General features: G+C 35.5%; 10 protein-coding genes and 2 long non-coding RNA genes across 20 annotated transcripts; 5 read left to right on the top strand and 7 right to left on the bottom strand.

The window, feature by feature from the left end:
* The first annotated feature begins 19359 nt into the window (after positions 1–19359).
* On the top strand, positions 19360–21681 carry LOC119069253 (keratin, type II cytoskeletal 2 epidermal-like). Its single transcript, XM_037173307.1, has 2 exons — positions 19360–19650; positions 20234–21681. The coding sequence occupies exons 1-2, from the start codon at positions 19537–19539 to the stop codon at positions 20987–20989; spliced, it is 870 nt and encodes a 289-aa protein (XP_037029202.1). The 5' UTR covers positions 19360–19536; the 3' UTR covers positions 20990–21681.
* A 5046-nt stretch (positions 21682–26727) lies between these two features.
* On the bottom strand, positions 26728–30772 carry LOC119069229 (protein mono-ADP-ribosyltransferase PARP3-like). Its single transcript, XM_037173267.1, has 3 exons — positions 30632–30772; positions 28267–28331; positions 26728–28201 (listed from the first exon to the last, which is right to left on the bottom strand). Exon 3 carries the CDS (start codon positions 28164–28166, stop codon positions 26889–26891), a length of 1278 nt encoding a protein of 425 aa, XP_037029162.1. The 5' UTR covers positions 28167–28201; positions 28267–28331; positions 30632–30772; the 3' UTR covers positions 26728–26888.
* Positions 30773–38901: 8129 nt separating this feature from the next.
* On the top strand, positions 38902–41226 carry LOC119069255 (keratin, type II cytoskeletal I-like). The gene is made up of 2 exons (XM_037173309.1): positions 38902–39189; positions 39766–41226. Exons 1-2 carry the CDS (start codon positions 39076–39078, stop codon positions 40507–40509), a joined length of 858 nt encoding a protein of 285 aa, XP_037029204.1. The 5' UTR covers positions 38902–39075; the 3' UTR covers positions 40510–41226.
* A 26855-nt stretch (positions 41227–68081) lies between these two features.
* Positions 68082–69770, top strand: LOC119069254. The gene has a single exon (XM_037173308.1). It carries the CDS (start codon positions 68257–68259, stop codon positions 69121–69123), a length of 867 nt encoding a protein of 288 aa, XP_037029203.1. The 5' UTR covers positions 68082–68256; the 3' UTR covers positions 69124–69770.
* Positions 69771–77669: 7899 nt separating this feature from the next.
* LOC119069184 (vacuolar protein sorting-associated protein 18 homolog) lies at positions 77670–86168 on the bottom strand. 2 transcript variants are annotated; one of them, XM_037173117.1, is made up of 9 exons: positions 85811–86162; positions 85423–85739; positions 81094–81141; positions 80831–80989; positions 80101–80262; positions 78793–80030; positions 78397–78718; positions 78104–78335; positions 77670–78022 (listed from the first exon to the last, which is right to left on the bottom strand). In XM_037173117.1, exons 1-9 carry the CDS (start codon positions 86076–86078, stop codon positions 77790–77792), a joined length of 2979 nt encoding a protein of 992 aa, XP_037029012.1. In that variant the 5' UTR covers positions 86079–86162; the 3' UTR covers positions 77670–77789. The 2 variants fall into 2 exon arrangements, with proteins under 2 accessions (XP_037029012.1, XP_037029013.1); XM_037173118.1 differs by lacking the exon at positions 81094–81141 and having other exon boundaries at positions 85811–86168.
* Positions 86169–87286: 1118 nt separating this feature from the next.
* Positions 87287–91466, top strand: LOC119069185 (amyloid-beta A4 precursor protein-binding family A member 2-like). 7 transcript variants are annotated; one of them, XM_037173121.1, is made up of 11 exons: positions 87298–88133; positions 88205–88338; positions 88406–88618; positions 88683–89293; positions 89352–89496; positions 89559–89787; positions 89982–90121; positions 90206–90211; positions 90297–91079; positions 91171–91311; positions 91382–91466. In XM_037173121.1, the coding sequence occupies exons 1-11, from the start codon at positions 87803–87805 to the stop codon at positions 91451–91453; spliced, it is 2805 nt and encodes a 934-aa protein (XP_037029016.1). In that variant the 5' UTR covers positions 87298–87802; the 3' UTR covers positions 91454–91466. The 7 variants fall into 7 exon arrangements, with proteins under 7 accessions (XP_037029017.1, XP_037029016.1, XP_037029021.1 ...); XM_037173126.1 differs by having other exon boundaries at positions 89352–89499; positions 90000–90121; XM_037173119.1 differs by having other exon boundaries at positions 89352–89499.
* Positions 91467–91527: 61 nt separating this feature from the next.
* LOC119069230 (5-methylcytosine rRNA methyltransferase NSUN4-like) lies at positions 91528–93927 on the bottom strand. Its single transcript, XM_037173269.1, has 5 exons — positions 93746–93927; positions 93335–93611; positions 92787–93268; positions 92466–92731; positions 91528–92396 (listed from the first exon to the last, which is right to left on the bottom strand). The coding sequence occupies exons 1-5, from the start codon at positions 93830–93832 to the stop codon at positions 92252–92254; spliced, it is 1257 nt and encodes a 418-aa protein (XP_037029164.1). The 5' UTR covers positions 93833–93927; the 3' UTR covers positions 91528–92251.
* Positions 93928–94322: 395 nt separating this feature from the next.
* LOC119069277 (spore coat protein YeeK-like) lies at positions 94323–95261 on the bottom strand. Its single transcript, XM_037173338.1, has 2 exons — positions 95140–95261; positions 94323–95078 (listed from the first exon to the last, which is right to left on the bottom strand). Exons 1-2 carry the CDS (start codon positions 95158–95160, stop codon positions 94467–94469), a joined length of 633 nt encoding a protein of 210 aa, XP_037029233.1. The 5' UTR covers positions 95161–95261; the 3' UTR covers positions 94323–94466.
* Positions 95262–96693: 1432 nt separating this feature from the next.
* Positions 96694–112649, bottom strand: LOC119069293. Of its 2 annotated transcripts, XR_005086292.1 has the most exons (4): positions 112639–112649; positions 109544–109553; positions 98033–98151; positions 96694–97922 (listed from the first exon to the last, which is right to left on the bottom strand). It is a non-coding gene; the product is annotated as an uncharacterized LOC119069293 (long non-coding RNA). The 2 variants fall into 2 exon arrangements; XR_005086291.1 differs by lacking the exons at positions 109544–109553; positions 112639–112649 and having other exon boundaries at positions 98033–98542.
* LOC119069190 (myb-like protein I) lies at positions 104093–109305 on the bottom strand. The gene is made up of 10 exons (XM_037173136.1): positions 109175–109305; positions 108687–108867; positions 108299–108627; positions 107522–107896; positions 107082–107417; positions 106629–107009; positions 106357–106563; positions 106043–106276; positions 105731–105976; positions 104093–104401 (listed from the first exon to the last, which is right to left on the bottom strand). Exons 1-10 carry the CDS (start codon positions 109211–109213, stop codon positions 104132–104134), a joined length of 2598 nt encoding a protein of 865 aa, XP_037029031.1. The 5' UTR covers positions 109214–109305; the 3' UTR covers positions 104093–104131.
* A 4656-nt stretch (positions 112650–117305) lies between the features above and the next one.
* LOC119069179 (membrane-associated protein Hem) lies at positions 117306–121490 on the top strand. Its single transcript, XM_037173108.1, has 3 exons — positions 117306–117405; positions 117679–118862; positions 118917–121490. The coding sequence occupies exons 2-3, from the start codon at positions 117718–117720 to the stop codon at positions 121138–121140; spliced, it is 3369 nt and encodes a 1122-aa protein (XP_037029003.1). The 5' UTR covers positions 117306–117405; positions 117679–117717; the 3' UTR covers positions 121141–121490.
* Positions 121491–123345: 1855 nt separating this feature from the next.
* Positions 123346–124841, bottom strand: LOC119069298. Its single transcript, XR_005086297.1, has 2 exons — positions 124790–124841; positions 123346–124682 (listed from the first exon to the last, which is right to left on the bottom strand). It is a non-coding gene; the product is annotated as an uncharacterized LOC119069298 (long non-coding RNA).
* Between the last annotated feature and the right edge of the window lie 268 nt (positions 124842–125109).

The raw sequence follows: 125109 nt of genomic DNA, 5'->3' as shown, positions 1-125109 counted from the left end.
GTCAAAATAGTATCTATTTATTGCTAATATTATTAATGGCAACGACAATTTTTGTGAGCACTTTTACGAATATTTTCTTAAGTTCTATGTTTAACCAAGCAAAAAAGGAAAATTTTTTCACTGAAAAATAGTCACTGATTAATATTAATTAGAGTAGTATTTTGACAGTGTCAAATTGACACACCTTTTTTATTACTATGCTGGATGATTTAATTTGTACCTTCAACGCTTGTAAAACTAGACTGACTAAGCAACTGGTTATTTCCTGGAGAGTCACTCACGTATGTCCTGGATGAAAATAATTCGTCTACACGTTTGAGAACCCCAAAAGGTGTCATCAATTTTCGAGTCAATTTTATATGGAAATGGAAGCGTGATTGATATCAATCAATGGTAAAAGGTTGTGTTTTGTGGAGAACCTTAGTCTACTGCTCGTTCAATTAAATTCAGTTCAGTCTCTTTGTTACAAAACTCGAAACAATCTCAACGGGAACCAGCGTAGAAGTACAAATAACTTTAAAATGCTTACGCATAACTGGAATTATGATGTACTTAATTTTCCAACAACGACACAAGATCAACATTCTTGATCTCGATATATATATCTCAAAAAATGTTATTCTTGTTTCCATTTAATACAAACAAAAACAATTAGGAAAACAAACAGTAAACAAACTCTTCTAAAGAAAATTATAAGCAAAATTGTTCTAAATACGAAAACGAGTGATTCCACCAGTCAAATCAAATTAAATTGCTCGAAATTTGTAAAATGTTCAGTTTAAAATGTGGAAAGTTTACAAAATTGTTAACAACATTAAAATTGGGTACGGGGACTGTGAGACTACGAAGAACAATAACGATTACCCACGTTCTACATATAACATACGTTAAAAAAGTTAAAAAAAAAAACGATTGGATACATTTTGCGTTGATTTAATATCCAGACACTTTGCGACGTAAACAAAACATGATTTACAAAGTAATTTCTGCGAGGTAAATTTTTCCGTTTGCATTTTAAGTATAATGAAATTGAAAGCGGACGTTGTTTCTGGTTTTACCGTCTTTCTTTCTCGTCCAATTAACCCTCTCATCCAGAAGATGTCTTGTTAAATGCATTTTGTGTGTATTGTAGCAACGATTTTGTTCGGAAGAAAATCACATACCATTAATCATTCGAAAATCCGCAATTTTGTAATTTCTTGGAATAGATGAACCGGTAAAATGAAAAGTTCGGTAATGTGCTTAAGTAATGAGTTTGGTATTTCACCACAATTGTAACAATTTCTTTACATGCTTATGCACGGTAAAGTGCACTTTACATCACTGCTTGGGACAGGGAAAATGCACTTACCGTTCCCAAACATGTAAAATGTGTTATGTCACTGCTTGTAAATGCTTGTTTAGGCGCGTGTGATTACTCCACTCCCCTTCGGCTCGTTCCGCGAACCTCACATTTGCCTAAACAAATATTTCAAAGTAAATGCTTGTTTAGGCACGTGTGATTACTCCACTCACCTTCGGCTCGTTCCGCGAACCTCACATTTGCCTAAACAAATATTTACAAACAATGACGTAAATACTATTAGTGAATGATTTAACTGAGTTGGTTTTACATCTAAGAAATATATATGTTTCTCAGACGATATTATAGCATATCCGAGCGACGGGTGGTCTGGCTATCTCATATTTTTCAAATCTAGACCTAAGATTTAGAATTATCTGAGTGATTCTAAGGACTGAAGCCCCGTTACCAATTTTGTCTAAGACTTCTAGTTATGCCACTCAGGCCTTCAGAAGGGAATAATATTGCATAGTGAAAGATTTCACAATTGGTTTCACGGTGAGGCTGAACGAACTTTAAATAAAAGTGTAAGTTAAAATCCCGGGTTTTTTCATAAGTGAGTTTTGGCAGGGAAGAGCTATTCAAGTAAACAAGTTTTAGCAAAATCCCCTGAGCTGTTTCTGAACCAGCAAAATGTTGATGAAAGAGATTTGCATCGAGGTCGTTCTACTCGCAAATCTAGGTAAAATTATCTATTTTCAAGATGATATTACAATTTGAGGTCTTTTTCAAATCTATCGATCATTTTTTGATTAAAGTATTTGTTTTTGTTCATAAAATAGATAATTTTATCTAGATAGGTCTAGATTTGCAAGTAGAACGACCTCGATGCAAAACACTTTCATCAACATTTCTTGTACAGGATCAAGCATAGCATATTTGGTATCGTTGTAAAGCTAAGACCCCAGGCTGTCACATGAGCAACACATTGATATGCAATAATTCTTCCAGAAAGGTATAGAAGCGGCCAAAGTTTGCCGAGGGTAGCCTAAAAGTACAATTTCTGAAAATGTAACAGAGAACTTCGATTCAAAAATATTTGTTTCGCTATTTGAAAGGGTCTGCAAAACTAGTCTGGGATTACCATTAGGAGGCGTCCTCAGTTACTTCGTAACATGCTAAAATTTTTACTTTCAGCTGCTACTGCTCCATGAAGAAATTATCGAGAGCAATAATTTTTACACTATGAGTCTTAGAATTTGTCCCTCTATCAATTCCAATGTCAGTCTTAAGTCCTCAGTGTTTCACAAGCTCAAAAACAGCTCATGGGATTTTGATAAAACTTGTTTACTTGAATAGCACTTCCCTCCCCCAACTCACTTATGAAAAAACTCGGGACGTTAACTAACACTTTTATTTAAAGTTCGTTCAGCCCCACCCGGGCTTAGTCTTTTTGCAGATATTTCAGATTGAGTTGTCGATCAATTTGATGGGCTTTTCTGAGTAATGTTCAGAAGTTAAGAAAAAGGCTCTATGGCCAACAAAACTATCTTAGAAACGGTTTTCTCATCGGGCTCCCGTTCTGCTTTTTAGCCAATTAATATGTTTTGGCATCCTAGTCGAGTTTAATATGTGTGTTCTGTGAAACGGATGGTACAAACCGATGGTTCAAACTTCTAAGTGAAAATAAAATTAGAGCTATACGAAGACCGAACAGGATTTGCTTTATTCGAAATAATTTAATTTCTAAAACTGCTAATTTCGTGATTTCACTTACCGGATGTGTATAATAATTGTTTGTTTTCCGAACTGCTTTCAATACTTTATGTTACTTTGTAGTTAGCTTTTTTTCTATTATTAAATTTCATGCGATACAATGATTTGGCGTTTTCTAATGCACTTAAAATTTCCGTTGAAAATGTTTTTTTAGGTGTGTTTGTAAAATGCACTTTAAAATCGTTTTAGCACTTTGACAAATTTCAATTGAGATGCATTGGAAATTCATTTTCGAGCAGTGGACATTCATAACGTGTAACTACAATGAATCACACAGATTGAATATTTTAAACATCTCAGGAATGTGTGTTGATGCGTATATAGGATTGGCTACAGAATAAGTAGGTGAAAATATTCAATGCATCAAAAATGCAATGTTAATGATACGACAATGTAAATAAAACTGAATGGTAAGTATGAAACGAGACACCCAACTATTATGTATAAATACGACAATCGACTAGATCCGAAGATTTTCTGGATCCGCCCCTGCAATAGGTGATCTGGTTAGGATGGACTTAAATCTAGGGGTAAATACGATATAATCAGTTGATGTCCCCTTGAAATAAATAGCCTCACCAACAGACAAATGTATGGTGAAAATATTGAAGAAATAGAAGTACAAGATTTAACTCCTCAAATCAAAATGCTTCGATCAAAAGAAATGACAGAATATATAGTTGTGTAGACTTTTTAAATGATAAGAATATTTTTCAGGAAAACATTTTCTTAAAAATAGGCTTATCGTGACTAGCTTAATTGGAAAGGTAATCAAAGCTTTCAATTGCGAATCAACATTATGCCCGACCGCCCATTCATCGCGCATATTATGAACTCTTTAAATCCATCATGTGTTGAAGCTCCATAAACCTATTAAATTGTTCATAGAATGCTGTTAATTGCCCACTTCAATATTTATAATTGAATTTTAATATCTGCTTGTAAACTGCCGGTTTCCCGATGATTGATTAACACTCATAGAGTAAACGCGTTTTTGTCACACACAAAAAAATGAATAAAAAAAATTCTTTTTGTCAGATAATGTTGGCCGTTACTGCGAAGTCAAAATGCTGTTTCAGAATACCATTATGCTGTTCCACTTTAATTTTCGTCTCATAGAATTTGGATTGTATTGATTTTTAAATAGAGAAACAAAAAATGCCGATTGAAAGAAGAAAAATTACCATTTCACTTCATTTCATTCAATTTCCGAAGACATATAATCTACATAAATTATTTATCAAAATAAATATCTCAATAAAACAATATTCATACTGAAAATGTTTATTCAAGAATATTGTGAACCGTTAAGAATTTTAATTTGATAAATACACACATACACAACAAACACTGTAGTTCCACATACTATCTGTAGCTGAAGCTCAATGAAATTTTTAACCTACATAAAATGTTTAAAAAATAAGAGTCTGTACGCTTAATTTATGCGAATTTATTTTAATCAAATGCAAAGTACTATTATAATGATCAGCAATCAACACCAAAAATATTTATTCAATAAAAATGAACAGAGCGTTATGTTGAACGCTACTATACACCATACCAGGCAACATAATGTACACACATAAAATTTTTTTCGTACCATTTTTTATTGTGTATCTATGATGTACTCATTGTTACTTTCTCAAATCGATACGTTTATGATACATGATCGGGTATCGCATTCTCATTGATCTATTTTTTTTTATTATTATTAAAAAACATTACAGAAGACAAATTAAATCATACCATTGTTCCGACTGATCAGAAAAGGATTCTGTTTGAATTCCATGTTAACGACAATATTTGACACAGCGGTCAACTGCTGTAATACATTTTCAAGATTGCGAGATTTTGTCAGTTTTTCTTAATTATTAATAATTTTGCTACGTCTAAACCGAGGCTAATATTCATAAAAATCCTCTGTCAGTCAAAAGAAAATCCTTAGAAAATCATTCAAAATTTTACGACAGAAAATCCATAAATTAATAGAAAATCCATAGAATCCTCAACTCAAACCAAAATCAATTGAAAATCCTTGAAAGTTAAAAAAAAGATCCTTTGAAAATCTGTCCAGAATCAGTAAAAAAAACGCTAGGAATATCCTTGAAAATTCTCAGAGAATTGCCTTTTTGAAAATCCATTGACACCGCAATTTACAAATATCTGCCATCGTCGGTCTTAACAGTGCTTGACATAAAAAAATTTCAGTCATTTTGTTTTGAAAGAATTATTTTCAAATTATTTCCACTCAATACTTTAATTTTGAAAAAAAATTAGTATACGACTTTAGAACCTACTAGACCCGTGCGCCGGCGCCAGTTGAAAAAAGGTTAGCCGAAGTTAGCCGCCGTCCACACTAGTCTCAGCCGATTTTAGTCGCCGCCGACATTTTTGATTCCGGTTGTGGTAAGGCTCGCAACACGTCCAAATCAGAGCAAACGCCTCGTAAAAACTAAAGCGAGCCACAGACATCACATTTTTTACTTAGCAGATCTAGATGAATGAATGATCGAAATTTTTCTTTACTAGCTCTGAATGCTACTAATACAATTGAATCTACGTAAACATATTCGTTTACTCGTTGGATAGTACGTCTCACAGTCAGGAGCACGTACAGCATTATCAGGTGAAGTTTAATATGAAAATGTTGATGTCTCGAAATTCAAAGAACTTTACAAAGCATTACTGTTCGCGTCATAGGCAATTGCCATCTTGGTAAGGGGATATTGGTAGGCTGAAGCGAAGCTGCCACTTTCTTGATTTTAGCGGTCATAGCGGAGTAAATTCTTACGGTCATAATTTTTTTGAATTGGAACTTTAGAGCCTCGGCCTGTCTCCGCTATAAAAATGTTTTCTCCACCAATAACGAAAGCCATCTTAAATCTTGAGTTTTCAGTCTTAAAAATTGTATCGCAAAAGATTATTATTGGCTGAATCTGCCCTGTAAGGAAAGTTTGGAAAGATCAACATTTCAAAACTTGGTTCACAAGATTGAAGTTGACTGTTTTGGCATACTTCCTGAAAAACATTATTTTCAGTGGCAAATTATATGAACAATAGCAAGTCACAAATGTTTGCTGCAATCATACCACATGGTATTTATTGCAGAGCTTTCTACGAAGAGTTTGAGACAGTTTCGCGTGACCTGACTTGAACATGTTCCGAGCTTTATCATAAATTTTTTATTGATGGTTCTTATTTTGACATTCGAACGATTTTGTGTAACAGACTAGATTACACCAGTGACGTTTTTTACTGCTTTGGAAGGCTACAACCAAAGGCTCTATACCAGACATCATTTGTAATTACTTTGCGATAAGTACGATATATCAGAATATAATTGCATGCCATTTTGTATTTAAATATATTTACTTGAAAGTCAATTATGACTCGTTTCTAATTCATTTCCTCGGTTAAAAAATCAAAATTTTTCCAAATTAAATTATCTTGGCGCATCGCATATAATAACAAAATGTAATAAACACCAAATCCATTGTTGATGCTAATTTAGTTTATATGAAAGGCGATAAATTGTATTGGCTCGTCCATAAATCAATTCCATCAGAAATGAACTTCGTTGTATGGTGGATTTGCCAATACAACTTAGTTATACTTTTAGTATGGCAATATTCATTAAACACAATTCTGCAATTATGTGTTAATAAATGTGTTTAAATATAACCCACTAAAACTTCGGAATCTCTCAAACGAAAAACTTTCATTTAAAATAGCCTTTTGACAAAGTGTGTTTATTGTGATTCATACATTTTTATAAAATTGATGACAGAATACATATGCCCATTCGTTAGCGTTTTGTTGAAGAGATGAAGACGAGAAGACAGAAGAAAAAATGTACACAAAAATTAGTGACATACTTACCAAGTTAACTAAATTCCTTTATACTTTAACAGAATTTCTGAGCAACAGATGCATAAATTAATATGAAATTATGTTCAAATTTTAATAAATTGGGGTCCATGTTCTCAAAAATATTTAAAAAGAAAAAAGATTTTTTTTTCTTCTCTCCGATGTTTAAAAACTGATTCTTGTTCCGAAATGGAAGGTATAAGTGTTTCGCAGCACGGCTATGGAGAAGTCTAATAATCGGTTTAACACTCAAACAAGAATACGGTCAACAGTTCGATTATTATCTGTAGATTCAAATATTGATATAACCTACACATATTATAATTAGCATCACTACTTTCAACGAAAGCACTCCTACCTGAAATGTTTGACTTGCTGATAATTTTCAATTTCAACAGACCAGCCGTATAAATACAAAACGTCAATTGTGAAAAAAAAAATTTGGTCAGGTGTACGGTTGATGTAAAATTGAAGCTGATGATTGAATCCTAATTGGTTTCTTTAAGCCAATCGGAATGACATCAATGATCAATCTCAATTTGGATTTTTTTTTCATTATCAAGTACACACAATGTACAATCTAGGTATGATTAACTCATGCCAATATCAATACATTTTTCCTAACGAAAGCTAACTAGTTATTAAATGGGGTTGTTTTGCTTACTAAATGTGAGTGTTATTCCCTTGACTGAAAGTCAGGGTCTTACACCAGAAAATACCGAAATATGTGGGTAACAAAAAAGTTCACTATGATTGAAAATGAATGAAATGGTATGAAAAACGTTAAATGTGGGTAACAAAAAATCGTTGAGGGCACGATAACTTGAGTAATTTTTACCCAATTTGGATGAATCTTTCTTTTAAATATGAGGAAGTAAAATACCGAGGCTAAGTTCGAAGATGGGCTATGTGGGACGAAGGATCTGGAAGCTATCCCAGAAAAACAGGATTTTACACTGTTGATTATACAGTGAACGACATCTCAAATGTCTCACTGTCAAATTTTTCTGAGAATTTTATTGTGTCATTGCAAATTCACAATGACATTCTCTGAAAAAAATGACAGTGAGACATTTGAGATGTCGTTCACTGTAGCCTCAATCGAAAAAGATTACTTTGATGAATTTTGATTTTGTTGCGTAGTGTGTGGAAATCGTATAAGTATGTTTTCGATACACTTAAAAAAATTTACTTTATATCACATTTTCGTTTTCAACAGATTCTACATAATTTCTAGATCCACAGTCTTGATATTGAATGGTTTTTTGGTTTGTATCCCAGTAAACTGGTCGTTACATGTGTGCGACAAAAATTTCGACTGTGAAAAAATTCAAATATTTCATTCAATATAACAGCTGTCAGAGTCTGTGGGACTAGAAATATCAGATCCTACATAAAACAAAAATGTGATATTAACTAATTTTTGATAGCTGTAATGTGCATGAAACAAGTAAAAAGAAAAATTTCGTCAGTACATGCCCAGCCTCTAACCGGTAAACATCTCTTGTTAGTGAACTGCTAACAAATCTGATAGTTGACTATCAAATTTGATAGTTGACTAACAATTTGATAGTTGACTATCAAAGATAGTTGACTAACAACTTGATAGTTGACTAACAAATTTAATGCGTCTACTATACCAAAGAAAGATGTTTTTTACTCAATGTCTTACGGCAGAGAAATGCCTGCTATCAAATGAGCACACTATGATTGAAAAGTGTAGGATATTTTATGTTAAATGTAACCATCATTCTTTGTAGGCAATATAAGATAAGTCATTCTCATCTAATTTCTGAATATTTTTTTTAAATTCATTATTCCAACAATCAAACAAAATATTTTACAACTCCCATACGCATGTGAAGTTTGCGGCCAGAGCGAAGCGAGGGCCATAATTCTCACGAGTCGTGATAATTTTATGGGACATTATATTTGACCGATAGAAAAATTCAATTTTACCGATAAAAAATAATAAAATACCGATAGAAATGTGGTACATGTCCCTGGCACCTCTTCAGTAAATCAGTAAAAAAAAGGCTTTCCTTCACACTTTGTCGATTTTGGAAATATAAAGCAAAGGCGGTTCGTTCCTAGTGAATTCATCCTTTTACAAAACTTAACGAGAAGGCGGTTTATTCGTTCCTAGGGAATTCATCCTTCTACGAAATGTAACTTAGAGACGTTTCGTCAATTCTTCACTTTTGTCGCTTTCTGAATCGACGAAAAAAATCGACAAAAGTGAAGAAACGACAAAAAAAATTAAATTAATTTATCGGTCGTTTATTACCATCCAAATTTTATTCACGATTGAAGGTTTTGTAAATTTAGTAAGTACCGGGGGACTTCCTTTTTTGTACAAAATTGTAAGAGAAGAACATCTATCGCGTTTTTTATTTTTTACCAAAGTGAAAGAGTCCTCTCATCGTTCCACATTCGTAAAACTTCGCATCTACTCTGATTAAATTTGACAAAATGACAATCAAACAGAATAATAGATAGCTCATACGAGTGGGAAATTCACACGAGTCTCATTTTTTTTACGATTTGTGGTTGATTGAAAATCTTGCTGCAAACTTATAAGAAAAATGAGAACTCAAAGACTTTTTTATGTGCCTAGAAAGGACTTCGACCCTAGAACCCAAAACCACTTTCAAAAAAATTCTTCGAAGCTTTTGTGACTGGTGAAAGATAATCAAAATCCGAAAACTTGCACTTTTCTTACCAAAATTTCTCCGGGTACACGAGCCGTACATGGTCGTGTGGGGTATCATTAGAAAGGTAATCACATGTACTATTGAGCCGAATAGAGACTCATTGGTTTTAAAATTAATCCACTCTGAAATATGTGCAGTTGAAGTTTTCAACAGAAAACTTGCACTTTTCTTACCAATATTTCTCCAGTTACACGAGCCGTACATGGTGGTGTGGGGTATCATTTGAAAGGTAATTTTATGTGCTTTTGGGCCAAATAGGGTCTTATGGGGTTTGGATGCATATGCGATGAAATATGAGAAGTTGAAATGTTTAAGTGCCCATACTTCATCGAATTTGCATGCAAACCCCATAAGACCCTATTTGGCCCAAAAGCTCATAAAATTACCTTTCAAATGATACCCCACACCACCATGTACGGCTCGTGTAACTAGAGAAATATTGGTAGGAAAAGTGGAAGTTTTCTGTTGAAAACTTCAACTGCACATATTTCAGTGCGGATTAATTTTAAAACCAATGAGTCTCTATTCGGCTCAATAGTACATGTGATTACCTTTCTAATGACACCCCACACGACCATGTACGGCTCGTGTACCCGGAGAAATTTTGGTAAGAAAAGTGCAAGTTTTCGGCTTTCGATCACCTTTCCCCAGCCATAAAAGCTTCGAAATTTTTTTTAGAGTGGTTTTGGCTTCTAGGGTCGAAGTCCTTTCTAGGTACCTATAAAAAGTTCCACTAGAAAACACGCCCGATTTCGGTAGGCTGTTTTTCAAAATAATTCCTCGTATGAATGACCCAAAATTCTATGAAAATGTATACGAAAATGTATAAATGGACACTGAGGAAAAGATTTGAAAACTACAGCAAGTAACATATTACATGTGGTGAGTAATTTTGGAAAATGTTACTCAACAACGGTAATTTTTTAAGAAATTACCTATTACAACCGTTCTCAAGGATTGCTTGCTACGGCTAGAGTTGGGTTTTTTCAGCAGTTCTGCATATTCAGGACACTTTAAAAAAATCAAAAGTGAACTCTCTCGAGAAATGGGACGACAACAATTAAAATAAAACTTTAATCAATCAATCAATCGCTTAATACAAGCCGACTTAAAGCGTGAAATAGTAACAGTATAATCACAAATAGAAATAATAGGAAATACAAAAAACGTAGTGACTATTCGACACCAGTGTCGAATAGCCACACAACACAGTGCATGCTATTTGACACCAGTGTCGAATAGCCACACAACACAGTACATGCTATTTGACACCAGTGTCGAATATCCACACAACACAGTACATGCTATTTGACACTGGTGTCGAATAGCCACACAACACAGTACATGCTATTTGACACTGGTGTCGAATAGCCACACAACACAGGGCATGCTAATTGACACCTTTCACACTCATTTATGTTGGTATTTCGTGTAAGAAGGCCATGAGGTGTTGATAACAGTAACTATGATAAATTGAAATATCAAGTGCGCCATCAATTTTGAATTATTTTAACTTCGTTTTTTTGTAAAGTAATAAATTAAAATCCTTTGTAGCGAATCGTAGATAAGACAGAAAGCATACAGAAATAAATTCTACCTTAGAAACGTTTTATCCCTTTACCGCAGCACTGCTACTACCATGAACACTAAACTGACAAGTGTCAAATTTGGAGGCTTTAGTTATCAAGGCTGTATACTTTGGGGAGGTCACGCAGATACAGATACGCGGGTTACACACCACAGTTGATGATAAAATGGCCGATTTCATACAAAAATTCACCTACTCTGATGATTCTCGTCGTCTTGATGATGTGGTGAAATTTTTTACATGTAAAATCATCAGAAGTGGTGTGTTCCCGCGTATCTAATAAAATGGCGGTCTGCGTGACCTCCCCAAAGTATACAGCCTTGTTAGTTATAAGAGACTCATACAACGAAAATCGTTATAAAAGAAACACAAGACCTACTGTGATTTCATTAGCCTCCGAATATTTTCTATGTTCATGCTAGTAGCATTGCTGTGCCTTTACTTACATACCTCATTTTCTCAATCCACATAAAAACCTTTACGTGTTACGGCATGTTTCATTTTCATTTACATTGCCTAATCACGTAAAGCATTGTACTTACGAGGTTCCAAGTTGTGTATTTGACAAGTGGGGAATACAGCCCTCCCCTTCGGGTCGGGCTGTAACACCCCACTTATCAAATACACAACTTGGAACCTCGGAAGTAATATACTATTACGTGAATCAATATTGTCGCAATAATATCTTTCAATTAATGACACATTACGTGTTGCATACATAGTTTTCATATGTGAATATCATGTAGTAATGTTACACCCACATTACAGCTGCTACAGGGATGTATATTACCTATCAGTCAAAAAACCCTTAAAGGGTAAATGTAACGCAAGTCCTTTATCTTACTTACAAAATAACTGATATCGCTGAGGGTGACGCATTGTGCGTCGTACGCAAACCTTTTATCAACAAAAAATTTGTGAAAGAAAATTTTACAAAAAGAAATTTGCGTCACAAGTGGCTTACTAACGTGCGGACACGATCAACAGTAATATGCATTGTGCAGCTTACATTAACATTAAGCATTATTGTGGCATACGTGTTCCGTGAGTCACGTGGATTATTCTAGACTGGAGATCGAGAGGTCATGGGTTCGCGCCCCAACAAAACAAGTTTTTTTTTCAAATAATTATTATAAAAAATCATTTCAAAATTTTTTATTTTTAATATTATTAAAAAAAACAGTTCCCGACATGATTTGAACCCTATCGACCACAGCATTTCAATAAAGTAACAGTTGCACGTTGCACAACTCCAACGCATTCGACAACGTCGACAACTATGTTATTTGTTATCGGCCGCTACGACAGAAATGAGTAATGACCTCTGGATATTCTGGTATATATTCAAATCAAAAATTCTATATATTCAAATGTATGTTTAAACTGATTAAGTAAAAGATTTTGTATAAATCTGTCATAAATACTTTTTTCAAAAGAAGCAATAAGATTGGATGATATTGGTGACATGCTTGTCATCAGTAAAAAGTTGATTGGCATACATTTTTGGACTTACTGAAACTGTTAGAACTGGACTAAAACTGGAGTATACTCGATTGTGACAAGGTATTTGGATTGATATCGTAGAATAATTCTGTATTTTGAATAGTCTGGGAGTAATTAAAAATTTCCTTTGGAAAACTGTCTCTACTAAGTAATTGGTGATCTTCAAAAAGCTAATGCAATCGTTGCTTGAGTAGTAGGATACAGGTGGCTACATCATTTTCCATTTCAAAAATTCTTACCTGTTTTCTTCTTGTTATTCAACACTACAAAAATATACTGTTGTGTGACCTACCGATATCGTGATAAATTTCAAACTTATTTCCATTGAATCGTGTACAAAATGAAGATGATAAGAGACTCCAATGTACACAACACACCGATCATGACCGTTCGTTACATAAGAGAAATTATTGTTCAATGTCTTCTATAATTTTTTGTTCGGCTGGAATGGAATACACAGCGAAGCATTACATTCTGAAAACAAAATTTAATAACTGAAAGTGAAACACTGACTTACTTTGCAATCACATTTTAATGTGTACGCAATAAAAATATATTATTACGATCTAAGGCACGTATATGCTTGTCGTGTCGTTGCCGTGATGGTCGAAAATTATCTTAATTTTTTGTGTGTGTAATGTTTGGTGTCTTTTGTTATTCAATTGTGCACTTCATTCTTCTTCTTGTTGTTCATTTTGATTTTAACCGAATCAAAACTAAACGAGTTCACTTTTAATGGTTTAAAAAAAGCACATCGCATTGAACTCAAAGGTTGAACCTGATCTGAAGACTGATTACAGTAATAATCACTTAATACCTGACAAATTACCTGCGTTTTTTTATCTATCTCGTTGTAATGAAACCTAAGTTCTTGTGAAATTATCTAAGCTTTTCTGACTTTTAAGATCGAAATGGTTTTCAACTGCGAGGAAACCTTTCAACTAAAGGTTTCACGATCTTCATGATAAGAATATAGGGACTATAAACCTATTTACATTTTACATAATTACTTTCCACTTTAATACATTACCTTTCATGACAAGATTTTACATCTGGTATCGACAACAACGACAAAAATTAGCGATGAATTCTGACTATTGACCTCTATATAGCGATCCGTATGACAAACATATCAAAGTACTAGATTTTGTATGAAGTGCTAAGAAATATTTTACACAAATGAAGTAACAGATTTAATGATTTTGATTGTGCTTGCCGGTTCTAAACTGTTATTTCCTTTTAATTCACCAATTGCTATTTTTTTCGCACATTGTAATCGATTCGATTATGAAATTGCATTAAAAACGTGCAGACAATTGCGCCATACTTCTGTAGCTCCTCTCTTTTCATTTCGATTTTAAATAAACGAAAGACCAAAGTTCCTGTTTGTTGCATCGTCTTTATATCAATTATCTTCTTTATTGATGTATTAGATTTTGCACAGTGTGTCTTACGTTGTACGATTAACCAACATGAAAGTGAAGAAAAACGTGTGGCTGATGTTGTTATGAAATGTGCATTATTAAAGACCTTGTTCAATATTATCACTGCACTTGGTAATGTTTAATAAAACCGTGAATTATAAATTTTATTTTCTAAAACTTGTAATGTTTTCCCGTTGAAAATGAAAGTCAATTGGTCATACTGTTTTGCAGAGAATGTACAGAATGAGGTGCATTTGCTTGGTAAATGTTATTGAACTTCTGATCTACAATATGGGTCTTACCATTCTTTTAACCTTATGGTTTTATAATATTATTGGATGAATCTAATTAGTCGACAACAATTTCTACTGCATACCATTATGTGGCGCAACATTCTTAATGAGTTTTTTATAAGCTGATGTAGACTCAAAATATGAAGAATCGAAATGAAGGTTCTTATAAGATCAACGATTTTTAGGCATGGTAAAAGATGTAAGTATAGTGAGCGTAAAATATCTTGTTAGTGTAGCGGTAAGTCATCTGCTATCGACAGAAGAAAACGTAGCTAACGCCGACCCGTACGAAACACCTATTCGTATCAAAAGCCTTTAATGTGAAACTCTTCATTTCTCTTACTTCATTTTCTTCTCTGCTGAAAAACTATTCTCCCTTTAAAATCACTTACATTATCCACTCTTTGCCTTGTTATCATATACAACTAAATTGCCGGAGGCAATATAGACAGCCCCGTACGAAGACAAATTTCATAAATTCCTATTTAAACAGCTATATACCGCTATATTTAACTATATTTCACTATAAATAAACATTTCACAGATAAATATATGCTATTATATAGCTCTATATGCCTGTATATAGCTCAATATAGCTGTATATAGGTATATATAGATGTCCGTATATGGAATCCCTGAAACCCCACACACATAACAAATTATTTCCATGTTAACAGAAACTCTCTAAGTATCATTTTCCCCAAGATATTTCTATTTTACTAAAATCCAATATGGCCGCCGGCAGCCATTTTGTTAGGAGACCGGAAATAGTACCGACGCTTTACATTCGTTAATACATTTCAAACAAAAAAAAATTCATGAAATTCGGTCAAAATTTACTCGAGATATTGTCAAAATACACCACGTTCACTGTACTTCCGAGTAGCCAGATAAGAGCTCACTCCAAGAGACCTAGCTCACGCTCCGGAGAACATAATTTCATAAATTTTTTTTCCCCTGATTGGTACGGTCAATACCTATCTAATAAAGCTAAAACAGACGAAATATGTTCAAATGTGGCCGACCTACAAGCAAAAACTGCTTGCCGCCCTGTGCCTGTTCCACACCAAGGGGTCTAACTCACGAGTCGGTCATCCGATTTCCATAAACTTTTTTTTTGTCGATCGGTAATGTAAATACCTTTTATTTGACGTATCACTTTAACGTTTAAATGTCCGGAGATATCTTCGAAAAACCGTAAAGCACTTATTGGGCCACAGCTCGGGAGGGGTCGATCCAAAATCACTCATCTTCGAACTTAGCCTGTCTTTTGACATTACCAAACGGGAAAAAAAAGAATTTTCAAAATCGGATGCGTTTTACTCAAGTTTTCGTGCAGACAGACAGACGGACAGACGGACATTTTTTTTCGCGGATTTGGCATCTCTAGACAACCACAATAGGTTTCCCCTTACTCAGGGAGTCCAATTCGACGTGTTACAAACGTATGCGTAAACCTATAAGACCCCAGTACTTCGTACGGGTCTAAAAATGTGTTAAAACAAATGAAGTGATAGATTTTGCATCTGACACTTGAAAGTAGTTTTAACAATTGAAACAGATTCATGGCGTGATACGTTCGACGTTTGTAGAATAAAAAGCTGGTACAGAGTGAGGGTTAAAATGTATCGCTATGTTCCACAGAAAAATTCGGTTGGAGGTCACGAAAACACTTCTACTCATTTCAATGAGATGCCGCTGATATTGCCGTAAATTTTAATTTGTTTGATTTCACTTCTTTCGCTCCTTTCGAATCCAGATCTCACTCATTGAATCAAAAAACTTTACAGATCTTCACTTCCTTGAAAATATTTTTTAACGTCATGAAACACCGGCATGGATGAGTACAAACACTCAGCTCTTCTTTCTTTTGCTGTACATGCGACACATCGATAATAATACATCATCAGTTATCAATTATCATTACTTTCGCTTTAGCATTTCACCCAATTTTCACACTTTTAACCACTCACTTTGTGCACAGTCGATAAACCAAACAAATTAACTCTAAAAATCCTACAGCAAATTAAAAACAACAATTAACACCCAATAATTAAGCTGGACAAAAAAATGTAGCTAAACTACAGCCAACGATCAATTGGTGAGACTTAATTTACAACAAACGAATCTGTACATCTGGTTTTTTCGTACCAATTTAATTTTTTGTCGATAGAATTAAAAGTCGCTCTGAATTTTGTTTTTTTTTTGTTTGAATGAAAATGAAATGACGAGCCATAATGTTGCATAACGTAAAAATCGGTATCTGGATTTTTGGGGCAATTGTACTCATTGCATTGATATACATTAGATTTTAACAATTTAGGCTTTAGCATTTGAAATTGAAATTGAAATTGTGGGCAGTTCACTGTTAAGCAAAACCACTTATCTACGAATTGTTTTTGATTATTTTTTTTAAATCGATTTGATAATGTTCATGGAGAAACTATAGCAGAAAACGGTAAAGAAAGAACGGGTAACGTTACATTACGGATAACATTGCATCCATTAATGTAAAAGGTTAACATATAGAACAGAAATGTTTAATTACTCAAAAAAGAATCGATTCTATCGTGAGAAATTGAAGCAATTCATAAAGAAATGAAATCACATCGAAGTCGATGCTAAGTAATTTCATTAATTAGATTTATTGAATACACGATAACTCTTCGATGACATGGTTCATCATCATCTATATAAAATGTGCATGAATCAAAGAAAATGTACGGGTAACGAAGAAGACAAAGAAAAAGATTAATAAATTTTCAAATATGAAAATAACACTAATTTCGGTTTGAATTATTATTAACGTACGTTATTGAAGATGTGGAGAAGTTAAAAGAAGAAAAAAACTCATATTGAAAGTCGAATTCAGGTCGATCGATAAGTCGTTAGAATCATTTCGATAAAAATTGGAAAAAAAAAAGAAAACGATCGGCATAGTGCACCGCAAAAGTGATATATGTATGTTAACAATATATATACAATATATAGATTTTAAGTGGCTTCTCGATCCGATCGAACGAACGCTATTCTACTTAATAACATATGAATGCGATGAGTTACCAATATTTATAAGATTTCTAAAATTAAAAAGAAAAGAAGAAAAAATAATAATTTCGTACCCTAAATCAATATGCTTATCAATATGACAATATTCTTCTGTTCCATCGAGAATTTATTGCTTTATTTAAGCTTCATAAAACGCATTTCTTTGATGCTATGTATCACACGACCAAAAAACAAGCTGTGGTAGAACACAGTATTCAAATATTTTTTTTATTCGGTTGAAAGTTATGTTAATAAGATCCACAAAAAAATGGATAATTAAACAGATGACGCTTGAATAAAAAGAGGCCGTCGTAAATAACAGACGATGTATTTTTTGTAGGAAAAAAATGAAGAATTTCAAGACGTACTTTCTTGATCATCTAAGAATTAAATGATGGATGATTCTTCCCATTTAAGAAAATAGGACAATGAAAGTGAACAAAAAAACTTGTCGATACCAGACAAACAGAAGCAGTTTATTAGAAACATCACTAAAGCAAACATTTTTTTCTTCTTCAATTGCTCTTTAGGATTTTCGTACAATTCTAATTATTCTGTGACAACAACGACGTAAATAAACCGCTTCTACCTATTCTTCCTATTATAACAAGAGATAATACATTGAAACGAGTGAAGTAGAAGATTTTAGACGCAGAGCCTAACGACTTAATATGATTAATGATTAATGATCACTGATGGAGCTTTGATACACAACCGTCACATTTCGTAAGAGCTCCAAATTGTTATCGAATTCAAGGCTGTATACTTTGGGGTATACAGCCTTGATCGAATTAAGGTATTGGCGACCAATTAAAAAATGAGTTCTGTGTGTGACAAAGTGAAAATTTGAAAATTTGACTTGTCGGTCACTCCTGATCTCAATTTTTTAAAATCTACTGCATTTTGAAGAGTGTGGTAGCTCCTTTCGACAAATTGAGAATTCCATTTTTACTGGGATTGACATTTTTATTGAAAATAAGTTCAAAGTTTCTGCTCGTTGTTTGGTTGTGCCGTAGAACTTAACTTGAAAAATTATATTTTCCGCCATGGAACTGTAACAGAAAATGATCATTTGGGCTGGATCTCAACTTCGAGGAGACATAAAACTTATAATTCACTATTTCGTATCACTCCCTATTTAATATAACTACTGAACCAGAGGTAACTTTTGACAAAAAAAGGGTTAAATGGGATAATGAGAACTTTTTAGAATATTAGATAAAAAGTCTTGTACTTGATCTAACGATATGATCTAATGTCTAAGATATGGCACAGCAACGACGATACCGTATACTTATTGTACTGAAAGATATCGAAAATTAAAAAACTTGTACCCTGTCAATTTGATTCAATAAGATAAAAATAAGGTCATTGTTTACAGAATTAAAAAAAAAATTATTAAATATGTACAGATATTGATGTCAATCATTTTTTACTTCCTTGTCCCACATACCACACCGAAAATGTATTTAAACTCTCCTACTACAAACGACACATAAACTGTAATAATTATATTCAGAAAAAAAAAATTATAAACAAATGAAAAGGTTACACAAAGCATCTTCTTGTGTCGCGTGTTGAGAGAAATGAAGATGAACGCACACAGTCGCACAAAAAATCCGTCGCATTATCAATTTCTTTTTTTTCTACATCACACATAGGTGTATTATTCAATCGATAAACGGTAAAGTGCTAAATCTGTTTTGATCTCATCATACGTGTATATTAATATATAATTTAGAAAATTTTATTATTTAGCTATTTTATCAGACAACTTTTTTTTAGGTAAACAAGATAGCCGGAGAAATGGAGAGGGAGACCGCGTTGTATATGTAGTCATCCTACACCTCCATTTCTTTAAAAACAACACGTTTTGCCGGAGAAGTTGTCAATGCAACGACTGTTCTATCCGAATAAACACGTAATCTCATAATTGCAGTCAAATATTTGAGTTCTTTTTTTCGGTTAAAAATTTACTTTTTGATTCAATTTGTTTCTGAACAAATTGTAGTTTGATATATACCCAAAAAAGTGAGAAAAAATGAAGATTTTTATTGTGACTTGTTTGTTAATTAGTGCGGTGTTCGCTGCTGACGAATCATCTAGTTTCCAAGATTGCTTGGAAAAGGATTCCATTTCGTGTATTCAAGTTGCGGTACGATTTAAATTTAACAATTTTTTTTATTGATTTAATTTTGTGAATTTTAATGGTTAAGAATGGCTAAGGATGTAATTTAAGTGAATGAAAAGAACAATGGACCGAAGAAAAAAAAATCATATCAAGCAGGAGCAAACTTTTATGGATTACCAGTGTTTACGAGATATGAATGAAATTGAAATTTGATTCAATATAAAAAAACCGGACTGACAAGACAAGTGCGAAGAGTAATTAGTGAGCAAAAAAAAGAGAAGAGAAATGAAGCAAGAAAAAAAATACGTTTTGCAAATAAGGACTAATAAAAATCGCTTTTATGGTCACTTGCAATTTTTTTTTAAATCTCTCGTGGCTGAAATTTCATTCATAAAACTACAATTTTCATTCACAAACGTACAAATCTGATACCGTGACTTTTGGTACATTAATTTGTCGATTGATTTAAACTGGAAATTTACGAGAATTTGATTGATTTTGTTTTTTGTAGAAATTAAGAAATTTTTATTGCTATATAGAGAGGGAGAGGAATGTAAACGATAATGCTTTTATTAACGGAAACATTTTTTCTCAATCAAAATTTCAGGTTTACCGAAAGGCTAAATCGTTCTTCGATCAACCCAAAATCGACATCTTCGGAGGACTTTCACTCGCCAAATCTGAACGCGCCGGCAAGAGCTTGGAAGAACCAACCGTTGATATCGAAAGTGCCAATACCGTTGAAACTCGTGAAAATGCTTTGGAAAGCTACGTTGTCAACCGTGCCAAGAACTTCTTCCAGGAACGTTCGTTGAGCTGGGACTTTGCCAACACAGCCAGAACCTTGGCCAACGCCATTCCCGATGACATCAAAGAATCCGTTCGATCCCTCGTTGTCGAAGAACGTGGAAAGAAGAAGAAGATCTTGAAAAAATTGTTGCCTTTGTTGGGAATCTTCAAAATTAAGTTCGCCATCCTTGGAGTATTCGCCCTATTCGCCATCGGAATTATCGCCAAGAAGGCTTTGATCTTGTCCATCATCTCAATCGCTTTGTCTGGAGCATCTGCCATCCGAGGAATCTTCTCCAAATTCAGTGGTGGACTCGGTGGATTAGGAGGCGGTAGCAGCGGTGGTGGACACGGTGGAAGTGGTGGATACTCTGGCGGCCATGGAGGACACGAAGAAATCATTGCCTACACAAATGGAGGTAGCGGTGGTGGTGGTGGATGGTCTTCGGGCGGTGGAAGCACTGGCGGATGGAGCAGCGGTGGATACGATTCATACGGTGAACATGGATCGCACAGTTCACCAGTAGCTCAATCAATTGCTTATTCCGGGCATCACAAAGTTGCTCGACGATAGACGGCAGCCAAAAAGTTAATTAGAATTATTATTTAAAAAATGAACGCGAAAAGCGAACGAGAAAAAAAATATCAAGATGAAAATCGATAATTTATTATTATTTATTAATTTATTTATTTCAAAAATGAGAGAGTAGTTCACAATTATAATTCGAATACAAATTAATTGCCAATGTTCAAAATAGTTTACTCTTCAAAAGACTTAATTCAACCGGGCTTTATAAGCTAGTCTCAATAGTAGAATTTTACAATACAAAGTGCTTACTACAGTAATGTTTACCGATTTATTAGCTTTACATTATTTACTTTCTAGTCTATTCTTAATTCTTATATATATATGCTCTAGTATATGTGTTCTTTGCGTCTTCATACTTCATTTTTCTGTTGTTTGTATATATTAATTAGATCTCCTGTATAATTTCTAAGCCTACAATTCTACGATTCTTTTTTTTATTTTATTTTATTTTTTTGTTTTTTAGTTTTCTTAATACTTTGACTGTTACTCTTCCTACCTGTATAACTGTGTATCATTACTTCAAAACCAAATCTTGCCTATTTTTTAAAAAAATATGTAAACGGTGAGAAAATCGATAAATAGCTCAAAACGAAAAGATACCGAATCATGTAATCAAATCAATAATTTTATGTAATAAACCGAAACCGATTAATTAAATATTTTAAGTGATCAATGAATATAAATGTCTTTCCCTCTCTGTCCATTAAATATTTACATTGTTTGAACGGGCTCGGTCATCTTAGTCTCAGTTTTTTTTTTATTATTCTTCTAAATCATGTTCCATTCAACTGAAAATTGTTCGTGCACAGGTACCAGTTATCAACGATATCAAATCAACAACGGTTAACAGACTTAACAAATTTTCAGAGTTACATATTCTTGATAAATGTGTGCAAAGGCGAATGTGGGTCAAAACGATATACTGTGTTTAAAATGCAGTTTCTTATCCGTATTTAAATCGTTTTGAAATTGCAATCAACATAGTCTGTAGAATAAAATGAATAAGAAACTAGTCGAAATGATTCGATTTTTTTTAAAGGAAAACTGGAGTAAAATATATCAGCGAAAAAATGTTTTCTGTACAGTAGTGCGAACAAAGTAGTGCGTAAATGGATTTCCATATATACTTTTGCGCACTAGTGCTCAAAAGTGACGTTTGAAAAATGTAGATCCTACTACTATACATAAAATCTTGTTGCTAACTTGTGCCTAAACTGGAATTTTGCGGCTTCGCCTCGGGTTGACAATTTTCACATCTATTGTGAAAAATTTCCATTTAGGCACATGTTAGCAAAATAGCTATTACATGCTACATTAGGGGGGTCCAAAAAATAAAAGTGTCGATGAAGTTGGCGGACCCCTGGGAAAATAAACCTTTATGGCCTCCTGATAAAAATTGTATATGGGACCGATGCGATCCGAGTTGGTTTATGGGTCGCTCAAGGACGAAATGTGTGAAAAAACACTGAAATTTTCCATACATTTTTTCCATTACTTTGTATGAGAAATTTTTTTGAACGACAATATCAAACTTTTTTGGTCCAGACAACTTAGATTAGATGCAAAAGCAACAAAAATGCGTTGGTTCCACTTTTTGGAATTTTTATATCGTCTGGGCACACCTAACAATATCGATATAGACAAAAATCGACATATAATTTCCAAGTAATACAAAGTCAGGCGAGGTCACTATTTAAATTAAGTGTTAGGTGTCGTTGTAAAGGTAATGACAGTGGCTTTCTAACGAGCCCACACACAATAAGTTTCAAGTTGGTGTCTTGACGTAACAGTCATTTGAAAATTGCCTGAGTTCACGACCCTGACATTTTTGCACCAAAATCGATTTCTATATAGCTTAAAAAAATTGTTTTCGAAAATATTTCTTTTTGCAATGAAAGCTTATGCCATAAGCTCTCGTTAGACATGAATATATCCGATGCACATCCCATAAATGTTTTGGAAGAACCCAAAGACTGAGTGAACAGATTACGAATCTATGACTGACTTGGGAGCTGCGAATGCACTTACAAATCATTAAATCGGTCTCTTTGGATTATTCTGAAGTGAAATAATCCAACTCACCTTAAGAAGTGACCTCAGCATCTGTTAGTTGCGTTCAATTTTTCATTAACCCTCATTTTCGTGGTTTTTCACATATTTCGTCATTGCGCGACCCATAAACCAACTCGGATCGCATCGGCCCCATATATATTTTTTATCAGTGGGTCATATAGGTTCGTTTTCCCCGGGGTCCGCCAACTTTCTCGAAACTTTTATTTTCCCATACGATTCTGGACCCACCTAATGCTACATGCGTCGAAACCTGTACTTTTCATGTTTCAAGCACTTCTTTTCATCAGCACACGAAATCCATTACATAGCTAGATATATTTATTCACCACCTTATTCAGCCTAGCGGAATCTGGCTACAAATAGTACCGTAATTCTCATCAATAAATTGCACACTTGTCTGATGTGTATGTCACACCAGCTGTCTCGCTCTACGCGTGCTTGTAGAAACTGTAAGTCCGAACGTTAATGCCAACCGTATTAACATATAACAATGTAGAATGTGTGGAACAAATAAAAACTTAAAAATTTCTAACATTAATTGATCTCGGAGTTATTCCCAAAAGATTTTTTTGACTGTAAGATAACGTGGGTAGTTCTGAACGGATTCAAATTTATTAGATCTGGTTCACATTTATTTTCTGTTTTACAAAAAATTCCAAAATGAAAAATATTTGTGAGTGTTTGCCACCTGCATGTGGTATTATCTTCTTATGCATGCCTTCGATTAATTCTGTATACAGTCGTTTTTAACTCATTTGTGTGTCTAAGGTTATGCATTTTTTTTTTAATTTATAGAATGGAGTTAAAATATTATTTTGATAACTTCATCAGTCCTGACCTGACCCACCCATACGCTACCTTATAAAAAAATGAAGAAACACTGTTTCCGAAAAGAAAAAACTTTTCGCACATTTCGAACATTAATGACCTTCACCAAATCTATGCTTTATACCAAAATTTTGTGTTCTTAGGTTCAATCCTCCGGAAATCATAGTTATAGAAGCTAGCGATTGGCCCTCAATTCCGAGTTAGTAGATCACAGAAAATATTTTTGACAGTACAGTGAACGACATCTCAAATGTCTCACTGTCATTTTTTTCAGAGAATGTCATTGTGAATTTGCAATGACACAATAAAATTCTCAGAAAAATTTGACAGTGAGACATTTGAGATGTCGTTCACTGTAAGATGATGACATCAAATATGCGGAAATTACGGAAAGTCACTTTCAGTTTGAATTAAGGAGTTCCTTGGTCATTTCTCATTTTGATGATAAGTTATGGATACAATTTTAACAATAAATGAGCACACAATTATTCATCTGACTTAAACACCGACGACAAAATTAATAATGTAAAAAGAAATGAAGCAATAGATTACGCGTCAACATCCGGAAAAATTGTTATATTAAATGAAGTAGTAGATTGTACTTTGGCAATATATGAAAATCAAACAAGTATAAAAATATCAGAGAGCCACATGCTATGTGGCCATAGCATGAATTAGTGAATAAATGAAATTATCAATAACGTGACAAGGTGGGGTTCATAATAGTAATAATAAATCTATCATCGACTTGTATTCGTGCAAGTTCTTGTTCGTCTTCATTTTTACTGTCCACAATATTCAGTTTATCATACGAATCCAATTTGAATAAAACAGTTCATAGCCAACGAAGTAAAATTACGAAATTGTATTTGATGTTAAGAAACAAATGGTATTTTAATGTCGTTCCCGTTAATAACGAATCACTTTATCAAATACAAGACGCTATACAGTCACGCGCACCTTGCGAACGATTATTAAGTACAGTGTCAGATATATATTAACATAATGTGGATGTTCGTTGACAGAATGTCGCATATTATTTAAAAAATAAATAATTATTGAGAAAATAAATGTTCTGACATCATCAATGTTGACATCAACGAAAGTTTTACAACTAGGCCCCGCGAACAAAAGTCCCACATTCTTTCGATTGACCTTCTTTCCCGGCTATTTACTGAAAACTATTCGATTCATTATTATATCTTTTCTGAAGTATTTTACATCTCGCCATCGAATAGCGCAAAAATCAAATTGCTTCGATGGTCAAGCTATCAATTACGAACCTTTTTCATTCGCGCAGAGTTTTTTTTTCTGTCGTCTATTTCTCATTTTCTTTTCGTCCAGTAATTTCGTGTGTCTTAAATGTTCAAATTAATGTCTTTTTGATATAACAAAAATCTTCCGTTTTATTCAAATTAATAAAAAGATAAAGTTTGCATTGACCGTTAAGGAAGCATTTCCGAATTAAGTATAAAACACTCATGATTGGAATGAACCATACACGGTTATGTATTCGTATATTAATAGATTGAGGAATTTGTTCGCGTTTTGTTTGCTTGACAAGCGAAATGCTAGAACAATCGCAAGTTTTTAAATATGTAAGTTCTGAAAGAATAGACTAAAAATGTCTATTGAAATTATCCACTTTATCGTTCAAATGGTTGAGAAACTTAAGGTTTTTGTTCAGAAAGGTTACACAGATTGTTTGGAAATTTTTAAACATTACACCTTTGATAAAACCTTCCAGCTGCCTGAACAAATACCTGAAGTTTAATATTTTAACCTATTCAATTGAGAAAATATTTAGGCAGAAGTACCGTCAAGAGACACGTAACGACCTAAGGCTTGATACTTTTTGTTGAGTGGAAACCATACTTAACTTTGAACAGCTTCAAAATATTGAACACTATGTACTTATTGGTCTGTTGAATGTGTAAGACGGACAAGGATGTGAATAGTGTTCAAAGTTTTGATACTGTTCGAAGCTACGCGTTTCTTGACGGTATTTACCACAATCACTGTGACAATTAAGTACGAACAAACTAGCCTTTTCTATTAGCGATGCGGGTGATGGTGAGCATATGATAATGATGATAAGATATGATCAATGATGATGATATATGATCTATGATGGGATATGATCTATGATGGGATATGATCTATGATGGGATATGATCTATGATGGGATATATGCTACGAAGGGATATGTGCTACGATGGTATATGTGCTACGATGGGATATGTGCTATGATGGGATATGTGCTATGATGGGATATGTGCTATGATGAGATAGGATTGATAATGAGAAACGATTCATGATTAGTACAATACATAGACGATATATGTCCACAGTAAAATATGCAAACAGAATGATCACAAACGAGTAACTTTTTGGAAGAATTTTTTTTTGAGGTCAACACGTTTATTTAGCAGTTTTTTTATAATATTTACAATAAGTCAAAAATATAGGAAATTTTATTCGAAAGTTTTTAAAATTGAAGCTGCATTGCTTCTTTGAATTTCAATTGAAAACTGTTGAATCAGGAAATTTGTCGACCTTTTTTCTCCAGTTTTTTTTAAAATAAATTTTCAAGTTTGCTTATAAAAATCCTTGTCTCTTCACTATTCTTCTTCACTGCCTCTTCTCTATTTTAAACGTTGCGAATTGGCAAGGGACTATTAGAATATCTACGAGTGTTACATAGAAAGCGAATGAAGGAAAAATCATCTTGCCCAGCCGCGGATTTGAACATGGATCCTCTCGCTTTTATGAGTCGAGAGCTCTAGCGCCAAAGCCACGGTTTCAGACAATATACTTATAATTTTTCCCGATTGTACGTCATTTTCAAATGTTAGGAAAGTCGGCCTGCTATCGCTACGAAATGATGGTCGTTCAAAGGGTTGTAGAAAGTTTCAATTTTTAATTTCATCAGTACGATTACACAAAGATCATTTTATAAGTTTCCTTACCGCACTAAAATTCATCAAAGAATTGTGCAGCTAGCATCACGTTGCGGCTGGATTTCCCGTCGAGTGTATGACGACCGAGTATAGACTGGGTCACTTAACATTGAAGGTGAATAAAACGGCTGTTGCGCAGTATAATTTCTTTGTGGATATGCTTCACGAGTGCTGTATGATTGTTGTACCCAATTTGCGCAGCGAAGAGTTGAAGTACTACTAGGATTTGAAATAGGTGCTGCTGACGCTGTCGGTTTGGGGATGGTGTATTGTTTAGATGCTTCGGCTTTTGCCTGGGTTGCAGTTAGTGTGGGATTCCGAGAAATGGTTTTAACTGTAGATGAGCGAACGTCGACGCCTCGTGAAAATGTCTTGGTTGTGGTCTGAATTGCCCCTGAATCCGGATACAAGGAAATGGTTTTGGTTGATGTTGAGCGAACGTCGATGCTTCGTTTTGATTTGATGGTCGTCGTATGGATCGCTGCATCCCCTTTATTTTTTGCAGGAAGACTCTTCGGAGTAACTAAATTCAACGGTTTAGACATCAACACCCTTTCAACGTTAACTTCTACCAAAAACCGAATGATAACGCGACTCGGATCGTACACTATGAATTCGTTGTAATTTACTGCGTGTGTCGAGTATTTTGTACATTTGGCCGTTCTTCCGAAAGGAATTTCCGCACCAAAATAGCGACCATCATCTGTCCAATCAGGAACATAGGTTCCATTTGCTTTAACGCTATCGAAACCAGAAGGTGCACTCTTCCAACTGTTATGCGATGTTTTACACGAATAAACCTTGCCCAAACCAACCTCACAAAGAAGAAGGAATGTAACGTCCACGTCACTGTAATTGCTGCTCTTTGAGATACGATCAGCGAAGTAAATTCCGCTACCGAACATTTGTCCAGCATGTTCCGGTAATTTGAAACCGTTCTTGAGTATTTGCGGAATGTTGGCACGTTTCGTCCCATGCCAAAGCAATTTTCGATTCGAAATGTGAAACAAATTTTCGTCGTCTCGATTACGTTGCCACACACGATGAATGTTGACGACGGTGAGTTTGATGTTCGGATGATATTGAGAATTGTTTACATACTTAACGACCTTCTGGTAATTTGGTCCATCTTCCCACAATTTGATTTTTGCATACGAATCCAGGGTCGCACGATCAGTGTGCATCAGTCGGGCTATTCGGTCCAAATAAATATTTTCTTTGGTGTGATCATATTTTGTCACCGCTGCAGTAGCTGGTCTGAGGCTTAGAATATTCTGTGGCCTATCTAGGTGATGGTACATTTCTTTTAAGGCTGTCGCGTTATCAGGTTGTCTTTCTATAAAAATTGAAAAGAAAATGTAACCAACAATTTACAGAGTTTATCTGGTTTATTTAACTCACAGTTTTAAGTTGGACACTCGAAAATAAAAACAGATTAGTTTACATCGACCAGATCGTTGGTGTGCCTAAAATTGCAATTAAAGAATCAAAAACAACTAAGTTTTTTAACACAGGGTTCTTTTGTAAAGGATTTTATACATGTTTCTGAAACAGTGCCTATTTTAGGAAATTAATTTCTGAAAAGATGACGGTTAAGTTAGCCCAAAAGTTTTCTCAAAATGTTGGCGATATCGCTAACCTCAAACGATTTTGCGCTACGAAATAAGTTAGCGCTAAATTAATTTTGAGAAATCTTCAGGAATTTGGTATTTTGAGAAAACTTTTGCAATATCTGCTGTCGTCTGGCATTTTGAGAAAACTTCCTGAGAAATCTTCTATACGGCCGTATCTTCTTCTTCTTCTTCTTTTTCAGCCTGTTTCTATCCACTGCTGGATGTAGGCCTCTCCAACTTCTTTCCATTTCGTACGATCCATTGCCATTTGCTGCCAGTTTGTACCTGCAATATTCCGTATCGGATTGTGAAAAAACCCTAAAATTTGGGGAATCTACGGTCGCATCACAACATTAATATTTCAGTTGGTGTCGACAGTGTCGATCCCTGTGTTAGTGTCCAAAATCCCTCTATGCTGTCTTGTGTAATAGTTAAGAGACTAACTGATTATGATTAAATTAATATTAAACAGGACGTCTATTTAATTGCTTAAAGAGATATGTACGAAGGCCTCTTGTGCCACCCATGCATTGTCATTATGCCAGAATGCTACAGACTTTATTTGTCTCGAAAGATTGAACTACATAAGTAGCTCAGGATATCCTTGGGGTATAGTGATGTGATAGTGAGGAATCTAAGAACAGCAACTGATGATGGCAGTCCACCCTGACCTAGGACCGTCTCTAGCTCTCGAGGTCGGAACAGCTTTTTCGCTTCACTCCATTCACTTCACGCGGTCCATTTGCTTTTTGCTCTGTTAAGTCTCTGAATTCCTCTGAATATATTTAGTCTTATAGTCTCGTCCTGTGGGTAAGATCTAATATTGCATATAGTCCGTTGCAAAATCGTAACCTAAAAAATTTCGGTGCAAATTCCCAAACGATCGAAGATTTCCCAAAATTTTAAAGTTTTCTCAAAATATCAAACGACCGTAAATTTCCCAAAATTTTATAGATTTCTCAAAATCCGATACGACCGTACAGGAGATTTCACAGAAAGTTTTCTCAAAATCCCAAGTGACCGTAGATTTCCCAAAATTTTAAATTTTTCTCAAAATGCCAGACGACCGTATGTATCCCAAAATCTTACTTTTCTCAAAATCCGATACTATACGGCCGTATGGAAGATTTCTCAGGAAGTTTTCTCAAAATCCTTTTCGACCGCACAGCAGAAGATTTCTCAGGAAGTTTTCTCAAAATCCTATTCGACCACACAGCAGAAGATTTCTCAGGAAGTTTTAACAAAATCCTATACGACCGCACAGACGATTTCTCAGGAAGTTTTCTCAAAATCCCATACGGCCGTATGGAAGATTTCTCAGAAATTTTTCTCGAAATCCTATACGGCCGTACAGAAGATATATCAGGGAGTTTTCTCAAAATGCCAGACGAAAGCAGATATTGCAAAAGTTTTCTCAAAATACCAAATGCCTGAAGATTTCTCCAAATTGATTTAGCGCTACAAAATAGCGCTAACTTATTTCGTAGCGCAAAATCGTTTGAGGTTAGCGATATTGCTAATATTTTGAGAAAACTTTTGGGCTAACTTAACCGTCATCTGAAAAGTCCCGAAAATTCATAATTTCAAGAATTCTAAGGAATTTTCGGGAATAGGCCCTTTTCCAAAGCCTAAACCCATTTTCTTATTTTCTTCAGATGTGTAATAAGCAACTTTCGATCGTAGGGAAAACAAAAACATGTAAAGCAAATTGTAGGGGCCTAGATCTTTGTTGATAATACATTTGCCTCTGTAAAATAAACGTATAATTCCAATATTTGTTTAAAATGTATACAGCGGGTAATAACTTGTGAAAACTTCTATCCTGCACTCAACGAAAAGCCGGCTCCTAACTAAACATCCATAAGCAACAACGAAGTATATGAGTACATACAATGCGCATCAGACATAACAAAAAGAAAAATTTTCGAGGTTATTTGTGTCGATCAACTTCTGCCGAGTGCCCATTTTGTAGAATTCTTAAAAAATTCACAGACCGGCTTCGAAACTCAGTTTACTAAATTTCTTTCGGTGCGGATGCAGTTTGGTGCCTAATTTTTCTATAGTTGCTAAAACTTTGAAGTTGAAGGGAACCATTAAAACCCTAATTTTCTGGACGTAATAATAAATCACAATGAAAAATCTAAAACACTCACCCAATATTATCAACACAGCAATTAGTAATTATACATTTTACTCGACACTAACTGATTATGAATTAATTCTACGGAGTGTCTCAACTCAGTTATTTCTGCGAAGTGAAAAACTTCTTTCGTCTGGAAACAAACGGAATCGTTCTATCAAATTTCTGTTCTATTCTGTTCAGGGGTGGCGTCAAGTTTTTTTTTTAATTTTTAATGCTTGCTTGGTTCGAAAAGTAGAACTTCCTTGAAATAGACTGAAAATATAGCTGCGCTGTGTAAAAACTTTTTTTTAGAAATACAATTCGAAAATTATCAAATTGTAGACAATTTTAGGATGATTGCCTCTTGTTACACGAATATACATTTTTTTTGTAAATTGAAAAGAGTGAACGTAAGGGAATGCGGCCCTGCGTTCTTATCTTCCTTTTTTTATTCATTCTATTTATATATTCTCGGTTACTTCAGATCATTTTGCAGTTAAATGTGGTATTCCCCGTAAACAGCGAATAAAATTTGGGCGAACTACGCGGCAATGATGGCAATGATGTTTAAAAACTGGTGGTAAAATGTGATAGATTTTTTTTTACTGAATCTTTCAGCAAATGTCATGGGGTATTATTTACTTATGAACATAGCACTGCTCCAAGCCTTAATATGTATCTTATTAACCACCTTCGTTGTTATGACGTTTACTCGGAAATGAAGTAAACGAATTTATGTTACTTCAGGCAAATGAAGTAACAGATTCAACGTTTTAAAAGTGATACGCTTGCCGTTTCCAAATAACTTCTAGCACGGCAGAGTAAAATAAACCAGGCAGAAGCGGTTCATTTTCGAAACGTCAAATAAGGGACCTAATACACTGTTTGAAAATGAACTGAAATGAACACTGACATAAATAAAAAAAAATTATTCGCAAAAACTATAAGTCTACTAGATTATTCAGGTCCCTAGTCAAATCAGCGCTCCTGCCTGGTTAACTTTACTCTGGTCGTGCTTCTATTAGCAACTTTTATATTTTACTCACTGATCTCACAAAAAATGATTAATTACTTTAATGGCATGTTAAAACTCTTTTCCCAGAGGCTTAGTGAATAAAATAACTGACGTAATCAGTGCCTAAAATAAGAATTTTTCCCTGGATGGGTAAACATTTCTGGTGGCCCTTTTTTCTGTGAGATGGGCCTTCCTTTTTCATTCTGATGAGAGAATACCACAAACCTTAAGCCGAAGTGATTTTGTTAGAAAGATATGATGTACCAGGTACGTTTTAGCCATATGAATGGGAAATCTCAGACAGTCGTATTTTTTGGAAAGTCGAGTGAGCGTGTAGTCTATGTTCTGTTTATCCATTATCTTCTAATTATTTATAAGAAACGAGTAAGCTTTCACATATTCTGATTACTAGTTTGAATTGATATCATGCCCGCACGTTAGTAAGCGGGCGTGACGCAAGTCCTATACTATAAAATTTTCCAAAAAAAAAAAATTACGGACTAAGGAACATATTTACAGCAAGTTTTTCATATGTTTCACAAAAGAATTGAAAATGTCTTCAATCTCAAGAACTGGAAGGGTCTCAGTCTATAGACGTTTGAGGTAGAATGTGAGACTCTAGAACGATGCTATAGAATAGTAATTGATTAAAGGCTTGTGCAGAATCAGCTACAGCTGACCATCTCCAGCTGGTCAACAAAGACAATAACTTTGTATCGAAAACCATTCAAAGTCAAGCTACAAACAGGGCATACATACATTAAGGTCATCTTTATGCGCACATAAAACGTATGGCTGTCGTTGTACAGAATGTGTTTTGATTGTATATTATACAAGTAGGGTGTGTTTGTTGATCAACTGGTGAAGTTCAGCTGTTGCTGATTCTGCACAAGCTTTTGGTTTAATGCATCACAGAGAAAAAAGTCGGATTAAATGTTTAATCTACGGAAAGATTACGAACATTTTAAATTTTTTTAAAGATTTCATTTCAATCTTTTTCCAAAGATTACAAAAATTAAATCTTTCGATAGATTATAACATTTTGCCACGATTTTTTTTTAAAGTTCGTTGTTATGGTATCTAGAGTTTATGATTAGAAGCTAGTAGATGGTAGATGTGTAATTTTTTGTCATACGTTAGCGATTCAAAGTAAAACTAAAAACCACAGCACACTTAATGTTTGAGACTTTTTTCGCTTTTCTTTAGGAATATTGATTTTTGAGTTGAAAATCGTTAAAAATTTAATAAATTCTTCCATGCAAATTGGTCTGTTATACTTCTTAATCAATTGTACAATTAAATATGGGCCGCAAAATATCGTTTTATTATAATATTTTCCTACTTTTCAATACTTTTGCCAGGCTCAACTTCCTTATCGTTGCTTATCCAGATTTATGAAATATAATAATCGTTTATTGAATTATTAAAAAAATGAAGAAAAAAAATGTTGCCTTCGATTAGGATTTGAACTCGTTTACTATGATGGTTACCTCAGTCGGTACAAAGGTTTCGTTTAGAAGATTATTTTTTCATCTTTGAAAGATTAAAATCTCCGTAACAACGGTTCGAAATTAAATCTCGCTAAGATTAAGAACCCAATAGCTCAGTGGTAAAGTACAGGACTGGAGATACGGAGGTACCGAGGTGAAAGAGTTCAAATCCTGATCAAAGTAAGTAAAAAAAAAACATTTAATTTCAACTAAACAAATAAAATTTCCAATTTCAGAATAAATAAAACAAGTAAATCTGACTCAATATTCAAATAAATGTTGAAAACCAATTTTTAATTTAAAAATTTAAAAAAAATGAAATCTCTTGGAAGATTTCGATCTAATCCATCGACAGATTATTTTCGAAAGATTAAATGCAAGTAATCTTTCGAAACATTAGATTTTAATCCAAAAATAAATTTGGGACTATATGTAATCCGAAAAAGATTTAAATCTAATCCAGGATTTCTCTCTGTGTGTAAAATTCTGAAAAAAATCACAGGAACTGTATGTAATAAGTGGAGCTGGAGCACCCGCGATTTTATTTTTAAACTTTTTTTTAGGCATTTGTAAAATTCTGAGAATCTGTAAAAGAATCTGGAAAAAATTGTGATATGCATTTATCAAAGACTGACTAATGAACAGAAAACGGTGGTAGCAGTTTTTCTTTAACGCTGTTTTGGTGCATCATTGAATTTGCCTCTAAATTTTCAAATCGTTGCTCAAAAGATTCTGAAAAATCGTTCCATGCAGATTTCGTCAACGCATTTGTGAGAAAAATAAATTGAAACGAAAATCCCCCTTCGCTCAATAACTCACCCCAGAGAGTTCAAACTTTCGGAAAATCATTCCTATTCTAAGACCTACCCAATACACATTACGATTCTTTTTTCGATTTGGGAGGCACAACATTTCTACCTTTATTTCTTAGCCAATAGGTTTTCGATATAAATTTTTACTTGTAAGAGTTGGACCAGAAATTGTCGAAAAACGAAACTAGCGCAAGACAACCCTGAGTAGAAATACGAGTTCTCGATAGAGTATTTGCGTTTCTAACGATAATATATCACAATTTATTCGATCGCTTTGAAAAGAACATAAAATATTTAAAAACCCTGATCAGCTTCTTGTCTGAGCTTCTGAAAAGTATTTTTATTGGCAATGATTTATTGATTCATTTCAATGAAATGTAATTTTGTATGTTGATGGCCACAAAAACTCATTTAGAAGAAGAACTACTAGAACGGTCTAATAAGTCTCTCATTGATGATTTAATTCTGTTCTGAATCTGAAAATCTTCGAAACTTTGTATATAAAATGCCCCAGCAAAAAATGGCGTATGTTTTTAATAAAAGTTGAACTCGCGTGGAGTGCGGCCCTCGCTTCGCTCTGGCAAACTTCACACTCGTTAATTTTTGTTCTATTTATTCGGTTTTGTTTACAAGGCAAAGTCACATAACAAGAAAAATACTATTGAAATTGATACAAAAATTCTGTTAGCAACATCAGCTTGTTCGTTAGACTAACATAGTCTATCTTGGAACCCAACCTCATATCAAGAATTAATTCTATTCTCCACCAAATTTTTTTTTTAAATCGGTTGAGAATTACTCCAGTTGTGTTAACAAAAAGCAGAAAAGGCTTCTCACAGATGGTTGAACCGATGCCACCCATTTTCGAATTTGACCTGAGGACTTCAATACTTCGTCAAATAAAAAAAAAAGTTTTTGTAAATCTGTTGAACTTTGCTCCAGTTATCGTGTTAGCAAAGAGCAGAAAAGGCTTCTTTCGAGAACTACCACCAGATGGTTGAACCGATATCGTTCATTTTCAAACTTAACCTGAGGATTTCAATACTTCGTCAAATAAAAACAAGTTTTTGAAAATCGGTTGAGATTTACTCAAGTTATCGTGTTAACAAGGGCACAAAACTTTAACATTTAACGTTTTTTCATCACATTTCCATATATTTTTAATCATAGTGAACGTGTTACGTACGGTGTATTTTCTTTTGTAAATCCCATGACTTACAGTCAAAGGAATAATATCTAAAAGTTCAAAGAGAATTCAGTTTTCGGTTTACTAAATATTTAGATTAGGTTTTTCATTGTTTGAGTAAAGTTATAAGCATAATTGGGAAGTGGATAAATGTGTCTATGTATCCACTTCCCAATTATGAGTCAAATCTAATAAAAAAAACTCGTCGTTCTTGATTGCTGGGATTCTTTTTACTGGGGGGGATTTGGGGGATTTTTAAAAAAAGGGGGAGAGATTGACAGGGGACTGTGGGGGATTTTTACCACGAGCTTGTATGTTACTTTAGGCCCTGGACGTAATGGTTTTGCGTAGTGTCGTTGCATCCATCGCCTTTGGCTCGAGCTACAAACGTCATACTTGGCAAAATAAACAAGGAATCTGCTCATTTGTGTTTGTCCTCAGGTCAAATCCATGACGCATTTGACAAGTCAATGCGTTTGTATCGACAGTTAGCTATAAAACTGGTATCAAAGAAAATTTCTTAACTCGTTCCAATTTAATGTGAACGTTTACGTTTATGTTTACAAAGCTTATAAAATGGAATTTGAAAAAAAATCGCCATATCTTGTAGTTACGTAAGCTGACGTTGCTATTTAGAAATTTGTCTGCGCACACAGTGAAATTTCAGGCCTCAATATTCTTTTTGTTTAAACCCAAAAAAAAATTTCTTCCTAACCGACAACCGCACATTATGATCATCAAGTTGATGCAAATTTCGAAAAGAATTTTATAATAATTTATGAAGAGAAATGTGTCTACAGGTAAAAGATAATTTAAATAACAGCTGAATGCTATGTGGTCCTCATATTTATATGATTTCTAAAAATTATTTTCTGGTATATAACCCTGCGTGAGCTTCTCATCAATAATTTTGAAATGTTCGATATTCAACCATCATATACAATATGATCATCATCTGCATGTTTGTATAATTTATTAATTTTTATTAAATATTTGAATATTGAATTCTTGAAGCAACTTTTAGAGTATATTACCCTTTAAATTCATTTATATATCATACCATTAAAAAATATATCATGTAAATAAGGTTGTATAATTCATGTCAATCAGTTTTTACTTCCTTGTCCCACATTCCATAACGAAAACGAATTTAAATTCTTTCTTTTTTTCTTCTTCTTATTATTAGTCTTAGTCATATTATTTATGTGTAAAAACCGGTACTGAATATATATGCCAAAGGGTTAAATGATCTCTCGATTCGTGGCTTTTTTTCTTAAAGAAGACTTTTAGACTTTATATAGGAACATGAAACAGTGATATAGACCAGCTGACCGCATGTATTGAAATAAAACTTAACTTTTGTACACGTTTTCACGACTCGAAGAAATCTTTATGTCTGCGGTTCGAGAACATACGGAAAACTTTGGATATTAAATACATCTGAGGGATCTAATTTACGTATCTGTGGTGTACGGTAGATCTTAGGCATTTTTGCGAGTTGTAGCCCGAACGAAGTGAAGGCGACCAGCGACAGCGTCTAAAATCAACCGTTCACCACAGGCACAGATGCGTATACAACTTTTCACACTGAGGGCTTAAAATACGATTTTTTTTTGAAATTTATGACCAAGACATGAAAATTCATTTTTTCAGACTGGTTTGACAGATCGATGGCAAAGAAAATCACTGAAAATTCTTTATTTCAAGTATTCTGGATGTTGTATTGCTTCGGACACACCGATCGTTAGACTAATTTTGAAATTGAAGAGTGTAAAGTATGAGAAATCAAATTTCAATTTCAAAAATTCTTAATTTCCTTTACTTTTTGAAAAGCTTTTCTAAAATAGCTCCTTTGAATTGTTATTTAGCATACTGGAGCTATGCGGTTTTTATGTTTAGTTTGGATTTTTTTGTTAAATAAAGAAGTGAAGAATGAAAAAAAAAGCTTTTGTAAACAAATATCTGTCCTTGCGATAGAAGAATGAATCGTGGATGGTTAACAGTATTATTTGAAAAAACGAGGAACATTGGTCAGACCTAATCCGTTTAAAGTCGGCTGGGCTAGGCCATCTGATGATTTTTCTTGTGCAGAATAAATTTTTCATACCTAGGACCCGAAAAGTGCACTTCGTCGAACTTTTTTTTCTATCCAATATGAAATATACTATTCGTACCACAGACTCAAAGTCTTTTTTAGCGTATTTGATTCCACACGCTAAAAAAACTTACGAAATGTACTATTATTTTTACAAAATGATTAAACTTGAAAATATGAACAGCAATACCATTAATCCTGAAAGATGCATTCGTATTTTTTTTACAAAATTATTAAAGAAGACGGACTCTTCTACTGCGACCAAATTCCCTTTACCTTTTGATTAATTCCTGTTTTTCAGCGATAAATCCCTCTTTTTCTGATTGCAAGATTCATGCCATAATTTAATTGTGAACAGATATTGCCGTTCATTCTTTGAAAGGTTTCTGAAGTTAATTTGATAAATTTTAACTTGACTTAAAATGTCCTGATCAGGTTGATCTGTATTCTTTTTTTTGCACGAAAATTTATTAAAATTTCAGGTCAACCTGAAAACTGATGACCTGGCAGGTTTCATAAAAAATATCTGACCTGAAATTTCGAATCATACAGTCTTTTGACCGCGATCGACCTACTTTACTTCACTAAATCAATTCACCAAAATGATGCAACATTCAATTTATTTTCAAGACAGATCTCTGTCATATGTTATCAACAACAACAGCAATAATAAACGAGAACCTCTGACTATATAGCAAAAAACATGTTTTAAACAAATGAAGTAAAAGATTTCTCAAAACAATCTCTGAAATGTTCGATCAAATGAAGTCATAGATCAGATAATGAAACTGTTAATCTGTCGTTTGTGCCAGATTAAATCTTTCGACTACCGCTTTGACCACTTTTGACCACTCCTTATCAATCAACTAAAAAGTGTCAATTCGATAGATCTAGTGTCAAAATTTTTTTAGCTCTTGAGAGCTTCGATTTTTAAGCTCTAAATTTGTGTAATTACATGGTCAAGACATTAAACTCTATCATAAAATGTTCAATCCATTCTTAAAATAACGGAATTCTGTTTGTTAAAGATTAGACTACAAGTGACCGGTATCCCCATCTCAATTAGGCTACAACAAAGAATTAAACATTTTTCATTTAACAATTCAATTAGGAAAAAATTAATTAGGGAAATTTCTTTCCACTCAGCGATTTGTGCATCCAATTACCCAAATTTAATAATTAAATCGTGTAAATGTTAAACAAAACTAAAAATGAAACGAATTTATCCGCGCGGATATCCGTTTCAAAAAATAAAATTTGGCGTGGCAACCAAATAAAATAGCCTACATTCTGCAAATGCCAGAAAAATTGAAATAATTAAAATCAGAATTCCTAAACAAATTAACCATTTATAACAATAAAACATCTTCTAAAGTCGTGCCTCAAGAGAAATGAAGATCAATCTACAATTCACATACAAGCGCACATACACCAAAAAAAAAATCACTCGCATTGTCAAAAATTTCTATTTTTTCCATCTTCCTACTTCACACATAGGTGTATTATTCAATCGATAAACGGTAAAGTGCTAAATCTGTTTTGATCTCATCATACGTGTATATTAATATATAATTTAGAAAATTTTATTATTTAGCTATTTTATCAGACAACTTTTTTTTAGGTAAACAAGATAGCCGGAGAAATGGAGAGGGAGACCGCGTTGTATATGTAGTCATCCTACACCTCCATTTCTTTAAAAACAACACGTTTTGCCGGAGAAGTTGTCAATGCAACGACTGTTCTATCCGAATAAACACGTAATCTCATAATTGCAGTCAAATATTTGAGTTCTTTTTTTTCGGTTAAAAATTTACTTTTTGATTCAATTTGTTTCTGTACAAATTGTAGTTTGATATATACCCAAAAAAGTGAGAAAAATGAAGATTTTTATTGTGACTTGTTTGTTAATTAGTGCGGTGTTCGCTGCTGACGAATCATCTAGTTTCCAAGATTGCTTGGAAAAGGATTCCATTTCGTGTATTCAAGTTGCGGTACGATTTAAATTTAACAATTTTTTTTATTGATTTAATTTTGTGAATTTTAATGGTTAAGGATGTAAATTAAGTGAATGAAAAGAACATATCAATGGACCGAAGAAAAAAAAAATCATATCAAGCAGGAGCAAACTTTTATGGATTACCAGTGTTTACGAGATATGAATGAAATTGAAATTTGATTCAAAATAAAAAACCGGACTGACAAGACAAGTGCGAAGAGTAATTAGTGAGCAAAAAAAAGAGAAGAGAAATGAAGCAAGAAAAAAAATACGTTTTGCAAATAAGGACTAATAAAAATCGCTTTTATGGTCACTTGCAATTTTTTTTTAATCTCTCGTGGCTGAAATTTCATTCATAAAGTTACAATTTTCATTCACAAACGTACAAATCTGATACCGTGACTTTTGGTACATTAATTTGTCGATTGATTTAAACTGGAAATTTACGAGAATTTGATTGATTTCTTTTTTGTAGAAATTATGAAATTTTTATTGCTATATAGAGAGGGAGAGGAATGTAAACGATGACGATTTTATTAACGGAAACATTTTTTCTCAATCAAAATTTCAGGTTTACCGAAAGGCTAAATCCTTCTTCGAACAACCCAAAATCGACATCTTCGGAGGACTTTCACTCGCCAAATCTGAACGCGCCGGCAAGAGCTTGGAAGAACCAACCGTTGATATCGAAAGTGCCAACACCGTTGAAACTCGTGAAAATGCATTGGAAAGCTACGTTGTCAACCGTGCCAAGAACTTCTTCCAGGAACGTTCGTTGAGCTGGGACTTTGCCAACACAGCCAGAACCTTGGCCAACGCCATTCCCGATGACATCAAAGAATCCGTTCGATCCCTCGTTGTCGAAGAACGTGGAAAGAAGAAGAAGATCTTGAAAAAATTGTTGCCTTTGTTGGGATTATTGAAAGTTAAATTTGCCGTCTTCGGTGTTTTCGCACTCTTCGCCATTGCCATCATTGCAAAGAAGGCTCTACTGTTAGCCATTATTTCCATTGCCATTTCTGGTGCGTCAGTTGTTCAAGGTCTTTTCTCGAAATTGCGCGGATTAGGTGGTGGTTTGGGAGGTTTGGGAGGCGGTAGCAGCGGTGGATACTCTGGCGGCCATGGTGGACACGAAGAAATCATTGCATACACAAATGGAGGTAGCGGTGGTGGTGGATGGTCCTCAGGCGGCGGTGGAAGCACTGGTGGATGGAGCAGTGGTGGATACGATTCATATGGTGAACATGGATCGCACAGTTCACCAGTAGCTCAATCAATTGCTTATTCCGGGCATCACAAAGTTGCTCGACGATAGACGGCAGCCAAAAAAAATGACGTTAGGAGGTTTTAGTAATATTATTTAAAAAAAAATTGCGAAAAAACGAAATGAAATTCCATAATTTATTTTTATTTATTAATAATTTATTATATTAAAATGAGAGAGTAATTGATATATAGAAGATTCATCGAATACAATTTATTGCCAATGTTCAAAATAGTTTACTCTTGTAAAGACTTAGTTCAGTCAGGCTTTATAAGCTAGTCTCAATTAATAGATTTTTACAGTTAATTTGTTTACCGATTTATTAGCTTTACAAGTTACTTTCTAGTCTTTTCTTTTAAACAAAAAATATCTTGTGTGTTGCTCTAGTATAGTGTATTTCTACCTACTTCTTCACTATTTGTTATACTTTTCATTCTTTTCTGTTGTTTGTATATATTTTATTTAGATCTCCTACATAATTTCTAAGTCTACAATCCTACGATTCTTTGTTTTTTTTTTAAATATTAATTTTATTAGTCTTTCTAGTACTTTCGACTGTAAATCTTCCTATATCTTCATAACTGTGTATATCATCACTTCAAAACCAAAATCTTGCCTCTATTTTCTTTTAACTGTATAAGCGGTGAGAAAATCGATAAATAGCTCAAAACACAATCAAAACAAAAATATACCGAATCATGTAATCAAATCAATAATTTTTATGTAATAAACCGAGATTAATTAAATATCTTAAGTGATCAATCAAAATAACTGTTTTTTATTCTCATGTACCAAATCCAATGCCACCATTACAAGTCACACAAAAGAAATGATAATTCCAATCAATTTCACTTAGTGGTAGCATCTTCTTCGTATTATATTATCCAAATCCAAACAATCGATGATTCTTACCAATTCATTTATGTGCCGTCGACGACAGTTCGAGGTCAAGGTTTCATATTCCTTATTTGTGAAATAAGAATCTGTTATAGCATATAGCATATATATACGAATAATCATGTAAACTTTCTCACATCAAACATTAATTCGTCTTTTTTCTGTTGAGTTCTTACCGGTTTAATATTATTTGGTAAGACCCGAAATAATAAACAGAATATCTTCAATTTCGAAATTGTATTAAGCTCAAGTTTTTGTGTATACCATTTACAACGGTCGGTGGTAATATTACCTTTAGTGGTCATAACGATATATCGTTATGCGGACCACATAATAAAACAACATACAGAAAAGCAGAAATGTTATTTCTTTGAACTTTAATTGTTTCTAATTTAAATTCTTCTTTTCTTTTGTGTTAGGTTTTTTTAATGGCTTGAACTTTTGCAAAATAAGAATACCTCATTACAATGGAACGAACCATACAAGTCGGATCATTTACAAGTAGTTAAATTGCATAAATTAAAATAGACAACACAATGAATAATTTTTAATAAACTTTCTTCAAGACCTCATCACTCATGGTCGTGCTACAAATACTCTTTTTTTCGTAAAAGAAACACAAAAATAATTCAAAATTCATGAACTTGTTTCCATATAGTTCGTTAAACGGACATCATTCTCTCATCTCCGGCATTCATTTTTTTTTGTTCTTCATTTTTACTTTAAATGTAATTAATATTTAAGCAATTGTGGTGAAATTCTTATTTGCAAATTCGAATTAATTAACTTTGCGACCGACGAACAAACCAATTCCGCTTTTTACTTTTATTTATTTAAGTTTTTTTTCTTCTGTCGCGACTTCTTTCTCTCTGGTAGAAACAATTTTTTTTTGTTAAATCAGTTAGAGACCATCATACAACGTACACCTATAAATTCTCGGTTTATTATTTATTTAAACTGTGTGTAATTTCAAGTAATATGCAATGGAATTGAATTATACGCATGTTAAATTGATGAACACAATATAATACACCGTGTATGTTGGGTGAGATCACATATAATCGCGGTTTTAGTGATGAGTATCATTTATATTATTCCATGTAATATGTTAAATCGATGCCCTGGTTTGATTTTTTTTTAAATATTTGTTAACAGGTTAACTTCTGTTATTTTTTGAAATCAAAACCAGTTGTGGACGTTGTAGAGCGCTGCGACAGTTGTCCCGCACGACACATCCTATGATGCACCTTAATGTTTTTCCTGTTGAGGGACGTTTATGTTTAACAATAGAGATTGCTCACAGATTTAACTAGCGTCAAGAAGATTTACGAATCAAATGCCTTAAAGATACAATCAAGCCTTTCTCGCAATTTTCCCTCAGCAGTCGGTATGCCAAATTTGAACTCTCAAGGACTTTTGGTCTAGGCTTTTATAGAGAGACAATAAAAAGCCAACAAAAATGACAACAATGTGCGACTAGTCAAAGTACTATAAAGTGGCCACAGTACTTACAATGTACGAAGAAAGAGCAGATCGTTGATTATGTGTAGCATTATGAAGATTGTATTCGTATAAATATATGGACAGCGGATCGTTGAAAGCCAAAGTATCATATTAAAGCCGATAACAATTTTATTTCTTCATAGTTCTCACAAAATAATTATACTTAAATATTGAGTCAAAAGGAAATTCTTTGTAAACTCTTGAGTCCTCCAAGATTAGACTTTTTTTACCATTTCTCTGTACCTATATTTTCGAACAAAATACCACACTTTCGATTATACTTTTCAAATGGAAAAATCAAAATCGTTTAATTGAACTGGAGTTGTACACTTCACATGAAAGCAAACACTTTTCATTCTATTTTAGGTGAAAAACTAACTGAATACGCTCTGCAATTCGTAGTGGGAAGCGGATGCCTAGAAGCAGCACACTAAACCTTATAGCCCACATACTTTGTACGAGACCACCAATATTTCTCTTTTTAACAGATACATTTTTTTTAGAAATTAATTTGTTACACTCGTTAATATTCATATTTATAGTACATCTAAGAGGAATGTTGATCACCAAAAAAGGTAAGAAAATTTCAAGATGCTTAAAATACTTTCCCTTCAGAGTTTTTTCTTCTTCTCTAAGCAAATATGGGCAACTTCATTTTGATAATTTACACTTTTTTATTTTTTATTTATTAAACAGGGCATCTGTTCAATTGCTTAAACAGATATGCACGTAGGCCTCTTGTGGACCCATTGTGCCACCCATGTATCGTCATTATGCCAGAATACTACACTCCGTACTTTTCCCGGAATCTTCCCGAACTACATATGTAGCTTAGGACATCCTTGGGGTGTAGTGATTTAATAGTACCGATTCTAAGTGTAAAATTGCCAAGACATTTGTACCTGGACTGGATAAATGCTGGGCATTGGCATAGGTAGTGGTCGGCTGAATCAATGTGTGCTCCACATAGATCACATCCTGAGTCCAGTCGTTTTCCTATATTCGTAAGATGCTTGTTAAAATCAAAGTGACCCGTCATGACTCCTACATAAACTTTCAGCCTAGTTCTGCTAAGGTTAAGAAGAAACTTGGAGTGGTTCTTACGCAGTGTAACATTATTCTTCGATTGTTTGCATCCTTCTTGTTCATGCCAGTACTTAGTAGATTTCATGTATTTGTATCTGTTTATTTCGCGCTTAATAATTGATGGCGGAATTCCTATTAATGGTTCAGGGATAAGTTCGATAGCAGTTTGTGCCCCTTGTTTGGCCAGTTCATCTGCTTTTTCGTTACCTATAATGCCCGAGTGTCCTGGCACCCAAGTGATGTTAACTTGGTTATCAACCGAGATGTCATCTAGTGATTGCCAGCACTTCAGGGTCAGAGCCGAACTTATTTTGACTGATTTAAATGCTTTGATGGCTGCCTGACTGTCTGTGTAGATTGAAATCACTTCATTTACTGTTCTAAGCTTTAAGACTTCATGACAACATTTGAGTATACCCGCGATTTCAGCTAAATAAATGGAGCTATATTTACCTAGCGGAATGGACAATTCCACTCTCGGCGCTTCGCAGAAGACACCTGCTCCCGCTTGATCATTTATCAAAGAGCCATCTGTGTAAAATTGTATGCCATTTGTCAGTGGCAGTAGGCTATCCTTCCAGTGGGATCTTTCAGGTATATTTAGTGTGAATTTGCGTTCGAATTTGAACATTGGGTTAACGTAGTCCGTCTTCAAATGGATGACTGGAAGAAATTGCTTGGACCTGTACCAAATTGCTGAATGTCCAGCGTCTTTAAGTTTGATATTAGAGTCCCTTTTGAGTCTACTAAGCACTAAAAGTGCCTCTGTTTCTATCAGAATGTGCAGAGGAGTAAGTTCGAGAATTACTTCTAAAGCTGCAGTGGGAGCAGAGTGCCATGCTCCAGTTATAGCTTTGCATGCCAATCGTTGAAATTTATTGAGCTTATCTATGACATTTTTAAGGCAACACTTGTGGTTCCATAGAAAGGAACCGTAGAGTAGAATAGGTCTAACAACCGAAGTGTAGATCCAATAGAGTACTTTAGGAGAAAGGCCCCACGATTTGCCATATGCTTTCCTACATTGCCAAAGTGCTATGGTAGCCTTGTGAATGCGATAATCAATATTGGGTATCCAGCTTAATGAGCAGTCCAGAATGACCCCTAGGTATTTCACTTCGTCCACCAATGAGATCGGTATACCGTTAATGGTTGGTACTCTGATAGCTTCTATTTTTCTTATACTTTTCCGGAAGAGAATCATTTTAGTCTTACCAGGATTAACCTCGAGTTCATTTTCCAAGCACCACTTCGACACCTCGTTCAGAACTCCTTGAAGGATATCACAAAGAGTAGGTACGAACTTGCCTCTTAGGATCGTGGCTAAGTCATCGGAAAAACCTTCTGTTTGATATCCACGGCTATTAAGTGATTCAATTAGACCGTCAATTACCATGCACCATAAGAGAGGGGGGAGTACTCCACCTTGTGGACTGCCCTTGGTGACTACAATCGTTAGCTTTGTCTCACCGTAGCGAACAAAGACAATTCTGCTTTTTAGCATAAAAAAGATCCAATCTGTGATACCTGGATCAATACCGAATTTACGACAAGCGTTCACGATCGCGAGGTACGTGATATAGTTAAAAGCGCCAGCTATATCGATAAAACATCCCAGTGCGTATTCATTTGTAAGTAGCGCAGCTTCTACAGTAGTAAGTAGATTATGCAGTGCGTTTTCACAAGACTTGCCCAGCTGATAGGCATGTTGTTGCGGTTGTAATTTTTTTATACTTAGTGGTCCGTCCCTAATATAACGATCAATGAGTTTTTCCAAAATTTTCAAGAAGAATGATGTCAGACTAATAGGCCTGAAGTTATTCGCTTTGGAGTAATCAATGTTACCTGGCTTAGGTGTGAATGCTACTCTGGTTCCCCTCCACCTCTTGGGAACATATTTTAGGTGGAGACAAGCGGAATAGATTTGTCGTAATCTGTTAACGAAAAGATGAATGGACTTTTGTATTAGAGCAGGAAAAATTCCATCTTCGCCTGGTGACTTGAACGGTGCAAATGTGTTTACTGCCCAAGTTAACCTGTCATTTGTAATTGTTTCTTGAATTAGTTTATCATTAGGAATGGCTGTTCCTAGAGGAACGTCCGGCAGAGGTTCTTCACCTTCGATGATTCTGCTGCCTGGGAAGTGCGAGGCTACAAGATGCCTGTACGTTTCGTCTAGAGTATCAGTATAATTACCTGATTGGAGTTGTAGAGATCCTACTAATTGGACTGGGTCCTTTGATAGAATTTTGAACATTTTGGCCGAGTCTCTAAGGTTATCAATAGCCGTACATTGTACTTTCCAGCCAACTCGTTCTTTCTTTTTCAGGGCCATTTTGTATTCTCGTTGAATCTTATAGAAATCGTCCCAGGTGACCTTGCTAAAAGGCGATTTTGCTGCGTTAAAGGCGCGACGAAGTTTTGACCTCAATGCTTTGTCTTCTGATGTATAATAAGGTAGTGAATGACCTGCTTTGTGTTTGTGAAGAGGACATGCATTTTCATATGAATCAACGATTTCAACGTGAACTTTTTCCACTTCTCTTTCTACATCGTCAGTACTAAGTAAAACTAGATTGGTAGGTTCCGGGCTAAGTTTACTCTGCAGAGTTTGAGTAAAAGTATTCCAGTTGGTCGCCGCTGGATTTCTGAAGAGAAGTGGTGGCTGCGTATCAAGATCTAGGTCAAACCGGATGCATTTGTGGTCCGAAGTTAGAATTTACACTTACTGCTACAAGATAATAACACCATGTGATCAGAGACACAAATTCAAGTTGTGCTACTCTTCTTTCATTTTACAAAAAAAAACCTACACAAAAATTACAGAATCAATGATGACCACCAATTTGATAGGGAATGAAATATCTCTTTTCATGTTTGTAACTCAGAATCAAATATATTCTCTTGCAAGGAGTGGAAAAAGCCATAAAGTCTTTCGCATAGGATGGCTTCTGGAATTAACATAGTATATTTTTGGACGCAGCTGACAGTAGTATGCTTCCTTGTATAAATTAAAACATACCGTACTAACAATCTCAAGTGGTAGCTCTTATCTTTAAGCCACCAAAATAGCACTGCTGCTAGTAGCATTGACACTGAATTAGCAAACGACAAGCTAGGAGCAATGCATTGTTTTTACTCAACTGTAACGTACTTCATGGTTAAGAAAACTTTGCATACATCTTTGTACATCATCTATATTTTCGTACATTGGACACGATAATGGTACTTTTAGCGAGGGGGAAACCACTCTGGTAATTGATTACACACCATGCTCGGAATTGTCGGATAATCAGGTAATTAAACGGAATTGACGGGAATTAATGGGAATTGAAAGAAATCGACAGGAAGTACCTATAGAAATTGAAAGGGAATTGAAAGCATTTGTACGTAATTGAAAAGAAATAGAGCGAATTCGGCAATTAGACGAGTTGCTCCGGTAATTGAGGTAATTAAACGGAATTGAAAGAAATTAGAAATTGATTTACCACCCCTTTAGCCAGTGGTTTCCCCCTCGACTTTTCGTATTTTATTATCGAAATGGGATACTTTTCAACGTTAGAGCCGTCGTAACAATACGTGATAAAATGGAAGCTACGTTGAACACAAAATGAATGGAATAATCTTTCCACATCCACTCAATGAATTTTTTTTTTTAAATACAATGTGTGGTCAAACATGTCTTCGGATAGTTTCGTTCTTGTATCAAAATTGTTACTTATCTACCAAGCATCGTATTCATGAACATTCACATACAAACAACCATTTATTTATAGTAGAATAAGGGTAAACCATTATGCCTCGTAAAGTTTGTAAGTAAAATGAGTGAAATTAATTTCACGAGATTTCGTGAAATTCCATCTTTTCTTACAACGCTACTTATGCTACATTTACGAAGTTGAGTGAAATAAAATCTCACTTACAACACCACGCACCTGTGTACTTTGCTTGAAACTAATTTTATCACATACGCGCGGTGTTCGGATGTCAAAATTACTTCACTAGAAGCTTAATGCAAAAATTTGTGGTCTCGTTTTCGCTTATGTGATAAAATAGAGTACACACTTGTCACTATCAGTCTCGGCAATCCTCGACTTCTTCGTGACAAGTGTGTAATATATATTACATGCTACATGTGTCAAACACCGTACTTTTCATGTTTAAAGCATTTCTTACGAAGCCCTCAGCTCGGCTTCGCCTCGGATCAACAAAATTCACACGAAAACTCTACTTTTCATCTTTTTATCCCGAGTCATGTAAAATACTATTACGAATCGAAAAATATTTACGCAGCTGCGTAAATGTTGTAAAAAGAATTTCGTATTATGAAATTTAGAAGTTGGATAAATGAAAACTTGTGTTTTGAAGTTGACTTGGGTCGTCTCATATTCACGAAAACAAACACATGGGTATTTTCACACAGAATTTACAAAATGTGAACAAGTGCGCACCATTCGCTCTGGTTTTTTACACACGAGCCGTTTACATGTTTTACTTACCAATCAGGATACATACGAACTTTACAAATCATAATGGTTTACCCCTAATATAACTCATTAAAGATTGTTGGACGCAATGAGCACCATTCTTGTCATTTGTCGAATTACCACGTAGATCAAAAGTAGAAGTTAAATTCAATTTATTGAGAGTAGAAATTCATAACATGGTAAATACTAAATTACTCTTAAGTCGCCAATTCCAAAGCTAAGAACAAGAGCACATCTTCAGCGGGCATGTAAAGAAGAATTACAAATTCAATAGCAACAACCGAGAACTTTCAGTTTTACATCATAAAATAAATAAATGTGCGTACGTTTGTTGACCTATTTATCAATTTCGAAATGTATAACCATCAAAAATTTCATTGCTTCTACCGTTAGTGGACGAGATAATAAACAAGCACGGTAGAATGTAAATTTAAAGTAAAAATTAAGACGACAACGCCCACTAACGATGTTACAAGAATCCCTCACATCTGAACCACCATATTTGTAACACACATAAAAGTACATATTTCGGACCTTAATCATAACAAAAAATTATCAGAGCCTTTGGTGTACTGACCATACTTCAATCATTTTTAAAGTCGGATTCAACAAAGATATTATATTTACTCACGTAGAAAAGCGTCTACGTTTCGAATATTAAAGTCAAGGCAGCACAAAAGCGCTTCTTATAAAGCTATACAATGACTTTCGTATGAGCTTCTTATGTCTGAGTAATTCTCTTAGCCACATAGAGTAGTCTAACACGCATTTTCCATCACACCGACATCGCGATAGAGTATGCATTACCATATAGGCAGAAAGAAACTAAAATTTAAAATAAAAAGTTTCACAGCGCCGCATGTTATACCAAAATAATGTTGTTAAAACAGTCTGATAAAAGGCTATTCAAAAACTGTTTTCTCTGTACTATATAAAAATTCTTCGTTTTTGAAACCTAGATGTCTCTACCGTTTACATTTTCATCACATTTTCACTATGACTAGAGTTTGTTGATCATTTTGTTATCGACGACAATGACATAAATAGGCACTGGATAGGATCCTTTTATTATTTACAGCAAAACTGATGTGAGAATTAAAAAGTAAAAGATTTTGAAGTAAACACCAGAAAACATTTTAAACAACAGAAGTAACAGATTTAATGATAGTGACTACAATACCAGGTTTTTATAAAGGTTAAGAGAATGAGATATGTCATTAACCGTCCAATGGTTTTAGACGATCGGTAGACAGTAAAATTGCTGTTCATAAAACAATACAGCCAGTTCAAAAAAAAAAAACGTTTTATCCAAGAATTCGTAAGATATCTGCGATAAGTTTCATTTTGGCATACTGCCCGCACGCACGCTGCCACGCACGTAATTTTATTAATTTACTTTCATCCAACTGTGAAATGTAAAATTAAACCTTATCAAAACTTGCCGGATTGAATTGCAAATTTCTAAAATATGGAAAACAGGCTTTTGTTCTGTGATAATTCACTGGTGTATTTGAGAGGAAAACGAAAAATCGTGTCTGCAGCCACACATTGTGTTACCTATTTACCTTTTAACTTACTTTAGGAAATTTTTATCGCCATTTATAAGATAAATCTGTCTCACCATTCACTTTTCGCGTATTCTTTAGCTATATGATGAGACTCGCTAATTTCTTGATTCAGCAGCGTCGAAAGATATTGCCACTGGAGTAGTTAAAATGAGTGGAGTTTGCATTTCAGGAATTACAGGTAAATTCCGAAGTACTAGATTACCGCGACTTAGAAATGACTTAGAAAAGACGATGGCAGTCTTAAAAATGTAAGCGAATCAGGACTCTGAGTTATTTGTAGTTGATAGTGACTCGAAAATATTGTGGCTCAATGAAATGTGGATTAAGCCCAAACAAAAAGAAAAAGAAAATAATTTTACAAAACTGTTTCCTTCTCAGACGGCTTCTGATAATTGAATGGTCAAAAAATTTTCTATGAGCCATCCACTTATAGTCTGAAGAGTTTAATTTCAAACCGATGATGATAATCGCGCCAGTGACATTGCCATTGTTATGGAACAAACGTTTTGCATCAATACAAATTAAAGGGAAAGTGATAAATGAAATTTTCACAGTCTCAATAGAAATGTATCGGTAAACAAATTAACAGCTACAGATTAAGAAAGTTTCATTCAATAAAATACATATCTAATGATACAACCATCCATAATCAAAATCGGTTGAATCTTTTCAGCATTAAAATATAGATAAAAAACCTCGAGCATTGATTTAATTAAATGGCATATCATAACACAAAATTGACTTCAAATTACAAGAATTCACACAGAGTGTACGCATTTATAAACTCCATTATTACAACTGGAATGGTTGTGTGTAGTCATGCTTATATGTTTTAATGCTTTATACCAAATATGTACGTACTCTGCAGTGACTATATGTATATAATTCTGAGGTCGATGAGGCGCTTTCGCTTTTAAGCTTTAGTTTTATTAATGATGTGCTTATTCTCAGGTTATAATGCTTAATATTATGTTTGTGTGAATAGATCACTAGTTACATTCAGACAATATGGTCGTACAAATGATGTGAGACATGATAATCATATAAGCAAATATTAACAATTTCATTGACGATAAACTCTTGTGTATTGAATTTGTTAACAGTTTTTTTTTCTTCTTCATTATTTTCCTTCCATTGTTGCTTGCTACTCATATTTATCTACAATAATTTCAGAAGTTTGTTCAACCATGTTTATGCATGCATTGTGTATATACTTATTTATAAAATTAAAATGTAAATTCGATATTGTTGCCGGCATCTTTTTGTTATTACCACAAATGTTTTGAAGTCTTTGACTTTGCGGTTAAATAGTTAAATTGTTAATTATATTGTTGACTAGAGCTACTGCAAATCAATCAAAGCAATAATACAATTGATTTCGATTTAATTTTTAATTACATATTTGGAATGGGTGGAACCTACCACGAGGATCGATTCATAGATTTTTACGCCAACAACATTCAATTCAATCCTACTTAATATACTACTTAAAAAGGCCAGTCATCCGTTATCGACATCAACAAACAAAACAAGCGAGGAACCTTTTTTTAACGAATATTCTTTTATATAGCGAAATTGTGCAGAGGTAACAGATGCGATTATACCGGAGATTGTATGTATAGTATGTAAATGGTAAAGCAAACTCACCTCCTTTGATTTTTATTTACAGCGACTTTGAAATAAGTGACGCATTTTATTTCAGCTGTTTTTCAACGAAATGAAACGAAATGTGTCACTTATTTCAGAGTCTCCCACTGTAAAATATAGACACTGAATTTCGGCCCACTATATGCTGAATGCTGAATTACAGACCAGATTCTTACTGAGCAAACTACCTTCAGACCTTCTTTTTCTAATTTTCACCGGAAAATTTATGTTGTCGTCACCGTAATGGATTATGTTTGCGCATGCTAGATGACCAAAGTGGTAATTCACGTTTCGTGGTAAGATAAAGTGACTTTCAGTAATTTTGCTTTTCATTTTTCAATATTGAATTATTCCAGTCAAAGTCAACAAAATTTCTGTCTAATTTTCCTGCTTTACCAGCTGGTCAACTCATATCTGAGTGTTATTTAAGAACACTTTGTGCATGAATCGGTTTGGAGACAATATCAAAAATCTATTGAACCACTTTATGCAAGTTTCCCTATACCGGACGGTTAAAATTGAACCCAGACGTCGCCCATTCTCATTCCATAAGTAGTGTTCTTGTGTGAGTGTGAGTGGGACAGCTGGTAAAACAACGAAATTTAACTTAGAAACAAATATCAGAAACAAAATTCTAAATTAGAGTATGGATACTATCCATTGAATAAATGGATGGAAATGCAAGTAAGCTTGATTCTACCATCTCAGTCAATGAGGTTTTTTTATCATTTTCATTTATTGTACAAAAAAGTAAATAAATCAAAGAGTTCTACAAACAGTTCTATGATCGAGCACTATTTACAAAGAAAATTCGCACATTCTACTTCACATAATCACAAAACAAAATGATATCTCTCACAATAATAAATATTTTCGTTTTATTTTTTATTAACATGTTACAAACGCCTATCATCTGTTATCGATATAATGGCTTCAGTTAGAAATGAAAAGCTCATTGTGGTCTAAGACTAATGTGGTCTTGTCTTACATAGCATAAAAAAATGTTTTTTAAAAAATGAAGTAAAAGATTTAAATCAAATAATTGAAAATACTTGATACGATCAAATGAAGTAATAGATGCTTCCCGTACATAGACAGATAGATCTATATGGAGTTAGGATAGGATTGTACAAGATGAGCAGGAAAGCTGATGCTTTCCAAGCACCTAAACCACCAACGGGCCTGTTGTGCATTACCTATATTTTCGAGAGATTTTACAATTGTGAATCATATGATTTATCTATTAGAACATAGGTGTCGCTAGTGGTTGACATTTTTAGAATCACGATTGTGACTTACGCATGTGACGTATGAGAACTGTTACGGTCGATAGAGCTGACTAGTGGTAAGTAACAGCAGAGACTAATCATTTGTCATTAGGAAAAACCCTATGAACTATGTTTGACACGCAAGTCGAGATATAGGTCGTGAGTCCATCGCTCTACCGATTGAGCTACCTGTACGTCCCTATATGGAGTTACTGTGATGTTATACGCGCTAGTATGAAAATACTTATTCCGTACCTGTAAAAAAAAGTCTCATGGATGAGCATGTGATGTGATATATATATATAAGCTGACAAATTGGAGCGTCAATTTTTGCATCGTCTTCGATATAAAATGACAAGTGACTCACATTCGTCGTGAAATAAGTTGTAATATTAGTCAAAGTCACTCAAGCAAATCTTTATCATCTATCCTCTGCAATCAAATATGTGACCAGAAAAATGTTTGTATAGACAACATTCCTCGTCGGCTAGAAATTCAAGTTTATTTTCGTGTTCAATTTTCGTTTCTAATGAGATTTTCATCTTTTATTTGATTGCTGCTATTAGTGGCGTTCATTTCCCACACATCGAGTAGAAAACAAAGATTCGTTTCATTAACATATATCCGTTTTAACGTAATAAGACACAATCACTTACAATTTACTCGTTACCTGTAAGACTTCGTATCTTACCCGAGTAATTTCAACGGTTTTCAAAGGAGGCTATTACTTTACATGTATACGTACATCTATGTGCATTTATATATCGGAAATAGCCAACCGGAGATGCTGAGTTAAATCCAATTTTTTTTTCCATCTGCCATTTCAATGACTAATATTAGCTTAGGAAATCGACAGATATCTCTGAAATTAATTAGAAAACTGTTAAACATAAACCGATTGTTACACATTTTAGTAGTCCACTTTTGAAGTGGAGTGAAATTAGAACAATATTTAAGCGGCAATTTTAATTGTGAAACAAAAAACGAATTTGCCAACGGCAGAATAGAAATATGAGATCGTTTTAAGATCAAGATAGAAACAAGTACATGCCGAGGTACATCATGCATACCTACGTTCATGAATCGTATGAATGTAAGTTGTAAGAAATTCATGCATAATTTCTATATAACAGTTAATATTTTCACCGATTTTCGCTGTTCAAATATAACTAGTCGTCTGATTAGTTAAGCTTTCCGTTCATTTCATTATATTATTTTTACAATTTTATGACCGTACGCAGAAAAACTGTTGACGCTGTGGCATGTTTTGAAAATTTCACATACATATATTTGACAACACTGTGTGGTCGGTTCGATGTTAAATGTGATTCTAATGCTTCTAAAGTTGATTTGAGAACATGATGTCCGCCGAAAATATTATTTTCTGACTCCGATGTTGCTCTTTGATATAATGTAAAAAATTGTCTGAACTTAAATCTTAACTTTCATTCTATTCCGGCCCTATAGAAATCCATAATATTCATGAAATTGACAGGGTATGAGTGCCTTTCAAATGTCGGTTCTTTGAAATTGGTTTTTTTTACCTTCCTTTCTCTGTCATTTTACTTTCTTCCAGCGACTTTCAATTCAATCGTATTAACAAGATGATTTTTTTTTCTCGTTGCTGTCGACTTGTTTCATGTTCTAATAAACCGAGAAAATGGGACAAATTACTCACAGGCAAACAAGTCGTTTAATGTGTATAACATTAAAAGATGTGAGAAGGTTTTGACGCAATACTGATCGCATTTCGTAGATACATTTACAATAATCCCATATATTGATACGGTCGTTCTTTACTAATAATAACAATTTATTGATATGATTAATGATCGCAGGTTACACAAGTCATATTTTCTTAGATAAATCCATTTCTTATTGCGACAATAAAGAGAGTTTTCTGTTCGGTTTAACTTGGACGGACGGTATTTTTCAAATCATTTATAATTTGGATGGCGCACAGCATTCGTTCGGTAAAAAAAAGAATTAAAATTAACTACCGCTCAGCATTGTCATTTAAAAAATCATTTGTAACACTTATACACCTCGCAGTGTGTAAAACGTACCGAATTACATGAATGACTTGCTCACCCACATTTACCATCATGGAGTTGTATTCAAAATGTTAAATACATACCATGTAATTCACTATAGATTTGTTAAATTCACCGATAACATCAGTTAAATGAAAATTATTCTCGAAATTGTTTCGATGCGATGCATATAAGCGAAACATTATATTGAATATTATTTGTGGTCGTACGAATTTAATAAATTATTTCAGTTAATTGGTGTATGTTCACGCAGTGAAGAAAAAAAAAACATTTTTTTTTGCAGAAGTTTAATCAAAGATCCAAACTTTCGTTTACAAAATGGGAATGAATATCCACACCACACACATCAGGATTTTAAATTGTCTTTCTATTTTTTGCTGATTTACATTCGCTCTATAAACTGAATCAATATAATGTAGAATATTGGTGTGTGCAACACACTCACCGATCGGCGCTCAATTATATTATGTGTACGTACGTATGCAATTTCTTCCAGTCGAATTGCCAAGTGTATAAAATGCAATTTTTAAGAAAGGCAACGGAATTTTAATAAAGAAATTATAATTTGCATAAAATATTTTCGACCGACTCGATGCCATATCAAGTCACGCCTCAGCCAATCTGACGACTTTAGCACAAATTAATTTAAAATGCAGAAAACAAAATTCATTGAACTTTTCTCTGGTATTCGATAATGTATCGTAGATTGTGTGTAAGAATTTTGTTATTGATTGGGTATCAATTTGTTTGTTATCTATACAACGCAGACATTTTTATAGAATTTTAATAATCTGTTATTGACAATAATGTCTGACACTGGTTAGTGTTGTCTTATACAGAAAAAAGCTTGTTAAAACCAACGAAGTAAAAGATTTTGGACGATGTAGAAGATGTAATAATTATGCCAAGATACGCTTACCTTTGGCTTAATTACGAGGTACGATGGCTGAAAATGATTTAAAAAATATTATTTTACAAAGCGTATGATGTTCAAATGAGCATGTATGTTATAATTTTAGTGATCAAGGAGTTGTTTTGCGGCTCCTAAACGAGTAGTCAATAGAAAGTTTGCGCAAATGACGTATAATTTATGAGTTGGATGAATGTGTGACCTATAATTTCCAACTTATAACTTGACTTAGGAACTATACGTCATTTGCGCAAACTGTCTAATGTAGCTTGAATGCGTCGTAAGCAAAACATCTAATGCTATTTTGTAGCTCAGGCGTGGTATTAAGGTTAAGAAAAGTTAAAGTTATTTTAAGCGTCAAGGTATACTGTCAGGGAGGTGAGGTCACAACACCACTGCTAATGATTTTAGATGTAAAAAAGGTGATTTCTTTTGTTTGAAAATTCGTCCTATTTTCATCAAGCGTGGTGCGTCACCCACGTATATCTGTATCCGTGAGAGCCTGAGCCTTGCAATATTTAACATAGTGGACAGTGCATATTAACCAATGACTAAACCCAAAAAAGTAAATTCTGACGTTTTTTTTCTTCGACAGATCGAATACATGAAATTTTTGCATAAGTTATTTAGAATTGCATGATATAAAAAAGGTGAGTTTAGATATCTTTTAATATCTGCTGTCTGCAGTCATTCCACGCAAAATTGGTACCAAAAAAGTAAAAAAGTGAGGGAAAACAACGAAAATAGTTACCAAATGTAAATAGTTGTATTTTTCAATAGAAAAGTTTATAAAACGTGAGTTTGTAGAAACTTTCCTTCTCAGATTTTTCATAGGAAGCTCTTGAATGTGCAAAATTTTAGTGGCACTTTTTAGTTTTTACGATGTAAAATTAAGCATAGAGTCCTATTCGTACTGTTTAATTACATTTTTTCCCTTACATAGAGGCAGTGAAATTTCAGCAGGAGTTTGCTTCAGCTACTTTTAAGCTCATCCACACATACAAATAAAACGGTTTATACGTCTTTGTACGGTCTTACCACTACCACGCGCGTGCGTGTAGCAGCGTCAACCGTACAAACAAGTATAAACAGTTTTATTTGTATGTGTGGATCAGCTTTTAAAAACAGCTGAGCCAAATTCTTGCTGAAATTTCACTGCCTCTGACTGCATTGAAATAATTAAAAATTTTCAAGAATCTATACCCCACAGCATTGGTTTTGGTATATAGCCATTCGGCTTTATAAAGGGCCTAAACTTTTAAACTTTGACTCTCACTGCGAAATTTTGAAATTTTTCCTTTTTTCATATAATCTACCTCTTATAAATCTATGGCTTCACCGCTTTGGATTGAGATGGAACTTTCATTTGACAACGACCTACACCAACCAAGCAAATAATAATTCTAAATATATTTTGTATGCACAGAAAAATATATGGGATTACAATTTTTAGGTCCGAGGGGATTACTTTCAAAAGGTAATCGGGATTAGATTTTGATTCTTCGATAAAAATTGAAAAAATGTAATTCGTCCAGGTATGGAAAATAAGACTAAACAATAATATTGGAGATTGAACGTAGGCATGGGCGATAATGAAAATTATTATCGATAATTATCAATTATCGATAATCGATAATTATCGACTTTTTTTATCGAAAATTATCAAAAAAATATCGATAATCGATAATTATTGATATTTTGATAATTATCAAGATATCGATAATTCGATATATCGATATTTCGGTCCGAAAATCCGATATTTATCGATATATTCCGATATATCGGTATATTATCATGAATTTTCAGATAAATATCAAAATATCGATATTTTGATAATTATCGAATTTCGATATTTTGATAATTATCGATAATTATTTAATTATCGATAACGATATGATTAATCGATTATCGATAATTTCTTTCGATTGATATTATCGATAATTTTGAACGCCTCCCATCCCTAATTGAACGATTGCTAAGAATTTTCCGTCTATAATTTTGTTGTCTTGAAATAACACGAACAAGATTATGGTTGTGTGAGAAAAATTAATTAGTCACATTAATTTGGTCTTAAAATGTTTCAGTGGGACTACCGATGCTTTATACTGCCTTGCGATACTAGGCTAAGAATAAAAATTTTAGGTCTGTAAAGATACTGCCAGTTTCAAGAAATCATTAAATCAATTAAGGCATCACAAAGATGGTATAGATGTAGAGAAGATTGAAATTGGAAAGAATACCAATTTTAGCGGTCAACAGATCCACTTTACAATGGAAAAATAGGCATGTTGAATTAAAATGGTAAGAAAACTACAGAAGAATATAAAAATGAAAATCCCGAAAAAATTGTAACGTTTGAACTGGCGATCTTGTCATATCTGGCAATTTGCATTTTAATCCCACGAAGAATTAGTTTCTTTGAAACAACGGTTCAAAATAAGCCACGTTGGGATTAATAACAAATTGTGGCCGTGTAGATCGTCGACTCAAATCTCGTCAGGTAAATAAAAAAAAATGTTCAATATAAACATGTCTCGCATTCCAGATTCACAAAGAAGTGGATACGCTGTGAGTCAGTAGAACACCTGTATCATAATGAGAAGATATCTTGTATCATAATCGCTCATAATCTTTCCATCTTCATCTTTGTCTGACTTACAGCTTGTTGTACTTTTTCCGTGAATATTTATTAATTTGTCCGAAACGATTTACTTTATTAAATTTTCACTTATTTTATTCGATGCCATACTTGAATCTCATATCAACAAGCAAAAATTTTACAGTATCGGATGACAGTAACCAGGGCTCATCATTCATTTTTTTTTCGTCGATAACATATGATAAGCCGTTAGGTAGAAATCATTTTTATTCCCGCATTCGCACATAATTACAATAGAAATGAATGGAAGGTCAGAAGTCAATTGTATTAGTTTCACTGGACATTATACACTTAAAAGTTCTTATAGTCATTTTAACTCTTAATGGAAATCTTATTTTGCAAAAACTAACATTTGATTAGAATAACACTTTTGCGTTGCGTTAAACACCGGTCGTCCCCTTTAAAGGTGATTATTATTATTTTGTATGTATCGGTCAGCATAACCACCGCTGCATATCATTGAAAGCTTATAAGAGAAAGAAGGTATAAAGTTTTCATCTTCTTCTTCTTTTAATCTAACGACCTTTTAGTCTCATTACACATCGTTCTACAAATTTTACATTTCATCGTTCGTCTCGTCAACAATATTATATTCGAATAAGTACGTTGTTATACAACCTATTTGGCTGATATATGAAATAAAGCAAAATTTTATAGTTAATAACAAAAAAAATGAAAAAAAAAAATGTTTGATCTGTTTTCAACGGCACAGATGAATTGTTACATATTCAGATTAGCTTTCGTGTAGTCGCTTTATTTTCGTACATACCAAACGACCTAAATTTCGGTCTACATTTAATTGAAATGCTTGCGGTCGTATTTTAGACGCAGGAATTTCGAATGGATGTACGATTTCTAAACTTACTGAAAAAAATGCGACAAATACACATAGTCTGATATACGATTATATATGTAACAATGAACCTATTTTGATGCTGCACAGATAAAAAAATGGGATTAAAATTTTAAGGTCCATGCGGATTACCTTCAATTAGCATTTTTTTAGGGAAATTTAAATTATTAATCCCAGCCAGGAATTGAAAAAATATAATTCCTTCAGAGATTGAAATTAAGACTAAACAATTATGTTCGGGTAATCAAGTTGCAACGAATTTTTCCAACGCTTAGTTAATTTTTTTATGTAAAGTTGTTCAATTTGTTCGTAATAATCTAATGTCTCTACCAGACTTAACATACACTGATAGCACTAAAAATGTGAAATCGATAAATAGTAGGGATGGGAGGCGTTCAAAATTATCGATAATATCAATAGAAAGAAATTATCGATAATCGATTAATCATATCGTTATCGATAATTTAATAATTATCGATAATTATCAAAATATCGAAATTCGATAATTATCAAAATATCGATATTTTGATATTTATCTGAAAATTCATGATAATATACCGATATATCGGAATATATCGATAAATATCGGATTTTCGGACCGAAATATCGATATATCGAATTATCGATATCTTGATAATTATCAAAATATCAATAGCGGTTTTTGAGTTTTGATTTACGGTTGAAATTAATGAACACTTTACGATGAAAAGGTGCTTTTAGATGAGTTTCGTAGATTAGTTTAATGTGAGAAATGATCATTTTAAATGTAGGAGAAACTGTTAAATACACAACAATAAATGAAATATAATAAATTTTAAAGTGTGGTTCGCGGGGCAAGACTTTCAATTTTTATTTTCTTGTAAATTAAAAACGAGAAATTAATCAAATCACAAAGTGATTAAGGATCAAAATGTTTTTTTTGTAAGAATGCGGTGTTTTGGGCATTTAAATCACTTTTTTCGGATTAGGTTCTAAATATAAATTGTGGTGTTAAATTAAACGATTGCTTCGAATTAATATCGGAACATGTTTATGTTTATGTGTGTGTGTGTTTACACAGTGTTTACTCTTAGTTCGAATTGTTCTGTAAAACCGTCAAAAATAGTGGTCTAAAGTTTTTGTAGAAAAGTGTATAGGTTCCCAAAACGAAGCCAGGCGCCTCAGATACTGGAAAAAGTTGAAATTCAGTGAGTAACGCGCGATTCTGGTTGTTAATCTACGCTTTTCTGGGTTCGAATGAAAACAAACAAACACCTGTCACTGGAGCAAACAGCTGTTTCTCATATCGCAGTGCTACCAGACTCCGAAAAATCTCTCCGACTGGCTCTGGCGCAAAATTCAAAACAGTGAGCGGTGTCTGTAGTCGCCCTAGAAGGTTTGAGACTGATTTTAATTTCTCTTTGGGCCAACACTGCGCAAAATCTCGTTTTTACTTGTTATCGTTTCATGACACCAACTTATCAAACAACTACAACAATGCATTCACATGGCGCAAGCGGCCACTAAGTCCTACCAAATATCGAAATACGAAAAGCCTTACAAAGAATGTCGTCTAGGATCACAAGATCTCAACTTCTAAACCAGCTGAACCAGTTTCAAATTGACAGCCGTTCGATTGATGAGTGTGGAGTCTTCAATATCGTAGAAGTTGAGCACGACGGTGATTGTCTCTTCTCCTCAGTCTTGGGCTTCATCGACCAAAACAAACATCACTTCGAAAGAGCACCACCAACAGCACACGCTTTGCGCTTGGAGGCGGTGAATTATATACTATCACGCAATTCCATCGGCTTCCAACAAAATTGGGAACGCTTCTTCGGCAACATCGAATTCAACTTGAACAAACGAATTGACAACCTAGCAAGTTACGGCAAAAATGAACAGCAAAACGAAACCATTAAACAATCGTACCGAAGATATATGGCTAAGTCCGGCAACTTTGGTACGTTCAGCGAACTGATTGCACTAGCGGAGTTATATGGTTTCATTGTCCACATCTTTCAAAGAGATGAGAGGCTGAACTACACATGCTATGAAGCCGGAACAACAGGTAAACAGATAATAGACCGGAAAAAACTACGTCTATTTATGTTGTTCACTGGCCCAACAGACTCTGGTCACTTCCGCCAACTCAGTCCGTCGATCGCTCCAAAGACCATTCAACCCGGATACTACAGATCGACCGATACCGCATTGACGCAACACCAGCAAGGCATGAAAATCACTATTAAAAAAAGCAACGAACTAGCAGCCGAAGAACTCCCAACAACATTGGACGAAAGTTCATCAAACTTGCAGACACATAACACAGATATGGACATTTCCGCTACAGAAAAGGCAGCCTCGCCTGAAGAAACAAATGAGACGGCAAACAGTAAAAGTTCGAATGATGAGCCCGTGGCTCAAAGTTTCACCTGTGATGTCTGCAAACAAACATTTGACAGCAAACGAGGCTTGAACGTCCATAGAAACCGACATGCAAATGAAGCCAATGCAGCCACAGCCAAACAGATACGTTCTCGATGCGAAAAATCCATAGTTTCTGCACCCACAACTGAGGAACTTGGAGCTAGCAATGATGGACCAACATCGACCGATGTCCAATCCAACAAGGCAGCGCTTGATTCAGAATGTAACACATGGCAGAAAGTATTCGGAAACCATGAGACTGCTGAAGAAGTAGACATTGAATCATTCGAACGAGATGTCGCAAAATTCCAAAAGTTCCTGCTCAAAGCCAATCAACGGCTGCCAGGGCCACAGCATCCATCAGTGAAGTTCTACAGGCTGCGCCAACAAAAAAAGAATCGGAAAGTGTTGTCTGCACAACAGTCAAGATCATCGAATCCGCAACGAACAGACGCTAAAGTGAGACAAAGACGAAGAGACAAGTACCAATATGACCTTGCTCAGTACTGGTACTATAACCAGCGAAAGAAAGCAGTTCGAGCAGTGATGACTTCAGGTACCGTGAGGCAATGCAAAATCAAACTCGACCTGATCGAGAACCATTTCAAGAAAATCTTCGAAACAACCAACGATCGAATACTGGAACATTATTCACCAAGTGAAGCCAAAGATAACATCTTCCTCTGTGAAGAAGACATAAGAATTCAACTAAAGCGAACAAAACTAGATACCTCAGCCGGCCCAGACAGAATTCTAATAAAAACGCTACGCCAATTGAACGTGTCAAAGACAATCTCATCGATTGGCAATGTGATGCTCAAGACTTCATACGTTCCGCTTGGATTCCGGAGTGGACGAGTGATTCTGTCAGACAAAGATGGTGACGTGAACTTGGTAACCAATTGGCGGCCGATCTCAATCTACTCAATTCTCAGACGAATAATTGAAAGAGCACTTGACTCTGCCCTCCGATCTCAAACTAGCATCAATTGTAACCAACGAGGATTCGTCATCGGTATTCCAGGCTGTCATGTGAACGCAAAACTGATCAACGCTTGTTTACTACATGCAAAGAAAAACAAAAAGAACTGTGTGGTGGTGTTTCTTGACGTCTCCAAAGCCTTTGACCGGATCGGCCACTCCCATATCTTGAAGGCGTTAATGGCACAAGGAGTTTCGCTAAATCTTCGCAACCTGATTATGAACCTACTCACGGACAATAGCGTCGAAATTGCAATCGGTAAGGAATCTACAAAGCCGATCACGATTAAATGTGGCGTTCCCCAAGGCGCACCCTTGTCTCCGATGCTGTTCAACATTGCAATTGACTTCATTTACCAGGAAATATGCGACCCACAATTCGCTGAAAACAATGGTTACAAATTGTCCGACGAATACGATTCATTGTGCCTGTCCGGCTTTGCAGACGATCAGGCGATAACCTCAGAATCTACAGAGTCAGCCATTCGGTCTATTGATCTCGTTCAAATGTTGTTTGCAAAAATTGGGCTGAGTGTGAACCCGGCAAAAAGTCAGGCTATAATCATAAAGGGCGGTGTAATGGTCGTGGAGGAAATGAAGTTATCCGATGGAAGCGTGATTCGAAGTATCAAAGCTGACGAACGGATAAAATACTTGGGCTGTTCATTTAACTCGGAGCTCATCTTTGATACCACCACAATTGAAGAACTGTATAAGAATCTGGAAAAACTGTCGGTATCGCCACTGCTGAAACCAGATCAAAAACTTAATGTGATAAACCAATACGTTTTCCCGACGCTCATATATCCACTTCAGTCGGCGCCCATCAATAAAGTCCCAGGATACTTCACTAAAGGCCTAGACGTCATGATCCGCCGTTCAGTGAAGGAAATCATCGGAATTCCTCAACGTTCTAACGACAATCTGTTCTACGCTCCAAGAAAATTGAGAGGTCTCGGACTATTACGGGCTGAATGGGAAGTACATCTGCAACACTTCGCCATAGCAAATAAACTTTCGAAAGTTGAGGATGGTCTGTTCCAAAGCATTGCTAATTGTGACGAAGAAATGTCTGCGTGTGTTCGTGCTCTGAACGCTGAAGGTGATACAACGAAAGTACTCCGAGCAGCGCTGAGAAATGAAGCGTACCAGCGTTGGTGCAACCTTTCATACCAGGGATCAGGTGTGATACATTTCGGTCAGCATACAGCAAGTAACGATTTCGTATACAACAAGAATTCACTCTCATCATCCGAATGGGTAGCGGCCATCAAATTAAGCATCAACTATGCGAACTTAAATGGCGTACCAGGCGTCTCAAACTCTTCCAGCCTCTGTCGTAAATGCGAAAGAGAGAATGAAACAATTGCACATGTAACTGGAAGTTGTCCATCGAGTAGCCTGCTAGTCACGTCAAGGCACCATAGTGTGAAGCACATAATTGCCGAATTGTTGCGAGAAATAGGATTCATTTGTTTCTGTGAAGTTTATGCCATTGATACTGAAGGAAAGTCCCGCTTCAGCGACATCATCGCTTTTGATTCCAAATCAAACAACGCTTACATCATAGATCCTACGATACGATACGAAACAAACGACCGCAACCAGGATGAATCAATCGCCAAGGAAAAACGGGAAATCTACGAAAAATGTATTCCATTCTACGCAGAGCGATACCGTGACTCATATGGTGAAAGGAACTGGTCTGTAAGAGGGCTTTGGTTCGGAAGCAGAGGATGCATAGGAAAAAGTGTGATAAATTTCTTTAATGAACTCAAGCTTAACTGTGATATACTGAAAGACATTTCTGAAGCGATTCTAATCAAAACCATTTCCATTATTAATAATCATATTTACAATTGACGAATTTAAAGAGAAAAAGAAAATTAATCTGTAACCAAATAAGACGACGCAATGTTAGCATTAAGAATGTCCTGTGATAGATCAATACGCTGTGTAACAAAGCAACCTTCAATATGAGGGCAGCAGCTTTATTTATATTTTGTTAAATAAATGATTTCTCGATTATCGATATTTTTTTTGATAATTTTCGATAAAAAAAGTCGATAATTATCGATTATCGATAATTGATAATTATCGATAATCATTTTCATTATCGCCCATGCCTAATAAATAGCTCGTGTGTTTTTTCTTTCGATATCGTCCTTCTATCAGTTTTTATAAAATGAAAGCAAAATAAAATGATCGACTCTGGTTTTTGACAATTGAAATTCAATTGTCAAAAACCAGACTCGATCATTTTATTTTGCTTTTACCTTATGTTTTTGCTACAAAATGGATTACGATAGAAGTGAATAATATATATTACTTATTACACACTTGTCACGAACAAGTCGAGGCTTGCCGAATCTATTAGTAGTCTATTTTATCACATAAGCGAAAACGAGACAATAACATAGAACTGAAGTGTAATTTTTGAATTATTCTGAACACCGCGCGTTTGTGATAATAGAACATTGTCTACTGCTTCGTACTGCAGAGTATTAAGTTTGTATATCATCATTTGACAAATAACATTTGTTCAAACAAACAAAAATTTAGATTTGGAAATTTAAAAAAAAAATTAGGAAACTCGGCTTAATAGTCAGTATACAAAAAACGAAGGAAAAACTAGGTTCGAATCGGCGATCTTCCCATCTTATAATTTGCACGTATTTTAATCTCAAAAGGAATTAATTTCTTCTTAGCTGAGCTAGGCTGTGATAGCAGAAGTGACAAGATCGTCAACTGGAGTGTTGGAGGTCCAGTGCTCGAATATCGCCAAGGAAGTAAGAAAACTGTAGTTTCTATTTAGTAAAAATATTTTTCATTCCGAGTCACTGAGTCAGAAAAAAGACACTTCTCATGTCAGATAACAATGATCTCACTTTTGAAAAATGTACGAGATTTCTGAATTTTGTAAATTTTTTCTGAAATTAAATTGGGACCGGTCTGAATAGATCAGTGTCAAATAACTGTTCTTCTCTCAAAATAGTGTCAAATGAGTTGTCAATTTCACAAAGATAACCTCAAACAATGACAGCTCCATATAAATTTTTGTAACATTTTGGTTAGCTTTGTGAAAATGACAGCTCATTTGACATCTCAAACGACATTGACAATGATCTATTGTTTTTCTTTTATTTCACAATTAAATATGTCCTTCCCATTTAAAGCAGATTTCAGTCCTGTTTTCAACTCTTCCAAAAGTAGGACACAAAAGTTTAAAATTTAATTCCGATAGAGATTACTGCTTTGGGGATAAGTGCAAGTAATCCCTGAATTTTATTTTCTAAAAAATATTCGGTCGAGTACTGTAAAAATCCCTAAAAGATTAATATCAATGTCCATATTTCTATCGGTGTGCGTACACCTTTTCTAACAGGTGACAATGTCTTTTTTATAGTCCGATTAATAAATAAACAATTTCGAAACACAATTTATTATACTCGAATCACTAATTCGACAAGCCGAACGGGTTTGTAGTTTAAATTTCCATCACTTGATTCTTTTTTTATTGAAATAATTTCTTTTCTTTCTTCTGTTTTTTTTTTCTTCATTGATCGTAACTTGTAAAACTATTTCAAGTTCATAAAAAACTGATCGTTAAAAAGCTCCAATAATGAAGAGAAGTAACAAAAAAAAACCAACAAAACAAAACCGACAAAAAAAATAATTCATGTCCAAGTTCAATGGTAAAACGTGTGGTATGTTTATACGGCGAGACAATATATTCATTCATCTAATGAAAAATAACACAAAAACTTAATGTTCATATCGAGTTGGATATACAAACGAAATTCAATGTTTTTGCCTTCTTCCGATCGAAAAATCGAAAGAATATTTTTATAATGGTTGATGTAACAGATAAACGAAGATCATTGAGTTGTGTAAGATAATTATGTGTTTTGGCTGTTGAAGTTTAAAGATGCAATATGTTAAGTTGTTTCATTAGGTTTTTTTTTAAATTTATTGTGTCACAGTTTATTGTATCATTCATAATCACTCTGGAGAAAAAGTAGAACTTTTTTTTTAAATTTTAGGCAGAATTTAGCGTTTTAGTAATGTCGTGCAATAGCGACACGATGCAGATGATAAAATAAAACATGAATTATAAAAAAAATTAAATGCAGTTTATGCTGGTTGGCTGCTGGCAAACGTATGATTATCATAATTATCAATTCATTTTCACAAAATTAATTCGTTCAAAACATTCACATTGAAAGCTTTCATCATTTTCTGTATAGAAATGTGTTGTGATTGCTGGCGGTACATAACAATTTAAAATCGAAATACTATTTGAATTGATACACGAATCCAAACACGTGTGTTACATTTTCACAAACGCATTTTTTTCGGTTCTTTGTTCCGTTTAATATTTAAATAGGGAAAATTGAACCTTTGCAAATTTTCTTTTTAATAAATGATGAATTGTATACATGCGACGGACGGAATGAATTAAAAAAAATTAATTTTAAAAAAATAATTTTTTTAAAAGAATTTTTAGTTTTACTAATTTTATTCATTGTTCCAAAGTTTTTCAACGAAATATTCACATCCGCTTGCAATTTGGATGATATAAAAAAAACAATTTAAGGAAAAGATGAAAAAAATAAGTGTAAGATCAGTGCGCCGTGTGCACGTATTAACTGAAAAATGATGGAACATTCGAATGGAACAATTGACTGAATTCGACTGAAATGTACAAAGTTTATTAAAATGCTTTCTCTTTAAAACGGTGCCATGTTATGATTTCTTAAGAGTTAAAGACGAAACAAATTGTTGAAAATTCTGATAAAAACATAATTGCAAAAAAAAAACAAAAAACTGGACATTGTGTTTTTTTCTGTAATTTTGTTTCCATTTCACCCAATGCCCAATGCGGACGGGTAATAGAACAATATAAAATATTTTATGAAAGTACTTTTGATCGTGTAATGAAAATTTGTATTAAAATCTCTCGATGGTAAAGTGAGCGCATGGTGTGTGTATATGTATGTATATTATATTATGTGCGTGTATATAGATTAACGGAATGTTATGTATTATCTGTAAGTAGATACGACTTTTGCTTGACGATGTTATTATTTTCAATCGAATCAAACATTTCTCTGATGTCGACAAGATGTACCAATGTTTTGCTTCTTGCATATATATAGTGAGAGATATATATTTATATATACATAAATGATACACAATACCAATGCGATCAGAAAGAAGAATTGTAATACGGTAAGAGACTAGAAGAAAGGTTGAAGTGGGGTACAGACAAACAGGTACCATATAAATTGGATGTACATTCTGCAAAAGATATCACATCATCCTTAAGTCCATTCGGCATCAGTACAGATTTGGTCAAAAGTTAAAGTACCAAAAAAAATCTAAAAACAACAAACAAACATTCTTTAAATCCGATAAACGGAAAGCGAAATTTTTCTTAAGTGTTCGATATATTACGTTGCATAAAAGCTCCGGCATGGCTTTTATTAAAACTTTATACGGGATATTTTGTGTTGTGGCTGTCGTAGCGGCATTACCAACGGAAGAGACCAGAGGACATTCAAGGAATTCGGTTGGCTCGGAAAATGATCTTATGGATAGTATATACAGCGATTGTTTGCGAAAAGATTCAGTGTCATGTGTGAAATACAAACTGTTTTCGTTCGTTGACAAAATGATTGGACAAAAGGATACATTTGCGTTGACTGAAGGTGTAACCGTTGTTAAAACATCTGGTGCTGACAGTGAAGGTGCCCCACGTGCATTATCTGGTGACGATTCAATGGAATCGCTGGTAATGAGCCGACTTCAAAACTTCCTCCAAACGCACACCATCAAAGTCGATCTGAAAGGATCCGATATCGTATCAGCTGTATCATCAACTGGCCGCGCATTGGAAGATGTATCCGAAAACATTTTCGGTGACGATCAATCAGCCGTGTCCGAATCCCGAGGCAAGAAAAAGAAGGCCGCCAAAATTCTCGGTCCATTGTTGTTGGCATTGGGTCTGAAGGCAGCCGCTCTGTTGCCATTGGTGTTGGGTGCCATTGCATTGATTGCTGGCAAAGCATTGTTGATCGGTAAAATTGCGCTCGTTTTGTCGGCGGTCATTGGATTGAAGAATTTGCTGAAAAATGAGAAACATGTCACGTACGAAGTGGTAGCTCATCCACATCACTCGTCCAGTCATTCGTCCAGTCACGGTGAAGCGTACGGATCAGGTGGATCGGGATTCAGCGCTGATATTGGTGGCGGTGCCGGCGGTTACGGCAGTTCTGGCCACGGCGGATGGGGACGATCAGTCGATGCTCAAGACTTGGCCTTTAATGCTCAAAAACCATAAGACATAGACTTAAGAAACTTGATTTTTCCTCAGTAAAATAAGAGTAAGTGCATTTTCATCACTCTAAGTACCACAAATACTCGGAGTCGTGTTCAATGAATTATTTTTGTTGTTTACTTTGAAACGTAAAACGAATTATTTAATTTATATAAATTATTTATAATTTTAATTTATTTTCTTAACTTATTATCAGCAAACAAACGAAGAAAAAAAGAAGAAGAACATAACGATGTTATAGACTTAGTAAGCTATACAAGTAGCGTTGTTTTTGTCTCTATTATAGAAAAAAGAGAAGATAATCTTAAATGTTATCTGAAAACACTCTCTGTGTAAATAACCAAACAAATTTTCTAATTATTTTTTTATTATTTTCATTTTTTATCTTTTCACACCAATAATCTGTCCTCTTTTTTTCAGTTCATTTTGCATATCAATAGTTACAACACTTAACGCATTTTTTTCTCGATTCTTTTCTTCTTTTATTACTTTCACTTCAATCTTGAACTTGTTTTCACCGCTTTTCTTCTTTATATTTTTTTCCCCCGATCAATCAATAAAATTTTTGTCATTTAGTCGCCATAACTTGCCATAGATTTTGATTTCACCTTCACTATACTTTAATTTTATCACACCATATTCTACACACAAAACAAAAACTGTATTTTTCTAGTGAAATTCTTTTTTTTTATAATAAAATGAAATTTTTAAATAAAATAAATCAAAAAAAAAATTCGTCTTTTGTATTTTCATTTTCTTTTTCATCAGCCTTTTGTCAACAGCCGATCAACAACAGTATAAGATATTCGGAATCCAATTGTGATATTCGACACATTCATTAAAAGATAATATTTGATAAACGCTTTGTTTAGCTGGACTGGATCTCACTGTTCGATTTTATTTATTAACGAATCAAATTACATTTTGAGAATAAACAGAAAGAAAGAAAGACGAAGATGAAAAAAAAAATCTACATATAATCGTTGAGAAGATGATAATGATGATGATGGGTACATGTATGATACGTACATGTTCGTGTAATGTAATCATAAAATAAAATTAAAAAAAAAAAACCGATGAGTGTAATTATATAAAATATGTCTTGCTCTCATTTGGGTCACTAGAGCAGTGCACTTCGGATTGTGTGTACCACTGCCAACCCAAGAGATGCTATAATTTATTCATTCAAAGTAACATATAAACTCTTTATTTTGTGTGGTTTTTTTCCTTCTTCTTCACAGCATGCGATATAAAATAAGATCATACTCACAAGTATACGCCATTTGATACATGCTAATGTGAATATCAAGCTAATTTCATACATGAGAGAGTTAAAAGAAATAATTTTTTTTATTGGTTTTAATGCAAAAGAAATGTCTTCTCGTGTATGATATATATACCTGCATATTATATGCTATTGACGCTACAAAGTTTTTATAGTTATATGAAAACACAATGTATATTTATACCCCACATCCACAGCTCGCATCGTCTCTGATATGAGTGTTAAAGCAAATGGATCTAAAAAAGATGATTACATTTCTTTTTCTTTTTTTTTTCTTTTTATTTTCCATCCGTGGACAATTTCTCACATTTTCGCCTATATGTACGAGCAATTTCTTGCACGTACACAGTTTATTAGCGTAATGTCCAGCAAGTAAATTCATACTGACATGATTTTTGGTTTTATGTGATTGTGTTTTATGCTCTGTTTACTCAAATATAAAATAATTTTTTTTTAAAAGATTTTTGTTCTTATTTTGTGTTATGTGGCTGTTTTGAATATATAGCGGTTTAGAGAAATTAGGTATACAACATGCTGCTGTATGTAAATAAATTGTATCAGTCATATCAAGCAATATAATGCGTCTGGAAACACATAGCAAATTGCTAAATTAATCTTCTCATGCTAATAAAATTGAAGCGAAGAAAATGAATAAAAAAAAATTAAATGAAAGTTGATTAAGATGATGAGTACATATCTCGGTGCGTAATTACAATCACTTACATGTAATTTTTGTTGTTGTTAGAAAAATGGAAGTGTTAAATACACACACGCACCTGATATTTTTTTGAATTAATTATCACCGTTTTTCCGTCTATCAATATGTTTTATATTGGCAGGGTAATTAGAGATGGTTTTTTCGAAGCGAAAGAAACGAAGAGAATTTAAAAAAAATGAATTGAGTAATTAAGGTTACATTTTTTTATTTAATTTTTTTTTTTCATTAAAACAAAATCATTGGCGAAAAAAAACTTTCGTCCGTACGGTTGTTCTTCTCCATGGTGAAACATATGCCAAAAAACACTCTTTGCGCAAAATAATGCGAGGTATATAAAATACAAAATGTGTGTGTACAAACATAAAGCATAAAATGTAATTGCAATCTCTTTGTAACGTATATATTTTTGCCAAATGTATCACAGGCATCTTTTTGTTTGTTTGTTTGGTATGGATTTTTTTGTTGTTGTTGCGGCTGTATGGTGAATATTACATGCCGACCCGTATAGAAGAGCTTAGGAATGGATTGAATTCGAAACTCGTTTTCCATGTTTTCGTGATCTTAAACACTCTTTCACCAGGTATAGATTAGTGTGCAAAATAATTGTATTTAAATGTTCAATTGGTAAATTTATCCCATAGGCCCAATATGCAATGTATGCATCCAGAAACTTGTTGAATCCCAAAATTATGTCAAGCAACAGTTATCTCTTAAAATTGATAGAGATGCTTCGTAAACATTATATTTTCTTTATTAAAAGCGAAAAAAAGGCTGCAAAGTACAACCAGTAAAAAAACGATCTTTTCAAAAAACAAATATTTACAATAAATAAAAATCATCAATTAAATTACGTCCTAAGGTCCCTAAAATGCAACTAGAATTTCTTCGTTGAATCGCAACGGAAACCTTCTGTAGCAGGTAGTCCATAGAGCGCGGTTCCCCAGAAGCCTTTTGCATTAATGATCAAAATTTCTTTATAAATGTTTTTGTCTCAGGACCCATGCTACCTAGTGATTCAAAAGCAATGGGTGTGAACAAATAATTATCTTTTAAACAAATGTAATGATTGTGCTTAAATCTTTCGGCATTATCAGCAATCGAACCAGCTTTTTTGGATGACTGATTAACATAAGAAGGGGCTAGGGTGTCTCTAATGGTTACATCCCACAAAATAGGTCTACCATGACTCCATGGAATTAGAGTCATACCATCCGGTCTTTTCCCGTCATCTCTTGAAATTCCCGGAGGCTGTACTAAATTCGGAAACCCTGCAGAAGAAAATGCACAATAAAAGATTTTGTTAACTTCATCATGTCCAGGAATCCATCCTCCGCTTTTATTGCAAGATAAACCATGTAAGCCATCCTTCTTAACGTTTTTACCACAAAGACCTTTTTGTTCTTCGCGTAATTGATAACCTAGTCGAAGACCAACAGCAATTCGTGCAGAATTGTTATCTAATAATAAGCCTAACTGACTCGATGGAACTACTTGTAGCCACTTTGAAGATTCTTTAGTAGATGACGCAAGCAATCGAGCACGAGCAGTTAGCTCACTAGAATCCCAATTCTTTTGCACTTTCTTATGGGCATCATTATCTGGAAGAAAATCCTCCATCAAACGTAAAATGTCGTCATTAATTATTCGTAAATTAGATTTTTCAAGCAATTTGTCTGACAGATCGGTGTTGAGGAATTTCGCGCCGCGTCATTCACAATAAACCACAAAGTGACATTTTCCTTATACAAAATATGTCATTTTGTCAATTATTGTGAATGACGCGGCGCGAAATTCCTAGCAACCGACAGATCGGATGATGAATATACAGAAGACAAATATGCTGGCAATGCCAAATCCTCTACTTTCCTAATACGCATACCTCCAAAAGATAAAGGCAGCTAAACCTGATCCCACGAAAACCCATCCATCTTCGTATTAGTAATAACTTCGAGTGTAGAACGGAAGATCTCGTCTACAGCTTTTAGTTTATCTAACAATAAGAAAGATCTACAAGAGCGCAAGAGACAATTAAACCTACAGCTAATCAAGGACTTCCTAAAAACACACAAAGCAGGATGAACATCCATCAACTTCAAACGATCGCACATCAAACTAATTGACTCAATCTTAGACGAAAACATCCTCTCTAAACCTAATTCGAAAATCGGTGAGCCTAAAATCTCAAGTGAAGACTCATCAACTTTCTTAATCCCTGGCAACAACGCTGAAATGTCAGCGTACATACGAGCCTCATCCTCAGCAGAAGCGTTAACAAAAAACACCTCACACTTGTTCGTAAACCACATATAACATTTGGGAAAACGTATTCAGCAGAAAATTGCGATGATGTAGGATACCAACACCTTCGTTCTTGAACAATTTAAAAAAGTTACGATTTGTTTCCATGACCAGACCTACCAGAGCGTATGAATAAAATAATAACGTAAAAATGACTTCTTTATTTGTCCTAATCCTCAGAACGAATGAAACAAGAAACAATTTGTTATTACATGGCCTAATATGATTACTTTGAATTTATGTAAATGCCTCCTTCAACAAGATCTAGTAAAGGCTAGTCTTATTCCTCTTATACTATGGGAGCTTTCATGTTTTTAATAAGTTATCGGCTGCTGCATCACATTGCAATTTATTTGGAGAAACTTTAAAATAGATTTGTAGCCACTAAGATTCAGATGATGCACCAGAAAGCTTATGATTTTGAAATTTGTCATTGCAAAGGACAGCCTTTAACAGTTGCCCAAGCAAAAACGTTATTCGCAAAAGGGTGTCTGGGGTCAACTAACTGTTTTTGCAAAAAATGCGTTTAGGAAAACTTAAAAACATAGCTGTAACGTCGACTTACTGAACACTCGATGAAACAAATGGTTCAACAAACGGAGTATTATAGGGGTAGAGAAATTCGACATGTTTTCTAATTTGGGAGTTATTGTAATTGGTCCACAACAATTTCGTTGAACAAATAAACGTCTAGATTTTTATTTTCTGAATTTTGGTTAGGCATGCGATCGCACCAAAAATAAAACATTAAAAAATCTAGATTCTCATTTGTTAAAAATCATTTACAAACCACGACAACTCCTAAAACAGAATTCATGCTTTAAAGCATGTCGAATTTATCCTTTCTCTGCCTTTACAATAGGTTGTTTGGGACAATAAAAAAGGAAATTCTTGGGAAGGTTTAGAAAGAAAGGCGGTCGAACAAAGCTCTAAAATCTAGTACAGTCCAGTTGATGACTGTGATGATTAAAATATCAAAAGTGCATGTGTTAAAATAAAATAGCCAATAGGAATTTATGGGACGATTGGGCGAGCGTTGACAATTTAATTGATAGCTACGATCTTACTCCTTGAATATTATTTACGTTGGAAAGTGTAGGAGACGAAAACTTTTTTGATTTCAAACAAGAAAAAAATAAAATCACGATTTTCGTTCCAGAGATCACTGATGGCAACTTTAGCGTTCCACATAAACTGAGGACAATGTGATCTGAAGTTCATGTGAAGTCATGGAATGTGTCTTTCGAAAGTTACTGCTATAACCCCACGGAATTCAGTGTTACCGGACGAAGTCTCTACCTTCAATTTACTTCACCTTCTTAATGATTTCAATGCACCATAGCAATGGTCAAGTTCAAACAATTTCAAAACCTACTTGCTATATATGAAGAGTAGCTCTGAATGTATTTCTAAATGAATTTCAATGAATTTTTGCAGATTAATTATACTAAATAACAAAGAGAAATGTGCGAAAACAAACATTTTTGAGGAGAATTAATGAAAAATTTGTTAGAAATTTGATGAATTTTATGAATTGTGATCATTTGCACGAGGAAATATAATTTACTGGAAGCAAGCGAATACGTATATAAAGAAACATTGTTATTGAGATAGCCATCCGTTAACGAGAGCATAAATGAAGTAAAAGATTTTGCATCAAATACTTTAAAGAAATAAGTTTACAGATTCAGTAATTATTATCTACCGTTACAAGATCTCCGTTCCTAAATTACATGTCAGCTACCCTACAATTCAACATTACTCTACAAATCACACAAGATCATCGTCCCTTTCATAGTGATATTCGTTTTCAAAAATGATTTGCATTTATTTTGTTATCTTCAAACGAATCGATGATTAGTCACAGTCAGTCTCTTCAGCATCTTTATCGTTACGTTGTTCGTACAATGCACGGTATCAGTAAAACATCAATTTCATTCGCCTATAGCAAAAAGATCATCTGAACTATTTGTTGAAGTTTCTAAATTCTGAATTCGCAAGCAATTTTTATCCCAATACTATTTGTAACATTAGATGATAGATATGAGTGCCCCATAATCTTATGATGACTGATAACTGCTACAATATTAACATAATTTTGCAAATGAAATCAGATTGAAAGGTACGTAACTATAACCATTTACAAATGTAATACTCTAGCTTGTGTACTGATTTCTCCAAATTAATCCGCATTCAGTTCACTCATCTGAAATGATTCGATTTAACGGCTAAAAAGCATTATAGAGATTTGGCTGATGAAATTTATTAAAGATCCAACGTTTCATAGATTGTATGTGCTGATAATAAATTTTGATTCTATGTGCAAAATTGATCTAAATATGATCCTAACTACCGATGTTGACATTTTGACAATGAGTAAAGATACTCTACACATAGAATAACATAGATATTGAGGCATTAAGAGCTTCCGAGCGTACGCTGAAATTGTAGCCTACATTTCTGCGTTTCGAAATTTTTGATCGCTGATATCTTTTTACGAGAGCCCTTTTTGAAAAATGTACGACCACATTTTCGAGTAAAAATATGTCAGTTTTGAATAAAAAATAAAATTGTCTGTGAAAGTTCCATGTGCTTTAAGAAAAGTGTACCTTTGATGCAAATTTGGGGCATTGGTACAGTTTTCTCAAAGCACATGAAACTTTCACAGACAATTTTATTTTTTATTCAAAACTGACATATTTTTACTCGAAAATGTGGTCGTACATTTTTCAAAAAGGGCTCTCGTAAAAAGATATCAGCGATCAAAAATTTCGAAACGCAGAAATGTATGCTACAATTTCACCGTACACTCGGAACCTCTTAATGCTGGTAGTTTGCTCTTATGAAAACCTGGCAGTTAACATAACTACTAGATTGACTACTTTTGATGATTTTTTCTTTCGGTCGTGATCTAATCTTAAAAACATATCGTGGGCAACATTACAAAATCTATTACATTTGAACTTAAGTTTCCAAACAGCATTTTCCTGTGAGCAACAATACCACAGACTTCAATATTGGCTGCTGCGAAGTGCGTTTGTAATCAACGAAATGCTACCAGGCCCGGACTGGCCATATGGTGAATTCGAGGATTTCCCGATGGGCCTTTTGGATTTTTGTATGAGAATTTTTAGTTTGTGGGCCTTTTTAAATTGAGTTGCATGGAGCCCCCAATGGGCTTTTTCGAGCCAGTACGGTACTGAATGCTACGTTTTAACATTTATGCCTAAAACGCGGCTTCATGTATTCCCCGCTATATCGTTTTAATATTCGATGAACGGTTAGTGTATAACGATGCCATCTGTTACTACTTTTGTTTAATAGTTATTTATGACATCGAGTGCGAAGTACTTTATTAGGCTCTAGATGTGTAATTATGGCACGAGGCCGCAGGCCGTGTGTCATAATACACATTGTGAGCCTAATCAAGTACTTCGCACCGAGATCCATACAACGTTTTATGCAACAGAGGGATCTTAAGTTCGGCGTTTTCGAACATTATTATCTCGAGTTGCGTAAAGTATCGTTTTTAGTGTTTGATAGAAAATGTTATACTTTATTCGTCGAGCTGTAAGGTTAACTAATCAAGAAACCAGTACAGGAGCCAGAGCTCATCCGCTATCAACATACACAGCCAATGGATACACAGCCAAAGACATTCTCATGTGACATTTCTGTATTCAGTTATTTAAATTTCTGATTCATGACCTTGTGGGTAATTCAATTGAATGGATCAATCCCTTGCTAGACTTCGTTTTCTGATATTGGTAATTTTGGAAGCCTCGTTGTGGCTATAAAGCTCTTTTTACGCATCTAATGCGCAACATAATAGGTATACGAATAACTCGACTCGTAGCCAGTAATTTTGAATATTAGGAATTCAGAACGAATTACGCAAAACGCCTTCAACATGCCAATCTATGTCTTCCGCCTGTGAATCGACCAATTTTATAGTTTTTCTTTGTCCACGCACAGATGCTAATGGACTTAGACTAATCATACCTAGACTGATATTTTGTACGATAAAATGTGTCTCCATCATCAATTTGTATAAAATTCATAATTCGTACGATTCTACACTAATACATGTAGGCATTGGATCGACTCCGCCAAAGTATATCTTACAATAGTCAGGATCAAATATGGTACTCGAACAACTTACAGACTCTAGTGCAGACCCAGAGAAAGTTCCTCCGTAATCAAAGGGTCTTAAAATTGTACCATAGTCCAGTTAGTGAAACAAGCAAGTAAATTCTGTTAAATAGATGTTACGTATAATGAAATAAAACGACACATTGCTATCGTAGCCATGTACAGTTTCTAGCTGAATACAATAATAATAAATACAAAATTAACGCTCGAATGGAGCTATTGCCAGTCACTGTTTACTTTCTCCCAATCGTTGATAAACGGCTGATCAATACTGTTTACCATAATTTCACCGCAGAACAAACAATCTGAGCCCAGTATTGTCTCGATCTCTGCTTTTAACTGATCCCTACTGGACATTTTCGTTCCGTTCAAACTGGCCGTATCCAACTGTGCTTGTGTACCGGCCAATTGTTGCTTCAACAACGCCAGTTTCCGTGCTTCCTCAGGACCTTTATTTGAAATTCGAAATTATTGACACATAATATTGGGAGACAAACGCCAGTGCATGGCTTAGCGGACTATTTACTTACTCAGGTGATGCGTTAATTCTGTTTCCAAACAGTCGCCGTGAAATTTATGGCCACATGGAAATACGAAGAACGGCTTCAGAAGCAAGTAAACGCTGCAAATGGCACACTGTTCATCGGATCCAATCACAACGGATCGATTACGGAACATTTGGAAGTCGTTTCGAACCCGTTCAGCCGACTTTGCAGATTCTTCCATGTCCTTACGTTGTTCTTGAATTTTGAGATTGTATTCCTGGAATAGACATTGGGTTTCATTGTTACTCGGATCGGGTCTGTGTTCGTTACTATCTCACCTTGAGCGCATCACAGATCGCTTCTTTGAAATGATCGATTTTTTCGAAGTCGGAGAAAAACGGTAGCAAATCTTCAATGCGCAACAAATCACAGTCTTTGAGTAGTTCCAATGCCTGCTTAACGTCATCTTTGCCTTTAATCTCATGTTCAGCTATTCTCAGCCACAGCTTTCTACGTATGTCACGTTCAATCGGACGGGACGCGGTAGACTGGGCTAAGGAAGTATTGAATGATAGAGCCAATTCAACAGCTGGATGCCACTGTTCCAGTAGACATTGCAAGAATACGCAGGCTTCTTTCACATCATGCTCCCGACAGACTCTGGTTTGTGGAAGAGAAATCATCGAATATTTGAAGAAGAAAAAACATTTGTAGTTTGAACAGCAATATGTTACCTTAATGCGTAATGGACATCATAGTGTACCATTGTGATGTCTTCTCCTTGGATTTTCAAGTAATTCATTAATTTGTCCGGTCTATCACGACCGTATAGTTTAACCAAAAAATTGTGAATCGCCAATTCGGTACAGCCCATTGAATGAATGCAGAACTCTAAATACCGAATCACCTCGCCCACATGTTCATCACCATCGATACTAACTAGTGTCGGTAACAATTTCACAGGATCCAAACGTTTGCCGAGAGCGATAATTGCCGATGTCGTTTCTTTCGGAATTTCTTCCATCAAAATCGGACAGTATTTGTAGTACAGTTCTGGCTTATTTTGGTCGCTCAGCGTGGCCAGTGCTTTCGAGAAATTCGCTTGATTTATATGTTGGTTAACAACCGATTCATAGTCTTTGTTGACGGTGGTGAGTGATGTCAAATTGAAATTGTCTCCATGTGAGGCCAACAAATCATAAATAACCGAACGATTACTGCGGCTGCACTCCTCCACTCTGGGTAAGTTCATGAACGTGTCGAATTCTTTCTGCAACTGCAGAACGACCTTCTGATTGTCCACATTATGCGCCATTTCGGTCAAATACAATTCCACCATCCAGACGACCAGCATTGTAATTTGAGTTTTATCCTGAGCAGGCAAATGTTCCAACCGGTTGCGCAGGAATGTCATCAGGGCTTCCTTTTCGTTGATCTCCAAGAATTTCAAACAAACTCCTTCGAACGACGACTGCGTCTTCGAATAAATGACAGCACTCTTCATGTAGTCACGCTGCTGGAAAAACAATTCTGCCTGCTTCACCAGCACAATGTCCAAATGGGCTGGATTGTCTTGGGAATATTTTTGTGCCAATTCGAATTCATTTTTGTCTAAATACATTCGCCACACGTTCCGCTGCTCATTGTGAACTTTGTACCGGAATATGGATTTGCTGGTATAAGCATAAATGGTATCGTTTGCGGTGTCTTTTACCAAATCTAGCAGACGTCCATACTGTTCGGTAAAATACTCCTCGTATATCGTTTGGTAGTTCAACAGCGACACAGCAGTTATATGATCCGTGTATAGCAGTAAGACATGGAAATCCGTCAGTACGAATGATATGGGATAGAACGACCTCTTTGCCACATACGATTCGCTCGTAGTGGCTGTGTTGGCTTCAGCGTTTGTTGGGAAGGGAATGATCTCGTTGCTAATAATAAATTGATGTGATTCGGCTATTGGATCAATCTGCGAAATTTTGTACGATATGGTCAATAATCGATTGAGATCTTGAGTACCAATTCTCTGTTTTACTTACTTCTCCGGAAAAAATGCCCGGATCTGTTAACCAGCCGAAATATTTGGGATATTTTGTGGCAGAATCATAGTTGAATCGCAGCTTTGAGTATTTTAATTTGTTTGGAATCTCATGGAAATCGCGAATGTGCTCCGGCACAGACAGATAGGAGTTGAATATATTCTGTTGACGATAAAAGAGAAAAAAAGATTTCATTTCATTCAAAAATCAGTTCTGCATTGACTGAAATTTAAATCGGCCCAACTGTTCGCGCTGTAAATCAGTTCCCCTGCGTAACATTTCATTTGATAGTAAAGATGAAATCACGTAGCTTCGCTCTACTTACCCATTTCTCAAAATCGACTGTCCACTCAAACATTCAACGTAACGTTAGCCAATGACCATTATACATACAAGTCGGTGCTGTATTAAGAAAAATTTACACGCGAAAAGACGTTGGAAGATGCAACGAATTGAGTAACAGTAGTTCATTTAGATGGGAAACGTTAAGTATAAAAATTGAACAGATTTTTTCTCATTAAATGAACTTTGATCAAATGGAATAATGTTCGTTTCTCAACAAACTGAAGATGCAAATGTTCAGCACTCAACGAACAGAGTGCAAAGGGATGATAAAAATTTGTCAATTGACCGAAAATCATTTTAATCTCAAGATTCATCTATACCTATTTCGTCGGACTAGCCCAATCTTTTCAATAACATCTATTCATGTCACATTTGCATTACTAACCTGAAGATACGGTGATTTCTCTTCCACTCGCAATTCCTCTTGAAATTTGTACAGTCGATCCAATGTGGTTACTAATATGATGTACCGTGTCGTCTTCGGCACTTTGTGGAATTCAATACCGGTTATTGGGCAATGTTCTCCTTTGCCAACATCAAATACCTGTTGGAAATTGTTGCAGTCGTTAGTGAAATTTGCAATTTGTTATCTTTGCTTATCCTAAGCGTAGAAGATGAGCTTTGAATTGAATAGATATGTGTACCTACCAAGCCATCAACATCACGATTTCCGTATAATGGTAAATAGTTCGGAAGCTTGTAAAGGTATTAGAAATTTTGATATGAATTCTTTGTGAAAAAATCAAATCAATTATCTAGCGCATCCACCCTATATCTATAGTACAATAAATCTGACTTTTAGGTAGAAACTTAAACAAGTAAGAATCGTTGTCCTTACATATACTGTCTAGCCCTGGCGAGTGCTGGCCTTTGAATAATTCTAAGTATTTGGTCACTTTTCATAGGTTCAAATTTGGTTAGATTTAAATAGATAAAAAAACTCTTCATATTTTTAATCAAAACGTGGATACTCTTCTTATATTCATAGATAACATACAACTGTCTCACTTACACCTATCATTTTAAATGTGAAGACTTGATATAATGTTGACAATTTATTTTTGTGACACCATGTCGATGAATGTTAACCTTTTATTCATTAAAAAAAACACGCCAAGAAAAGGTGGTCAGGCTCAGCCGTCATTCCGCCCTGTAAAAACTTGGATCTTTTCAATTTTACAGATAGAAGATTTTATGAAGAAAGTGGACTTAGCACGTTCTCTGTTAAATAAAAAACTTTTCGATAATCTAGATGTCGTGCCTGTAAGAGCCCAACCTTAGCGTTTATTATTTGTTTAGTTATTACTAATTAGTAATTAATGAATCCAAAGATCAGATAAGGCGGCTAGTCATCTGTTATCGAAAACACCGACAAAAATAAACGGAAGACTCTGGCAAAATGTATGACTAAACAAAAGTAAATTGAGTATTGATCTGATGATTTAACGAACGTGGTGTTTGCGGCTTGAACTGAACATTGCAACCACACAAGACAAAATAATCTCCAAGCCAATATCCGTAGTTTATTTTATTCGCGAAGGCTTCCGGAAGCAGAAATGAAGTTTCGACGATAATTCATATCAATAGACCATGTTCACTAGCGGGAAATTATTTTTAGTCGATTCAGAATGATATTTTAGGCGAAAAATTTTTCGACGTTATACCTCGAAAATCCACTCATGATTTTATAGATCAATATTAAGCATGTGTGTAACAATCGAGTTTTTGTCTTTTTTGAGCACTATGGAACTCCCAAATAACATTTTTAAGGAAAGATTTCCGCCTTAATGTTCCACACAAACCGATAAAAATACACAACCAAACAGAAAAACTGGACGAACAAATATTTTAACGATTAAAATTTACCTCGAACGTTTTCGGGATCTATGAACCCATCTACAGGAGGTGATAAGAGTTTGGTTTATCCAGGTTTCTGTTCGGTTGTGTATTTTTATCGGTTTGTGTGGAACATTAGGGCGGAAATCTTTCCTTAAAAATGTTACGTGTGTAACATGTTTGTAGCGTGCTTGCGTGTGTTTGTTGTTTGTTTGCAACAAGTTCTTTTCATCAATTTATACATACAGTTGGATGTTTGGGATGGGTTTGTTGCTGCTATTAAAATTAATTTAAAATCAACAGAGCATTCTGAACAACTTTCATTAAAAGTTAACACACTCCATTCTCAAAATGATCCTGAGGAATCTCAAATTAAACGAGCCATCAGAACAGTCGGAGCGTTTGCTGCGACTGAGCCCCGTACAAACCCGTATATCTATTGCGTACGTGACCCTATTGCGTCTGTCACCCTACTTTGACCGTAAACCTATTGCGCCGGTTAATGTAGTTAAAGTAAAATTATTATGGAATGTGTACATCTTAGAAATTGCGCATAGCGCAATTACGAAGCCCCGTACGACGTTCCTTTCAAATGAAACAAAAATTTCAAATAGCCCTAAAATTTTAATTTATTGAATATAAATACACATAGGGCCCTAGTACCGGCCTTAGTCCGAGGACCCAAATTTATTTTTATTTTCAACTACATTCTATTCGGCCTTTGATTACCCTCCAAATGAAACAAAAAATACGAAAAACGGATGAAATTTGCTCGAGTTCTATGTAAAATACACATAGGGCCCTAGTAGCGGCCTTAGTCCGAGGACCCAAATTTAATTTTTTTTTCAACAACATTCTATTCGGCCTTTGATTACCTTCCAAATGAAACAAAAATTACGAAAAACGGATGAAATTTGCTCGAGTTATATGTAAAATACACATAGGGCCCTAATAGTGGCCTTAGTCCAAGGACCCAAATTTAATTTTTTTTCAACAACTTTCTATTCGGCGTTCGATTACCTTCCAAATGACACAAAAATTACGAAAAACGAATGAAATTTACTCGAGTTCAATGTAAAATACACATAGGGCCCTAGTAGCGGCCTTAGTCCGAGGACCCAAATTTAATTTTTTTTCAACAACATTCTATTCGGCTTTTGATTACCTTCCAAATGACACAAAAATTACGAAAAACGAATGAAATTTACTTGAGTTCTATGTAAAATACACATAGGGCCCTAGTAGCGGCCTTAGTCCGAGGACCCAATTTTTTTTTTTTCAACAACATTCTATTCGGCCTTTGATTACCTTCCAAATGAAACAAAAATTACGAAAAACGGATGAAATTTGCTCGAGTTATATGTAGAATACGCATAGGGCCCTAGTAGCGGCCTTAGTCCGAGGACCCAAATTTAATTTTTTTTTCAACAACATTCTATTCGGCCTTTGATTACCTTCCAAATGAAACAAAAATTACGAAAAAACGGATGAAATTTGCTCGAGTTATATGTAAAATACGCATAGGGCCCTAGTAGCGGCCTTAGTCCGAGGACCCAAATTTAATTTTTTTTTCAACAACATTCTATTCGGCCTTTGATTACCTTCCAAATGACACAAAAATTACGAAAAACGAATGAAATTTACTCGAGTTCAATGTAAAATACACATAGGGCCCTAGTAGCGGCCTTAGTCCGAGGACCCAAATTTAATTTTTTTTCAACAACATTCTATTCGGCTTTTGATTACCTTCCAAATGACACAAAAATTACGAAAAACGAATGAAATTTACTTGAGTTCTATGTAAAATACACATAGGGCCCTAGTAGCGGCCTTAGTCCGAGGACCCAAATTTAATTTTTTTGTCAACAACATTCTATTCGGCCTTTGATTACCTTCCAAATGACACAAAAATTACGAAAAACGAATGAAATTTACTCGAGTTCAATGTAAAATACACATAGGGCCCTAGTAGCGGCCTTAGTCCGAGGACCCAAATTTAATTTTTTTTTTCAACAAAATTCTATTCGGCTTTTGATTACCTTCCAAATGACACAAAAATTACGAAAAACGAATGAAATTTACTTGAGTTCTATGTAAAATACACATAGGGCCCTAGTAGCTTTTCACTTCTAAGGCCCTAACTCACGGTCCACTCACCCGATTTTAAAAAACTGTTTTTTCCTCGATTGGTATTGACAATACCTATCATTTGCCGTGTCATTTACATTTCCATCGTTTATTTTGCCATAAATATCACCAAAAGACCTTAAATCACTTAGGTGGCCCTAACTCACGAAGGGCCGACCCGAATATGCCCATCTTCGAACTTAGCCTCACTATTTTGACTATCTTTCTGGGAAAAAAAAAATTTTTGAAATCGGATTTGATTTACTCAAGATATCGACGTGACGGACAGACGGACAGACGGCCCAAATTTTTATTGCGGATTGGAACAAAATTCGATATCCTTCGTCACTCAATTTTGAATGCAGAATTATCATTGAAGACTGTAATGTCAAGTAAACTGTTTTAATAGACGTAGCCACCTCATAAGCTAAGGTTCAGAATCTACACCGTCTTATTCCATTTAAAAGCATTTGTTGTACAACATTTGTTCTGAAACGCTAGTGTAGTTAAAGTTTGGCGGGAGATCCTTGTTTGGAGATTTTTATTTTGCCGAGAGTGAGGTTTTTAGCTTGAGCCGAAAGCAAGGACCATAATCCCTTGTGGCAAAATAACAATCTCCAAACAATTACGCTAGGTATTTTACTTCATTAATTTTTAATTCAAATGCACGGTTGATTTGTCAAGTTATTTTTGTTCTTAAATTTCATTCTGAAATTGGTCCCAATTCCTTCATTTTAACAATTCGTCAAAGGTTTCGAAACCGTCCTTATGAGTTAACGATATGCACAACTGTCTGGCTGTCAGCATACAATTTCGAATAACAACTTTGTATTTCTAAGGATTGACTCAAGGGGGACCACCTAAGTGGACAGCACAGAGTTTGACAATTAAGTCGAGTGTGGCAAGTTAATGCTAATATTATGATTGCTATGTAAAACTGAACACATAGTCGCAACTTATACTTCCATCCATTTCAACATCGTAATAAAAAGTGAATGAAGATGTGCATCCTACCTGTTTCCAATTATTCTGCACCTTATCGCCATCGACACCGAACTCCGTTTCGAATATCAAACCTCTGCTGGTTCCAATCAATATCGAACCGGTCGTTGAGTCCAACTTATTTTCATAGTTGAATGCAACGGCGGTCACCTCGTGATCTTTGAACTTTTCGATCTTCTTCGGTTTGTTTGTCTTCCGGTTCAAGTACAGAAGTTCTGGAGAAAATCCAGTCGATTTTGGTGTCAAGGAAATGAGTAAATGATTTCCCAATGGATCCAAGAACAGATTGGATACTTTCAAGCCAGCCAGGTATTTTTCCAGATAAACCTCTGTGGATGTGACGGGAAACGAATTTTAGGAAACCGAAACACTCCCAATATTTACATTGATAAAGTTTTACCGTCTTGTCGGTCCGGCTGCAGTAGGAACAAGCGTAGTATGACTTGATGAGACATCAATGTGACCAGCCAATTGTTACAAACAGTCATGAATAAGATATCGTGCGGTAGATTCAATTTCATTTTTTGTTTTGAAAAAATGGGCTGTTCCTCAGATCGAATCCGTACCGATACATATCCAGTATTTTTCGGTTCATTATAGCTGCTGATATCGGGTGGATGTTCCTCTCGTTTCAGCGTTTTGTTGTACTGGTCAAACATTGAAGTCATGTCGTCTTTTAATTATTTAATTTTCCTTTCTACTCAATTTGAACAATCTAATCGAAAGGATGATTGTGTTTTGTTTCAATGAAAGAAATACGAAACTGTCAAAGCGAAACAGTGTTCACAGCTGAAAAATAAGTGAGCAAGAAGTGTATAAGTGACAAATCATTTGCATTCACGTTTTTATGTCAAACGAAGGCCTCACAATCTCAACAACTAAAATGAAATTACGGTTTTTCTTGGCCTGTCGATAACAATCAAATGTTAACTTTGTAATATTTTCAAATTGTTAAAGCACCTAACTTTCCTCTTTCGGAAGTCACAAATTGTATAATCAAAAATGCTCAACTTCAACTTCCCTGAACTAGTATGGTGGTAATACATTTTATATGCCTCTGTGTATGGTAGGACTAGCATTATATATCAGCTCGGAGATGGAGTTTGGGTTTATTTTTGGATCGACACATAAAAAATGATATGCACATATGTCTAAATGTTTACTTTGACGAGTTGGATTATGATCCGCAACTTCGGCTTAGGATCACAATCACCAACTCGTCAAAATGAACACTTAAGCACCATAATATTTATTTCCACGCAGCTGGTCTACTAATCGACTTTTGTAGATACAACAAATGCTGTCAGCTGTCAAAATTAATTGTTTTTTGACAAGTGGGTAGACCTACTACAGTACATATCACCGGAATTAACAAAACAAGTCAAAGCTATAGATTGGTGATTTGAGCACTATTTCATAGGACTCACAATGATTGACGGTGTCGGCAAGTCGGTCATTCTTCGAACAATATTTTCATGGACAATGTGATCGAAAATTTAATTTACTAACAAATGATTTTGATTTTTTAATTTCGTATCTCAAAAGACCAACTCGAAGGCAGTTCCATCGCTGATTTTTGCGGTAGTGACGATAACAATTTCCATAATCTATTTACTTCGAGGAGGTCATGCGATTTTATTAGATTCTCAACATTTTTCAGCCTTGACGATATACAATAGTTCGACTTCCGCAGCCTTGATGCTGAAAAGGGACTAAGCATTGAGAATCTGATTCGATTTCATTATTATAATGTCACTTTTGTCGCTTAACGAAATTGAAACAAAGAAATATTTTATCGAAACACGAGCATGCTTCGTCTGTTTTCAGCATTAGCTAAAAGATACGATTTGTATGGCAACGCTGATTTTTTTAACAATTTTATGTCAATTTTTTCCGTGCCAATCGAACTGTCATAATAAACTTCAAAAATCGGATTTACACATTATGTTGATTATGCTATGAATATTTTCAAAATATTTATTAAAATCAACACTTTGTCCGCTACCATTCCGTTTGAACGATGAATAGAATTTAAAGTAATCAAACATTCAAAAGTATTCGTCGGTGGTGTCGTGTTTTCGGTGTTTATTCCATTGTTGTGCGACCTAATTAATCGATTTTCCTTTCTTTCGTTTTTTCCGTTCAAAAGTATCCGATTAAACGATTTTGTTGCTTGCCAATTAAATACGAAGACGAAAATTATAACCGAATTTGGTAGTAGAACTTCCTGGATTTGTTGTGCCGCATATGAATAAGTCTTCTAAGCAATTCAATGTTGGAAGTGAATTCGACTGTGAGATATGCAGTGATTGAATTTACATATCGTTGTGAATGGATGACAATAAGCTGTATTCGATGAAAGAGATGTCTACTGACTAGAAACCAAATCACAATGAGCCATTCGAATGAATCGTCAAATTCAAATTATCCCATTTACGACAACTACGTGCTACAAACACAAAATCAACAGAAATATGATCGACGTAGTCCACGTGGAACACTGCATCATGTATTGAATTCGCCCGATTTGGCGGAGGTCCACATTCAATCGCAGAGCGTAAAAGTTGGACGAAGTCCAAATTTGTTTGAAAGTTCCCCGAACTCAACAGGTTCCATTGATTACACATCGTTGTGTTCGTCAGACAACATTGTGGTGTACGATGATATTGGACGTAATTGGCTTAATTTGAATAAAACAAGCGATGAACAGGAAAACATAATTGGTAAGACATCCGGCAAGGGTCCTTGGCCACTTTGTTCATTTCCATTGATTTTTTTTTTTGTTTGCGTGCAGATTACAACATTTCACCAAAGAGATGTACTGGAAATACGTTAGATTCAAATGCTGCCATGGAATCGTTTGATAATCATTCAAAGACACGGTTTGCAACAGCAACATCACCGGTGCGAAAGCCAGGATTCCCAAAAGTAATTACCATTCTGTCCCCAGTTCATTCAGTCTGCCATACGTACTAACCATCCGATTCCATTCCAGAGAATAACACTGCCCTCATCAAACTATGATAGTCAACATGCCATAACTGATACGACAACAGCAAACACTCCTAGTCACGTTTTTTCAGACGAAATATCCAAAGAAAGCACCCTCGATTATCTGTATGAATTTTCGGAGACAAGGAAGGTCCTGGAAGATTTCTTCAGTGAGCCTGCAATTGATCCAATTCTTGACGATAGTGACAGTGTAAGTGTACGTTTTGATCGTAGTTCAGATAACATTCGAGAGATCAATTTTCCTCGTTGTCTCACCACAGGAATGTGATAAGAGTTCGGATAATGCATACATCGGTCAGAGACTTGCGTCTCTTGCGCACCTTTCAAACAATCAATATTCTATGAACGAGTCGCCGAAGCAACGTTCTGGTTATTATGACATGGAACTCTACCTCGATTCGAATAGCAGCGGAGATGTACTGAGCAAAGAGTCATTGCCGGCAATGAATCGTCAAAAAGCGACCAACAATGCGACACTGTCGCCGGATTCAATTGAACATGACTCGAATTCGGGTGATCTGGATAGTCTGCCCAATGACATAAATTGTACGGTGGATCAGAGTAGTTTGTTCAGTGGCATGCCGGTGCTGGAAGATGGTCTGTCCAGTGGTCATGCATCAGATACAGATGTCCATACAAATGATATGAATTGTGCGGAGTATCAAGATATAAACAAGGCGGACGACACACTTGAAGAACAGAAAATTGGCCCTTTTGACGACGAAGTGGCAGAAAATAATTCCGTCGAATCGACGCTGAGAGATATCCATTCGACGTTACAACGAACCAAAATTTTACTTGAAATTAGCAATCCGCGAAACAGTACCAAAAATTCTGACAATCCACCCTCGCCGAATGTCTGGGTTCGAAGGTATGTTGAAGGATCGGTTGTTACCGTACACTTTTCAATGGAATTTATCATTCCGCAGAGATTCCATCAATACTCCAGACAGCATCAACTCCGATCAAAATCCATCTAGGCCATGTCCAGATGATGAAGAAGCTGATACTGATTTAGAAACCGATCGATTGTTGGGACAACAACGTCTAGACAACATCGGGAATCTAGAAAAAGTAGTAAGTAAATTCGCCGGTGTGTGTGCAGGTTGTCGATTATATTCATCAATGTTTCACAGCGTTTCACTGACGAAACAACCGCAATACCTCGACCAGCTCCCCAATTTTCGTCGGCAACATTGCGGCAAGGTATTGGAACGTCATTGACATCTGCATCACCCGTAGCTAGTCATCCGGATGGGATGCAAGACAATGATTTCATATCACCAATTAAAATGATGGCACAAAAAAGTCCTTCGGGATCGACTAGTTCTAATGTGGACGGGAACAGAAAACGGAACAAGGAAGGTTAGTGTTGGTTTGTTAGTTAATCTGTCAAAAATTATCCGCTCCTAACATCCGAAGACTAAATTTGTGTCCCAAAAAACTAAAATCTTTTTCTCTTTCTCTTGCTTCCTCCAAACAATTGTGAGTGAGTACCGCCCCTTAGAACTAATAGTGCGTAGGATTCAACGAACTAATTTTTTATTTCAATATTTCAGTTCGTTGGGAACCTGCAGTTCTCATCGAAGGGGTTTTATTTCGAGCTAAATATCTGGGCTCAACTCAATTGGTCTGCGAAGGTCAACCCACAAAGTCCACTCGAATGATGCAAGCCGAAGAAGCTGTATCCAGAATCAAGGTAAATTCTCTCTAAATTTCTACGCGTTATTTTAACTGAAACTAAAACAAAAACTAAATCTAAAAACGCTTACTTACGGACTAGGCTTTGGTATGTTAGCTACATGCACGAATCAAACTGTCACCTCTTTAGTCGAAGATGTTTGTTTATGAAACCGATTTTTCTCTATTTACAGGCTCCAGATGGTGAATCTCAACCGAGCACAGAGGTTGATCTGTTCATTTCTACGGAAAAGATAATGGTATTGAACACGGATCTCAAAGAAATAATGATGGACCATGCACTGCGTACGATATCGTACATAGCGGACATTGGTGATTTGGTGGTGTTGATGGCACGCAGGCGATATGTACCGAATGGGAACAATGACGAATCTTCGCCGGACACTCCGAAGCCGAATCGAACGCCGAAAATGATTTGTCACGTTTTTATGAGCGAAGAAGCTCAATTTATAGCCCAATCTATCGGTCAGGCGTTTCAGGTCGCTTATATGGAATTTTTGAAGGCCAACGGAATTGAGGATCATAGTTTCGTAAAAGAGATGGACTACCAGGAAGTGCTTAATAGTCAAGAGATTTTCGGCGATGAATTGGAAATATTCGCCAAAAAGGAATTGCAAAAAGAGGTCGTCGTGCCGAAAGCAAAAGGTGAAATACTGGGAGTTGTTATCGTTGAGTCTGGCTGGGGATCGATGTTACCGACCGTTGTCATTGCAAATCTATTATCATCTGGAGCAGCGGCTCGATGTGGTCAGTTGAACATTGGCGATCAGATAATTGCAATAAATGGCATGAGTTTAGTGGGTCTTCCGCTGACATTGTGTCAGAGCTACATCAGGAATACAAAATCACAAACGGCAGTTAAATTTACGGTTGTGCCTTGCCCACCCGTTGTTGAAGTTAAAATAAAGCGACCAAATACAAAGTATCAACTCGGATTTAGTGTACAAAATGGAGTGGTAAGTGTGTTTTGGAAGACATTCAGCGTTTTTGTTCGTCCAGTGCCACTGGTCTCTCGCAAATAATTTTTGACTTTCTCATCCATTGCAGATTTGCAGTTTACTTCGGGGAGGAATAGCAGAAAGAGGCGGAGTACGAGTGGGCCATAGAATAATAGAAATAAACAATCAAAGTGTGGTCGCTGTACCGCATGAAAAAATCGTCAGTCTTCTGGCCACGTCTGTTGGAGAGGTAATGCTTTCAAAATTGAGTCAACTTTGACCGATTCAATTCAAACCCAAAAAATGTGTTTTCTTTCCAGATTTTAATGAAAACTATGCCTACATCCATGTTTAGATTGCTTACAGGACAAGAGAGCCCATTATATATTTGAAAACGAAAAAAAATAAGAAAAGAAAAAAATCAGAACCAGCTCCACTCATACACCAAAATAGGGAAATGTTTGTCACCGGATCATTTGATATATTTATAGTTTAGAAGGAGACACTCATGCGACGGCTTGGTTTTTTTTTCGGTGAATTTATATGTTGCTCAAATAAACAGATTATCAACCAAAATGCAATCGTCTCTTTTGCATAAAGACAAGAATTCCGTGCTGTTAACGGAGAGCCTGTGTGCGCAGATTAGTCCGTCATAAGGTTCGAAGCTTATGCCACGTTGCAGTACTAACCAAAATGCATTTGCCCTACAACTGTTTGAGTGGAGCGCTAGGAGGATCCTAACATTGCCTAATGTGTTTCTCAGCAGTGACACATACAAGCTAATTCAAATTAATGTTAAAATGAAAGTTTTGCCTCGAAATGACGAATGAAAGTAGTGATGCTAGAGAAGTTCAAAATTCATCTGGCACCAAGAAGGGTCTAGTTGAACCAAAATTCCAACTTTCCACAGTATGTGACGGCTATCGCGTTTATCGGATAGATGGTGTATTAATGTGGCACAAATTTTATACCGCGGACTGATCACTCATCAGGCAACGGTTTGAAGCCTATGATCTGTGTGCGTATCATTCCCTCATAAATAATGAAGTGCACACAGACTCCACTCTGGCTTTAGACATTTGATGACGGTGCGAATGGAGTGGTGAAAATGGTTGATTTCAGACTCTACGATCGTGAATTAGACTGAGTAATTCGAATTTAATTTTCGGTAACAAATCTGCATTTGTATTTCAAACACGCCTGGTAATTTTCGAAAAGTACATCGGCCCAAAGTTATTTGTTAACCACGGTAACACCAGTTGCCCATATCTAAGTTCATTGGAATCTTGAAATGTAAACAATTCTCGAAACGGATCGATTGCCATACTAAGATCTCTAAAATAAGAAAAAAATTAAAAATTTTTAAACTCAAATACGAAATAGCAACTGGTCCCGAAGCCGTACTTGACTGTAACGGTGATATTATTTTCAATAAATGCCTTTGCAATGGCCATCCGAACGATTCCGTCATTTTGTATCGGACTGATTGAGCAAGTTGAATAAACCAGTGATCCACCCGGTTTCAGAAGCCTTAGACAATTGCTTAAGATGTCCGTTTGTAATTCGGGTAGTTTTAAAAGTTCTTCCGATCGTGATGGCAGAAACATGTTCGACTTTTTGAATCTTTTCACTGCGTCCCGATCGGTTGTACATGGTACATCAACTAAAATCTTTCAACATACAATGAAAGAACGCGATGGTGGCACAACATTATTATTACTCTACCTTATCATACACACCGCTTTCGCCGCAGATGCGAGCATCTTGTGTGGTGATAAAAATCTTCTGATTTTTCCAAGCGTCTTTAAAATCGACTAAAAACTGCTTGAATGCCGTATGGATTTTGTGGACCCGTATATGATCGATGTCATTACATACAATACTAATCGGTATTAATGTCTGTAGCAGTAACAAAGCTTTTCCTCCCGGTGACGAACAAGCATCATAAACTTTGTCATCCGGTTGAACGTTCAGCATTAACGGTGGCAATATAGATGATCCATTCATGACAAAATGGGATAATCGATCATTGTTTTCTGTGGGTATCACTCGCTGAAATCTGGTTGTATCGCATCGCTTGTAACTATAAATTACCAAATTGTTCGGGTAACTAAATTCATCATCAGGGACGATGTCTATGGGAATATCTGTTGCGTTCCAGTATTTTTGATAATCGGATTTGCTCCACTCCAACCATCTATTTAGACCTTGGGAGAAAACCTGAACTATGAATCCGTTAAGCGTTTACGAAATAGAGCGGAGAAACGACCTACCTTTTACGTACTCGTCATTGTCGTGGGAGAGTTCCGTATTGTTCATTTGTTTAGACACAATCGGATCTTTCCGTTCGAATAACGATTTTAAATTAAACGCACCACTGACTTCAAGTTCTCGACAAATTTTTCTGGGATCGGCGAAATTGTTTACGAGTGCCACCGATTTATGTTTTGTCAGTAGTGCTGCCCTTATCGATTTCCATTTTTGACCGAACAAAAGACTGTAGTTCTTGTCGAAGTGCTGCAGGGCTCTGTCCTCACTGAATTTTCTCACCTACAAATGTAAACATTGCTGAATGTCACGTCTGCATGAATAGGGGACAAGACAAGGATAAGAAATTGATTATAAGCCTTGCTTTCTGACCGGCTTATAATCAATTTCTTAACCTTGTTCTCTACTCTATTTACCCTATCAGACTTAGTCCCACAGTAAAATCGTTTAACAACATTTCGACTGAACGTAGTGCATCCTTTCCACAATGGCCTTGGAAACATTTTGTAAACATCACCGAAACATCTTCATTCTTGTTAAATAACAAAAGAACTAACCTCAACCGTGGGTTCATATTTTGTTATTCTTTATTATGACTTAACGTCAAAGAACGTTCATTTTAACAGATGCGTGTACGTTAAGTTTGCCATTAGAAATTTAATTTCGCGTTTTTAGTTCGGTAAATTGGTTCTGTGGTGAGGTGGTGGTCTTTGCTTATGAATTCCTGTAAAAATAGAGGAATTGGTTTGTCGATGAGATATGAGATATTCAATCATGTTCCACTGCTCATTAGGAAAAAAGAATCCCACTCGAAAAATCAATACTTGTCGACTTAGTATTTTTTTAATAGTAATCAATTTACGTTTTACTAAATTTTAATGCTTACCATGCAACTTAACAGTAATCTTTTCCACATGCCGTTGTCTTAATGAAGAGTTAACAAGTACAAGTGGATTTCATCAAAAGCCTTTCAGAACGGGATAATCAGGATAATCATCTGTTAAACAATATGTATTATAACGAAACGAATGATTTAGCATATGAAGTAAAAGATTTTGCATCAAACAGAACGAGATTCTTTGAGAAAATAAATTTAAAGATTTTATGATCACATGCTTCTAAAAAGTTAATATTAGTCTAATCGCCATCACCGCCACCATCGCCATCACCGTCACCATCGCCTCCGATATCAACATCACCATCAAAATCAGAACCGTCAGCTAGAGCACCGTCGTTATCAATTTCACTTCCTTCATCAGATCCATGATTGTGTGATGCATCACTATTTTCGTCGAAGTGCTCTCTATTATCTGTTTCATCAAAATAATGTTCTTCATTGTGGGAATGATGGTCGTCGTTATAGTTATGTTGATTTTGGTTTATGACTGAATCTCCGTTATATATGTTTGTGTTAACTCCATGATTATATCCACCATAGCCACCATATCCGCCATATCCACCATATCCGCCGTATCCACCTGAAGCTAAGCCCCCAAAAAGTCCAAGAATTCCGCCAAGGCCGCCACTATACAGTGGACTATAAAATCTATTGTAATATCCTCTGTTATATCCGCTGTAATACGGATATCTTCTTTGATAATTCTTGTAACGAGAATTATACCATGGATAACTAGTTGATTGGCGATACACGTAGGTTGTCGCTGCTGTTTCCATGTCTGTAGGTTGAATATTGTCGTTTACATCAATCGTAGTAACTAGCTCGACAGCCAACAAGATTTCTAGGCTAAACTGTTTTTGAGGGAGATGTGAATGTGTTAGAAAGTGAGTTTGCAATTTATTTTAAACTCACAATACAATTGGTAATTTTCATTTCTTAGTAATCAATCTCCGTTGGTGGTGAATTCAGAATGGTAACTACGTCGAAGATATGTTTTTAGAGATCAAAACAGCCGACAATGTGACACAGTTATATAGTTAGAACGTAGGTGTTAATGGGAATTTAATTATTTTGCACGGAAGGTAGATTTAGATTTTAGAATATACCACGAAGCTGATTAGAAAATAAATGTATAAACGATTAGAAGATGATCCTTCCATTTCTGACTCCGTGAATTCGTCTGGAATAATTTTGCACGGAATATATTCAGAGTCTAGTTTTAAAGGAAAACTGATCGATCGCACGCGTCGTATTATTGGCGTGAATATTAAATTTTAACTAACGCGTTTGCTGTTTAAAACAACAACTCAATTATTGAACCGCTTTTACGATTTCAACAGTCAGAAGAATTTATTGAACTCTAAGAATCAATTTAGGAAATAAGTCCAGTAAAAATTTCAAATTTTCTGATACTCTAGCAAACCAACTACTTTTATTAAGTGTCAAGTAGTATTTGGAATTTACATGTAAATTACAGCGTAGTCAGTCAAAATGTAAAATAGTGTTTGTAGAATACAAAGAAATAAGGTGTGAATTTGACACAGAGAAAAGAGTTTGTTTGTTAGAGAGAGTATTGGTATAATTGTTACAAAAAATGACTCAAAGACCAATTTTCATAAATCAAATCGGTGGTACCTTCATTGAAACATTTGAAAAAAGGTACCATCCATTACATTTTTGTGGAGCAGGTATAAGAAGCAAGGACAATGTCCCGTGACTTAAGGCACTTTCAATTAAATTAGCTCGAAATCTATTGGACTTTTCTTAGAGCATCTCAAAACGAAATTTCCTTCATCACGCACGGGACTGGTTAATGGTTTCAATTTTGAAACTCTCAAGGCCAAGGTCATTTTCCGTTAAAAAACATGAAGTTTCTTGAAAATTCCCAAAAATTCTTGGAATTTTATTTGGAAAACTTTGAGAATTTTTACCAATTTTCGAGCAATTTAAAGAATTTCGGTTCTCGAATATAGGTCCTGCAGCAGGACTCCTGCCTCAAGGTGATGTCATATCATAAGTTTGCGGATCCACGTGTACGCCTCCTCCAATCAAGTAAAACCACACAAAAATCGCTTGAAATAAAAATTGTATTTTTCTTTTCCTAAAATCAGATTCATTATCAATGAAAAACAATGAAAATTAAATTGAGTTTTTTGTTGTTGTTGTTTCTTCTTGATGACGAACTATTCGTATGCACTATTACAATGCTAATGAACATTTAAATAGATTATTTTTTACATTAAGTTTTTTAAAGGGTTTTTTAACACTCAAATATTACATTTTCTGATAAGTTCTTCGTAATTAATTTTTTATTTTCATTTTTTTTAAAGAAGTTCATTCTAATCGAAATATCGAACTGTAAACTGTTTTTTTTTCTCTTTAAATAATTTTCATTCTTTTTTGTTTTAATTTTTATTTTTCTCATACCGAATTTTACATCGAAAAATTATTTATAATTTAATTTAGGTAAATAAAATAACATTTTTGTTTGTTTTGTTTGTTTTTTTTTTCTTTTTCATTATTACTAAATATACCACCGAACATCAGACATCATTTTGAAACATATTACCGATAGTCTGTGTTGATTTTTTTGTATTTTAATTATTTTTTAAATTTTATATTAGATGAAAAACGCGTGTGAGTTTTTTTCTCTTTTTATTTTTTAATTTAAAAAAAAATATGTTGCAAAACGTTGCTACACTATTTTAACATAAAAAATTAATTTTATTATTACAAGATTACATATCATTATCATAGTTGCTTTTTTAAGGATTTGTTTAATAAATATTCATCCTGTTGTTGTTGTTGTTTTTTTTTTTATAATTTTCCATTTTTAAGTTTATCAGCTTAATAATAAATTTTTTGCATTTTTTTTAAATAATTTTTTTAATTCAATTTTACAATAATTATTATTATTTTGTTGTATATATAAAATGGTCCAAACAATTTCATTGATTCTCTTTAAAACAAATTACTTCGAGAAATGAATTGTTTGTTGTTGGTGACCATATACGGATAAAAAAATGTAATAAAAAAATAATAGTTAAAAATCGATTATACACCGTACGAAAAACAAAGAAAATTTACTTGTTATGGCTATTTATAATTCGAAATTTTTGTTTTTTATTCTCAACACAAAAAACGAGTTTTGTAATTTTACAACAAATTTATTTATATTTTTAGTATTTTAATTCTAACTTTATGTTTTTATGCTTTAAAATTCAATCATCAAATGATTGAAAATGTTTGGACATTCGTTATAGAAATGTTCAACAAAAAAATTTATTTACCACCGAAAACTGAATCTAAATTTGTGACGACTCGAGAGATATTTTTAAGTAACAAAAAAAAAGTTTCCAAAATTTAACCCAAATTTTGTTTGCATTTTTTTAATGCTAAAATTTCAAAAGATTCGCGAAAGAAATAATCAATAAATCAGACAGCTTCCTACAAAAAATTGTTCTACTAAATTTCTTGCTAATAATCAACGATTCCAAATCGCACATTGTCTAAAAAGCGGTTTATTTGTTCGGAAATTCATTCGAAAAAAAAAATCATTTTATTAAACCATCATTCAAGCCCGGGGAATGGCCGCCTTTTTCCGGGAAGTAAAGTTCGTTATGATTCAAAACAACAAATAGCTAAATTCTGAGTCTGTGAATCAATCGTTCCTCTGCCACTGTTTTGGGTCTGTTCTTCACAAAATAAGAAAAAATTCTAAGAAAAATCATCTGTGCCACTCTATTATATATGCAAAATAAAAAAATTAGTTCGGTGATCACTTTCGGATATACAAAATAGCTACCTTTCCTCCTATATGACCAGCTTTTGGGTGGCCAATCCGAGCCTGCTGTGATCACATTAAATTTTGCCTAGAGTATTACGTTTCTAAATAGAATTTTACACGCACTGTAATTATTTTGACTTGTAGCACCCTACGAAAATGAAATTTTCGCAAGGGGTATACCGTTGACACTTGCGATAATTTTAATTTTCGCAGGGCTTCGCAAGTAAAATACGTAATTGTTTGGAGATTGTTATTTTTCCACGAGGGATTATAGCCCTTGTCTTCGGCTAACCTCCCTCTCGGCAAAATAAAAATCTCCAAGCAAGGACGTAATGTACTATTGTTTGTTAATTCTGTTTGATGCAAAAAATGGTTGTTAGTCACTATACATGGTGACGTCCGAGAATATCATTAAATTTTACATATAAATGTGCTTTTGTTTCTATCGTAATCGTGTAAAAAAAAATTGTCGTAATTATGCGTGCAAAATATGGATCGTTTCAAAATTGTTTCACTTCCCTACATATACAGGTACTCAATTATATTATGACTATGGGATTGTAGGATTCATTCCTTTTACATCCTACACACTTCCCACATTCAATTGAACCAACGAATTCAATTTCATTTTTGATTTTGTCGATTAGCACCATTGACATACAAGTGGTTAGTTCTCATTATCTGCTTGTGGTGGCACCATATACTTTGCGTGTCCAAGCAGTTAAAGAAGTACTAGGTAGCGTCAATCAAAATTCTGAAAGAACAGTTTAGATCAAATCTGATTTGATCGCAAAGGCAGTAAGCAATTTAGAAGGTTTTTTTTGTGAATTATATGTATTTTACATGCTACATGCGTCAAAAACAATACTTTTCATGTTTCACGCACTAATTTCGACTTCCAAAGCATGCAAAAACCACTCGGTATAAAAAGATGAAATGTCTCGTTTTCGCGTGTTTATTGACCTCGGCTACGACTCGGATCAACAAAATTCACACGAAAACTCTACTTTTCATCTTTTTATCCCAAGAAATGTAAAATACAAATGCTTTTCTGGTCTTTCATACCTGAGAAGCAAGTTCGTGTGAAATAGGAGAAATGTAAAACGCTAAAGAAATACATGAAAGAATGAATGGAACGAATTGGATGAAGAAAACCAACAAAAGCGGTAAAAACGTATGTTGATTGTTGAGTTTAAATTGGACAAAATAGCAAAATTCTAATCATAAGATGTTGTGCAACAAAATAACGATCGGCTGTACCTCCACCGTTTTTGATATCCGCATTCTTGGTACATGACATATGCAAGATTCTTTTCATAACATTTTCATTGTTCATTTGTCAACAGATTGCGAAGTGACATTTCAGTTATTTTTAAGCTTTTCGTGATATCGCAAAAACTGCAGGTTATTTCATTATCTTTGGGAACACGGGTTCTCCAATTCAAATGAGTGATAGATCGTTGGATTCATCTTTGAATTCTAGAGAAGTCACATCTTTAATTTTTTCGATTAATTTAGTTTGTTTTCGATGCAAAGTGTTCAAAAGTGAAGGCTTGTCAGAGGGTCCCGTGAACAGTTTTTCAGCAATAACTCAAGAAATTGTTATTGTAAATCATTGTTATGCTGTACTAATGTCGGTCTTGGGAAGACGTACTACAGGTGGAGTGTATGCACTGGTTGGTGCAAGTATACCTCCACAAAAGTTTTGACAAAAACATTTTTTTGGACCTAATAACGTTTTACCGTTTTATTTCTTTTTATTGACAAGCGAAAAAAAAAAGACTGCTCACCAAATATATAGTGTTCAGAGAGTCCACCTTCTCTGAAAAATTGATGTTCCAAGGGACTGACTGTGTAGTGTTGTAGCTTGCCTCACCCACTATTGTTCCACATATATAAGATCCCAGTACTTCTGTGTTGCAAGCCTACAAAACCTGCAAGTCTTCGGAAAAAGGTTCCTGTAAAGTTGAAAATTTTAACTTTCTTTCTAGGGGCTCTGCTACTGAAACAGCGTCTGGAAGTGCAGTCATTTTTATCTACTTTTTTCCTTTTTCCGAAGACTTGCAGTTTCTGTAGGCTTGCCACACAGAAGACCTGGGATCTTATATATGTGAAACGATAGTGGGTGAGGCAGGCTAGAACACTACACAGTCAGTCCCGTGAAACATCAATTTTGCAGAGAAGGCGAACGCTATATTTTTGGTCATAAATCTTGTGGAGGTATACTTGCACCAACCAGTGCATACACTCCATCTGTAGTACGTCTTCCCAAGAGTACAGCATAACAATGATTTTAAATAATTATTTCTTGAGTTATTGCTGAAAAACTGTTCGCGGGACCCTCTGACAAGCCTTCACTTTTGAACACTTTGCACCGAAAACAAACAAAATTAATCGAAAAAATTAAAGATGTGACTTCTCTAGAATTCAAAGATGAATCCAACGATCTATCACTCATTTGAATTGGAGAACCCGTGTTCCCAAAGTTAATGAAATAACCTGCAGTTTTTGCGATATCACGAAAAGCTTAAAAATAACTGAAATGTCACTTCGCAATCTGTTGACAAATGAACAATAAAAATGTTATGAAAAGAATCTTGCATATGTCATGTACCAAGAAGGCGGATATCAAAAACGGTGGAGGTACAGCCGATCGTCATTTTGTTGCACAACATCTTATGATTAGAATTTTGCTATTTTGTCCAATTTAAACTCAACAATCAACATACGTTTTTACCGCTTTTGTTGGTTTTCTTCATCCAATTCGTTCCATTCATTCTTTCATGTATTTCATTAGCGTTTTACATTTCTCTCATTTCACACGAACTTGCTTCTCACGTTTGAAAGATCAGAAAAGCATTTGTATTTTACATTTCTTGGGATAAAAAGATGAAAAGTAGAGTTTTCGTGTGAATTTTGTTGATCCGAGGCGTAGCCGAGGTCAATAAACAAGCGAAAACGAGACATTTCATCTTTTTATCCCGAGTGGTTTTTGCATGCTTTGGAAGTCGAAATTAGTGTGTGAAACATGAAAAGTACCGTTTTCGACGCATGTAGCATGTAAAATACATATAATGCACAAAAAAAACCTTCTAAATTGCTTACTGTTTTTGCGATCAAATCAGATGTGATCTAAACTGTTCTTTCAGAATTTTGATTGACGCTACCTAGTACTTCTTTAACTGCTTGGACACGCAAAGTATATGGTGCCACCACAAGCAGATAATGAGAACTAACCACTTGTATGTCAATGGTGCCAATCGACAAAATCAAAAATGAAATTGAATTCGTTGGTTCAATTGAATGTGGGAAGTGTGTAGGATGTAAAAGGAATGAATCCCACAATCCCATAGTCATAATATAATTGAGTACCTGTAGTCAAGATTTGTTTTCTTTTTGCTTTGCTTTGTTCCATATACAACGAAAGAATAAGTCTCGTCGCTATTTCCATTATCAGACTTTAATATTAATCGAGCAAAAAAATATCTGAAAAAGTTTATATTTCACCAAAAAGAGAGCATTAAATTTGGATTTTCAACATAATTGCTACTGCTACTATCTCTCTCTTCCCCGCCCACCATTCTCATTCTTACAAAAAAAAATTTTTCGCATGATCAGATCAATTCGAATAATACGTTTCATTCCATGTCGCTTGTCATACTTTACGTGTTTCCAATTACAAGGAGAGAACATTCATTCAAAAATATACAATGACCTTTTGGCAACTATAAATTTAACGCAGGTTGATACAATTGTTTTAATAATTTGAAATGAAAATCGGCGCCTTTGCTGGTATGGATTAGTTCGTTTTCTATCGGGTGGAATCTCCACATCTAAAAACAAATATTTTTATGGTTGTCGCTCTGTCAATGTTTTTGTTGGTTTTTCGTTGAATGCTTGCGAACTATAAATTAAATTTTTTTAAAGAAAAATCTCATTTGTCGACGTTATACACTTAGATTAGCATCATTTTCGATTGTTCGATCGATTTGGAAACCGAAAACTGTACGAAAAATATCCAAAGGGATTAATTTTCGATATTTTTAAAATTTTCTTTTTTTTTTCTTTTCCAAACTTTTAACTTTACGAAATCAAATAAATTCCATGAAATTCCATTTAAATTTTTTTACTGAAATCTGCCGCCTACGCCTAATAATTGGGAATTAATTCCCAAAAATTCCAAATTTTTTTTCCCTAACTTGTTCATAATTGAAAAACGTTTTTGAATGTTTCCTGATGTTTTATAAAAATGCAAAGAAAAAAAAATAGGAATTTTAGGGAATTAATTCTCAAATATTAGGCTCTGGCCGCCTATAAATTTATTTTTATAATTTTATTTGTTTTTTGCACACATTTAATCATTTTCTTTAATGTGTGTGTTTGTGTATGTTCAACTTGCTAACTATTCACGGTATTATAAAAAGCATAAAATGTAATTTATTATTATGTGCAATTTTTAGCGCTGTATTTTAATGTTTTAATGCATCCGTTGCCGTGTCTTTTTCACAATATCTTATAATTAAAGTTACAGTTCATTGCGTGCGTTACACACGTGAGGTGTCGAGATGTTTTTTGTGTTTGTAAATTTGTCGAAAAAAAAATGCCGCCCGCTGTCGATATTTTTGGTTACTTTTGACCATTTAAGAAAAATTCAAAAAGCAGGAATGGAAATACCGTTTTCTTTTCGTCAATCGAGTCAAAACTTTTTTTTTCGAGAACCAACGATTTATTGCTCAGACATTTCGATTTTCACCTATTGTTTTTAACAGTGAATTAAGCAAGAAGCTAACTATCCAACGATAACCAGTTGTCTGAAAAGCTATATGACATCTAAGATCTCGAACTATTTGCCTGCTTAAAAATAGTTTTAGTTGTACTAAACTAGTCATTTGAAATGTTCTTTTTCAGTTTACGAAAAGTGGGACGAAATTTGTATGCAACAATTTAAGTGAAAAATTAAAGCTACAGAAATGGAGAGTCGATGAAAATGTGGATTCGAGTTCGTCATGAAAAGGTTATTGAGAGGATATGAACGCCTCACGTAAATTTTAAACGATGTCAAAATGATGGATGAAATTCCTAAACTAATATTTACAAATTTATATCATGAACATCTCCGTCAAACAAAAATCGTCAACGAACAGAGGAGAATTTTCTGAAGACATAGAGTGCCAGAGTCGTATTACCATCGCTGCCAACCTGATTTTACTTTATCTGCAAAATATGCAGCAGCACTTCGATTAAATGTGATCTGATATTAAGACACAGCACAAAAAACATCGCAACACATAAGTGCCATCAGTCCATGTCTTGTCGAGAATGTAACCAAAATATTCACGAAATCATTCCCACTGCGAAACAATGCGAAAATAATGTTTTTGGACATTAAACGAAGTTACAACAACATTATCACACGGTTGCCGAAGTGGAACTAGAATCTATCGAAGGTTGTTCTGTAGTTATAACAAATGTCTGTAATTCCAGAAAATATGTAAGAAACTGTAAATAAAGCCCTGGTTAGAACATATGTAGTAGAATACGCGACCGCGTGAAGCTTTCATCTTTAGGTATGTAATGTTTGCGCCGAAGCAAAGCTATTATTGCTTGACGAAATTCCGATTGTTCGAATGCCTTAACTTTCATTATGACAATTGCACTCTCTTTGTTTATTCAACTTTCCTTTTTCAGTGTCCGATGTTGATCGAAATCAACGACAAAATGAATGGTCAACCTACGGTATGGTGAACGTTTTTTCTGTTGCGCTTGCAGTTTTACCATTTTTTTTTAATTTAAAATTTTTGTTTTGCTTAAGCCAAAATTTAATTGCCTTTCGTAATTTTCGTAATAAATTTTCCTCTTTACAAAATATATAAATGGAGAGGGGCGAAAAAAAATGTAAATTCTCAACCATCAAAAGTCATGTTTAAATCTCACCACAATGAATGATGCCCAAAAAAAAAAAATAGGAAAAAGGAAAAATTACATCTGGTTCCACAAAAAAAAAATTAAATTCATAAATCACCCACAGCTCTCATATCCCATTCACAGTAGTTATAGTAGTTATAGTAAAAAAAATTAATTAATTGAAATGAAAAATTTGAAACATTTTGTTTTTGTTTAGACGTCGTCTTGAGTCAGTACAGCCAGCAACTGTTGCGACTTCAGCTCACGGAAACGCGAGAAATGACTTACCAACACTTTGATATTGTCATTTTGAATCGATGCACCGATGGTTTGCAATTGAGTCACTTTGTTGGCGCCATTCACCAGTATCGTTAAAAATGCCAACCATGATGATGGTACGCTAGTGCTGGCCGATGAGTCGTCGGTGATGCTGAAGATGTATTCGGCGCGAAGTATGAGTACTATTATGCATGAAATGAAGAACTGAAATTGGACGAAATTGGACATTTGTTGATTAGAAAGTCAGAGTGAAAAGAAACATTAATTTTTATCGTCGAAAGATGTCTGACTTTCAGCTACGAGTGTTTCAGCTTGTACTGCTAGAGCATAACATTCAAAGCACGGAAATAGAAATTAATTGAGGACCGAATAGTGACAGTGTAACACGACATCTTACGTTTCTGCACTGTTGAGTCGACATATGAGTCCGCCGAATACTTGAAATCATTTGAATTCGTAAACAGCTAATTGTGGCCTTGATTCACATTTTCATATGTAAGTACGAAAGCTCATTACACGTCGAGTTTGTAAGTGAACGAGCGAGCCGAAAATGTTCTTGTAATTTACATAGGTAAGGTTCTCCATTTCAAAATGACATAAAATTGGTCCCCAATTTTTTTATTACCACACAGTGCCGAAAAATTTAAAGGATTCTCTCAAGATCGCAAAATCTAAAATGTTGCCAGGCTACTACGTACGATTCCTGACTCATAGTATTCCTTTATTCTTTCTCCATAAATTCTCATTACTTTCATTTGAAAAACGCGGAAATGAAAAATCTGTCAAGAACGATTGAGTGTATCCATCCAATGGTTTAGAATTATTGGGCTATTCGTTGACTCTACATTTTTCAAAATTTTTCTGTTTTTTTTTACTCAAATTACTCAAATCTCTAGGTTTCAAAAATTGGTCGGTACGGTTCGAAAAAAGGCTTACCCGCTTACCACTAGCATTAAAAAGGCTTCACCGTCATAACAGTTTATGTTTATGGTGTAGGAGATAATTTACGAGTAGGAGATACAAGTTGGTGGTTTGCAGATTTCGTAGCTCAAATGTCATGTTTTCGGAGCAATGTAAATCTCGACCGAATTTTATTTTGTTTGGACAAATATTTCACGTTTTAGGATTTATCTCCGGAGAGGCGGAGAGCGTTCATTCTGTGTTAGAAAACGGGCAATTGATTCTCCAAACATTTTTGGACAAAATTTGGGGAGTCTGCCTTAGAAAAGTCTTGTAAATTTTTGGAAATATCTTATGCTTGCATACCACAGAGACAAGTCTGTATGCAGCCGGTTATTTAATTTAAAACAATTGTCACTAATTTTACATGAATGCCACATCTCATGCAGCTTGAATGTCAGCTTTAACTCAAGACTTTTTTGAACACAAAATTTAAATATTTCGATCGGAAAAAACATTCTAGTTTCCCGAAGTCAGAGACATTTGAGTTACACAACATCTTAGCCTCGATTTGAAGTTCCCATCAATGTTTCAAAAATCGACATCCATAAAATACAAATTCCGAGATCTTACCTTATTTTTGAACATGTAACACAGATGGGACTCGAATGCAATCATGGAATTAGCAATTTTCATCACTTCCATTATACTTCCATGTTGAATTTGATTCTTGAATTCGGGAAACATTGCTAAAAACAGTCCATCTGTATCGTCCTTATCTTTCTTGATAATCAATGGCAGTGTCGCAAATATGGTGTACCAAACCGCCCAGCGATGAGTGCTGTTTTTGATCAGTGGCATTATGCGGCGAAGTAGCGTCTACAGAAAGAACCATCCATTCAGTTCATTTACAGTTGGATTAAAATGCAGTCGATAAATACGTACCTTTCCCTTCCGGACCGTCATCATGTGTGCAACCTTTTCTGACGTTAGACCGGCTATCAATTTAGGCAGCAATTCATCACGGCCCTCATCTTCTTTTTCGGTCAGTGACATAGACGACCGCACGGAATTGCCGGTAGAATCAAGATTTAATGCGGAAATGCCCTCCTTATTCGCTATCACGTTGTCCAGCATTTGCTGTTCCAATGCAGCGACACGCTCCTTCTCTTTGCGTTCCTGTAGAAAAAAAATCGAATATTTTCGTAGAGCGGAAAGTCACACCGATTGATCAGGTGGTCAAGAAGGGAACACATTACCTTAACAATGAGAAAAGTTGCAATTGCTGTTGGATTCTCTAAATCCTCCAATTTCAACACAATCCGGTACAGCGTTTCGATGTGCATCAATATCTGGCGAGATTTTCTTTGTGCAGATATTTCAATTGACGTTGTAAACGGGCTGGATGATTCCGGGCCCACGACATCCATGTCAATGATTTTTCTGGGCGCTGTGACACTGCCACACTGTCGTTGAAACAACGCAATTAGTATCTAGCGCATCAATCGCATCGGGACCAAGTCAATTTTACCTGTAACTTTCCCAACGAATTCTCGAATTGCAATGGGGTGTATGTGCGCGGCGTTTGCTCTTTGTCCTTATTCGATTCGGAATTTTTTCTTTCGCGATTATTTTGACCGTTTCGCTGGTTCATTCCGTTTTTGTTACCCATCGACATGATGACCAATTGGGCATGACCTTTCGGCTGCGAGAACGGATGATTCAATTGATTATCCTTATGCGCTTTGTTTTCCCGTTCGCCCTTCAATTTCGATTTTCGTTCCTTGAACACTGTGTAGTAGTAGTCGTCAATGTATGGTGTGCCGGTATTTAATTGAGACAACTGAATCGTGATCAGCCACTGCTTGTCCCGTTTGCTCATCAAATTCGCATATTCGTCATATTCTTCATTCTGTCAATGGAAAAATCAACAACAAAGAATTGAGTTAAGCAACATCACGGCCGAGCCACGACAAATTCTTACCAAGTTTCCGTTCATCTTCATCTGCTGCATCATCTGAGAATTCTTTCCATTCGTTGCATGATTTACGCTATTGTTATTGTTGTTGTTGTTATTGTGATGTTGCATTTGAATTTGATTCAGTTGCGGATGATGGTTGAAGTTATTGTTCAATCGATTGAAAGGCAACATTGGATGATTTTGCTGAATTTCCTGCACTAGACGCTGATTAAATTGGTTCACAGAAACGGGCATATTTTGCATATTCGGCTGGTAATGTGGTGATGTCATTGGTGGCGGCAAACGGTGTTGCATTGAAACACCGCTACTGCCACGCATTGCATTGAAATGTGGATGCATCTGTGGAAGAAGAAAAAAAATCGTTGAATTCGTCTACATGCAATGCGGTCGACTGTGACACCAGAGGTCTCACTTCCACACTACACTGGAAGGGAAACACGTACCGCAAAATTATTTAATGCAACCGGCAAATTTGGATGTATTGGTCTAGGCAATCCATGCATCGCATGCTGTCCCATTAATTGCATAGAAGGAGGAAATCCTGGCGGTAACCGGATCGGTTTTATGTTATTGTTTGTCGGCAGCTGATTGTGATATGCTGGAAACACTGGTCCTTTTGGAGGTGGTAATCCTGGCGGAACCGATGGAGACCGAGAGAATGGAACCTGCTGATGGATTTGGCTTTGTGGTGGCCGTTGATGTTGAGGTGTCTGTGATCGAAGCGGTTCAAATTTTGCCGGTTGTTGTTTTTGCTGATTCCGAATGCTTCGTTCGATGTCTTCCACGGAAATGATTTTATGCGGCGGCGGAATTGTGGGCTGTTTGGGAAAATGGGAAAATTTAGAAACGCGGTCTGTGTTTTCACGAATAACTGTAAAAGTGTTGGCGATGATATTGGCAGTGAACGAGTACGGGTGACGCGTGACCGTTCAATTTTGCGCAATTTTTCCATGGCCGTTCGACCGGTTCGACGAAAACACCAAAATTGCATTCACAGAAACACATCGCTCATTCAATGCCAATATGCACGCATGAGACCAACACATTTTCCGCGAACAAAAATTCAAATTTTCAGCTTTCACTTTATGCTAAAGTTACATTGACACACAGACTCGTCCTTCATACAAACAAATAATTGTCAAATTGTGATGTGGTGGTATTACGCTGCCAAATCCATCGACAACCGTCGCCACGTTATTAACATTCAATTTTCTACTCACCATTCCCGATTGCAACGATTCCAGCAAACTGTTCATTTGATGCTGTTGTTGGCTTTGTTGCTGATGGCTTTGTTGATGATTTTGCTGGTGATTCGGTTGATGATTTTGTTGTTGCTGTTGTTGTTGCATCATTGGTTGCTGTATCGGCGCCGGCATTGCATATTGGGGCATATGGTGTCGCATAAAGTCCGGACTTTGATATAAACTGAATGGATTCTGTGTCGGTAGCGGTTTTGGTGCCCAAACACTTGGATCCAGTTGAACACGTCCCTCTGTGTCCTCTTTTGCCACATCAAAATCGTCCATTCCGACTCGCGAAAAATTAATTTCTATGAAGGGAGAACGGTTTTACTGACTGTAACATTGCATCATCGTGCAGTCAATTTACCCAAGTCCGAATCATCGTCGTCATTTTCATCTTCCTTGACATCATCGGATTGATCTAATAATACTAAATTTTCGTGGGTATTCTCCCAATCGCCATTAATGGCTGCGTCAAACGTCTCGGAATTAAATGCATCGTAATCCTCTTCGTTGTCTCCTAAACCTCCGCCACCATCGTCATCAAGCTGAACAATAAAAAAAATAAGTTTTGCATTTTCAACTGGCGTCAGCACAACACAAAAATGATATTCAGCAGTAATGGAGAGGAGAGGTGAAACATGATGTTCAGAAAACGCACAGGCAGCATCATTTTAAAATGTAAAAGAAACGACGTGGACACAAATAAAAATTTGCAGGCTCTCTTTTGTGATTACCTACACACGGCAAATTATAACCCATAGGTGATGGGAACATTTACAATGATTTGAAACGTGTTCTACGGCACCCGCTGCAGTAAACATTTCGGAATTTGTTTGTTTCGCATTTACTTACCGATATTGTCGTATCAAATCCGAAAAAACTATCTGCCATAGTATTAAATTGTTTATTTTAAAATAAAGTGTCATATCTTGTCACACTTCACAAATATTTTCATCATGGCGATATCGTTTCCGTTGGCAACATTGTAAATTTAATCGAACGGTACTAGAAGCAGCTCCCAATGCAGTACTTGAATTTTCCAGTGAACGATAAAAAAACTGTGTTAGTCTCATCCCTACGTCAAAACCAAGGTTCTGAAAGAACAGGTTAAGACACATCTGAGTTGATCACGAAGGCGGTGACACACAAATTTTGACAAATAGATGCTATTTATTGAACATACTCAATACAGATTGTTTGAAATGTCAACCTGATAAAAACTTTTTTTTTTCTTCAAGTTGACATTTCAAACAATCTGTAATGAGCATGTTCAATAAATAGCATCTATTTGTCAAAATTTGTGTGTCAGCCGCCCTCGTGGGTGTCTTAACCTGTTCTTTCAGAACCTTGGTCAAAACAATGTGAGTGTATCTTTTCAAAAATTGGGAGCCGCAGACAATGACGACAATCCAAATCCAAATCGCTCATTTCATTAAAATATTTTCGATAAGACAACTCGATTGTTGTGATTACATTTTTTCATTTTAATTCAGTTTACCGGGGCTCTGCGATACACACGACCAGAAGGCTCTTGGCGCTCGACGACTTGGATCAGAAAAATATGGCATACGCTGCCCCCCATATCTGTTATCAAGAATGTTATAGATTGCCCTGCGCATCGTCCTTAAACAATCAGGCGGCGAGACATGCATTCATGTGCGCTCATGGTCAACGTCTGACCGGATTCATGATTACAGGAATTTACCCTGTGAAATCGAACAGGAAACCTTATTGCCGGTGGCGAATCACATACACGCGAATGGATGGATCAGCGGACATGACCAATGCAAAATCGGACTTTGTGTTGCTTACCGACAACTCACCGCTCAATGCGAAACAACTATTTTGTGAAGTCATGTCAGATCCCCCAGCTTACGCAATTACCTTTGGTCTCAAATCTTGCCCCTGCTTGAAGCCGGATTTTAGTTGCATAACGAAACAAATTTAGGTGAATCACAATATTTGAATAAAAATTTAGTTAAATTTAGTTATTGCACATTTCTACGATCGATATGAGCGGCGCGATTATTGTCCTGAAATTTCGACGACATGAGTATCGGTGACTTCCTGAAGAAACGGTGATTTCCTGAAGAAACGACGAGAAGAAACGGTGACTTCCTGAAGAAACGACGAGAAGTAACGGCCACTAAAGTCGCCGTTTCTTCTCGTCGTTTCTCCAGGAAGTCACCGTTTCTTCAGAAAGTCACTGTTTCTTCAGGAAGTCACCGTTTCTTCTGGAAGTCGTCGTTTCTTCTCGTCGTTTCTTCAGAAAATCTGGAGAGGCGTCAGTACATGTCGCCGTTTTTTCAGAAAGTCGCTGTTTCTTCGAAACCGTCGACTTCCTGAAGAAACGACGAGAAGAAACAACGACTTCCAGAAGAAACAGTGAGATGAAACAGCCTCTGATTGCAACCAACTAAAGCAAATAAAATAAACAGTTTCATATTTTAATTTAAATGAATTAAATCTACGTATAGAGGCTTATTTTTGAGTTGAGCTGAAATTTCGATTTCGATTCCTAATTTTCTTCTCGCCGTAAAGGCGTTTTGTTGGTTCTTATAGAATACATCCTTTTACGAATTGTAACGTAAAGGAGTTTGGTTCGTCCTTACAGAATGCATCTTTTTACGAAATGAATTTTCATTTTACATAAAAAGCGTTTTAACACGCCGAGCGATCCGGCCGGAACGGTGTCGGTAACTTGGGAGTTAATTTTTTTTCTCTCGCATCGTCTAATAATTAGCCGCATAAAAAGCGTTTTAACACGCCGAGCGATCCGGCCCATTGCCCCGGAGCGAAGCGGAGGGCCGCAATGCGAGCCGGGCGCCGGAACGGTGTCGGTAACTTAGGAGTTAATTTTTTTTCTCTCGCATCGTCTAATAATTAGCCGCATAAAAAGCGTTTTAACACGCCGAGCGATCCGGCCCATTGCCCCGGAGCGAAGCGGAGGGCCGCAATGCGAGCCGGGCGCCGGAACGGTGTCGGTAACTTGGGAGTTAATTTTTTTTTCTCGCATCGTCTAATAATTAGCCGCATAAAAAGCGTTTTAACACGCCGAGCGATCCGGCCCATTGCCCCGGAGCGAAGCGGAGGGCCGCAATGCGAGCCGGGCGCCGGAACGGTGTCGGTAACTTGGGAGTTAATTTTTTTTTCTCGCATCGTCTAATAATTAGCCGCATAAAAAGCGTTTTAACACGCCGAGCGATCCGGCCCATTGCCCCGGAGCGAAGCGGAGGGCCGCAATGCGAGCCGGGCGCCGGAACGGTGTCGGTAACTTAGGAGTTAATTTTTTTTCTCTCGCATCGTCTAATAATTAGCCGCATAAAAAGCGTTTTAACACGCCGAGCGATCCGGCCCATTGCCCCGGAGCGAAGCGGAGGGCCGCAATGCGAGCCGGGCGCCGGAACGGTGTCGGTAACTTGGGAGTTAATTTTTTTTTCTCGCATCGTCTAATAATTAGCCGCATAAAAAGCGTTTTAACACGCCGAGCGATCCGGCCCATTGCCCCGGAGCGAAGCGGAGGGCCGCAATGCGAGCCGGGCGCCGGAACGGTGTCGGTAACTTGGGAGTTAATTTTTTTTTCTCGCATCGTCTAATAATTAGCCGCATAAAAAGCGTTTTAACACGCCGAGCGATCCGGCCCATTGCCCCGGAGCGAAGCGGAGGGCCGCAATGCGAGCCGGGCGCCGGAACGGTGTCGGTAACTTAGGAGTTAATTTTTTTTCTCTCGCATCGTCTAATAATTAGCCGCATAAAAAGCGTTTTAACACGCCGAGCCGGGCGCCGGCCAAAGTACCTGACAACTGGTTTTTGATACATTTTGTAAAAGGATGAGTTCCATATGGTTGAATAAATCGCGTTTTCGATGTATTTCGTAAAAGGGTAAATTGCCTATGGTTAGCAAATTTCTTTTAGTCACATAAGGATAAAATACAGCTATTTGTTCAGCCATAGGGAATTCATCCTTTTACGAAATGTATCAAAAAGCAGTTGTCAGGTAATTTGTCTGTAACTTCAGTATACATGCTGAATTTATGGACAACTTTCTTGCCAAACTTTCGCCTGGCTCCACTTCAGCAGCTCGTCGATTTGTGTGGCCTGTGTTATAGGGAAATGTTCTAATTGTTTTTTTGTGGTTCTTCGGTCTCACTTCTTCAGAAAGTCACAGTTTTTTAGAATGTCACCACTTCTTCGAAATCGTTCACTTCCTGAAGAAACGACAAGAAGAAACGGCGACTTCCTGAAGAAACGATGAAAAGAAACGGTGAGTTCCTGAAAAAACGACAAGAAACTTCCGTCTCCGTTTCTTCAGGAACTTGTCATTTCTAATAAATTCACCGTTTCTTCCCGTCGTTTCTTCAGGAAGTCATCGTTTCTACAGAAAGTCGCCACTTTTTACCAAAAACGGCGACATCCTGAAGAAACTGTGACTTCTTGAAGAAACGACGAGAAGAAACGACGACTTCCTGAAGAAACGGTGACTTCCTGAAGAAACAGTGACTTCCTGAAGAAACGGCGACTACTCGCCGTTTCTTCATGAAGTCGCCGATACTCATGTCGTCGAAATTTCAGGACAATGGCGCGATTAACCTATTAAACTAGCTAATAAATTTCTGCGACAAGCTAAGAAACGCGGCTTCATTCAAAGACTTGGAAAATAAATGTCGTGTGATAATAGAGGAAAATTTTGAAGATGTCGAAGCGCCCTTAGTGCCAAACAATTCTCCGGGAAAAAATTCCCGCAAAAAAAAACAATTTTCTGAAACAACAACTTAATTTCACATGCACCATACGAAAACCATATAAAGAAACAGACACACACACACAAAAAAGACCATCATTCCTCTCTTCTACATATCCTGTAACTATCATAAAGAACACTTTTTTGAAAACGATAAGTTTTTTTTTGTTTTCTATGTTTCTCCTTAATTAATGCGTAAATTAGTAATTTTTTCTTCACTAATTAAAAAATTAATTATTTGCCACACAATTGTCGATTTTTTTTTTTTGATTATACATCAAATGTTAATTATATTAACCAAACAAACGTTTAAGAGCAAATAGCATCAATGTTTCAAATAATTTGACAAAATAAATTCGACAATTGTATGGCAAATAATTAATTCTTTAATTAGTGAAGAAAAAATTACTAATTAACGCATTAATTAAGGAGAAATATAGAGAAAACAAAAAAAACCTAACATGTGACAAAAAAAAACTGGTGCCGTTTCAAGCAGAGCTTTTTGCACAGCGAAAATTCGATGCATGCGTCAAATGTTATAAACGATGTGACATTTGTAACGGTTATAACATCCGATTTGTAACATTTCTATAGAAGACCAAGCGTCTGACCTAAAAAAAAATTATTTGCAGTTGAACATACAAAATGGGACGACGAAAAGCCATTAACGTCGACAAATATCAACGATTGGTCGAAGCGAAAGACAGAAAACGTAAAATGAAAGAAATCGCAGAGGATATCGTGCCTGAGTCATTAAAGCCTTACCTGTGTGCCGTTTCAACAAAGACGGTCGTCTACGTCGCGATTTGTCAGGAGCCCTGTGGACAAAATGTAAACAATATGAACATGGACCCATCAATCGACGATTTGGACCCGGAATTTCTAATTTCTAATGATTTGTCAGGCACAGTGGAAGACCAGCCGCGAAACTGCCTAATCGTCTAAGGTGTTTAATGTTTTCAGAAGGTGCCAGGGGTAAATAGGAAAAGGTTGTTTTGAAATTAATACTGAAATGTAAAGTTTTTTCTCTCAGACTAGTTATTACATTTTAGTATACGTTTTGTTAATGTGTCACTGAATTATTTTTTCATGAACAAACTTCACTGCTGTGACATTTCATGCGGGAATGAATCAATGTGAAGTTGTTACACAAAAAAATGAAGTGTTATGATGAAAGAGAAGAATATATTTTGACAAGTACCCCAAGGCAAGTTAAAATAAACTGGTCTTCTGTCCTCCCGCCCTCAATGTACCGCGTTGAAAGGGAAGCAAATACTTTGACAAGTACCCCAAGGCCAAGGTAAATATACATACTGAAGGTAACGCAGACCCTCAGGGAATAGCAAGAAATACGGATCCAAAGTTGCGGGTGAATATAAGATTTGTTATGTTGCATCCGTGACATTTGGCATGATCATGTTGTTGGAACTGCGTTGTTTAGTATTGAGTGTTGGCATGTGCTGCAACATAACAAAGTGAATTTGACTTGTGTCCAACATTATAAAGATTATATTCACCCGAAACTTTGGATCCGTGTGGTATTGTGGATTTGCGTTACCTTCAGTATGTATATTTACCTTGCCCCAAGGCAAGTCTTCGGGTTTCTCGCTCTGATCATAACAGTCTATACAGTGTTAAAAGAGCGTAAAAACAGGGGAAAAACCAGTTAATTTAACTGAGCTCGATGGGTGATATGTCAAAATTTCGACTCTCTTTTAACACTGTATATAACAAAAATGTGACGCCTCTACCTACATGCCAACCGACAAGGCGAATTGTTGTGAAGCAGCAATCTTTTGAAATGTGTTAATCAGTCTATCGCTGTACATATGTTCCTAGGCTTTTTATGGAGGAAGTTATGAAGCTACGCAAAATTCCGCTGAGCTATGCCGTGATTTTCATATTTTTTAGTACATACAATTCCAGGTGAAATTACGAAATGCAGTTGAAGGCCCCCGTAAAATAATGGCGGTCTGGGGAACATTATATTCAACACAATTTTCCGCAATTACACGGAATTACCACATTTAAATCATGTAATGATTCACCTGTCAACATGTAATGAACGATTTCCGTGGGGGACACAACATACATGTAATGACAATTTTCCGGATGGGATAACGAATAAAGTATAATTGTGCTAAAAGGGTTTTATTTTTACAGTGCTAGTGCGTCTGAAAACATTTTCATTGTTTGCTAGAACAGTAGTCTACAGAGGAGGCCATCAGGCAACGTTGTCAAATTTTCTATTGACAGCAGTAATCTTCTGACAGAGATCAGCAAGTTCAAAACTTTACGTCACATTGTCTTTTGACTTTAGCGAAAATTACTTCGAAATAAACTAGGCAGTTACAAAATTATAATGATAGCTTCTTGCGGGACTCGTCAAAATTCACAACAAAAGGAAATGTAGAGAAAAGTACTCATTTTGACTTTAGTCACAACCCAATTTTAATGAACACTTTTCATCATCATCACAGTCTAAAAACGTTTGGCAACACTACAACTTTAGAACAGAGTTCGGTGCGAACTCTGCCAGTGACACATTACACTAATTTTGACAACGAAAGCATTTAAAAAACAAACAAACAACTTCGCAGTATTATTTAAATATAAAGAAAATTATTCGTTATCAGCCATCTGCAAATAATTATGGAATACACACCAAGAGAAAAAAGGCACAAAACACAGAATACACCGAAATATGCCGATAGAAAGTACAGCAACTCATCTGGAGAATACCAAGCAAATGAGACTGGATAGTGATTCTAGTAGCATCGATTTGACCAACACACCGATCGAAACGTTCTCACCGAATATTGATGATGGCGATTCGACCAGAGAAACTGTACAAATCGCTTCCAATTCTCCCACCGACGTGACGGCTCCTGAACCTGATGGTGTTCATATAGCCAATGCGAGTAAGATTGAAGAGCCAGAGTTACAAAATTCGAGCATAACATCATCTATCGATTCGTCATTTGAAATACCGGACAGTCTTTCGAATACAGCGACAGATGACACTTTGCTCGAAGCCGTACAAAGGGCAATCGCCAAAACAAAGAGAAAAGCGATCGTGGAGCAGAACAAAATCCAAAATGCTGTAGACTTGGAAAAGCTGAAAATCCAAAATGCTGCTGACTATGAGAAGCAGAAGATCCAAAATGCTGCATACCACGAAAAAGACGTCATCGACTACAAAGCCAACAATAAAACGGACCGCATTTGGAATCAATATAAGATAATGTGCCGGACACGAGGTATCGCTCTAGAAGATCTTCCACGTTGACATTTCACATATTGCAGAGAATTTGACATTTTACTTGACTCAGTTGAATAATTGTGCGACTCAGTAAATTAAATAAAATAAATTTGTGAATTCTGTCTTCTAATGAAATCAAAGTGACGACGTTAAAATCGTATTGAAGACTTTTCATCTCTCTGACCTGACAAGACAAGTTCTGAATTTAATCCGATATAATCGGAACTCTACTGTCAAGTTCTGAACATATTTATTTATAGATCGTATTTTTATGGTTGGGATAGAGTATAGTATATATATTTTCATTGAGAAAAGGAGCTGAGACCTGCCAACCCCTATGTGCCAACCTAATACATAAATGTTGTAACACCTTGACTTCAACTGCTGAAATCAAAGTATATAAACACTGAAGGTAACGTAAATCCGCAAGAACATACGGATCCAAAGTTTCGGGTGAATATAGTTTTGATAATGTTGGACACAAGTCAAATTCACTTTGTTAGGTTGCAACACATGCCAAAATTCAATGCTAAACAATGCAGTTCCAACAATATTATCACGCCAAACGTCACGGATGCAAGATAACAAATCTTATATTCACCCGAAACTTTGGATCCGTATTTCTTGCTATTCCCTGAGGGTTTGCGTTACCTTCAGTATGTTACCTTGGCTGAAATGGCATGAAGATTTTTGAAATTATTGTTTTGTTAAGTTGGTTTTTCTTGTACAAAATGTTTTGTACCATGAATGAAGCGTATTACAAAATGATTGGATTGTAACAAAAAGTAGAATTTTACCCACTTTTTTAATTTTTTTTTTTTTAGAAATAAAATGTATTTCTTGCTTCATTCTTATACCCAAAAAAAGACTGTAAAATCAAGCAATTTTTCTGTGTCTGCGTATATCCAAAAAATGAACCAAATTTGTAGCGCTCCAAGTGTCATCGTTATATATGAATCATGACTACCAACCCTAAAAATCGCATAAACGAATAAACGTCAATTAGATTGGGAAAAATAGTTCCCGATTTTACGTTTCGGTGAATTTAAATTAAATAATTTTGCAGTAAATCATTATCTGGTGAGTATAATCAAGTGTCCGATTCATCGGTTGCTTGGAATTCGTTGAGTTTGTTTTTTATTTTCTAAATAAAATTATGTGGAAAGAGTGTTCACAATTCGTTTTCGACAATAAACAAAATGTTTCCCCGTTCAACAGAATTGCATGATCCGCCATATCAAATCGACACATTAGTCTGGGCGACGCCTTTTTTGTTATTTCTGATTGTTAAATGTAAAAACAGTGTCAGTATATCAGCGGAGTGTCTTTACCAGTTGTTTTCTTTATTTACAGTAAACAATGTGTAATTAATTGCTGCAACAAAAATCAAACATGGCTCGCTCTCTCAATCCAAGCCAGCAAAAGATCGCTGAAAAGTTAATCATCTTAAATGATCGCGGAAGTGGCATTTTAACGCGCATCTACAACATCAAAAAGGCGTGCGGTGACACCAAATCAAAGCCGGGATTCCTGTCCGACAAATCACTCGAATCGTCCATCAAATTCATCGTCAAACGGTTTCCCAATGTTGACATCAAAGGATTAGCAGCAATAACAAACATTAAATCGGAAATCATCAAATCACTGTCGCTGTACTACTACACGTTCGTCGATTTACTCGATTTTAAGGACAATGTTTGCGAAATATTAACCACAATGGATGCGTGCCAGATACATCTGGACATAACGATGAATTTTGAACTGACTAAGAATTACCTGGAATTGGTGACGACATACGTATCGTTGATGATATTATTGTCGCGCGTCGAGGACCGCAAAGCCGTACTCGGTCTATTCAATGCGGCCTACGAAATGCAAAACAATCAAAGCGATCAAAGTTTTCCCCGATTAGGCCAAATGATTATCGACTACGATGCACCGCTGAAGAAACTATCCGAAGAATTTATACCGCATAATCGTCTGTTGACGAGCGCATTGCTGTCATTGCATCATATCTATCCGGTGAGAAATCTGTCAGCAGAAAAGTGGCGAGAATTGCAAATTCTTACGTTGGTCGGCAATCCGGCAATGTTACTGAAAGCATCGAAAACGGACACAATGTCCTGCGAATATGTGTCACTCGAGGCAATGGATCGCTGGGTCATTTTCGGGTTCATGTTAATGCACCAGCTGCTGGGCCAGAGTAACGATGCAACGTCGATGTGGTTGTCAGCATTGGAATCTGGCTGGGTGATTGCCCTGTTCCGTGACGAAGTTATTCACATACATCAGTACATACAGAATACATTCGACGGAATGAAAGGGTACAGCAAACGCATATCGGAAGTGAAAGATTGCTACAATCATGCGATTCAGAAGGCAAGTTTCTTACATCGTGAACGAAGAAAGTTTTTGCGAACGGCTCTGAAGGAATTGGCTCTGATTTTGACTGATCAACCGGGGCTACTGGGTCCGAAGGCATTGCTGATTTTCATTGGTCTATGTTTCGCAAGAGACGAGATTTTATGGCTGTTGAGGTAGGTCACTTGTCCTTAGTTTGTGTACGACAACTTCTTACTTTCCTTCTGTAGACACAACGACAATCCACCCATCGTGAAAAGTAAAGGAAAGACAACGGAAGATTTGGTCGATCGCCAATTACCGGAACTTCTATTTCACATGGAAGAGCTGCGAGCCTTGGTTCGAAAATACAGTCAAGTGATGCAACGCTACTACGTTCAATACCTATCCGGCTACGATGCTATCGATCTGAACATTCGCATGCAAAATCTCCAGGTTTGTCCGGAAGAGGAGAGCATCATACTGTCTTCGTTGTATAACACCGTAGCTAACTTGTCGGTGAAACAAGTGGAAGAAAATGACGTGTTCGATTTCCGTGCATTTCGTATGGATTGGTTCCGATTGCAAACGTTCATGAGTGTGGCAAAAACAGCAATTCGCATCACCGAGCACAGAGACCTGGCCCGGCTGCTCGATTCAATGGTATTCCACACAAAAGTGGTTGACAATTTGGATGAAATTCTGGTAGAAACGTCGGATCTGTCGATATTCTGTTTCTACAGCAAAATGTTCGAAGATCAATTTCACATGTGTCTAGAGTTTCCGGCACAGAATCGATACATAATCGCTTTCCCATTGATATGCAGCCATTTCCAGAATTGTACGCACGAAATGTGCCCGGAAGAACGGCATCACATCCGCGAACGGTCTCTGTCGGTCGTGAACATGTTTTTGGATGAGATGGCAAAAGAGGCTAAGAATATTATCACCACAATCTGCGACGAACAGTGTCAAATGGCCGATGCATTGCTGCCGAAGCATTGTGCGAAAATACTGTCGGTAGCGGCCAATCGGAAGAAGAAGGACAAAAATAAGAAAAACATGGAAGACATACGAAAGCCTGGCGACGAAAGCTATCGCAAGACTCGCGAAGATTTAACAACAATGGACAAACTACACATGGCTTTGACCGAACTCTGCTTCGCAATCAATTACTGTCCCACCGTCAACGTATGGGAATATGCATTCGCTCCACGAGAATATCTTTGCCAGCACTTGGAAAATCGATTTTCTCGTGCCTTAGTCGGCATGGTCATGTACAATTCGGATACGATGGAAATTGCTAAGCCATCGGAGCTGCTGGCCTCGGTTCGTGCATACATGAATGTCTTGCAAACGGTCGAAAATTACGTTCATATTGACATCACGCGAGTGTTCAATAATTGTTTGCTGCAGCAGACGCAAGTGACTGACAGCCATGGTGAAAAATCTATCGCTTCCCTGTACAACACTTGGTATTCGGACGTACTGTTACGTAGGGTTAGCGGTGGTCACATTGTGTTTTCCATGAATCAGAGAGCATTCGTCAGCATAACACCTGAGGGTTGCATTCCATTCAATCCGGAAGAATTTTCGGATGTCAACGAATTGAGATCACTGGCCGAATTAGTGGGACCGTATGGAATAAAATTGTTAAACGAAACGCTCATGTGGCACATCGCGAATCAAGTGCAAGAACTGAAGCGCATGGTCATACTCAACAAGGAAGTTTTGATTACTCTGCGTACGAGTTTCGATAAGCCGGAGGTCATGAAGGAACAATTCAAACGATTGCAACAAGTGGACAATGTTCTGCAGCGCATGACTATTATTGGAGTGATTCTGAGCTTCCGTCATCTGGCTCAAGAGGCTTTGGTCGACGTGCTCGACCAACGAATTCCCTTCTTACTAAGCTCGGTGAAAGATTTCCAAGCGACACCCAGCACCGACTCAATGAAAGTGATGTGTGAAATGGCATCGGCAGCCGGTTTAAATTGTCGTGTCGATCCAACACTAGCCAATGCTTTGCGAACACAAAAGCCCGAAATCGATGAGGGCGAACACTTGATAGCATGCCTGCTGATGGTTTTCGTGGCCGTTTCCATTCCCAAATTGGCACGCAACGAGAATCTGTTCTATCGGGCGTCGCTCGAAGCTCATTCGAACAATACGCATTGCATAGCATTGGCGGTGAACAATATTTTTGGTGCAATGTTTACGATATGCGGACAGGGGGACATTGAAGATAGGATGAAGGAATTCTTGGCTCTGGCCAGTTCGTCACTGCTGCGATTGGGTCAGGAATCTGACCGTGAAGCAATCAAAAATCGAGAATCAATTTATCTGCTGTTGGATCAAATCGTACAAGAATCGTCATTCTTGACAATGGACCTGCTCGAATCTTGTTTCCCGTATGTGTTGATAAGGAACGCCTATCATGCGGTTTATAAGCAAGAACAGGCTCTGTTCAATTAAAAACAAAAGAGACGAAACAAAATCATTAACCGCGAACGCATACGATTCATTAACTACAATTTAGATATTTAGATATTTGCTAGTGTTTAAGGTTTGTGAATTAATCAGCACAAATGAACTAGATATACTAAAATGAAACTAAAAACAAAACAATAACAAAAAAAATTAAAAAAAAAAACGTATTCCAACCTCATAATGTTCTGTACTCGGTAAAATGTGTATCATTACGAGGTGTAGCGCATTTTGTTAGCATTACGCAATAAATTTTATATTTAAAAAATGCAAGAAATTTATAATGAAAAATATTTAAAATTAAATTAAATTTATTAGAAGCTACTACACGCAACACACATCGATTCGTTTTTATTTTCATTTACGCAATTACCGGGGAGCTTTTTATGTCATTCGATGATGAAAGCTTTAGTTGAAATGTATCAAGGTCACATTGGCCACTTTCATTTGTGAACTCTAGAATGATCATAACTAGGGTTGTGATTAGTGTGTACTTCAGCCGTCACACATTGTAGAAATTACAGACGGATGTTATATAGAAGCCATTTGAGTGACATATCAGACAAGTTAAAAATAAGTAAAATCTTACTTGTCTAGCACGACAGAGATATCTTTCAAAAAAATATATATTTCATTCGTCACTTGAGGACTAATAGGATCTTCTATTACACCAAACATGGATTTTCTATCATATGCACGGAGCGCATGAAAATGTCCATACCTGATTATGTCGTGCACATGAAAATTTTTATTGATATTAGTAGAGGGCATTTTTAATCAGGGAATCACATAATGTTAAAATCGAGTAAACGGCAAAATTTTGAGATAAAATCGTGAAATGTTTCCTATGCGCAGAATGAGCACCAGCTGAATATCACCAGCTCGATCTGCTAACACACACTTATTGTATGATAAACAATCAAAACACATTCTTCACAATGTGTTTACTTCATTCATACGTGTTATGTGCGCGCATAGATGACGTTAACGTAGAAACGCACTGTGTGTAGGCTGTCTTTGAATTGTTTACATAGCAAAGTGTTTTTGTTTGTACACCAGCTGGTGATATTCAGCTGGTGCTTATTCTGCACATAGGAAACTTTTAGCAATTGTAGACACATTTTTCTTTGTTACCTGGGTCAATTTTTTTTGCTCTAAATTTGTACTTGTTGAGTTAGCCTAGAGTCTCACCTTTCCAACGTTACCAAACATGCTGTGACTTTCTTACGGACTTAAGGACTAGCTTTGGTTTGAAGTCGTATGTGACTTAGTATGGACTCAAAATGCTGTCGGTCTTATCTGTGTACTGCAAAGCCAAAATGCAGACTGATTTAAAATTCATATCAATTTTTCGACCACAATTGAAAACTTTAGATGCCTCTGTTCAACGCACTTCAAGCAAAAGTGGTACTCTAAATAGGGTACTGAAACTTGACAGTGCTCCAAGCTCCATACAAAATTTTACACTGTAAAAAGAGTGGGGATAAAATTTCATACAAAATAGTACTCTATTTGGCAGCTGTCATTAATAGCACTTTTGCTTGAAGTGCGTTGCTCTGTTGCATAAATCATTGTATGAATCTCGGGGCTAAGTACTGTAATAAGCTCACGATGTGTACTTTGTACTGGATGTCATAAATAACCGGACAATTCCATGTAAATTGTGACAAAATGTAACGAAATTGACGCGATTTCTCAAAAATTAGGAAAAACTTTGACTTCGTGTTAAAAACCTTTAGTTATTGTTGTAACTGAATTTTAAATTTTAAATCTGAAGCTAAACTGTTTTTTCTGGAGTGAGAAATCGCGTCAATTACGTTACATGTCAAATGGAATGGAATGGTTCCATCTGGAAATTCTAAGGAACGCTAAGCCGAAAATTGTAAACTTTTGACTGTAAGCAACGCACTTCAAGCATGAGTGATCATAGTGGTCAGAAAGTACTCAATTTTACATGAAAATGTTTTTCCATTGTTTTACGTTGACTGTCCTTTCAAGTACTCTATTTAGAGTACCACTCATGCAAGTGCGTTGCTGTAAGACAATAAAAACTTCCCTTGTTCTCTATTCAATACATAGACACAGTCAAAGGTTCCGTCAATCACATAATAACGCAGGTTGATAAGATAAAGTGTAAAGGTAGGCTGTATTTAATTGGTAAGATGGTAAGATGAAGTGTAATAAAAACACAAATTTTCTTGTAAAATTTCAATGTAATGATTGTAATTACAAAAACTCCTTGAACCGAACAACTCTTCAACGCTTCCAACTCCAGCTCATACTAAATTTAACAGCATAGGTTTCACCATTCGATTTGTATGGAACCGATAAGGAGATGTCATGGTCGTCGTGATTATTCGTTGTGGATGCCGCCAGTTGGACATCTAACGTCGATTTAACCATAGCACCTATGGCATTCCTAATGTCTGTTGGTGTCACGTCTTCATTAGTTTTGAGAACAGTGACTGCAGAAAGCAGTCTCCATTTAATGGTCTCAACAGCCAATTCAACTTCCTTTCGTTGGAGTGGCTCTTCATTACGAACTTTCATATCACAATATTCCGAGGAATAAGGGTGGCTATAGTCTATGACAAAATCGACAGGAACTTCAAAAGAAAATTGATTTTTCAGACACACCGGCTGTGGCTCAAAAAATTTATTTATGATAACTTGGTTCGGGAAACCGTTCGGGAATTTTGTGTAATGGTTCATAAGTAAAGAAAGTCTTGTTTTTGTTACGCCGGCATATTCTTTCAATGTTTGAATTACCGTTTCGTCTTGGCCTCCCATCAAATTGTTGAAAGGGTTAGCTGGCTCGATAATGAAGAATCCACTAGATAAGATGTTTTCGGTTCCCACAATCCTAGGAATCAACTGATGTGAATTTTGAATCTTCAATTTGGATTCTGGAATACGAATCCACTTCTTTGTTTCAGGAATCTGCTCAAAGGCCTATTTGGTTGAATCAATTTTCTCTACCATATCAAGCACTCTTCTTAGAGTACGAACGACAGATAGGGATCCCGAGTTAAAAGTACTTTCCTCTAGTCCTGCAGCCGCAATTCCCAGCAGTTCCATAATTATGCCTTTTCCATTTAAATATTTTTCTCCGAAACTGAGAGACTTGAACCAATACTTAACAATGCGAATAATGATGTGGACGAAGCTACTGTCATGGGAAGTCATAAACTCAATTTGTCTCTTCACCAAACTGCTACTGTATGAGTAAAAAATGTCTGGTTTTTGTTCTAGTATGGTGTAAACTTGCTCTGGGGACTTGTTCGTTGCAGGGAGAATTTTGATTTTCTCTTTATTGAGCCGCTCCTAATTTTCAATTTACGTTCATTCAGCAAAAGAATATCTTCAAATTGTTCCAGTACGTCGTCATAAGGTGGATTATCAACATTGTTGACTACAATGACTAGATCGAGGTCGGGATTGATAGTGTCTGTCTTTTTTCCGAAACTTCCACCAAAATACGGTTCAGCCACGGAATAATTTTTCAAGTATTTCTGAAGCATCGGGAAAACCTTCACAAAAATTAGAGAAAAAAATATTTTCTTTAACCTCAACCGAAAACTTAAGATTAAAATTTTCGATTATGTTTATTGATCAGAGTTATATTTTTGAACATTACATTTTGTGCTAGCCGTTTTCCATCAGTTCGAAACTGTTCGGAAGGCTTTAAGAGCGTACAAGGGTTTAGCTGTGGACATAAACCAAATACTATGGCGCCACCTCTTTTAATTCAAGTACTTATGTAATTATGTTCCTAAATATGCCCTATTTTTCGCGCAATTTTGGTTCTTGTCCGAAGCTAAACCCTTGTACCCTCTTAAGCCCTTTTGTCCAAAGTGGTAAAAAAGTTTCTCAAGTTCATTATTCACCGCGTAAGATCCCATTTTGTTAATTGATTAACAGCTGTTAATGACATGAACAATTATGTCATTTTTCGAA

The sequence above is a fragment of the Bradysia coprophila genome (assembly GCF_014529535.1).
Source record: "Bradysia coprophila strain Holo2 chromosome X unlocalized genomic scaffold, BU_Bcop_v1 contig_26, whole genome shotgun sequence".
Lineage (NCBI taxonomy): Eukaryota > Metazoa > Arthropoda > Insecta > Diptera > Sciaridae > Bradysia > Bradysia coprophila.
Note: the sequence above shows the minus strand (reverse complement) of the source record. Positions and strands in the feature narration are given on the sequence as shown.

Excerpts from the sequence above, each read along its gene's own strand:
- LOC119069230 (XM_037173269.1), bottom strand. The coding sequence starts at position 93,832 with ATGTTTCCAAGGCCATTGTGGAAAGGATGCACTACGTTCAGTCGAAAT. Across the intron at positions 92,732-92,786 it reads AAAGCGGTGTGTATGATAAG|ATTTTAGTTGATGTACCATG; the intron begins GTAGAGTAATAA and ends GTATGTTGAAAG. Across the intron at positions 92,397-92,465 it reads AATATCACCGTTACAGTCAA|AGATCTTAGTATGGCAATCG; the intron begins GTACGGCTTCGG and ends TTCTTATTTTAG.
- LOC119069253 (XM_037173307.1), top strand. The coding sequence starts at position 19,537 with ATGAAGATTTTTATTGTGACTTGTTTGTTAATTAGTGCGGTGTTCGCT. Across the intron at positions 19,651-20,233 it reads TTTCGTGTATTCAAGTTGCG|GTTTACCGAAAGGCTAAATC; the intron begins GTACGATTTAAA and ends TCAAAATTTCAG.
- LOC119069185 (XM_037173119.1), top strand. The coding sequence starts at position 87,803 with ATGAGCCATTCGAATGAATCGTCAAATTCAAATTATCCCATTTACGAC. Across the intron at positions 89,294-89,351 it reads CCGAATGTCTGGGTTCGAAG|AGATTCCATCAATACTCCAG; the intron begins GTATGTTGAAGG and ends ATCATTCCGCAG. Across the intron at positions 89,500-89,558 it reads TCGGGAATCTAGAAAAAGTA|CGTTTCACTGACGAAACAAC; the intron begins GTAAGTAAATTC and ends AATGTTTCACAG.
- LOC119069254 (XM_037173308.1), top strand. The coding sequence starts at position 68,257 with ATGGCTTTTATTAAAACTTTATACGGGATATTTTGTGTTGTGGCTGTC.
- LOC119069190 (XM_037173136.1), bottom strand. The coding sequence starts at position 109,213 with ATGGCAGATAGTTTTTTCGGATTTGATACGACAATATCG. Across the intron at positions 107,010-107,081 it reads TGAAGATGAACGGAAACTTG|AATGAAGAATATGACGAATA; the intron begins GTAAGAATTTGT and ends TTCCATTGACAG. Across the intron at positions 106,277-106,356 it reads CAACTTTTCTCATTGTTAAG|GAACGCAAAGAGAAGGAGCG; the intron begins GTAATGTGTTCC and ends TTTTTTCTACAG.
- LOC119069255 (XM_037173309.1), top strand. The coding sequence starts at position 39,076 with ATGAAGATTTTTATTGTGACTTGTTTGTTAATTAGTGCGGTGTTCGCT. Across the intron at positions 39,190-39,765 it reads TTTCGTGTATTCAAGTTGCG|GTTTACCGAAAGGCTAAATC; the intron begins GTACGATTTAAA and ends TCAAAATTTCAG.
- LOC119069179 (XM_037173108.1), top strand. The coding sequence starts at position 117,718 with ATGGCTCGCTCTCTCAATCCAAGCCAGCAAAAGATCGCTGAAAAGTTA. Across the intron at positions 118,863-118,916 it reads GAGATTTTATGGCTGTTGAG|ACACAACGACAATCCACCCA; the intron begins GTAGGTCACTTG and ends TTCCTTCTGTAG.
- LOC119069229 (XM_037173267.1), bottom strand. The coding sequence starts at position 28,166 with ATGTACCATCACCTAGATAGGCCACAGAATATTCTAAGCCTCAGACCA.
- LOC119069184 (XM_037173117.1), bottom strand. The coding sequence starts at position 86,078 with ATGACTTCAATGTTTGACCAGTACAACAAAACGCTGAAACGAGAGGAA. Across the intron at positions 80,031-80,100 it reads CGGGCATTTTTTCCGGAGAA|ATTGATCCAATAGCCGAATC; the intron begins GTAAGTAAAACA and ends AAAATTTCGCAG. Across the intron at positions 78,719-78,792 it reads GATGTCCATTACGCATTAAG|AGTCTGTCGGGAGCATGATG; the intron begins GTAACATATTGC and ends TCCACAAACCAG.
- LOC119069277 (XM_037173338.1), bottom strand. The coding sequence starts at position 95,160 with ATGAAAATTACCAATTGTATT. Across the intron at positions 95,079-95,139 it reads TGAAAATTACCAATTGTATT|TTTAGCCTAGAAATCTTGTT; the intron begins GTGAGTTTAAAA and ends CCTCAAAAACAG.